The sequence below is a fragment of the Myotis nattereri genome (genome assembly GCF_964212035.1).
Source record: "Myotis nattereri genome assembly, chromosome: 19".
NCBI classification, from domain to species: Eukaryota; Metazoa; Chordata; class Mammalia; order Chiroptera; family Vespertilionidae; genus Myotis; species Myotis nattereri.
The window spans coordinates 2,102,076-2,246,254 of NC_138095.1; the positions used below are offsets into that span (position 1 = coordinate 2,102,076).

Genomic DNA, 144,179 nt, shown 5'->3' on the forward strand with positions numbered 1-144,179 from the left:
AAAAAAAGATCAGCTGAGGAGGGGGTTTGGAGACTTGCCAGAGCCAAATGAGACATCACCATGAGGGGCAGTCCAGAGGAATTTCCTGACTTAGGAGGAAAGTCTTATTTACAGAGATGAGTTATTAAATGGGCCTTGGTCAGCAGTCTTTGAAGAGGGACCAATGGAAACAGATTCTTGGAAGAGAGGGTACAGGGTACTCAAATAGAACTGCGGTCTCAAAGAAAATACCTAATTCCCAGAGCAAGGGTGCGATGGTAATAGGAGGTGCCCCGGCTGAAGAAGTATGGCCCGGGCTTAAGTCCCAACCCGCCTGTGTGCACATCCCAGGATCCTGTGGGAAGTCTCTGAGCCAGCTTCCTCTCCGATTCACAGGGAGCCTGCCTGCTGTCGTACAGGACTGTTAGAAAGCCACCAGCAGCAACACAGAAACATCTTCTGCGCTGATACATTTATGAGCGTAACTGTAGACCAGATAAGTCAGCTCTAACACTGACCAGGGCAAATTGTATTTGTTTCCCATATGCTTGCCTCATCACTTGTGAGGCTAACAGCATGCTTTACTTTATTTTTGTTACTTATATGCAAAGATTTTATTTCCCCCTTTAATTTGCCCACATTACAGATATACAGCATTTTTGATGAGTAGTTGGGCTGTTAGGATATTGTATTTACAGGGAAGTTCCTATTGATATTTTCCATTGATTTCTTTTCCCGCATCCATCACTTTTGCTTTAAAGTACCTACAAATTGACCAAAATCCCTGCTCGACAGTTCTCCTTACCCATAATTCATTTCTTTCAGTATCTTGAAACAATCAACGAGGGATTATCTGTATGTCTACATCTCTTGTGTGATCACATATATGCACACAGCGCTTGTCTCCATGGAATACCAAACCTTTGGGGAAAATATTGCACAATTAATACTCTTGGCTTCACTTCAAACAAGAAATAGATGGTTCTCCCATTTTATGGATGAAAAACAAAGGTCCAGTCACTCATGGTGTAAATATTATAACTGACTAGAGCCTACTTCTCTGGAAAACCCAGCCCCTTGTAGCTTATACTACCGTCTTTCCCAGCCACCCCAATGGGAAGAAATTAACCATGGCTCCTCTTCATCTTTAGTTAACTCTCCATGGAAAGCTGCAGTCTCTGTCGGGGCTAAAGGATGGGCCAGGGGGATGAAAGGACAAGAGTAGGGCCTAAGACCGCTACAAGTCTACCCAGAATGCGTCTGCTAATACTTTCCCAGTTGGCCCCTGTGACTGGTCAGGTCTCCAGTCCTCAACTTGAGCTGCATTAACTGTGACTTCACCCATTAGTGTAGAAGGCAGTGAGTACCTGGCTCTTCCATCATATGCCTTTAAGGCACAGCATACCAACTTTAAGATTCTAGGCCAGAAGATTAGATTTCCAGAGCTCAAGGGAAGAGAAGCACGCCTGCAGCCTCTTTTCAGACCAAGAGTTCGAGGTGGGTGAATGGATGCCTTTCTAAGAGAATTCCTAAGCCTGGAGACATAATTAACAGAACTGTGGCCGCCTGCTGTCAGGGGCTAACATCGGGGGTAATCAGTACACTGGGTACCTGAGGATCACAAGGTCTAATAGGAAAAGAAACAGAAAAAGTATATTTAAAGAAACTGAATGAAACCCCAGAAATGACCTTGCGAAGTCAGGGTAGCAGCCTAAAAAAATCAATGGGCTCCTTTATGAGCAGCTGAGGTAACAACAACTCTGATCTGGCACAGTATCACTGGGCTGCTGTGCCAGGGTCAGATGCTAACCAGCCACCTCCAAAGCCAGCACCAGTGCGCTGCAGGGCTCACCCTTAGCATCCCACAACAAGAAAGGAAAGGGTAGCGATCTATCTGGGGCATGACGAAAGCCCAGGAGAACGCAGAGAAGTTGGCAGGTCACCATGGTGAGAGGTGAGAGAAACAAAAAGGCCCCTAGATATTAGCCTCGGGTTTCCCGAGTTGCACAAAGGATGCGGGTTTCAATGCACATGGCTCAGCTCTGTGCCAGGCACGAAAGGGAACAAGGTGGTCAGTGTTAAAGGAAAGAGCAAGAAGTGGCCGGAGACAGCCTTGGAGCTAAATGTTAAAAACTCCAACCTAACGGCCTGTGTATTGAGCAGCTGTGTGGGGTGTTCTCCCAAAGAATGAAGTGATCAGACCTGGTACCGAGGCCCCAGGGAGCACAGCATCACTCGGGTGTGCCGGGAAGCCCCGGAATGCCCACATCCTCCTGCCCCCAACATTTCCCTCATTTGAAGATTAAGCCTGTTAGCTCATTGCTTTGGTTTCCACTAGCATGAAACCCATCCTGTGGAGATATCTCCTTAGTGCGCATTTCAGTGCTTCTTCCAGGAGCTTGTTTGGCAGTGAAGTGACCAGGACAGACTCACATCCCTCTTTCATCTCTAACCTTTTAAAGACACTAGCCTGGACCCTAACATTGCTGACCTGCTCTTCACAATATGCAGTAAGAATGGTGCTCCCTGTAGTTCTGTTCCAAGAGTTCCAAGCTAGTTTCGCCTTGAGATTGGTAAATACCACTGTTTCAAGCATTTTTTGCCATAGTGCTTTGTGTTTGCTGTGCTGGCTACGTGCTTGATTTCTGAATTTCCCAGTCGAGGACCATATACAGATTCTTAGGATCTCTTGTTTCTAAATCCCTAGTTTTCTCTTAATTCTCAGCTTTTAGGATCCCCTGGGTCTTTTCTACCCCACCTTGTCCTTCCTTGGTGTCTCTTGCCTTGTCTTATCTGTTTTTAGGCTCGTCTTGCAGCAGCCTTTTGGGATGATCTATTGCTTATGGTCATGGTGTGAAGCTGAATATACAAGGACGTTGGCCAGGGGCATCAGGAAAGAAGAAAATAAAGAAGGGAGGTGACACACCAAAGCGTGAACTACCCTCAACAGGGTCTTCACCTTTAGGACCATTCTCTTAGTAGTTACCATTAAGATGATTTAATGGGCAATTTTTAAAACATTGCACACCCAGCACCTTGCTTTCTAGAATTCCAAAACCACAGCAACGGCAGCTATTTTGAAGTAGCTCTCCCAAATCAGAAGTAAATGTACCACTCAGCGGAGACTGGGATTCCCATTGATGATCCGAGTATCAGAACTCTTAGTAATTGATACCCTCGATCTTGAGTGCCCCTGGGTCCTAGTCATAGTTCTATTATCAACAAAAGTACAACTACTTATCCAACTCAAATCTGTTTTCTCACACCTACATCAAAGAAAATTGTCTCTGATAATTTATTAGAGATAAACTTTAAAGACATAAATTTATCAGAGGTAAATAGTAAAGTGGTCTGCAGGTACTACTGCTGGTGGTAGTGGGGTCCTGTGGTATCATGAAAAAAAGCATTTTCCGGGGCCCACAAGGGACGATGAGGTCAAGTAGTAAGATTTATTTGCGTGAAAATAGAAGGCGCCTGGGTTTTCAATGCCCCATATGTCTGTCCCATCATGGGAAATCAGGGCCAGAAACAGGGCCAGTGCCCAGCGATTCTGTGCCATAGCAAAGCTGGTCCAGTCCAGCCTTTCCACCATCTGGTAAGCTTAGCTCATGTTCCCGGCTGCAATCCACTCCTGAGCAGTGGTATCCAGGCTGTATTACACAATAACATTATGTATGCAGGAATAGACTATTAATTGAAGGAAGCATGTTGTATATTAAAGATGTATATTGTACAACAAGTTTTTTGTGTTTTTTTTTGTAATCTAGGCACAGTTGACATTTTTGGGGTCAGGGAGTTCTTTGCTGTAAAGAGCTGTGTGTGCATTGCAGAGTGTTTAGCTGGATTCCCACTCACTCTGCCATGAGTCAGCCTCACAATGGTCACCACTAAGAATGTGTTGAGAGGTTGCCAAATGCCTCCTAGAAGGCAAATTTCTCCCCTGGTGAGAACCACTACTCTAAAGCAATCACTATTTTTTAAAGGTATAATAAGCTAACAATGAAGATAAAATGGGATCATAAACTCAATGAATAGAAAAGATAGGAAAGAAGAAAATGGAAGAAAAAACAGTGCAGCACATAGAATGCAGTCAAGGTGTTGGATCTAAATTGAACCATAGCGATGAGTAAACATCGATGCTCTACCCACTGATTCTCTACTCCAGAGGCAGAGAACACACAACTCAACTCTGTCCATTTAAAAGAATCTGTTTTAAATATAAAACACAGGTAAGTGAAAGGTTAAAGGATGGAAAATATATATCATTCAATCATTAATTCAATTTTTAAAGCCAGAGTGACTAGACTAATACAAGACAAGAGAAAAAGCAGACTGCAGACAAGGACTGTTATTAAGAATAACAAAGACATTCTATGATAATGAAGGATCATTTTCAAGAATATAAGAGAACTTCAAAATACAGAAAGCAAAAATTGGTAGTACTAAAATAATAATTATATAAATCCACAGACATTGTTGGGGACATCAATACTCCTCTCTCAGCAAGAATATAGAAGAAAGCCAGTCAGAAAATATAAAATCTAAACAACAATAACAATTACCTTTATGCAAGTAATATTTATAGAATATAATCAAACAGAAGAATACTCATTCCTTTAAACAATACTTCAAAATTTCACCAAATAGATAATTTGTAAGCTAAAAACATATTTCAAAGAATAGAAAAGAATTTAAATCACATAAAGTATGTTTTGTGACCACAGTGGAATCAAACTGGAAATGAATAATAGATAGATGTATTTAGCATCCCCAAATATTTGAAAATTAAATATCATATATCTAAATAAATGAGGCAATGATAAAATCACAATGCCATTTCAATTCTTTGTCTTAAATAAACATAATAATACAATATCAAAGTATGGAACACAGATAAAATAGTGACTAGAGGGAAATTTGTAGCATAAAATGCTTATATTAGAAAAGTCTGAAATCAAAATTCCACTTTAATGAATAAGAAATATGTTAAAATTAAATGCAAAGCCTACATAAGAAAATAATAAATATAAGAGCAAGCATTAATAAAAATTAAAAAATGATAAAAAAATCACTGAAACAAAAAAGAGGCTTCTTAAAAAAAAAATTAGAAGCCTCCATCCATATTTAACAAGAAATAAAAAAGAGAAAACATACAAATTTCCATGATTAGGGGAAAAATAGAGGCCATGACAACAAATCCAATATACCTTCAAAATGTTAAATAAATAGTATGGAGAACTTTATGCCAGTAAATGTTATACTTATAAAAATGGGATAATTTATTGAGAGCCAGGAAGTACCATAATCTGTATATTATACACAATAGCTTTTAAACTTTTTTTTTTTACCTTTTTTTCCAGAAAAGTGAAGTTGTATTATTTACCCTCTGAGCTGGTCCACCAGAGCAAGTTAGTGTGGAGGGGGACCACTGACAGGGACGCCCAGGGCTGCCCCTTGGTCAGTGCTACCTCACAGTGGACACAGGCTCTCCTAGGTTAGAGATGTGAGTTTGGAGAAATTTGTCACTTCATCAGGAACAATCTGTAGGGAAGTCTTGCCACTATGTCTTGGACCAACCCTTGCCTTTCACCTCTAATTCATCGAAGATACTGTGGGTTATCTATATGGGCAGCCCCAATGGTTCTGTGCTGAAAAAAAGTTAGTTTTCCCAGATGTCACCAACAGTGAAAGAGCTAATAGAAAGGTTTGTTGTTTATGAGAGCTAGGCTGGCCCTGCGGAAGGCTGCCAGGTGCCGCCAAGGCCCAGAGGAATGCCTGTGGGGTATCAGATGCCAGAGCCCTCCCCCTGAGCTAAGGGTGCACAGGAACTCAGAGAACTGTGGCTGAGAAATGCTCTGGATACAAAACCTACTCTAGGCCCAGCTTGGAATGAGGCAGTTTGCTAACTAACTTCCAATAGTAAGTTAGTCCTCAGACTTCTCAGCAATCCCAGTTGGAATCACTCTTTTGACTTGAGGAATCAGAATTTCCAAGTGAAGCTATTTCATTCGTCAGGGCCAGCCTGAGATCTTTCCAGTTCCCTTCCAGACTCTGAGGGTGCAGGGAATGGCAGCCTCAGCCCTTTATCAATAGGTCGTGCCCACCCATTTTCATTTTGGTTTTGGCAAAGGCAGGAGTGAAGTTGATCACAGTCTGGTTAAGGTTGGAAAGTTTCAGGCTGGCCCTGGTATCTCTATTCAGTTACAAAAGTGGGACAGCCTCCTGGGAGACCCCACAGTCAGTCTTGTTTTGAAAGACCTGCGAGTGGAGGGCGAGAGGACTATGATTTCTAAGCAGGAGAGCAGTGGGTGCAGGGAGAGCAGTGGGTGCAGGGAGAGCAGTGGGTGCAGGGAGAGCAGTGGGTGCAGGTGGGTCTCCATGCTCCCCGTCCCTGAACAGCTTTCCTCATGGTTTTATATGTGGGATTCACTCAACAGGCCTGACACCCCTGCCTCAGGCATGGATGCCAAGGAGAGAAGCATACCATTTTAGGGAGGACGGAAACTTGGTCCAGACTCAAGGCTCCTTAGTGGCAAAAAGAGAAAAAGACCGTCTTTAGACTCTGGGTTCACAGTGGAAAATCATGAGCAGGTTTGAAAAAAGCTCTTCTCTTCTTCAAACCGAAGTTCAGTAAAAGGACAAGTCTTTTCTTCTCCATGGAGACGGGCCTTTGCCGCTGGCCAGGCTGGCGCTGGCACCTCTCTCTGGCGGAACTGTTCTCCCCGCGCTGAGCCCTGAGCCCTGCAGGCTGAGGGCGACCATGCCAGTGCGGGGAGATTTGCGGCTCCCACCTGGCGGGTTCTGAGGATGGGTGCGCCTCTCTCTCGCTGGAGGAAATGTCGGGGGGACTCCCTTCTCCCGTTAGGCATAGACTCAGGCTCCCAGAGGCCGGGCGGTGGGGAGGAGGAATGCCCAGCTTGCCAGGCTGAACACTGGGACTCGCAGTCAGCCGGCCGCAGTGGGGACTGATCCACAGCCATGGAACGAAGCCCATTCGTGATGCAGTTGGCGGCACCATTTGCAAAAGATACTCTGGTTGTGGCTTTGTCTGCTGAGAAGGGACACGCCGCTGCTCTGGAGGCCTGTCACTCTCATTCCCAGGACACGTCTCCACGCTGGCGCAGGGCTCAGTCCGGGGGGCTCCTGACATTGATCAGCGCTCGGAGAAGCACTCATCCCCCCGCTGCTGCTGTCCCCTGGAAAAGAGGTGAAAAGGACACACCGGGGATTCCACTCCATCTCCACAGGCTTCTGCATCTGGAGGCGCGCACTCTCATTTCTTCCACTGCGACACAGGTGACAGCTTAACTCCAGCCATCAGCTGAGCCAGAGCCAGAGGCAGATGCCCGCGGCGGCCAAGGGTGCGTGTTGATGGCCAGAGCTGCCTGGCCCCTTCAGAGCAGCTCAGCACGTTAAACGTCCATTAAAGAAACTTCCAGGCCAAGATAACTAACTCTACTGGTGAATTTTACATTTAATTCTTCATAAATATTTCCAAAAATAGAAGTATCCTGCTTTCTTTAAACACATTTTTTATTGATTTCAGAGAGGAAGGGAAATGAGGAGAGAGAGAGAAACATCAATGATGAGAGAGAATCATTGATCAGCTGCCTCCTGTACGCACCCTACGGAGGATCGAGCCCACAATCTGGGCATGTGCCCTGGCCTCCTGGTTTATAGGTCAACGCTCAACCACTGAGCCCACTGGGCAGAAGCACCCTTTTTAAATTCATTTTATGAAGTGAGTTTTATCGTGATATGAAATCTAGATAGACATTAAAATATAGGAAAATTACAGAACACAGTCTCTTATCACCATAGATGCAAAAACCTCTGCCAAAATTTGGAAGAAATGTATCAAAACAGTAATACATTATGATCATGTGGAATTGATCCAAGGAATTCATAGTTAGCTGAGTAAATGAAAACCAATAAAAATAAAACAAAACAAACAAGCAAATTGTCAACCATGAATTTTACATTCAGAAAAAAATTTCCACAAAAAAGAATAAGAAATCGAGGTATTCCTAGATAATCAAAAACTTAATTTGTCACTAGGAGATATGCCATATAAGAAACATTGAAGTCTTTTTTAATGAAATGATGGAATACTAGACAGTAACTTCAATCTATTGGAGGAAATAAAGAGCATAAGTAAAAGTAACTACGTAGGTCAACATAAAAGTATAAGTGTAGTGCTGCTTGTAACTCCTTTTTTTCTATCTAATTGAAAGACAAAATAGAGAAATAGTTATAAGTCTGTGTGTTTAGGCATACAATATATAGATGTTTACGTTGTGAAAATTATACAACTAGGAGGAAATGCAGGGTGGTGATTTTTTGCCTAAATACTGTTGTTTATAGATATTTCATGAAACCATGATCATACACTTTGCACTGACAGCTTTCTAACCTCAGACAAAATATACAGAAGATATAAATAGTGTCCTGAGTTAGGCTGTGCAAGCTGAGACTATAAAATCATGAGAAATGCTCAAGTTGGATGTCTTCTGCATGATTACATTCACCTCTATTTCTTTTTTACAACCACATGATTTTGATAAAATTTGTTGTTGCTGTTTCCCTGTTTGTTGTTGGCTTTATTGGTCTTTGGGTAAACATAAATTCTTCAAAGCCATTCAGAGAAGAGAGTGGACCCTCGCGGGCTGGAGACAGCGAGAGTCCTGGGGGACAGCCCTGGACTAGACAGGAGCTGCTGTGTGGAAAGGGGCTCATTCTAAGTGGGTCGATCTGTATTAGTTTCACCACTTGAAACGCTGAAGGCACACTTTTGTGTGGTGGTGTTTGGGGACTTTTGGGACACACTATATTTATATTCTATTAAACTAGGTCAGCTGCTTTGTTGGGACGATCCCAGAGGGAGCTACACATTTCCCCTAAAGAGAGCAAGCAGAGTTCTCGTGTTTGGCTGGTTTTTGTGTCCCAACCCTTTCTGCTGCAGTCTAACCTCCTCATGTCCTGTGTCCCAGTGATTAAACAGCGACTCATTCATTTCAAAATGTGTCTTTAATGTCTATTGTGCTGAACTTCATCGAGCTAGGTGTTATGGGGAATATGAATTCCAGCTGCCAAGGAGACTGCTCTTTACAAGGGTAGTAAGGCACATAGACACATAACTATGAAAAGGGCACAGAGAGGAGTTAGGGGAAGCTGTTAAGTTTGAGGTGCAGGCAAATTACTCAAGAGGAAGTGTCACTAGGTAGCTAGAAACAAAGTCATACTGGATGAAGCTCTAGGAGAGAAAAGAGAGGTCCCGCATACACATCATTTTTTATAATTAAAACAAGTAAACCAACAAGATGTGATTTCTGATATTTTCAACACACTTTAATACAAAACATGATTTTTATAATATTCATGTAAGTAAAAACCTGTGTCAGCCACAGGAACAACATCAAAACGGGAGTGGCCCTGGCTGGTGTGGCTCAGGCCCATGCACCAGAAAGTCACAGGTTCGACTCTGAGTCAGGGCATGTGCCCAGTTGCAGGCTCAATCCCCACTGGGGGACTTGCAGGAGACAGCTGATGGATGTTGCCTTCTCACATTGATGTTTCTCTCTCTCCCATCCCCTCTCCCTTCTTTTCTCTCTAAAATCAGTTAAAAATAGTTTAAAAACCAGCAGTGATTAAGTGAAGCTTGCATGTAGTAGATTGCAGATTTGAGAGTGGCATCTAGTTCCACACATTTAGGAAGTGATATTGAATTCTGGTTTTGTATTTTAATTAGGGCACTAACAGCTTAGTATGCATTAAAAGCACATAAAATGTCTAAAATCAGGTCATGTGAAGAATGCCAATTCAAATGAATTGTTCACCTTTAAAAAGAAAAGGCTTAGAACCAATGATAGCTTTCTTTAAACAATGATGGTAGATCAGTATTATTTATTGTTATTCTAGAGACCAGAAATAAAGTCATAAAGGAAAGTTCTAAGAACGCAATTTTCAGCTTCTGACGGGAACTAACTGGCTAACATTCTCTGCTGGCAACTCAAGTGAAGCATTTGGTTGTTATCTGTGAGTAACCTCAGCAGCAGTGCAATGGCTCCAGGGAGATGCTTCTCACACTTGAAGGTTCATTTGAATCACGTAGAGTCTTGAAAATGCTGTTGGTCGCCAAATACACTTTGGCTTTCACCCTCAAGAGAATCTTAGGGTTCAATACAGTTGCTAGAGTTCCAATGTATGGTCACACTTCAGCCCTGGAAAGGAGGATAAAGAAATTGCTCCTTTTGAAGAAAACAACTCAATAGACTCAGATTACTGCTGCTGACATCTCCTTGGCACGTGACTGAATGTTACTGATAGGGGGAAGGGCATCTAATGAGAATAGAGCCACGGTTGTCTAATAATCATTCATCTCACTAACTGTAGATGAGAAGTTTTCTTACAGACCCTGGGAAACTGGAGGATGAAACAAGGCTGTGAGAAGATAAGATGCTTCGATGGGTCCATGACTCAGAAAAGAAATACATTTGAGAACAGACAAGGACAGGACATGCTTTGATTTTGTTGCTGTGCTGTACCCTGACTCCCTCCGGGAGTTTTTCTCAGGAGCGCTGACCATTCTCCAGTCCCAGGAACAGGCTGAGCTGTTTGTAGCATTATAGAAGATTAGCCACCTTGTTATCGGACTTTGAGCTCCTGAAGGCTGGACTATAGACTCTACCCTTCCCTTTCCATGTTACACTCCCTCATGTATATAATCAGGCAACTGGTAAGGGGGGGTGGGGAGAGGGATAAGAGCAGATGTTTGTGGATGACCTGCTGCTCTCCATACTGCCAGCAGTATTGGAAAAAATGTCCATATATGACTCAATCCTTTTTCTGCTTAATTGGCTCAAGTAGTTACAGGCAGCCTGGATACCTTGGTTGTCTGGTTACATTATTACAAGGGAACCTGAGAAAGGTGGGTTTCTGAGCTAAGCATGTTGTCTAGGGTTTTTTTTTTTTCTCTAAGAAATAATAACTTAATTGGAAGATTATGCATCAATGGACCCTGGGGGTCATCTAGCAGTCTCCACCACCAATGGTGAGTCAATGAAGAGTTTTGAATTGAAAAAGGATACCCCAAAGGACCGTTACTGAAAGATAAATATAAAAGTGGTACCTGGAATGAAATTAAATGTTGGAAGAGCCTGTAATCAAAAGGAATCCTGGCGATGTTGGACTAGACTAGAGTATTCAGGATGCAGTGGAAAAAGAAAGCAGTATAGGATGGGCACGACAAAGATCTGATTGATGCCTTGGTGAAGAGACCCATGAAGTTTAGCTAATAAGTGAGTTGGAGAGATGATGAAATCCACATCAGAGATAGGAATGGTAAGATGTTGAAAAAGAAGATAAGTTTTGTTTTAGATAAATTGGGTTTTCTGTCAGGATGGAACATCAAGGGGAGACAGGAATTGTGAAACCTTTCATGGTTAAGACCAGAGGACTCTAGCTCAGGACACAATCAGTGTTGAAGGGAATGATGGGTTTTAAGGCTTTTCATATGTTCCACTTTTCCATGTGGATGTCTATAATCACCTCACATTTTATTTGTCCAAAGCAGAATTCTCAACCACCTTCACTCATTCTACATGTTAAAAAGCACAGAGAATGCTAGTCTGTTTTTATATTCTTCTCAACAAAAGACCAATGCATAGTGAAATGTGCTAAAAATGGCTATGCTAAAAAAGAGTGAGGGTAAAACTCTGAAACCAAATATAAATCATTTGATATTATCTACTCTTTGAGAATAAATGATAATCCCTCTCTGAATTTTGAATTATTTCCTATAACCCAGCCTTTGGATGCCTTCAGATTTATTGGAGTTATCTACTTAAAAGGAATGATGATCCATGAAAGCAAAGTATACCAATTTAGCCAGCTTATACAGCACTATTCTAGAGAAACTCAATTTTGCAAATTCCAATTCTAGATGCATCTATTAATTGAATTTTAGACAAAGTTTCCCGTCTTTTATCTGGTTAAGAAACTGATTTACCCTTAATAAACTATTCCTATTGCCAGAGGCCAAGTATTCGCTCATTCTGAACTTGCCTTCTAGTGGTTAATAAAAGGACTCTGGTTCACAGCCTTAACTGTAACCTGAGCTGCGTTTTCTTTCTTTGAATTGGATTTTCTCCTTCTTTCTTTTGTTCCTCTAGACCAGTGGTTCTCAAACTTCTGGCCCTTTAAATACAGTTCCTCATGTTGTGGCCCAACCATAAAATTATTTTCGTTGCTATTTCATAACTGTAATGTTGCTACTGTTATGAATCGTAATGTGAATATCTGATATGCAGGATGGTCTTAGGCGACCCCTGTGAAAGGGTCGTTCGACCGTCAAAGGGGTCATGACCCACAGGTTGAGAACCGCTGCTCTAACCAGAGACATAAACCAATTGAGCTTCTGGGATATATTAATTACAACATGTTTAGGCTAACCATGGTTTAGTTTTCTATTATGTTCTTGCTACCTTTTAATCATCTTATACCACAAGATACCACCTGGACTAACGCTCTGTGAGTTTTCTATTTTCATTAACCCTGGAGAGGACAGCCTCCCCATGTGGGTGGGGAAACTCCTATGATGTCATCATGAGGCAGGCTCTTCCCTTTCCACAGTCACACACTGGGTAAATGTGCAGGACATCCTACAGACGACAGGTAAATGATAGACCATTGCTGAGATGAGTCCTGGACTTCTTGGGAGAGATTGAAATTTGTTTCCTGTGGACAAAAAAAAAAAAAAAAAAGCCACAAGCTGACCTGACCAGCTCAGGGAAGGCCTGCATGGCAGTTTTGCAAACTCAAAGACCTAAAGTAACCACAAAAGATGGTCTGAAATGAAAACTTTAACTAAAAGCAGTTATGGAGGGTAGTCAGGTCCTAGGCCAGTATCTTCCCTGACAAAGGTCCCTCTTTACCTTACCTGAGCCTATTGTCTTTTAGCATCTCAGATAACCTCCTTGTGAAATGTCAGGGTAACTTGTAACTTCCCTTTTCAGGACCCCCCAGGGCACAACCAAATGAGCCTGGGTGCCAGGACAGAGACCATAGGTTCCTTCATGGTTATTGGTATCATGTTAATTGTTGACCTAACTATCCTGCACCCAACTAAGTAAAAGAACTGTGTGTCTATCATTTCACTTTTTACCCAATCCCAGAGGTCCCCCCCTCTTTGGTTTCTCCCACCTCTCTAATCTATCACCAATGGATTTCTGCCCTTCCACCTACCTCTCCTCCTTTGATTGTAATGTGTAAAACAAGGTGAGAAACTGCCATTCTCCTGAGCATTATCCCAATCCATTGAGATGCTGCTTCCCAGCATTTGTAGACAGTTTGGCTCAAATAAACTCACAAAAATTCTTCACAGGTTTGAATATTTTTACATTAACACACAAAACAAGAAAGCCGCAAATGTTTTGAAAAATTTGAAAATAGAAAAGAACTGTCTTATTAATAACTAGAGGTCCAGTGATGGGGGTGGGGTCCCCTCAGCCCAGCCTGCACCCTCTCCAATCTGGGACCCCTTGGGGGATATCTGACTGCTGGTTTAGGCCTGATCAGGCCTAAACCAGAAGTCGGACATCACTTGCACAATCCAAAACCGCTGGCTCCTAACTGCTCACCTGCCTGCCTGATTGCCTCTAACTGCCCCCCCCCCCCACTGCCAGCGTGATCACCCCTAACTGCCTCTGCCTGCCAGCCTGATTATCCCTAACTGCCCCCCACCCCCCACCACCCTGGTTGTCCCACACGGCCTGCTGTTCAGTCATCCGTCCGGTTGTTTCGGTCGTGATGGCCCCTGGCTTTTTATATATTAGGATGTCATACTGATACACAGAACTTTGCAGCTAACAGCATGCTCTCACTTTATACTCTGCACCATCTTTTTAGATATGGTGAGTATAATGTGCATTTTATAGATGAGAACAGGATATTGAAAGAGCCTAGAGACTTGCTCAAGGCCACATAGCTGAGAAAAGTCTTACTTCCTTTTCATTGTCTTCTAATTCTGACTAGTAAATCCAGATGGTTCAGTCCAGGCCGTTCTAAGCTGCAGTTATCAAATGCATTGGATCCACTACTTTAAACTGAATGTCTTAACTTACTCTATTTCTTTCTCCAACCTATACAAACAGCACCCTCTCCCTTTCCCCAAAACACCTCTAGTCTATGCTGAGACTTTATCAAACTGCTCTCCATGTTTCAACTAGACCGCTCCTTCTTCCCATCCCTATCTTCTCTGTCTGCTCTGAAGCCCGTTTGCTTCTCTCTCTGTGTTGTAGTTTGTATATAGTTTCTACTCATGTTTTTATATTACAGAGGTAATGACTGTAGCTAGCTAGCACAGTCCAGGACACAGTGTCGTCAATAAAAGCTGTTACATTGATGATGAGGCTGTGAATGTGGATGAGGTTGTTATTTTCATTAGTCTCTTTTCAAACATAAAGAATACCTTTTTTGTATTTAGCATAATAAATGTACTTGGTAAGCATCATTAGCTATTTTAATGTAATGCATAGGTTATCCATGCAGATACTATATAGATAGTAACAAAGGCACCATTGTTCTGGCTTATACTGCTGGCATCAATAACTGTGGCAATACTTTGGAAGTGATGTTGCTGAGTCGCAAGGAGGAGTGGCCTTGGGAGCACCCAGCCCAGTGGCTTCCAAGCTGTGGGCTCTCAACCAGCAGTAGTGCTGGGAACTTGTCCGAAATGCAAATTTGCAGCCCCACTTCCATCTCCTGAGACAGGAATTCTGGGGCTGGGGCCAGGAATGTGTGTTTTTACAAGCCTTTCAGGTGATTCTGATGCCCAATAAAATTTGAGGACAACGGATCTAGCCCAATCATCTGACTTAGCGAAGAGAATAAGGTGCTGAGAGGCGGGTTGCCTAGGCCAAGGTCACAGAGCTACTTAATGGCAACAGAGGCTGAACTTGTGATCTCATGATTACCTGACCTCGATATTTCTCCCTGTTGCATTTTAATCTTTATTTTGATGTTCTTCTTTATTTTTAACAGTAAAGTAATTACATCCAAAGTGCTGCTGTTGGTGGCAGCGCTTGCAGAGTGTCTGAGAGCTGCAGCCGCGGGAGCTGGGGCTGCTCACAGACCTCCTGTGCAGGCAGCACCTGCGGGTCCTGCCCTCCCAGAAAGCTGCTGGAGCAGAGCTGCCGGCCACAGCCATGGATGCAGGGCCTGTGGGTCTCTCCCTCTAAGAGCCAGGAACATGAGCTCCCAGCTGAGGACGAAGCACAGCCTGGGTGCTAGGCCCAGCCGTTTCTCCCCCGAGTGGGCCTCCCTGCTGCCACCTCCCGAGAGCTCTCTGAGGGCGGCGGGACCCAGAGCTACTGGGAGTGGGACTGTGAGGCTGCTCTTTCCTGGCCCACAGGTGTCCACCTCCAAGATGGCCCAGCCACGTGTTGTGCTCACTCCTGCCCCTCTCCCCCCGCCTTTGTTATCATTAATCCTCGCCCGAGGATACGTTCTATTGACTTTTAGAGAGAGTGGGAGAGAGGGAAAGACAGAGAGACATCGATGTGAGAGAGACATGTTGATTGGTTGCCTTTTGCACACGCCTCAACCAGGGCCCGAGCTGGGGAGAAGCCTGCAACCGAGGTGTATGCCCTTGACAGGAATTGAACCCTGGACCTTTCAGTCTGCAGGCCAATGCTTTATCCACTGAGCCAAACCAGCTAGAGCTCCCTCTCCCCTTTATGCTTCACAGGAGTCACCCCAATGCATTTCTTCTACTCCTCACTCTGCTCTGGGTCTGGCCCCCCCAATGACCTGAACTCACATGTTGCTATCCTTAAGCTCAGGTTCCAGAGGAGTAAAATGAGGGCATTAGGACCCACTCCCAATCAGAATTGGGAAATGATGCCTGGATCCTGTATTATTAATAACTAGAGGCCTCGAGCACAAAATTTGTGCATGGGTGGGTGGGGCCCTCAGCCCAGCCTGCACCCTCTCCAATCCGGGACCCCTTGGGGGATGTCTGCCTGCCTACTTAGGCCTTATCCCAGGGATTGAGCCTAAACCAGCAGTCAGACATCCCTCTCACAATCCTGGATTGCTGGCTCCTAATTGCTCACCTGCCTGCCTGCCTGGTTGCCCCTAACTGCCTCTGCATGCTGGCCTGATTGCCCCTAACTGTCCCCCCTGCCGGTCTGGTCTTCCCCAACTGCCCCCTGCCATCCTGGTCATCCACAACTTATCCGCCCACCAGCCTCGTCGCCCCTCACTGTTCCCCTGACAGCCTAATTGCCCCCAACTGCCACTCCTGCTGGCCTGGTCACCCCTAACTGCCCCCCCCACCAGCCTGGTTGCCCCCAACTGCCCCCTCCCCATCGGCCTGGTTGCCCCATGCAGCCTGCTGTTCAGCCATTTGGTCATCCCTCACTAAACCTCCTGCCGGCCTGGTCGTAGGCAGCCATCTTGTGAGGGTGTGAGGGTTAATTTGCATATTACCTCTTTATTATATAGGATGTTAAGACTAGAAGCATCTCAAGGTGATGTGCTTAAGTAAAGACACTGACATAAATGTTTGCGGCAGATACACCTGTTGTTATGGAGCATCCACATCGCTCACATTCCAGCCCCATGAGGACACACGACAGGTCCCAGCCCACGTGCTGTGAGCAGAAGGGCTGTATCTTCAATTTAGGCCAAAACACAAGAATAGATGTCTCCTGAGGCTGGCACAGCTCACCGCAGTGGCCTGTGCTGAGTGATGGAGTTCTCATCAGTTCCTGATCTGTAATTCACTGCAGATACGTCCTGTAACAAAAGATAAATAAAAAAATTAGTGTACTAAGCACTGAGATTTTGGGATTTATTTGTCACTGTAGCGTAAATGATCCCATTCTGACTAAAATAATATGTGTGTGTGTTTTTTTATAATACAGCACATTGAAAGTATCAGCCATTTTCATTTTAACCACTCACTTTCTAGCATTATTCTTCATAGTACTTGGGAGAAAACATGTCATTACAGAGTAAAGATGAAATTGTAATTTAAAGGTCAAAGAAAGATAAAACTTGATTTAGAAATGAAATTATCAAACTGAAGATAGGAGCCCTGGCTGGTGGACGCCTCGGTGGCCCTTGTCCTGTGCACTCAAAGGTGGCTGGTTTGATTTCTGGACAGGGCACAGGCCTGGGTTGTGGGATCGAGCCCCAGTAGGGGGCATGTAGGAGGCACCAATCAATATTTCACTCTCACATTCATGTTTGTCTCTCCCTCTCCCTCCCTTTCTCTCTAAAAATCAATTTGAAACATCAATAAAAAATGTTAAGCTGGGAAAAGTCAGTCATTTGGGGGTGGGGAGAGGATCTTATTTGAAAATTCTTACTTGAAAAAACTCCTAGTGTTTTACGTTTTAAAAATCTAGTAAGCAGCTTTGTAATCTAATTACGTAGCAGGAGGTAGTTTGCCCCAAATTAATTTACAAGGGTAAAATAATCAACATTATTAAAATTCCCTATTTTTTCATCATTTAAAAAATGTCACTGCACCTAGAGCAGGACAGTGCTCCAAGGTGCCAGTTGCTGTAAGTGGACTTGTGTCTGCTGTGGGTGGCTCAGTAGAAGCTACAGAAAAGACACTGGTTTTGGCCTTTTCAACAGTATTTTGTTGATCAGCTGGAGAACCTGCTGTTTTGTCCTTAGAATACAACCACCTTGGGGGGCCCGGCAGTGTTCAATCAGCCCTAACAGGGAGCAATGAAAGGTCAGACAGAAGGGCCATTTTCACGGCCAGGTCACAGTGAGGTTGCCTCTTCATGCCATTGGACGCAGGATGGCAAAGGCGGACTGTCTGCGTGCTGCCTTCCAAGGACAAGATTTCAATCAGAAATACCTTAAAGGAAGCCAACATTTGAGACCGAGAAGTGAATGTTTCTATATTTCCTTGTAAAAATTTGTAAAATGTGCAGTTTCTAAGCGACACAACCCAGAAAAGCAGTTTACATACATCTTACCTTTTAACTACTCTTAGACACTCATAGCAACACCCAAGAAGGTAACACTAGGTTACTCACTTGGCAGTTTGCCATAAACAAAAGGGGAGAAAGAGCTCCTGGCCAGTGTGGCTCAGTGGTTGAGCATTGACCTGTGGACCAGGAGGTCACAGTTTGATATCCGGTCAGGGCACATGCCCGGGTTGTGGACTCAATCCCCAGTGTAGGGTGTGCAGGAGGCGTGCAATGATTCTCTCTCATCATTGATGCTTCTATCTTTCTCTCCCTCTCCATTCCTCTCTGAAATTATTAATAATAATAATAATAATAATAATAAAGTAGAGACAGAGGGAATTGATAGGCTCTGAATGCAGATGGCACTGAACAAATATTCAACTAACCCAGGAGGCAGGAGCAGCTTTTGTACAGTGAACTAGCAGCAGAATGGGTCATTATCAATCTGCTCTTTTTAAGTTTTTATAAATCTGAGTTCAATGTTGTTTCTTTTGAAGGAAGACCATTGAAAATGTGTATCAGTTTATCTGAGCACTGATTCCACATTCATAAGCAGCAGTAAGAACCAGATGGAGAGGAATGTTGTGATAATTCTATGAGGTCGTTTTTGGCACATCGCAGGACTGGGCACTATTCCTATTTGCCAACCTGTCCTGAAAGGTGTCTATACACAGTACATCATATATACCTGTTGCAACAACAGAAACATTGTCACTACGAGCCAAAATCTCCTGTGGTTCCATGGCTGTGCACAAACCAGGGGTTGGTATTCAGGTCTGTCTATACTGCAGTTCTTGCGGGAAGAGTCTCTGCCTCTAATAAGGCTGCAGACAGCATTCTCTTTGCAGAGAACGCGAGCTAGAGGCAACCTGTCATCCTCTCCTCCTGCCCCAAGGCCCCCCACAGGCATGTGCAGGACCTGCCAGCTAAGAGAAAGCTGGATCCGCCCTCATCTGCAGTTTGGCTTCTGGTCCAGATGCTGTACTTTAAGAGCATCACAGGTGTAGTTGCCTGGGACTGACCGGCCTAAAATGATTACTGATATAAGCTGAACAGCTGTATCCAGGAAGACAAAAGTGTTTTGGTATAAGTGTTTCTCTGATGGGAGCACATTTTTTTTTGGACTGGAAATGACCAGTTCTGGACTAAAATGAATGGAATATTCTTTCCTTCTGGAAGCACAATCCAGAGAGAGCTGAGCGACATCTGAGGTAGAGACACAGAGACACTAAAATGTGGAAGTACTCATGGAGAACAAATCGTTGCCAGGATGAAGCGTAATTGGTAGCAGACTGTTCACACGGCATATCAGAAGTATTTCCCTACAGCCACTATCACGTCTTGTTATTCCATGCGAATGTTAACCAGGGGCATCACAGAGACGGAGAGTTTTTGCATATTTTTATGATGATTGACAGAATCACCAAGGGCAAAAACTATAACATATGTGGAATCTGAGGAATGGTGGCTCCAGTGGGTATCTTGGTGGGAGAATGGCTTTTACCTTTCCAGAATCTTCATCACCTTCCAAAATTAACCTAAACAAAAATACTAATTTTTAATATAGACAATGGGTAATTTTCTTAATCTTAGTTGAAGTATAAGTAAAAGACTTTTAAATAACTTTACTACATTAATTGGTTTTTCATATACAATGTAGGCAAAAATACTAGTATTATTTACTATGCAGATAGAGTTTCTTTCAAGACAAATCTTCTATTTCCTCTTTCTAACATGACTCCTCAGGCATGATGTGCACGCACGCACGCACACACATACATGCACATACATACGCACACACACACCCTCTGCTAATGATACTCTGAAACCACTGTGGAATCTGCTAAGTAATTCTTCAAGCCTTCCATCGTATCCCCATGGTTATTGCACCAATATTTAGTGAGATGAAATTTGAAATTTATATAAAAATATCTGTCATTTATTTAACGAATATTTACTGAGTAGTGTCTAGGCGCCAGACTCTGAGCTTGATGCTGTTACTGTTTTATGACATTTAATTTGTTCCTTATCAAATTTATAGAAAGTGGGAGAGGCTTTGTTCTAGTTTATGAATCAGTAAATTCCATTTAACCTCTCTCTCTATTTAGTTGTTTACTTTTCTAAAGCTCCATTTAAAATTTTAAATGCTAACGGCAGTAATAGACTCTTAATCATTCCAGTCCCTAGCCTGATGCCAAAGCGGGGAAACTTCCTAAACAAAAGCACCGAGAGAAGACCCAGTGACAGAGAGAGGACCGTCGCCCCACATGCACGGTGATGGGGAGCTCTGATGTTGTGTGTGAAGCAATGACACCAAGACAGGGACACACAGTGGTCCAAGTAACATGGAACCTGAACACATATTTCCATCATTTTAAGCAAGAACGCCAGGGCATTTGTGTTGAGATACCAACAGAGGCATTGTAGTTGGTAACGTTCTCTTCTAAAATTGGTGACAGTGGTGCAATACAGGCTATACACTGAGGGGGAACAGCCTACAGGATTGCCCATTGGATTATTTTTTTTTTTTTTTGTTAATCCTCACCCAAGTATATTTTCCCATTGATTTTTAGGGCGAGTGGAAGAGAGAGGGGAAGACAAGAGAAGCATCGATGTGAGAGAAACACATCGATTGGTTGCCACCTGCACGAGCCCGGACCTAGGCCCTGTTGGGGAGGAGCCTGCAACTGAGGTACGTGCCCTTGACCTGAATCGAACCCAGGACCCTTTGGTCTGCAGGCCAACACTCAATCCACTGAGACACACCGGCTAGGGCTGGATTGTTTTTTGCTATATTGATTTTCCATTGGGATTTTTCATTAGCTGCCAAATCAATTAGTTTTACTCAATCCTGAGGTCAACATTAAATTTCTCTTATTTTTCAGAGAACAGGGGCGTGAGTATGTCTGGCTTTCCTTCTATTTATTATAACCACTGGGTGTAAACTGATCAGCCAAGTAAGTGGGTAAGCAAACTGTGACTATGCCCACGGTTGGGTGAAGGTGTCCCTCTGTCTCACCTGCACAGTGACGGGGGCTCCTTGCTCCTCAGCCAGAGGTGCAGTGGGAAGCTCTGTGTTCCAGGCGTTACAAACCCTGGGAGGAGCCACAGGTGGCAGGAGGAGAATTTGCTATTGAAGCCTGTTTACGTCTCACTCCCATCCTGTAATAATTCAACTTGTTCTAGTGCTGCCCTTACGGTGGGGCTGATACCAAACCAAGTGCTACACTCCTCACTTGGCAGCTCTTAGTCCATTTGGGTGGATCTGGAGCAGGAAAAATAATCTTGAAAGCTATACCTTTTCTTGCAAGAACTAAGTATTTTAAATAGAAAAATATTATTTGACCTCTGTAAATGTGGAAGAGCTAAGGCAGTTTAACAAGAACAGGTGGGCCCTGTGAGCTGAGAGATGGAAACTGAGAAAGAATCAAAGAGAGAGGCTAGGAATGAATGGGCTCATCAGAATGGCCACAGAATGAAGCAATAAAATTAGGGATAGATCAATACTTCAACTTTCAAAAACTAAAATGCAAAGAGAAAAGGCAATGAAAAGGAAGGAACAGACTATCCAAGAATTGTGAGATGATTACAAAAGGTGTAACATAAGTATAATAAGAATAAGAGAAGAAAAAGATTTAAAAAAGGACCAGAAGAAATAATTTTCCAAAGTGAACAACAAACCTAGGAAGTTCAGAGAATACCAACTATAAAAAAATTCCATATATATATGCATATCATATTCAATTTGCAAAAAAAAAAAAAAAATCAAAGACTCAGAGAAAATCTTGAAAGAAGCCAGAGGGGATGAACCCCACTTCACTTAGAGAGAAATAAAGATATGAATTACATCAAACTATTCTTCACAAACCATGAAGCCAAGAAGAGAGTAGAATGAAATATTTAAAGTGTCAAAAGAAAAAAAAACACACACCAAACTAGAATTCTGTATCCAGTGATTTATTATCCCTAAGTAAAGGAGAAAATACAGACTTTCTCAGACAAACAAAAAATGAGATAATTCGTTGCAAGTAGATCTGCCTTGTAAGATGTTAAAAGAAGTTCTTCAAAGAGAAGGAGAATTATTGAGGTCAGAAAGGTGTACCTGCATAAAGCGGAGAGCACAAGGGAAAGAGTAGTGAAGCTAAAATAAAACATTTTTTTTCTTATTTGTAATTGCACTAATAGACGAAAGTTTGTCCAAAATAAGAATAGTGACAATGTGTTCAGAGATTATAGTTTATGGATAAGTGAAATCAATGACAGCAATGGTATAAGAGACGGGAGGGGAAAATTGGGAATACTCTGTTATAAGGTATTTGTACTACCCATCAGGTAGTATTTGTACTACCTGAATAGTTATAAATGTCTGCTGCAAACATGAGAGCAACCACTAAAAATTAAAGAAACGAAAACCCACAATATATACACATCACATAGGCTAGAGCAGTGGTCCGCAAACTGCGGCTCGAGAGCCACATGCGGCTCTTTGGCCCCTTGAGTGTGGCCATGAAGTTTCAATGACACTGTATGTGTGCGCCCGCACATGGTATTTTGTGGAAGAGCCACACTCAAGGGGCCGCAGTTTGCCGACCACTGGGCTAGAATGTAAGCAAGACTGTGGGCTGACACTAGAGATCATTCCACGAGAACATAGGTCAGTCAAAGAAGGAAGAGGGGATGGGTTAGCTGCGATGCTCTTCAGTCCTCAGAGGTGGGCCACGTCCTGGCTGTGGTTGGAGGTAACGGGAATAATAGAGAAATTCCAGAAACGCTGACAGGATTCGAAAGCAGAGGGGATCCTTTCTAATTTACCCTACGCAATCTGAGAGATGCAAGCCTCACAGAGAAATTCAGGGTCCACTTTGGCAATTGAGTAAAAGAGCAGCAAGTGCCGCGGGGAACTGACAGATAGATTGTAAGGCAGCTGGGTGTTCCGCAGACCATGACAAGCATGAGAGAGGAGGCTGGGCATTGGAGCTTCACAGAGGACATCGTGGTTGTGAGAGGAGGACACAGTGCATGGGATTTTAAAAAACATGTTTTACGGTCTCACTCTACTTCATGATCTGCGTCTCCTCTACAAATTCAGCACTTACTACTGGCAATAGCCTAACCTTCCTCACCATTCCCAAGACTAATTGAGAGTTGAGGGACTCTCATTAGCATAGCCTATTGTGAGTAGGATTTAGAGATTTCACAGGCCACCGTCTACTAGCCCATGGATCGGGCACGCTCAGGTCAGCTGTTTACTCCTGGCCTCACTTGGCAAAGCTGGAGACAGGATCACTTGGCTGAGAACGTGGCTTTCTGGGGATGCTTCTCTGGTGTGTCAGCAAGAGCTGTGAGCAGTGCTCTCCCTGAGAAAGGCTGTGCTCATGCCAGCATAATGGTTGATTCTGACTTGTTTGATGATGATAATGATGATGATGATAGATAGATAGATAGATAGATAGATAGATAGATAGATGAAAATAGATGATGACAGATATCATAGAAAACCTATTCTGTAGTCAATAATCTATGGTAAGAGGAATCCATGAGTATGAAAATAATAATATAGTAAGGGTCAGAAGTTACAGTGGTAGTATTTTTCTTTTATCTTTATTATGTTATTCTTTAGAAAAGTCATGTCAGTATTAACAATAAGAGCTAACATTTTCAAATACCCACTATATATCTGGCATCATGTTAGATACTTTATATACAATGATTAAAATTCCCACAAGCTCTCAGTCCACTCATGAGTAAGTTGAGAGTCTGAGAAGTTTAGTAATTCATACATATAATTTTCTGCTTATAAAAAACAATATTTGCACATTTTTTCCCTGATAAAATACCCTTAGTTGTACTTGGGAACAAAATCATTTGCATAGAGCAAAGATAAAAGCATAATTTAGAGATAAAACACATAAACTAAAATAATAAGAAGAAAAAAAGCTTATCTGAAGTTTATTTTAGATATAGTGCTTTTATGAAAATAATTAAAACTTGATTGGTTTTTGTAAAAATCAGGGAACACTAGGAGGCTTGCACTGAAACCGAAGTCTCTGTGAGGGTGATTCTTGTAATGTTGGTCTCAGAGGAAGGAGTCCATGGGGAAACAGAAAACCTGACTGTTGCTTGGCTTTATAACTTTCCTGCACACGCTTGACTAGGTCCCATGACCGTGGACACCATCACCAAGGGGTCCCCATCAAATGCTTTTATGAGCATGGAATACCAGAGAGAAAGGAACTTGATATGTCCAGTGAGCAAGTATGAGTCCTTTGCCTGAAGTCCAGAAAATAAGCAGAATGCATATCGTGTGCAAAAGTGATAGACAGGCCTAGAGAGGCACCAAGGAACTCACTAATTAGCACAATGAACACGTAAGTGCAATGCATGGCTTGCCTATTGGAGCCTTTGGCAGAACTAGTTCCCTCCTCCCAGCCTGGCCCGTTGGTAAAGTCATAAGATTTACAAATGGGCTTCATCTTGCATGTCCCTGTTGGCAGCCTGGAGCCCTCTGTGGGGAGACTGGTGATGGCAGCAGTTTGTGTAGATGGTTTGTACTTACACAGAACTGGGGTGGAAGCCTGGGATTGCCACTTAATCCTGTGACCTAAGACAGGTTGAGCCTCAACTTCTTTATGGACATAGCAAAGTGTCTGAGACCTACCTCTTGTGCTGAAAGGGAAAATAAGACGTTTTGGGGGCTAGCTACCTGAATCCGTGCCAGTAACCTGCTTTCTGACGCACTCTTGCTAGCTGATAATTAACTCCATTCTTATCTGTGATGCCTGTCCTTTCAGAACCTTTTTTTCTGGAAGATTCCCATTTTCCAGAGGCCATAAACCATGAACCATACATACCCTCCGGAGGGGGTTGGCAGTTCTGGCTCCAGATAGGCCAAGCCTCTGAATGTAATCTCACCTCCCCCATCCCAACTCACTGGGGAGTAGGGGGAGCTGCAAAGCCTGTGAAAAGTCCGGAATCCTGACCCATATTTGGGGGACAAAGAAACTAAGGGTATAAAGGGAAAGCTTCGTCCATATTCATCACTCAGGCTTTGGAAACCGGCTCCCCTGAGTCACTGTACTAGTACATCTGCAAATGAAGGGTTTTTCCTGACTGAGTCTCTGAGTACCGGTTGTGGGTTTTCTGGTCGCCCGGTAAATTCTGCAACATGCTATTATACGCAGGTCACCATATAAAGCACCCAGCACAGCACCTGACAAACAGCAGTTGGTCAATATGTAGTAACTTCCTTGCTTGGCGATGCACGTTCCTCTGTAGATGGCACAGTGGCCTGGAGATCTCAGTAAATGATCATTGTAAATGAGGATCCAGACAGCACGTGTCTGTGAGGCGCTAAGGCACCTGTCATCCTTAAAGACATCTTTCTTTTCTCTCTTTTTTTTTAATGTGAGTTTTGGCACATTGTATACTTCAAGGAATTGGACATTTTATCTAGATTATCAAATTTGTGGGCATCAATTGTTCATAATATTCCTTTACTATCATTTTTTAAAAAATATGTTTTTATTGATTTCAGAGAAGAATGGAGATAGTGAGAGAGATAGAAACATCAGTGATGAGGGAATCATTGATTGTCTGCCTCCTGCACGCCCCCTCCTGGGGATCGAGCCTGCAACCGGGCATGTGCCCTTGACCAGAATTGAATCCAGGACCCTTCAGTCCACAGGCTGACACTCTATCCACTACGTGAAACTGGCTAGGGCAGTGGTTCTCAACCTTCCTAGTGCCGCGACCCTTTAATACAGTTCCTCATGTTGTGGTGACCCCCAATTTCATTGTTACAAATTGAACATAATTAAAGTATAGTGATTAATCACAAAAACAATATGTTATTATATATGTGTTTTCCAATGGTTTTAGGCAACCCCTGTGAAAGGGTCATTTGACCACCAAAGGGGTCGCGACCCCCAGGGTGAGAACCACTGGGCTAGGGCTTAAAGACATCTTTTAATACTAATTTTTTGACATATTTTTATGTGCAACTTCACCCCTTAGATATATGTATTTCTTATTATCTTCCTCTGCTTCTCCTTTGCACAATTTTTCTCCAATTTTTGGACTTGCTATATCAGTGAATGTGACTAACATTTATGTTGGACTCAATACACAAAATCTGAGAATCAAAGAGGCCTCCTGAAGCTGCTATTTTGATGAAAGGAATCTGAGCACTATGGACAAAAAAAGGAGGGGGTGCACATGCTAACTTGACCAGCTCAGGGAAGGCCTGCATGGCCATCTTGCAAACTCAAAGACCTAAAATAACCACAAAGGATGGTCTGAATTAAATATTAACTAAAAGCAGTTTATAGGGGTAGTCGTGTGCTAGGTCAGTATTTTCCCTGACAAAGGTCAATTTAGATCTTTACTGAGCCTATTGTCTTTTTGCATCTAAAATAACATACCTGTGAAATGTCTGGGGAACTTGTAACTTCCCTTTTGCCAGACCCCTCAGGGCACAACAAATGGCACCAGGGCATTCCCTCATCGTTATTGTTATGTTAATCATCCACTGTTAACTACCTTCATCTCTATAAAAGAAGCATATGTCCATCATTTCACTTTTTATCCAATCCCCGCTTTGCTTTCTCCCACCTCCCTAATCTATCACCAATGGATTTCATGTGACCCACTCATGTCTTTTCCTTCTGATGGTCATTTATAAAAACAAGGTGTAAACTCCGCATTCTCAGGAGCATTATCCCAACCCACTGGGATACTGCTTCCCGGCAATCGTTGACAGTTTAGCTCAAATAAACTCACAAAATTCTTTACAGGTTTGAATGTTGCTTTTTACATTAACCGTACAAGTTATGAGTAAGAGTGGGTCACAGGTTGCCTGCCTAGAGACGGCTCTGTTCTCCGAAGAACCTGTGTCCAGTCCCTGCAGCCGAGTCAGCCGCAAGCTTCCCAGCAACCACAGAGGCTGCAGGCAACCACCTGGGGGCCTCACATCCACCTTCTAGCCTAGGCCCCTCGTATAACGGGGCACATGGGAAAGCCAAGTGTGTCTTCCCTCCCCTTCCCTCTATGTCTGCTCCCTTGGCCTCCCACCTTGCGATGCCCTTGACTGCATTACAGACCCTGCCTCCCAGAGCACACCTGCAAGGCCTTTTCCTAGCAGAGGAACCTGAGGTCAGGACAGAGCCACTGCCCCTCCACAGTCACAGTCTGAGGGAGGAGAGCCCTGCGCCTTGCGACTAGGCTCCCACCAACCTCCTCACCAACATTTCAGCTAGACAATAGCCACAAAGGACAGAAGAACAAAGTGATTCCAATCCTCCCTTCCTTCCTTCCTTCCTTCCTTCCTTCCTTCCTTCCTTCCTTCCTTCCTTCCTCCCTCCCTTCCTTTTCCCCCTTCATCTCTCTCTCTCTCTCTCTCTCTCTCTCTCTCTCTCTCTCTCTCTCTCCCCGCCCCCCTCGGTGTGGAATGCTTGTTTCTCTAGTGATGTCAATCTGTCACAGGGAAAGCGTCCCCCTGTCTTGGGTGCAGAGAGCTTCCCTCACAGCAGCTGCACCAGCAGGCTGGAAGCCGGGCGGGTGGGTGCCCGGCCTGTTTTGACTGACGCTGGCAAATCCGTGTGGGCATCCCTTACAGCAAAATGGTGCCTGGGAGCAAAGCCAAGCTGGGGAGAGAAGCACAAAGTCACAACAGATTATTTGTCTGCTGAAACAGAAGGAGGAAGATATCAAAACCTGGATCCATTTGAATCCAGCCTCCTTAACATGTTCTCTATTTGCAACACAGAAAACTTCCTCTAATGTCGGTCAACAGGTGCTATAACTGTAGCTTTCCTAAATATTAGTCATCGCAGCCGTGGCAACAAAAAAGGAGGAAGCAGCAAGGGGTTTCCTGGTTTCTCAGGCTGCTTCTCCTGGTCCTCAGCCCGGGACACACATGGTCGGGCCTGTGACTGGTAAGCATGATGAGGAGATGCTTGGCCCACTGCGCTGTCCAGCACACTGTGCATCCCTGTGTCTCAGGCACGTGGTGCGTTGATAGAAGATTATATTTGCATTTGTGTCTCTTAGACTGCAAGCTCCGTAAGGCAAGTGTATCTTTTACTTAATTATTACTTTCAGAATCAGCACATAGCACATATATATGGGTTGAATGGTTTATTTGTTGAACTAAATTGCATAAATGCATGACATGTTCACATTCCAATTTCATTAAGGAGGTTTGAGTAAGTATGACCATTTCTGGAAATTTAGCAGCACCTTTTACCTTAAAAGATCCATCTGCAATTCCATTTTCAGCCATTTGAGACAAACACCAAAATGACACAAATGTAAATTATTTAATTGGGTCATTAAGGCAATCTGCTTGTGGCTCCGTGCACACAGAGAGCTGAGGAAAAAATAGAATTGAGAACATAATATGACTTCACTTTTTCTTTCAGATTAATCAGAAAATGGCTAACCCTGACCTCCCATTTCAATATTGTCGATCTGACTAGAGAAGGAAAATAAAAAATAAAGCCAAACTTCAAGCCGAATAAAAATGAAATTAAATGACAATCTCAGTAAACGTTGTCTCAACAACTTTGAAGGCATATCTCAAGACCGAGCAGCTTTTAGAGGCTCGTTCTCACATCCATCAGGATGTTCTGGAGAGGCCTGAGTCCTGGGATGGACCCAAAGAGGTCCCCCTCTAGGAAAAGATAAACTAGCAGCCAGCAATGGTCAACTATAGAGGTAGTGATCTGCTGCCTGAATCCCCAAGTCTTAGTTTAAAGTGGTGAGGTGGAGGTAAGGAATGGATCGTCCCTGAAGCCTGGAGTGTCCCCTGTATCTACTGAGACACTGGCTGGAAAACTGAGAGAAAGAATCCTGAGCTGTAAGTCAGCAGTTAGGTCTACATTGTCTGGTTGTGTTCCCAAACCACAGTGCTGGTGGGATCTCCTCTGTTGAGTGACACTTGAGAGGAAAGTTCAGCTTTGTCTTGCCCCCCCGCCCCCACTCCATGCCTCTTCCACACGATTTCAACAGTAAAATAGTCCATTTATTTTGTTTGGCTCACTGTTTTTTACACACAAACTTATCCGATAACATTTGGTTAAAATTATTACTTCTGCAAAATATTGAAATAGGATTGTTTAGCTCTGTGATGGTAGTTTTATCAAAAAGCTTTTGATTTCCTGTTGTTTATTTCTGTTTTGGTTTTTAAAAATAATATTATGGCCTTTAGCTATAAGTGAAAATAGTTAAATATACAGGTAATTTAACTCCATCTTTTCAAATATTAGATTTGGGAATATCAGGATAATAAAATAAAGGTTTGTTATTTCCAGATAGATATTTGGTGTTGTGTAGTTATAACCTACATAAGGTAACATTTTGAAAATTCACATTATTGGAGCATAAATAGAAGAATTATATGATTTTTCAGCATAAATGTGACATGTCAAGTAAGCATGGGATTTAAGTAAACCATTTTAATTTCCAAAAGCCCATTGCACTTAGCAGAAAATTCTGCACCATGCACACCAACCTGTCACATTGCCCCATAAGCCAGCTCTGAATTATTACTGAGGATTTTAATCCAACCCCCCAAATGCATTATGTATGTATCTGTACATATGTGTTAAAAATCTGGAGCCTCCTAGGCAGAAGGTCTTAAACAACATAGCACGTGTCAACTTTGCACCAGGAAATGGTGGGAACCCTAAAGCAGAATATTATACACTTAAGCTATTTGTTTTCCCAGTTAAGTACACTTAAGTGTCAAATGCTTATTCAAAGAGAGACCACACGTGTTTTCTGTGGATGCTGTCCCTATCATGTTCCCCCTTCTTAGTATGAACCAGTATCCCAAAGAATTTCTCTAAGACTGAGGCTCAGCTATCTGTGGCATGGGGACAGGGGTGGGGAGAACTTGACACAGTTCCTCAGGCATTCATGCTTGAAATCCTGGAAGTGTATTCAAAGTGTCTTACAGATGGGTGAGAATTCCTGTCTGACATGTGACATTGTAAACCTGTGACTCTGAAACCACACTCAAGAGTAGTGACACTTGGTGTCTCTTCTTAGTCACCAAGCAAGAACTGCAGGTGAATTTGGTTCTGCAGTGGTCGGCCACTTGGAATAAAGGCCAACGTGTTGGGAAACATGTGTTGGCTTTGCGTGCCATGGTAAGAGCTGAGTCTTGAGAAGTAGGCCCTGCCACACGTGCCACGGTCTTCAGTGGGAAAAGCACTGTGAATGCCAGTGGCTCCTCTCTTGGGGCAGTACCTCCACTGCCCTTGGGGTAGGATCTATGGACATTACCACTGGGCTTTGTTACCAAGAACTTTGGCTGAGACTTGACTCCACTGATACTCTAATATCAAGCATGTGACGTTGAGGCTGGGAACAGCTCTGAGGCTTTCTGTACTGAGGTGGTGATTGTCTATAATTTTTGTCTTTAGACCCTTTTACACTTTTAAAGGTATTGATAGCCTCATTGAAATTTTGTTAATGTGGATTTTATCTGTTGATATTTACCATACTGGAAAATAAAACTAAGAATTAAAAATTATGTAACCATTAAAAAATAATAGCAGTAGGCCTATTATAAGCTAAAAGAAAAATATTAGCTTATAATTTTAGAAGTAATAACTGTATTCTGAAAAGAAAGAGAGAAGAACATTGTTTTCCAATTTTTGCACATTTCTCTATCATTTCCTAGAAGACAGCCAGGAAACTCAGTGCATCTGGATCCAGTCCGTAGCGATGCTACCTTCCTGATGCCTTGGTACCTCCACTGTGCATTCAGGAGAGTGGGAGTGAAGGAGTGTGCGCTGTTACTATTGCCACGAAAATAGTTTGGATCCTGTGGGCTTCCTGGTGTCTAGGTGTCTCCAAACCACACCTTGAGAACTCCTCTCCTTGGAAGTACAATGGAGGGTAACAACAATAATAATTATAGCTAGTATTACCTGGATCTTTAACCTAATTTAAATGTTTTTCATATGTTACCTTATTTAGTCCTTATAGCTACTCCATAAGGTAGGTATTTGGTAGCCCTGTATTTATTTTCCAGGTGAAGAAACAGAGGTACGAAAAAAGTTAAGTGACTTTTCCATGATCACATAGCTCATAAGTGGTGGAGCCAAGATAGGACTCATGCACAGTGCTACTTTGCAATCAACAATAGCAATGGGGGTGCTGGTAGTATTTAGCACATATGTAATTTGTCCACGTATGGTGGAAGTAGTATTTAGCATACATGTAACTTGTCTATGTATGGTGGTAGCAGTATTTAGCATGTATGTAACATTGTTTTTGTAAAATGCTGTGTGTCATAATTAATTAATTAATCCATTTTGCCCTTACATCAGATTAATAATATAATTAGTATTACCATCATCATTATTTAACAGATATGGAGAATGAGTTTTAGGTGAGGTCATATTTAGATTTAGTATGTGGAAAAATTACATGAACTAACAATAAAGTTATGATATTACAGCAGTTAAAGAGGAAATCATGCTAAGAGTAGATGAGGTGGTCTGATGCTTCCTTTAACCAGCATCATGGCAGAATAAGATACAGTTATTTCTGCAGAAATAACTTTTTCCAGAACAGTTCACCTTTACTGCTTTGTGGGCCCAAATGTTTAAAGTATAGCTATACTGATGGAAAGGATCATGATAAATATCAGCTTGGATTACGTGCCTTCCTTTGGTGATGCTATGGAGGCTATTGAAGTGTATAGGCCTCTATTTCTTCATTAAATAATTCAAGGGTTCAGAGGTCCAAGATTGCAGCAGCATAGGAGAAAACTAAACTTAGTCCCTCCAGTGAGCAAACTCAAATATACACATTTATAGATGGAAATTACTCCTATGAGACAACCAAGGACTAAATGAACTGCTCCAAACAACAAACAAGAGGAGGCCAAATAGAGAAGGCCTACAAACTACAGGCCCTCTGGATACTGTAGGAATTCTCCAGGTGGCAGGAGGTAGGGAGCCTCATGGCTTAAGGTTTACATCCCCTCCACTCTCACAGAGTGGGATGGAGTTCTATTTGGGTGCTGTTGCCTCCCTGCAAGATCACCATGACAGGTCCCAGATACACTGCCTGGAGCCTCCTCAACAGAGGGGACAACTGTGAACAACAAGGCATCACCACACTCACCTGGCTTCCCTGTCAGCAGCCTTTTCAGCCCAGCAAGCCAGTGCTCCAGGCATCATAAGCACCTGCCTGGCTCCAACCTGCTTCCCCAAATGTCTCACACAGAAAGCCCACATAGAGGTTGCTTATACACAGGACCACTTTCTCCACTGAAAACAAGACAGAGAATGGATAGAGAAGACTGGGGAGCTGTGGGAGCTCTCCAGGAACTGTGGGAATTCTCTGGGGCCAAAGGGGCCAGTAAGCACCATTGTTTATGCCCACCTTCAGCTCCACAGGGTAGGTGGGGGCTCTCTGCAAGTGCTCTGGCCTACTGGGAGGTCACTACAACATATTCCTGGGCATGTTGCCCGAGCCCTTCAACAAAGAGTTAGAAGGCATAATCAAGAACCAAACAGACCTAAAGAATGCAATAACTAAAATGAAAAATACATGAGAAGCAATCAACAGCAGATTAGCTAACACAGAATTATAGATCAGTGACCCGGAAGGTGGACTAGTGGAAATGAGCCAATCATAACAGCAGAAAGAAAAAGAAATTTTAAAAAATGAGGCTAGTTTAAGGGACCTCTAGGATAGCATAACATGCTGAAAAAAAATCACATTATAGGGATTCCAGAAGGAGAAGAAACAGATAAAGAAACAGAAACTTTATTTAAAGAAATAATAGCAACATTTTTTCCTAACCTGGGAAAGAATACAGACATCTAGGTGCAGGAACCACAGAGAGTTCCAAATAAAATTAAAGATGAAAACAATATTGAAAAAAGTAGGGCAAAAAGTAGAGTTACATACACAGGAAACCCCATATGGCTATCAGCTGATTTCTCTGCACCTACTCTACAAGCCATAAAGGAGAGGCAGAACATTATTGAAATGCTGAAAGAAAGGAATCCACAACCTAGAAGAAGTTATCCAACAAGGTTGTCATTCAAAATTAAAGAAGAGGTAAAGACTTTCCTGGACAAACAAAAACTAAGGGAGTTCACCACCATCTATTGAAATGATAATATGTTTTTTATCCTTTATTTAGTTAATGTTGATTGATTTACAGATGCTGAACCATTCTTATATTCGGGCAACCATTCTTACATTTAATGTTCTGTAAATGTCTCCAAGTGGGATGAATCCACTTGGTCATGGGGTATAATCCTTTTTCATGTATTGTTGAATTCAGTTTGCTAATAAGTTGTTGAGAATTTTTGCATCTATGCTTATTAAGGATGTTGTCCTATAATTTTCTTTTTAGTAATGTCTGTCTGGTTTGGATGTCAGGGAAATGCTGGCTTCACAGAATGAGTTTGGGAGTACTCTTTCCTCTTCAATTTTTTGAAATAGTGTAAGCAGGATAGATGCTACTTCTTACTTAACTCTATGGTAAAATTCACCTATGAAGCATCTGTTCCTGGACTTACTTGTTGAAAGTTTGATGATTACTGTTTTAATTTCATTTCCAGTCATAGGTCTGTTTAGAGCTTGTATTTCTTCCTGATTTAGTCTTACAAGGTTATATACTTCTCAGAATTTATATATTTGTTCTAGATTGTTTAACTTATTTGCATATATTGCTATAATTTGTTCATAGTATTCTTTAATGACTCTTTGTAATTCTGTGATGTCAGTTATAACTTCTCATTATTTGGGCTCTCTCTTTTTTTGATGATTTTACCTAAAGGTTTATCAATTTTATTTATCTTTTCAAAGAACCAACTCTTAGTTTAATTAATCTTTACTATTGTGTTTTAAATTTCTTCTTTCCTCTTTGATGTTAACCATTTTCTTCTGTCTACTTTGGGTTTTCTTTGATTCTCTTTTTCTAGTTCCTTTATGTGTAGAATTAGGTTATTTATTTGGGATTTTTCTAGTTTCTTGGTGTAGGGCTTTAGAACTATAAATTTCCTTCTTAGAAATGCTTTTGATACATCCCATGAATTTTGAAAAGTTGTGTTCTTATTTTCATTTGTTTTAAGATTGTTTTTTATTTCCTGTGTTATTTTCTCTCTGAGTGATTGGCTGTTAGTAGTATGTTGTTTAGTCTCCACATATTTTTGTTGTTGTTAATCCTCACCTGAGAATATTTTTTCCATTGCTTTTCAGAGAGTGGAAGGGAGGTCAGGGGAAAGAGAGGAAGAGAGCAACATCAATGTAAGAGAGACATATCGACTGGTTGCCTCCTGCACATATCCCAACAAAGGGCAGGAGCGAACCTGCAACCCAGATATGTGCCCTGGACCTAGGTCCTGAGTTTGTTCCCTGCCCCAGTCAGAGTTCATGTGTCTCTGACCAATCAATGTGTCTCTCTCACCTCTATCTCTCTCTCTCTCCCCTCACCCTGCCTCCCTTCCACTCTCTCTAAGAAGCAATGGAGAAAATATTCTCAGATAGGGTTAAAAAAGAGAGAGAGAAAAAATATATTGCTATGGGACACATCTGAGATTTCACTGCCTATGTTTTCTTGCAGGAGTTTTATGGTTTTGAGTCAGACATGTAAGTCTTTAAATCTATTTTCAGTTTATTCTTGTGTATGATTTAAGAACGTGGTCTTGTTTCATTTTTTTGCATATACTTGTCCAATTATCCCAACATCATTTATTGAATAGACTATCTTTACCACACTTTATGTTTTTGCCTCCTTTGTCAAATCATAAATTGATTATAAAGGTGTAGATTTATTTCTAGGCTCCCTATTCTGTTCCATTGATCTATATGTTCTTATGGCAGTGCCATGTTGTTCTGATTACTATGGCTTTGTAGTATAGTTTTATATCAGTTAGTGTGATTACTCCAACTTTGTTCTTCTTTCCCAAGATCACTGTTGCTATTCAGAGTCTTTTGAGGTTCCATATAATTTTGGCATAATTGTTCTAGTTCTATGAAACATGCCATTGGTATCTTTTAAAAAAATATATTTTTATTGATTTAAGTGAGAGGAAGAGAGAGGGAGAGAGAGATTAAAACATCAATTATGAGAGATAATCATTGATTGGCTTCCTCCTGCATGCCTCCTACTGGGGATCGAGCCCACAACTCAGGCATGTGCCTTTGACCTGAATCAAACCCGGGACCCTTCAGTTTTCAGGCCATCACTCTATCTATTGAGCCAAACCGGATAGGGTACCTTTGGTATCTTGATAGAAATTGCATTAAATCTATAGATTGTTTGGGGCAGTATAGATATTTTAATGATGTAATTTTTCCTGTCCTTAAACACGATATATGCTTACATTTATTTGTATCTTTTTTAATGTCTTATAATTTCCCACGTACAAGTATTTTACATATTTGGCTAAATTTATTTAAACTAAAAAGTTTTTGCTTAGTAAAGGAAACCATCAACAAAATGAAAAGACCCCACTGCATGAGATAACATATTTGCCGATACATCTAATAGGGTTTAATATTCAAAATTTACATGGAACTTATAAAACTCAACACCAAAAAACAACAACAAACAATCCAATTAAGAAATGGGCCAAAGACTGGAATAAACACTTCTCCAAAGAGGACATATAGATGAACAATAGACATATAAAAAGATGCTCATCACCACAATCATCATGAAAATGCAAATTAAAATCACAATGAGATACCACTTTGCACCTGTCAGAGAGGCTATCATCAATAAATTAACAAACAAGTAATGTTGGAGAGGATGTGGAGAAAAGGGAGCCCTCATGCATTGTTGGCGAGAATAGAGATTGGTACAGCCACTGCAGAAAACAGTATGAAGGATCTTCAAAATATTAAAAATGAAACTGCATTATAACCCACCAATTCCACTTTTGGAAATATATTTAAAGAAACCTAAAAAACTAATTGGAAAGAATATATGCACCCCACTATTCATTGCAGCTTTATTTACAATAGCTGACATTTGGAAGCAGCACAAGTGCCCATCAGTAGATAAGTGGATAAAATATCTATGGTACATTTACACAATAAAATAATACTCTGCCATAAAAACAAAAGGAAATCTTACTGTTTGAAAAAGCCTGGATGAACCTGGAGAGTATTATGCTAAGTTAAATAAGCCAGTCAGAGAAAGTTAAGTAATGTATGATTTCACTTATCTCTCTATATAAAACCCTAATATACAAATAGACCAAATGGTGGAACAACCAAACAACTGAACAACCGAACAGCCAGTCACTATGATGTGCACTGACCACCAGAGGGCACACGCGGAACATGGTGGTTGTTGGCAGCAGGCAGCAGAGCCAGAGCATGGAACATGGTAGGTATTAACTGTGGCAGGATGGTGGAGCAGGTGAGCAGGGGCACCAGACGAAGGTGGGGCGCCGGTCATTGTCATCAGGGCAAACCTCTGGTGGTTACTGAAAATTTGCTCCCATGTGTCTCAGTCCTGCTCAGCACTCACACTCACTGCCAGCACTCAGTGCCGGCCCTGATCACTCGGCACCACCAGTGGGTGTGAGCTGCAGCTTCTAGCCCCGACCACCCCTCAGGGTTTCTCCACCTCCCCCTGCTCCTGAGGGGCCATCAGGACTGGAAGCCATTTCTTGGACCCACCTGCTGCTGGTGCCAGCCCTAATTGGTCCGTGCTATCAGCGGGTGCAAGCAGCGGCAGCAGCAGCGGCGGGGCTGCCAGCAGAGATGCCAGCAGAGAGGGGACTGGGGGCCACAGTAGGAGGAGCCGGGCAGGAGCACAAAGGATGGGCTGAGACCCACCCCTGTGCCCACCACAACCTCGCGGCCCACAGTTCCTTTCAAGGTGCACAAATTTATGCATGGGGCCCCTAGTATGAAATATAATGAACAAAATAAACCAACAAAGTGGAGACAGACTCATGGATACAAAGAACATACTAACAGCTATCAGAGGGGAGGGAACTAGGGGCTGGGTGAGAAGGGTGAAGAGATTAAGGAAAGAAAAAAAAGAAAGGCTCATGGTGATTGCCAAAGGTAACAGGGTTGGGGGGTTGTAGCAGATAAAGGGTGATGGAAGGACACTTGAATTGGTGGTAAACACACAATACAATATAGAGGTGATTTTCTGTAGAATTGTGTACCTAAAATTTGTTAATTTTATTAACCAACTACAGGCCCGGTGCACGAAATCATGCATGAGAGTTGGGGTCCCTCAGTCCAGCCTGCGCCCCTTTCAATCCGGGATCCCTCTTGCAATCCAGACCACTGGCTCCTAACCGCTCCCCTCCTGGCCTGATCCCCCTAACTGCCTATTTGCTCTCCACTGCTGGCCTGATCCCCCTAACTGCCTATCTGCACTCCACTGCTGGCCTGATCCCCCTAACTGCTCTCCCCTCCTGGCCTGATGCCCCTAACTGCCTATCTGCTCTCCACTGCTGGCCTGATCCCCCTAACTGCCTATCTGCTCTCCACTGCTGGCCTGATCCCCCTAACTGCCTATCTGCTCTCCCCTCCGGGCCTGATCCCCCTAACTGCCTATCTGCTCTCCACTGCTGGCCTGATCCCCCTAACTGCCTATCTGCTCTCCACTGCTGGCCTGATCCCCCTAACTGCCTATCTGCTCTCCACTGCTGGCCTGATCCCCCTAACTGCCTATCTGCTCTCCACTGCTGGCCTGATCCCCCTAACTGCCTATCTGCTCTCCACTGCTGGCCTGATCCCCCTAACTGCCTATCTGCTCTCCACTGCTGGCCTGATCCCCCTAACTGCCTATCTGCTCTTGCTTCCTCTCCGTGCCCTTTGGACCCCCTACACAGGTGGGCTGAGAGCTCTCTGCCGTGGCTCCTCCCTGTCCTGATTGGTCATTAAATGATGGCGTCCCGACCAATTTGCATATTCCTCTATTATTAGTCACCCCAACTAATGCAATCAAAATATTAGTGGCTTAAATGCTCTAATCTGAAGACATAGGGTAGATGAATGGACAATAAAACAAGACCCAATGGATGTTGTCTACAAAAGACCCACCTAAGAATTAAAGACACACACAAATTAAAAGTTCAGGGATGGAAAAAAGTATTTCATGCAAATGCAAATGAAAAAAAAGTGGGTAACAATACTTATTTAAGATAAAATTAACTTTAAGACAAAGACTATAAGAAAAGACAGAGGAAAACACTGCATAGTGATAAACATTTATGTGCCCAATATAGGAAGACATAAATATACATGGAGCATATCTTGATAAACATAAAGGGGTAGATCAACAGTAATACAGTTAATGCAGAGGAGTTTAACATTTAATTGACATCAATGGATAGATCTTTCATGCAGAAATTCAACAAGAAAACAGCAGCTTTAAATGACATGGATTTAATTGATATCTTCGGAGCATTGCACCCCAGAGTAGCAGAATATACATTCTTTTCAAGTGCACATGAAACATTTTTTAGGATAAGCCACACATTATAAAAAAGTGTCAATAAATTTAAGAAGGTTGGAATTATATCAGACATTTCCTCTGACCAATGTTATGAAATAAGAAATAAATTACAGGAAAAAAACTGAGAAACAAAGAAACAGATGGAGGCTAAATAACATGTCAGTAAACAATGAATGGGTTAACAATGAAATCAAGGAAGAAATCAATAGAAACTTGAGAGAAATAAAAGTTGGAACACAAAAACCCAAAATATATGGGACACAGCAAAAGCAGCTCTGAGAGGGAAATTCATAGGAATACAGAAAAAAGAAAAAAAAAATACCTCAGATAACCTACCAAATCTTATACCTAATAGTACTAGAAAAAGAACAACAAATGAATGAGATAAAGGAAATAATAAAGATCAAATAAAAAATAAATAAAAGAGATTAAAAAACCCAACATACAAATGATCAATGAAACTAAAAGTTAGTTAGCTATTTGAAAAAAATAAACAAGATTGATAAACCATTAACCAGACTCATCAAGAAAAATAGAGAGTACCCAAACAAATAAAATCAGAAATGTAAGAAAGGCATTAACAACTGACACTACAGAATCACAGAGGATTGTAAGAAAACAATTAAAACAACAGTGTGCAGAAAAATTGGCAATTAGGAAAAAATGGATAAATTCCAAATAGCATACAATCTCTTAAAACTGAGTCAAGAAAAAACAGAATATTTGAATAGACTGATTAAAACTAATGAAATCAAAGAAATAATAAAAAACCTTCCAACAAACAAAAGTCATGGATGGATGGCTTCAAAGGTGAATTTTATCAAATATTCAAAGAACTCACACCATTTCCTCTCAAGCTATTCAAAAAAATTTAAAAGGAGGGAAGAGTCTGAAGCTCATTTTACAAGGCTGGCATATTCCTAATTCTAAAACCAAATAAAGACACTAAAACAAAAGGAAATTAGAAGCCAATCCTATATAATAAAAGGGTAATATTCAAATCAACTGAATGGTGGAACAACTGGTCGCTATGACATGCACTGAGCACCAAGGGGCAGACACACAATGCAGGAGCACTCAGCCGCAAGCCGGGCTCATGGCTGGTGAGCGCAGCGGTGGTGGAGGGAGCCTCTCATGGGGAGTGGGCCTAAGCCATCAGTTGGACATCCCCTGAGGGCTCCTGGACTGTGAGAGAGTGCAAGCCAGGCTGAGGGACCCCTCTTTCCCCGAGTGCACCAATGTCGTGCACTGGACCTCTAGTATTTATGATAAACAGAGATGCAAAAATCCTCAACAAAATATTATCAAACTGAATCCAAAAATACATTGAAAAGATCATAAACCATTGATCAAGTGGAATTTATTCTTGGGATTCAAGGTCAGTACAATACCCACCACTCAACATGATACACTACCCAAACAAAATAAAGACTAAAAATCATATGATTATAACAATACATGGAGCAAAAGCATTCAAAAAAAATTCAGCACCTATTAATGATAGAAGCAATCAGAAAAGTAAAAGTTGAGGGAACATGTCTCATCATAATAAAGGTCATATGTGACCATCACACAGCTAACATAATACTCAATGGGCAAAAACTGAATGATGAGGAACAAGATAGGGATTTTTTTTTATCCTGCACATGAATAAAAAGAATGAACATTGTTAAAATGTCTATATCAAAGCCATCTATAGACTCAATGCCATTTCTATCAAAATACCAATAGCATTTTTAATATAAGTTGAAAAAATAATCCAAATTTTATATGGAACAACATAACAACTTCTAACAGCCACAGCAATATTGAGAAAGAAGAATAAGTTGGAGGAATCACATTACCTTAAATCAAACTATTATACAAGGCCATAAAAATTAGCAATATGTACTGGCATAAACACAGTCATAAGATCAATGGAACAAAATAGAATGCCCAGAAATAAAACCATATCTATATGGTTCAACTGATATATGACAAAGGAGGCAAGAAAATAAAATGAGGTAAAGACAGTGTATTGAATAAATGGTGTTGGCATTGAGCAGATATATTAAAAAAATAAAACTAGATCACCTTATTACACCATATATAAAAATAAACTCAAAATGGATTAAAGATTAAATGTAAGACTCAATATCATAAACATTCTATAAGAAAACATAGGCAATAAAATATCAGACATTTCTTGTAGCTTTATTTTCTTTAATATCTGGCCTTGGAGAAGGGTAAGAAAAAAAAATGAAGGTACATTTTAGAACAGGCAAGAACCCACCTGTTGGAATCCTCTTGCCTGATCATGAGGAGCTTATGACATGCTGAGGACTACAGCCAGAGGCTCATTAAGTGACTGAGACTACAGAGAGCCTGCAGGCAGAGGTGGATGTCTGCAGCATTTGAGTCTTTGCCTGACCTGGACTAGTAAAAGCAGACATTGGGGCACTCCTTGGTCCAGTAGAGGGAGCCACAAGTTGTGCTCCAAATAGGTTGCTCTGGGCCAATTATAGACAGTAGCTGATATTGGCCAGCATGATAGTCCCTCTGAAGAAGCCCAGAAACAACACGCGCAGTGGTCAGCTTTGACAGAGCAGGATCTAATAGGTTTCACAAGCAGCATGTCCACAAGAAGATATTAGAAGGCATCAAACCCTGCTGAGGCAAATTCCACTTTGTGCAATTAGCAACTGCACCGTGGCCTGCATGCTATGTTGGAGGTTGAGCCTCACTGTCACCCATCCTGAGGGTAGAGCCCATACACAGATGGGCCAATACCAATCCAGACTCAATTACAACAGGAGGGCTCACACAACATGAGCAAGGGACATTCTCAGAGCTCCCAGTTCTAGTGATCAGGAAGCTGCACCACTTGGTCCTACAGGTCACCTACAGCATGAGGCAACCCTATCAGTACTGTGAGTCATAGAAGGTTTACCTAATCAATAGAAACATACACAAACAGGCAGCCAAAATGGGGAGACAAGGAAACAAGCCCCAGATGAAAAAATAAGAAAATTATCCAGAAGAGCTTATGAAGTAGAGGTCAGCAATATATCAGATATAGAGTTCAGAGGAATGATTATAAATATGCTCAACAGCAATGTAACAAACATAAAAAAGGACCAATCAGAAATGAAGAATGCCATAACTGAATTAAAGAATACGCTGAAAAGAATAAACAATAGGATCAATGAAGCAATCTAATCAAGAAGAAAAGGTAAAAAACAACAAAAAAATAACAATCATAGCAGCAAAAATAAAAAATATATTTAAAAAGTAGGATAGTTTAAAGATCTTTGGGATAACATGAAGCATAACAATATCCATGTTGTAGGTGTACTAGAAGGAGAAGAGAGAGATCAAGGAATTGAGAGCGTATATCAGTGATGGCGAAACTTTTGAGCTTGGCATGTCAGCATTTTGAAAAACCCTAACTTAACTCTGGTGCTGTGTCACATATAGAAATTTTTTGATATTTGCAACCATAGTAAATCAAAGACTTAGATTTTTGATATTTATTTTATATATTTAAATGCCATTTAACAAAGAAAAATCAACCAAAAAAAGAGTTTGTGTGTCACCTCTGACACACGTGTCATAGGTTCGCCATCACTGGCCTATATGAAGAAACACTATCTGAAAATTTTTCTCATCAGGTGAAGGAAAAGAAAAACAAGTCCAAAAAGCACAGAGAATCCCAAACAAAATGGACCCAATAAGACCTATACCAAGATACATCATAATTTAAATGCCAAAAGTTAAAGACAATCAGAGAATCTTAAAAGCCACAAGAGAAAAGCAGTCAGTTACTTACATGGGAGCTCCCATAAGACTTCCAGCTGATTTCTCAACAGAAACATTTCAGGCCAGAAAGGATTCACATGAAATATTCAAAGTAATGAAAACCAAGGACATACAACCAAGGCAACTTTACCCAACAAGGCTATCATTTATAATTGAAGGAGAAATAAAGAGCTTCCCAGACAAAAAAAGTTAAAGGAATTTGTTACCATGGAACCATTATTACAAGATATGTTAAAAGCTTTGCTTTAAAAAGCAAAAGAAGGAAAAGAAAAAAAACAACAGAGTAACATAGTTAAAAAAATTAAAATTGGTAATAAATATATACCTATCAGTCACTTTAAATGTAAATGGCTTAAATGATGCATTAAAAAGAATGAGTCAGAAAATAAGACACATGTATATGCTGTCTTTAAAGAAACCTCAGAATGAAATATACTCACAGACACAAAGTAAATGTATGGAAAAAAGTATATTATGCAAATGGAAAGAAAAGAAAAGCTGGGGTAGCAATACTAATACTTATATCTAACAAAATAGACTTTAAAACCAAGACTATAGTAAGAGAAAAAGAATGGCACTACATAATGATAAAGGGATCAATCCAAAAAGGGGCATATAACCCTTGTAAACATTTATGCATCCGACATAGGAGTACCTAAATACATAAAGCAAATCTTGAAAAAAATAATGATTGTCAGTAATACCGTTATAGTAGGGAATTTAAACACCACCATTGATATCAATGGATAGATCTTCCAATCAGAAAATCAACAAGGAGTTGGCAGCCTTAAATACACACGAGATCAAATAGATGTAATTCATATTTTCAGAGCATTCCACCTCACCCAACCAACAGAATATATTTTCTTTTCAAGTGCACATGGAATGTTTTCTAGAGTAGAACACATGTTAAGACACAAAACAAGTCTCAATAAATTTAAGAATATTGAAATCATATCAAGCATCTTATCTGACAATAATGCTATGAAACTTGAAATCAATCACAAGAAGAAAACTGATCACACAAAGACATGGACACTAAATAACATGTTACTAAAAATGAGTGGGTTAACAATAGATCAAGTAGTAAATAAAAACAAATACCTTGAAACAAATAAAAATGAACACAGAACAACCCAAATCTATGGGACACAGCATACTAAGAGGGAAATCTATAGCATTGCCGTTCTATCCCAGGAAATAAGTAAAAGCTCAAATAAACAATATAACTATACATTTTAAAGGAACTTACAAAAAGAACAACATACAAAGCCGAGTGAATATAAGGGAGAAAATAATAAAGATCAAAGTATAAAAAAATAGAATCTAAAAATCAATATGAATGATTAGTGAAACCAAGAGCTGGTACTTCTGAAAGATGAACAAGATTGACAAACCTTTAAGCATATTCACCAAGAAAAAAAGAGAGAGGACACAAATAAATAAAATCAGAAATGAAAGAAGAGAAATTACAATTGACACCAGAGAAATACAAAGGATTACAAGAAAATATTAAAAATAACTATATGTCAACAAATTGGACAATCTGGAAGAGATAGATAAATTCCTAGAAACATACAATCCCCCCAAAACTAAATCAGGAATAACCAAAAAATCTGAGTAGAGAGATTACAACTGGTTAAATTTAAGTAATAATTTAAAAAATAAAAATATAAAACATCCCCAATAGACAAACCCATAGACTAGATGGCTTTACTGGTGAACTTTTGAAAAGCTAGCATGTATCTTTCTCAGACTATTTAAAAAAAATTAACGAGAAGGAAAGACAATGAAACTCATTTTATGAGGCCAGTATTACCCTAATTCCGAAACCAGATAAAGATATGACAAAGAAAGAAAAATAGACACAAATATTCCCGATGAACATAGATGTTAAAATCCTCAACAAGATATTAGCAAACTGAATCCAGCAATACATTGAAAAGATCATGCACTATGATCAAGTGGGATTTATTCTGGGGATGCAAGGTTGGTACAATATCTGCAAAACAGTAAACATGATACCACATAAACAAATTGAAGGATAAAAACCACATCATCATATTAATAGAGATAGAAAAAAGCCATTTTATAAAATTCAGTACCCATTTATAATAAACCTCTCAGCAAAGTGGGGATAGATTGAACAAACTTCAACATGATAAGGGCCATACATGACAAACTCACAGCCAACATCATACTCAATGGGCAAACACTACAAGTGTTTCCTCTAAGATTGGGAACAAGACAGGGATGTCCACTTTCACCACTCGTATTCAAAATAGTGTTGAAAGTCCTAGCCACAGCACTCAGAAAAGAAGAAGATATAAAAAGGCATCCAAATTGGAAAGGAAGAACTAAAGCTGTCATTATTTGCAGATGACATATTTGTATATAGCAAACTCTAAAGATTCCACCAAAAACTACTAGAACTAATAAATTAATTCAATAAAATAGGAGGATACAAAATGAATAAACAGAAATCAGTTAAAGTTTTATACAACAATAATGAACTATCAGAAAGGTAAAGTAAAACACACACACACACACACACACACACACACACACACAAACAAAGACCTCTTCATAATTGTTTCAAAAATACTAAAATATCTAGGAATAAATTTAACCAAAGATGTAAAGGTACCATATCAGAAAATTATAAGACACTGAAGAAAGAAATTGAGAAAGATAGAAATAAGTGAAAACATATAACATGTTCATGGATAAGAAGAATTGCTAACATTAAAATGTTCATATTACACAAAGCAACCTACAGGTTCAATGAAATTCCTTTCAAGATACCAATTGTGTATTTCACTGTACTAGAATAAATGTTTTAAAAATTTATATGGAATCAAAAATGGCCCTGAATAGCAACAACAATCTTGAGAAAGAAGAACAAAATTGGAGGAATCACACTATCTGATATCAAACTACAAGACCATAGTAATAAAAAATCATGGTACTGGCATAAAAAGACATGTAGATCAAAGGAACTGAATAGAAAGACAAGAAATAAATCTATGCCTTTATAGTCAATTAATATTTGACAAAGTAGGCTAAACCATATAATGGACTAAAGGTAAATGGTGTTGGGAAAATTGGGCAGATATGTGCAAAAAAAAAAAAATGAAATGACCCACCTTCTTATACTACACACAGGAATTAACTTAAAATAGATTAAAGACTTAAATGTTAGCCTCGAAATAATAAAACTCCTGTAAGGAAACATAGGCAGTAAACTCTTGGACATTTATCATAGCACTATTTTTTTCTGATATGTCTCCTCAGGCCAGGGAAACAAAAGACAAAATAAACAATTTTGACTACATCAAATTAAAGAGTTTTTGCACAACAAAGGAAACTGTCAGCAAAATGTAAAGAATGGGAGAATATATTCACCCATGATACATCTGATAAGGGGTTAATATCCAAAAATTACAAAAAAAAACTCATATAATTCAACACCAAAAATTCCACAAACAATCCAATTAAAAAATGAGCAAACGTCCTGAATAGACACTTCTCCAAATAGAACATACAGATGGCCAATAGACATATGTCACTAATCATGTGAGAAATACAAATTTAAACCACAATGAGATATCACCTCACACATGTCAGAATAGCTATCATCAAAAAATCAACCAACAGCAAGTGTTGCCAAGGATGTGGAGAAAAGGGAACCCTTGTGTACTGCTGTTGGTGCGAATGAGGGTTGGTGCAGTCACTATGGAAAACACCATGGAAGTTCCTCAAAAATTATAACTGAAACTTTCTAATGTCCTGGCATTTCCACTTCTGGGTGTATATTTGAAGAAACCCAAATCACTATTTCAAAATAATATATACAACCTATATTCGTTGCAGCCAAGCTATGAAAGCAACCCAAGTGTCCATTAATAGAAGAGTGGATGAAGAATGCATGGTACATGATGTAATCAAATATTACTTGGCCATAGAAAAGAAGGAAATCTTGCCATTTGTGACAAGCATGGATGGACCTTGAGAGTATTACACTAAGTGAAATAAGCCAGTCAGAGAAAGACTAATACCATATGATTTCACTCATATTTGGAATCCAATGAACAAATTAAACTAACAAGCAGTATAGAAACACACTCACAGCCGTAAATATAGAGAACAGACTGACAGCTGTCAGAGGGAGGGGGCTGGGTGAAAATGGTGAATAGATTAAGAAAACAACAACAATTCGTAGACATGGACAATGTTATGGTGATTAGCATAAAGAAAGGGGGGTCAGGGAGGTAGGAGAGGGGTGAACACAATTCAATATACAGATGATTTATTATAGAAGTATACACTTGAAGCCTATATAATTTTATTAGCCACTGTCTCCTTAATAAATGTAATAATATTTATAGGTATATATATATCATTTAGTCTTAAAAAGGAAGGAAATTCTGATACACACTATAGTTAAGTAAAATAAACCAGATACAAAAGGATAAATATTGTATCATACCATTTGTATAAGATACCAAAAGAAATAAAATTCCTAGAGGTAGAGAAAGGTAGTTGCCAAGCCTTGGGGAGAAATGGGGAGCCATTGTTTAGTGGATCTAGATTGGATTCATGAACATGCTGAAGAACCTGGTAAATATTCTACTTCTGTTTAATGATCCTATATAATAAAGAGGTAATATGCAAATTAACCCTCACTCCCTCACAAGATGGCTGCCTATGACCAGGCCCACAGGGAGATTAGTGAGGGAAGACTAAATGACTGAACAGGAGCCTGCGTGGGGAGACCAGGCTGGTGGGGGGGGGGGGTGGAGGCATGAGGGGCAACCAGGCCGGAGGGGGGGGCATTGGGGGCAATTAGGCTGGCGAGGGGGCAGTAAGGGGTGACCAGGCCAGCGGTGGGGGGGCAGTTAGGAATGACCAGGCAGGCAGGCAGGTGAGTGACTAAGAGCAAGTGGTCCAAGACTGAGAAGGATGTCCGACTGCAGGTCAGACATCCCCTAAGGGGTCCCAGATTGGAGAGGGTGCAGGCTGGGCTGAGGGGTCGACCGGCTCCCCCGTACATGAATTTTGTGCACCGAGCCTCTAGTGTTAAATAAGGCCAACATCAACTTGCCACCCCCAGGATTGAGGTCTAACAGAGCTCAGCACAGAACCCAGGCACACTGGCCCCTGGCCCAGGGCTCAGCCCTCGAGGCTCTTCCCATTTCTCAGTGAAGAACCGGGAGGCACTAGAAAGGGTCTGAGAAGCCTGCTTTGCTGATCACAGGCTGTCCCCAGGGAAGACAACTGTGAGGTGACAGCTGTGGCTTCTCCTCTGCTGACTGCTGAGTGACTGTACTTCCTACTCATTAACAGTTATAATTCTATAGACAGACATTGGATCAATTCATCTGGCTGTAATTCAGGGCTGGGAAGAAACTTCCCCTTCACCCTGCCCAGTAAACCTCCTTCCATCTTCCTTCTCCACCCGCAAAACTCAACAAACAGCTCTGACCCAGATTTCCTTCCTCCACACCACCATTCTCTAATGAAGTGCAGGTGCATGGGCAGCCCATAGAGAACATGGTGGTGGGGGGCCTTTGGAGGGGTGAAGGGCAACAACATTCCTGGGCAATGTAAGCCCTTCTCTTCCATTTGGCAATGAAAGTTTTAGTTAAATCAGGTCAGCACACTTTCCTTGTAACGTGCCAGATAGTACATGTTTTAGACTTTGAAGGCTGGTTGGTCTCTCTCACAATTCTGTCTTGTTCTTGTTGTATAAGTGGCACAATATACAAATGGCGATGTTTGTATTTCAATAAAAGTTTGTGTGAAAATTAAAATTTTATATAATTTTAATATATAAATTTTTCAACTATTAAAACGTAAGAAAACCATTCTTTGCTTGTGGCCATACAAAAACAGACATTGGGCCATGTATGGCCTATGGTATGGTGTTTGCTCATCCCTAGTTTAAATATTTTGAATCTATCTACTTAAAAATTAATATAGCTCACTTGTTCTTGAGAAGAAAGGGGCTAACGTTTAGCGATAATTGGTACTACAAAATTTAGCACAGCATGGTGGCTAAGCGCACAGGCTCTTGGTACAAAATGGCTGAGTTCAAATCTCAGCTTCTGCCACCCTGAAGCTGTGGGAGCTTGAGAAATTTACTTCAACTTTCTGAGCCCATGTCTCCACATCTACCAACTGCAGCTAAAACAGAACATGCTTGACAAGTTGGCTGCATGAATGAAATAAAACAATGTGTACTGAATGCTCACACCAGGACCTGGTTCATTACATAGCGATGCTAGTTGTTATTTGCTGCAGGTCAGGGTGGGCATTAGGTCCCTGTGTTCCATTGTCTCATGTAATCCTACAAAATGGGTATTATGATCATTGGGTACACGCACAGTTAGATAGTTTAGGTTCAAGCAGAAGGATAGTCCAGCTTAGCTCTCTGTTGCAGCCCAGGCTCTTACCTTTCCCATAAGCTGTGCTGCCTCCTTACTCCCTTTAGAGATATTTATGCAGTATTTGATGTTGTTAACCACTATTTACTGACAAATCTACTTTCTTTCTTGGTTCTGTGATTCTTCTGTTAATTCTCTTATTTTATCTGCTGTGTTAAGGGTACCTCTTTCTCTATTTATCTCCAAAATGTTATCTTCCCTATTATTCTGGTCAAGGATCTCCACTTTTTTGTCCTCTACAGAACTTCTCTAGTGTCTCACTCATGGCTGTGCCTTTAATCATGAACGATCACCTTTCGCCAATGCGTCTCACAGCTACTTCCCAGCACTGATTCCACATGTGCTAGACTCTTAGCTGGTTCAGGGAAACATGACCAACGGACCACAACATTAGACCATCTGGCTTCACTTTCCAGGGCTGCCATGAGCTCCCTGTGGGATCTTGGGAGAATTTTACAGTCTCTCTGAACTTGGTTTAGACATCAGTGACACGGAGATAATAATAAGAACCATGAATAGAGTTGTAAAAGTAAAGTGAAATTATCATAATGCAACGAAGAGGCTTATTGTAAGGTGCTGGCTGACCCCAGGCATAGAGAGAGGAGATGTAAGAAGGATTTTGAAGAAGTGTGTGTGTGTGTGTGTGTGTGTGTGCGCGCGCACGCGCGCGTGCACGCATGTGTGTGTGGTGGGGAATTTAAAGATGTTTCCACAATTTAGAGTTTTGGTAACTTGGAGATCACTGATACTTTTTCACAACTTCTGTCGCATTGTTATTGTCTGTGCTGCTCATGAGTGTCTTTTCATCTGCTGTCTGGTGTAGATTATTTCCTTGTCAGGTATTGTTTTCTTTCTCAACTTGCTTATGAGCTTTGTAAAGCATAGTCAGTGTCCCATCATCCTTGATATTTTTATTTTGAAATTTGCTTACACTGAGTCTAGGCAGTGTTAACAAGTGTCACAAAACATTCACTGCTAATTAGTTCATTCCTGTTGCATTTGGATGTTGCGCAGAACTGGAGGGTGGGTACAGCTTTTCTCCCTGGAGAATGATAGTTAGCTGCTAGTTTATTGCTGAACTAAGTCTATCCCATTTTTAAAAAATGTGTATTATTTACAAAAACATGAAGATTATTTACAAAATTTTTCCTTCTGAGTGAAATGTAATTCCCATAAGTGCACTCCAAGACTCTGGGTTATCTACTGGTACAGCACTTCACAGAGCATGAGTATGGTGATATCCAAGAGTCCCCCAGCAAACCCTTGTGATGGAAAAGTCTCTATAAAAATGATTGCTCCTTTTCTGTCTCCCATCCTCATACACATAGTCCATCTGCCTGATGCTTTTTCCTCATAATTAAAAATAAGTAAAAAAAAAAACAACAAAACAAAACAGGAACTACACAGCAAAGAGGTCGGCCACTTACACTGGGGGCAGAGCAGGCTGGGGTGCATAGGAGAGAGCGTGGCTGGGTGTGTAGGAGAGCATGGCTGGGGTGTGTAGGAGAGAATGGCTGGGTGTGAAGGAGAGAATGACTGGGGTGTGAAGGAGAGAGCATGGCTGGGGTGTGAAGGAGAGATAATGGCTGGGGTGTGAAGGAGAGAGAATGGCTGGGGTGTGAAGGAGAGAGAATAGCTGGGGTGTGTAGGAGGGTGCATGGCTGGGTTGCATAAAAGAGTGCATGGCTGCGCCTCTGAGCAGATGGCAAGGCTTCGTGTCTGGGTGCAAACCATTGCAGTCACATCTGAACAACCAACAAGATTCTTTAGAACAGTGAAGTCTAGAGAGTGTTACTGGTTCTGTGGTTAAATCAGAGAAATTGCTTCAGATCCTTCCTTCCAAGTAGGAAAAACACCAGAACAGCCAAGGTCAAGGTCAAGGAGAAGGACCAGGAAGGAGAAGGGAAACTCTAGATTAGGTTAAAGGTACTCAGGTAAACTAGGAATATAGGATCACCTCCAGGCATAATCTAGGCAAAATTATGAGCAGGTAATAGAGTGGTAAGAGAAGTTATTTTAGGCCTGTAGCATCGCTCATGTTATCCTGGTGGGTCACCTACTCCCCAGGCAGAAGAGCCTGATTTTCCAGCGTGGGGTACCAGGAAGGGAGGCAGAGGTCCCCTCCGCAGCCAGGCCCCATTTACCTCGCAGCACACTTCCCCTGCGTGTGGCTTGGAGACCCTCCTCACCTCAGGAAGCCCAGGTTTCCTGGCCTGTACAATGGAGAGAGTCCTGTCTATTTGTAGGCTTACTGTGAAGATTAGATGAGTGATGTATGAAAGACTGAGCTCAGCCCAATCCAGCTTGGCAAACAAAAGACATTCAATAAATCAGTGCTGTTTTTCTCCCTTCTCTTCCCCCATGGAGATGGGGCTAATATACTTCACAAAGAGCAGGATTCTCTCATTGACTGCCTTCTGGCAAGGACAATGCACTGTCCACAACTGCCAAGGGCTGAAGCTTGAGGCTACTGGTCAGCTAACAAGCAGACCTGACAGAATACACGAGTATAGCCCAGGAAGCAACATGAATATCAGCTATTTGCATTGGTTTCCTGGGCTCTAAATCCACAGGGCAATGGGAAGAGAGCCAAGTGATAGCTGTCACATGATGGGGTGCATTCTGGGGGAGGAGCTGTGAGCTTAGAGAATGCACATTTAAAAAAAATACCTGCTCTGTGCTCAGACTATCTCTTTCCTCCAAGGCTATCTGCTATAAAAACAGCCTTGAGAAGATAGTTCAGAACAAAGGCAGCCAGTGCTTTTCTTAGCCAGATGTAAAAATGTGAGGCACAAGGAAAATTGTCTATCAGAAGGCACGAAAGAAACAATCACTTGCTTCCTGTCCTCTTCCCAGCCCAGTTAGCAGTGGCCGGCTTTCTGTACACCGCCCTCGCTCTGTGAACATGGAACATCACATATGTCCTGTATCCCACCCTTTTCTCTTCTCCCAGCATGCCAGAGCTCAGACCCCCATAAGCAATGCTCTGTCCCGATTCTGAGCTGCTTGCAGCAGCATAAGAGCCCACAGTGGTGCTTGTCTAACCAGGTCAGGCTTCACTCTAGAATCTAGCTCAAGCGTTCATAAAAAACGTCAAAGGAGTGGGCATGAGGTGAGGGGAGTAAGTCAAGTGAGAGAATGAAACACCTCTCCCCTTCTCTCCATACTTGGGGGACATTTGATCTCAGCTTCAAGGTGAAAGTTGAGTCAAATTGGAGCCATTGGACGAAGCAGGGAATGTTGAGACTTGGATACCTTTCTTTAGGAACTCGAGTTTTGGGCCAGATGGATGTCTGGGGAGGTCAAGGGGTCACCTACATGGGGTTATTTGAGTGACACCATGAACTTCACCCTTTTCAAAACAACTTCATGCACCTGACATTTCCATTACAGTCCTCTCCAGGAAAGATAAAGTCTGAAAAAGACACCACTCCAGTAGAATAAGTATGCTCACTGAGAGAGGCATTCTCAATAATTTATAAATTATAGAGGTGACACATTCATTCAATATACATATTTGGAGTACCAACTACATGCTAACTGTTGTGTTAGCCATTCTGGCTTCAAGCATGAGGAGAGATAGGCCTTGCTTCCAGGGGCCTCAGGCTAGTGAGAATCAGAAAGGTAAGATACATTTTATTTGTATTTTTTATTGAACTTATTGTGGTGACATTCGTTAATAAAATTATATAGGGTTCAGGTGCACAATTCTATATACATCATCTGTATATTGCGTTGTGTGTTCAACACTGCAAGTCAAGTCTCTTTCCATCACCATTTAGCCCCCATTTACCCTCTCCTACCTAACCCCCAACCCCCTTCCCTTTGGATGCTGTTGTCTGTGTTAATGAGTTCTGTTGTTGTTTTTTATTGTTGACAGCATTACAGATGTACCCCTCCCCCCAGGTCCTGCCCCACCCAGACCTTTCCCTTACTATTGTCTATGTCCATGGGTTAGGCACATATATGAATATACTAGAGGCCTGGTGCACAAAAATTTGTGCACTCGGGGAGGAGGGGGGTCCCTCAGCCCGGCCTGTGCCCTCTTGCAGTCTGGGACCCCTCGGGAGATAACCACCTGCTGGCTTAGGCCTGATCCCGGGTGGCAGAGGGCAGGCCCAATCCCTAGGTGCAGCCCCTGGTCGGGCTCAGAGCAGGGCCAATTGGGGAGTTGGGTTGCTGCCCCCTGTCATGCACAGAGCAGGGCGGATTGGGAGGTTGCGATGCCACCCTCAGTCACGCTCAGGGTAGGGCCAATTGGGGGGTTGGGGAACCGCCCCCTGTCACACTCAAGGCAGGGTGGATGGGGAGGTTGTGGCACCACCCCCTGTCACGCACAGAGCAGGGTCAATCAGGGGGTTGGGGAGCTCCCCCCTGTCACTCACAGAGTAGGGCCAATAGGGGAGTTGGGACACCGGCCCCTGTCACACACAGAGCAGGGTGGATCAGGGCGTTCGGGCACCGCCACTGTCACACTCAGGGCAGGGTGATGGGGAGGTTTTGGCTCTACCCCATCACACACAGAGCAGGGCCCGTGGGGGGGAGTTTTGGGAGCCGTCCTCTATCAACCACAGAGCAGGACTGATCAGGGGTTTGGGGCGACGCCACTCTCACACTCAGGGCAGGGCCGATGGGGAGGTTATGGCTCTACCCCATCACACACAGAGCAAGGTCCATGGGGGCGGGGTGGGGGTTGGGGTGCTGCACCCTGTCACACACAGAGCAGGGCCGATCAGGGGGTTGGGGAGCCGCACACTGTCACACACAGAGCAGGGCCGATCAGGGGGTTGGGAAGCTCCCCCCTATCAGGCACAGAGCAGGGTTGATCAGGGGGTTGGGGTGCCTTCCCCTGTCACGAACAGAGCAGGGTGGATAGGGAGGTTGTGGCCTCGCCCCCTGAAACACACAGAGCCTCAGGGCGAACAGGGGGTTAGGGAGCTCCCCCCTATCAGGCACAGAGCAGGGCTGAGGAGCGGGCTGAGGCGCCGCCCCCTGTCACACACAGAGCAGGACCCGTGGCGGGAGTTGGGGCGCCTCACCCTGTCACACACAGAGCCACCGTGTGATCAGGGGGTTGGGGAGCTCCCCCCTATCAGGCACAGAGCAGGGCTGATCAGGGGTTTGGGGTGCCTTCCCCTGTCAGGAACAGAGCAGGGCAGATAGGGAGGTTGTGGCCCCACCCCCTGTCACACACAGAGCCACAGGGCGATCAGGGGGTTTGGGCGCTGCCCCCTGTCAGGCTGATCCTGGTGCCAGGAGGCCTCTTGGCTCCGCTGATCCGGGTGCTGGGAGGCCTCGCGGCTCTGCTGATCCCAGTGCTGGGAGGCATATTACCCTTTTACTATATAGAGGCCTGGTTCATGGGTTGGGCCAGCACGTTTGCCCTGAAGGGTGTCCTGGATCAGTGTGGGGGTCCCCACTGGGGTCCCTGACCAGACTGGGTGAGGGCCTGATGGCTATTTGCAGCTGGTCACACACACTTCAGGGTGGGGGTCGCCACTGGGTCCCTGGCCAGTCTGGGTGAGGGGCTGAGGGCTGTTTTCAGGCTGGCGGGTGACTGAAGCTCCCAACTGCTCCTTTTTTTCTTTTTTTTTTTTATTCTAGGCCAGCTTTAGCTCTGACTCCAGCTCTGAGGCCTCTGCTGCTGAAAGCAGGTATCTGGTTTGTTTGTGTTCTATAATCGAAACATTGTATCAACTCCAGCTCTGAGATCCCAGCTCGCTGAAAGCAGGTTTCTGGGGTTTTGTTTAGCTTCTATATTTGTAACTATGTTTCAAACTGCAAGCTCAGAGGCCGGCAAGACTGGCGGGGAACGTTGGTTTCCTCCGTCACTGAAGCAAACAAGCCTCATGTTAGCTTCAAGCTGCCTGGCTGCCGGCCGCCATCTTGGCTGGCAGTTAATTTGCATATCTCGCTGATTAGCCAATGGGAAGGGTAGCGGACGTACGTTAATTACCATGCTTCTCTTTTATTAGATAGGATATACTATGCATATGTATTCTTTGGTGAATCTCTTCCCGTACCCTCCCCATCTCCTCCTCTGTGAGATCAGCCATTCTGTTCCATGCATCCATGCCTCTATGCCTCTGGAACTATTTAGTTTATTGGGCTCATTAGATTCCACATGTGAGTGAGATCATGTTATATTTGTCATTCTCTAAATGGATAATTTTGCTCAGCATAATACTCTCCAGGTCCCTTCATGAGCTTCTTTCTTATAGCTGCCTAGTATCTCATGGTGTAAATGTACCACAGTGCTTTCATCCACTCATCTATTTATGGGCACTTGGGCTGTTTCCAGATCTTAGCCATTGTAAATTGCGCTGATATGAACTTAGGGTTGCATATATTCTTTCTGATTGGTGTTTCGGCATTCTTTTTTTTTTTATTTAAATTTTTTTTAATAAATCTTTATTGTTCAGATTATTACATTTGTTCCTCTTTTTTTCCCCCATAGCTCCCCTATTCCCAGTTCCCACCCCACCCTCTGCCATTACCTCCCCCCACTGTCCTCAGCATAGGTGTACGATTTTTGTCCAGTCTCTTCCCACACCCCCCACACCCCCCAAACCCTTTCTCCCCCCCGGCCCCGAGAATTGTCAGTAAACTCCATTTCTATGCCCCTAATTCTATTATATTCACCAGTTTACTCTGGTCATCAAATTTTTTATTCACTTGATTTTTAGATTCACTTGTTGATAGATATGTATTTGTTGTTCATAATTTTTATCTTTACTTTTTTCTTCTTCTTCCTCTTCTTAAAGAATACCTTTCAGTATTTCATATAATACTGGTTTGGTAGTGATGAACTCCTTTAGCTTTTTCTTATCTATGAAGCTCTTTATCTGACCTTCAATTCTGAATGATAGCTTTGCTGGATAAAGTAATCTTGGTTGTAGGTTCTTGCTATTCATCACTTTGAATATATCTTGCCACTCCCTTCTGGCCTGCATAGTTTCTGTTGGGAAATCAGCTGGATATCATATGAGTACACCCTTGTAGGTAACTAACTGTTTTTCTCTTGCTGCTTTTAAGATTCTCTCTTTGTCTTTTGCTCTTGGCATTTTAATTATAATGTGTCTTGGTGTGGTCCTCTTTGGATTTTTTTTGTTTGGGGTTCTCTGCACTTCCTGGACTTGTAAGTCTATTTCTTTCACCAGGTAGGGGAAGTCTTCTGTCATTATTTCTTCAAATAGGTTTTCAATATCTTGCCCTCTCTCTTCTTCTGGCACCCCTATAATTCAGATGTTGGTATGCTTGAAGTTGTCCCAGAGGCTCCTTACACTATCTTGATATTTTTGGATTCTTTTTTCTTTTTGCTTTCCCAGTTGGGTATTTTTTGCTTCTTCGTATTTCAAATCTTTGACTTGATTCTTGCGGTCCTCTTGTCTGCTGTTCGATCTCTGTATATTATTCTTTATTTCAGTCAGTGTATGCTTAATTTATAGTTGGTCCTTTTTCATATCCTCGAGGCTCTCACTAAATTTATCTGCGGTTTCTAGAAAATTCTTGAAAAACCTTATAACTTTGGTTTTGAACTCTATATCCAGTAGTTTGCTTTCCTCCATTTCTGTCATTTGTGATCTGTTTCTTTGTCTCTGCATTTTGGCTGTTTCCCTGTGTTGATAGAGTGGCTTTGTGTGCTAGGTGTCCTATAGGGCCCAGTGGCTCAGCCTCCCCAATTACCTGAGGTGGACACTCTTGGTGCACCCCTTTGTGGGCTGTGTGCACAGTCTTGTTGTAGTTAAGCCTTGATTGTTGTTGGTATCACTGGGAGGAATTGACCTCCAGGCCAATTGTCTGTGAGAATCAGCTGTGTCTACAGTGGGAGAACTTCTGTGCTAAAGACACCCTTCTGGGGCAAGACTTGCTTCAGTGGGGCTTTGGTACTCACTGAGTCTGCCCCCTGAGTGTGTCCCTTATGGATCTGAGGAGTTGTAATCTGGATGGTCCCACTCTGACCACTGGGTACACTGGCTTTTCGATCTCTAAGGAGGTGCTAATTTAGCCTCTGCCTGAGGCTACCCAGCAGGAGCTACTGAGAGATCTGCAGATTCATCTTCCTTGTTTGGGGTTTGTAGGTGCCCAGATGAAGCTCAGCTGTGAAGCAATGCAAGCTGCTGTGGAGCCTTGAGCCTTCTTTTGGATTTTCTGGATCTCTCTGACCCAGCTGCCATGTATTAGGTAATTTTAGATCTCAAAGGACCAGGCCATTCATATGCAAAAGCCTCTGCTCGCAGCTTGGATGGGGTGGGGTCTCAGGGAATCAACAGGGTGGAGCAAACAGCTTTGGCTGCTCCTCAGTCCTACCCTAAGAGGCCCCCAGGTCTCAGTGTCCCTTGGTAATCGCTGCAAGCACCTCTGAGAGAAAGCCGCTCTTGAGTTCCGCCCGATGCCAGACAGTCCAGTTTCTCCCCGTATGAGTCTGAGTCCCCAGAGACTCTCCCAGAACTGGAGCTCAGAGCAGTCATGAGCTTGTGACTCCCTCCTGATTAAAAAAGACACTGGAGTTCTCTGATGCCAGCCCTTTCCACGCACGAGCCTTCGTACCTCTGCACTTTACTTCTGCACCTCCTCTGAGTCTCAGTGTGCTTTTCTCTTTCCTTCTAGTTGTAGAATTTCCACTCAGCCAGCCTTAATGTGGTTCTGGATGATGTCCGTTTTGTCTTTTAGTTTTATTTTTGAAGTAGTTGTGCGAGGCAGCAATTTCTGGTGTATACCTATGCCGCCATCTTGGTTTCTCCCAGTGTTTCGGCATTCTTATGATATATTCCCAGAAGTGGGATTACTGGGTCAAACAACAGCTACATTTTTAATTTTTTGAGGAGACTCCATGTTGTTTTCCAAAGTGGCTGCACCAGTCTGCAATCCCATCGGTTTCCCATCTGCAGTCCCACTAGGGTTCCCTTTTTTTTTTTTTTCACATCCTGCCAACCCTTGCTGTTTGTTGATTTATTGATGTTGTGGCTATTTTGACAGTGTGAGGTGACACCTAATTGTGGTTTTAATTTGTGGTGATTCAGGTTAAAATTTAGGGTGTGACCTAGTCCCCAGAGGAATTCTGTGGGTTGCACAATACACACAGGAAATGAAGCAAAGGGTATTTGCAAAACTACTTCCAAGGAAGCAGGCTCTGTGGGATCTCAGCTTTATGGGGCTCCAGATTTTGGAGCTTCTACCACAGAGTTTAAGTGTCCCACAGCACTTAACTGTCTTCTAGGGATTGCTTAGCCAGCTGTTCCTTTTTCTTCCCCATCACCCCATCACATAGTCCACAGAGAGTCAGTGCCTAGGAATGATTCTCTTTTTATTTGAGATCAAGAAATAAGACAATGTCTGGACTGGGCTAAGAGCCTGACTCAAGGAAGTTTGTTGTACATAATCTACCCAAACTGGATCTCTGACCTTTTTAAAGTTTGCAAGTTTTTCTTTCATTATAGGGCAGGTGACTACAGCAACAACATAGAAGTCACAATAAATATGGGGCAATGAAAATATCATACATTGCCCAGCCAGTGTGCTCAGTGGTTGAGTGTTGACCTATGAACCAGGAGGTCATGGTTCGATTCCTGGTCAGGCCACATACCTGGGTTGTAGGCTCCATCATCAGTAGAGGGCATACAGGAGGCAGGGATCAATGATTACCTCTCATCATTGATGTTTCTATCTCTTTCTCCCTCTCTCTTTAAAATCTATAAAAATATATTTTTAAAAAAGAAATATAATGTCATACATCAAATTCTTTGGGAAACTGATGCTGAAGTGGAGATTTGCATGCAAAGAGTCCCTTAGGAATTCTCTCAGAAATGATACTCTTGAGAGAGTGGGACAGCAGCACTGGGCAAAGGGAGAAGCTGAATGGTGGGGCATTCCCAAGAGAAGGCATCACTGAGTTCTGCAGTTCTGATAGCCCCTCACGGTTGTCTGGAAATATATCAGAGAGTCTGGACAATCCTTAGATATGAGCTACCTCTGGATGTTTCCATTGATAGAAAGCAATTTCCAGGGAAGGCTCCGTGGTGGGAGGTAAGCAGACAGCCCCCCGGGCAGCTGGAGTGTGTGGCTCTGAGAGAGGTGATGAGGCAGAGCACCCATTGCAGGAGGAGGGTAGGACTATGAGTGGAGAACCAGAGTTCCAGGGCCACCTCCACGGGGGTCGTGTCCACAGTGATGTGACATCGTTCAGAGACCAAGGAATGGGGCCCAAGGTCACTTAAGCCCCAGAGACTAAAGAGGCAGAGACCTAGGAGATGGTCATCTGTGAGAGGTAAACCATAGCACGGCTTCGGCATTCTTAGAGAGGGGATAGAACCAGGCTGCACAGAGGAAACCCTGGTGATGACGGGGAGATGGCAAAGGAGGGGTCAAGTCCAGACAAAATGGTTGGCCTCGGAAGAGAATTATGATTTGGCTAAGACAGCTGTGGAAATTTCCAGATCTAATTGGAAATCTATAAGCCTTGAGTTATATTTTGTAAACATTGTGGAGTCCCCACTTTCTGAGGCTAGCATGCTAACATGGAGCCCACAGCCAGCCTGGCTAAGGGAAGGTCACAGGGCCAGGGGTCGGGAGACCTGAGTTTGGGGATTTACTTGGCCAATTGGGTGACCTTGACATAACCAATTTTTTTATCTTCATTTATTGTCCTCATTTCCTCCCAGCACGAACGTCATTGAAAGATGTCTATCTGGCCCTTCACTAGATAACACATGAGCATTCACATTTCTCCATACTAATGTGTTAGGTCAGACTATTATGCTATTTAGACACTTCCTGTTGTTGTCATTATTTTCATTTTTGTTTATATTTCTTCAACTTGAGCAGATTCTTTATCAGATCAACTTATGGTTCTCTGAACAAGTCTGAGGTTTCCTACCCTGTGTGAACCTGCTGAAGCTCCCCCCGTCCCTGCCACCCGGCATCCCGTGCTGTCCATTAAGAAAATGCTCTCTAATCTCTATGGCCCAAATCAGTGGCACTAGGCACTTGGTCCTGTAGTAACATCACACACATTAAATCAGAATTACCAACTACCTTGCATTTATTCACTTACTAAACATCTTTTTAAAATAGTTTTCTGTTTTTCTTTTCCTTTCCACCCCAATTCCAAAGCAGGAGGGCTCTAATGTGGCCTCTCCCAGGTGACCAGCTGTGACCTTAAGATAATCATGAACTGGTCTGAGTCCTACTTTTCTCATCCTTAAGACAAGACTCAGTACAGAGCCTGGCACTTCATAAGCCACATATGTCCCACCATAGACGGTTGTAGGATGAGCTGAAGAATATTAGCAGAGGACAGGCTCCCATGGCCTTTAGCACTACGTTGTGGTGCCAGGGCACTGCAAGCAACACAGGATGCTGAGGTCTTTGTTCTAACTCCCCGTGTAACCTCTGAAGAGGGTAACCTGGTTTTTAAAAAATGTGGGTGGAAAAGTGTCCACACTAATTTACAAGACTGACTTCTATTCACATGGGCATTTTCCACTTCTAGATTATCCTGGAATTTTCCCCTCAGATTTCAGTCTGCCGTCTCCCTGCCACCCAGTATGTGGCTGGGCCACATCCCCCTCAGTTATTTAGTGTGGGCTTAGGGAATGCAAACTCATTTTAACATTTTCCTGAGAAGAACATTGCTGGGAAGGAAAATCTGAATCCCCAAAAGCCATACAAAGCATTCCAAAATAAAATATAAGAAACATTTGGATTGTTCTTCTGTTTTGGATTATTTGTGCCGCCATTCATTTCCTGTTTTGGTGGGTAATCAAGACCTGATTGTAGTGTGGGTGACAGGGCTTTAGAATTGCTGAGAAAACTGCAGGGCGGTGCAATGTTTTAAGGGTAAATTCATAATTCCCAATATTTCCACTTGATAGCACATATGCTTTACACAAGGGGAGTGCAATAAGTAAATAGTTTAGTTTCAACTTAAGATAAATTTTTAAGGGCATTTCAGTCTCAGCTGTTTCAAATCATATCAAACCAGTTCTGATTAAAATCAGATAAGGGCACTGAAACAGAGGGAAAAACAACAAACTCCATCTTGAGCTGCAAAAAAGATTTTTAGGAAAGGAGGAAAAAAGATTATATTTTATCTTTTTAGCCAAGGAATTGCTTCGCAACATTTAGCCCAATGTAATTCCCACACCCTTTAAACATTTTAGGCCCAACCATCCGAATGCCCCACCACGTGCACCGTGCTCCGATGAGCGCACGTTCAGGTGCCTTGTGACCGCTGTCATCAGGGCCCTAATCCAAACATCGTACATGGGTTCCCCTCCAGTCCAGCTTCAGGGCCCCAGCCGCCTCATTAGTGACGGAGCCTCCCTGTGGAGCCCAGGCAGCTGGTGGGGAGCTGGAGCCTGAGCTGGACGCAGGCCCCTGGGACCTCTCCTGGGTTGTGTGCGTCCAACTCAACACCAGCAGCACCTTCATGAGGCTCTTAGGGAGCAGCCTATTGCTCCTCCCTTTGCAAGACTTTGTTCGATTTTAATGTAAGCAATTCCATCTCATTTGTCTAGCTCTCCTCTGTGCTAAGCACAAGGAAGATATGGCATTCAGCCCTAGCTGGTTTTGTTTAGTGGATGGAGTGTCAGCCTGCAGACAAAAGGATCCCAGGTTTGATTCTGGTCAAGGGCATGCACCTTGGTGCAGGCTCCTTCTGGGCGAGGCCCTAGTTGGGACACGTGCAGGAGGCAACCAATGATGTGTGTCTCTCGCACATCGATATTTCTCTCTGTCTCTCCCTCTCTCTTCCACTCTCTCTAAAAATCAATGGAAAAATATCCTTTAGTGAGGATTAAAAGAAAAAAAAAAAGACATGAGTTTCAAAGATGAATACAATGTAATTCCTGCCTTCAGATAGCTTAGGGCAGCGGTTCTCAACCTGTGGGTCGCGACCCCTTTGGGGGTGGAAGGACCATTTCACAGGGATTGCCTAAGACCATTGGAAAACACATATATAATTACATATTGTTTTTGTGATTAATCATGATGCTTTAATTATGTTCAAATTGTAACAATGAAATTGGGGGTCACCACAACATGAGGAACTATATTAAAGGGTCGCAGCATTAGGAAGGTTGAGAACCACTGGATTAGGGTCTAATACAAGAGAAAGTCGCACAGAGAGATTGTCAACCCTTGTCTCAAACACAATCATGCTAGATCAGTTGCTTTAAGAATGCACCGCGAACACAAGCAGGCACCGGAGTAACAGAGGAGGGGAGCCCAGGAGGGTTTTATGAAGGAGCTGCCATTTGAATCAGACCTGGAAGAATGAACAGGTTCCACAGAGACGGGAAGAAGGGCAGGACTTCAAAGCCGAGGCTGATTTTCCTCTGAGGAAGTTCCACCCAGAGAGAACAGGAAGACAAGCTCAATCAAGAGCTGAGAAGAGAGAGGCTCACGAGTGGGAGAAGCAGGCAGTCAACATGTGAGCAGGTTCACAAACACAAGCCTCCACGGGAGTCCACGGGCCTCTCCGCCCGCAGCCAGGCCTTTGCCTCTGCGAAGTCCTCTCCAGGGGAACGGACGCCCTCAGAGGCCCCCACCCCTCCAGCCCAGGACCTTTGCTTCCTTTGGGATTATTATTGTTCTTTTAAACAACAACATGATAAGATTGCAAGTTGTTCTGGGTCCCTAAATCATTGCTTAGCGTTTATTATATGCTAGGCATTTATGCTCAGCCTTTTGCATACGTAATCTTACTGAATCTTCACAACAACTATTATTTCAGTTCTATACTTTTATTAACATGTTGTATTTTACAGATGAGAAAACAAGGACTTGGAAATTTTAGTGTACCCATGGTCACACAGCTAGTAAGACTGAAACTCATGTTTTTCTAATTCCAAAGCCCAAGTTATAACCTCTATATTATTCCATCTCCCCAGGGGTGTCATTCTCCCATACGAAGCATAGTTTTATATAGTGTTTTGCAAATGCATATGGAGTTTATTCATTTTTATTTGGTTGCTTAATTACACAAGCCTTGTGTTGTTATTTTAATGCTTCATTTGTTTTTGTGTTGTCTCCTTGAGAATGGAGATATTCCGTAAACATGAGTTAAAAGACAGAAAGGAGAAAGAAGGGAGGAAGGAAGGAAAGAAGGAAGAAAAGAAGCAAAGAAAGGAAAATGACAATTTTATGATGAAGAACTTGAAGTTTCGAGAGATTAAGCAAGTGGTCTTGAGTTGTAAGAAATCAGTTACAGTACCAGGATCTGAATTCAGCTCATGGATTCTTTCCTATCTTTTCACTTAACTTTGGTAATAAATATCTGTGGCATTTTTTATATAAATATAAGGTGAATAGAGATTTTAAGAGATTTGTTTTTATTTTTGGTTTTCAGAAATTGTGTCATATTGAAATAAAAGAATTAACTCTAGGGCAGTAACTAATTCTTTCCAAGGAAAAAGAAAGGTATCTGACATGACAAATGCAAGTCACATAATGTGGTCGGGGTCTATTGCTTTTCATGGCAACAGTCACATAGCAAGCATTTCATCAATAGACGGAGGGGGTAAGAAATGAGTCTCAATGACAAACGCATGGAAGGAATTCGAGAAGTGCCTGAATAAGGAGCATTAAGTACAGGAAAACCTCAGTATAACGGACTAATTTGGGTGAAGGGTGTCAGTTAAACCCAAAAGTCCTTTATATAATAAAGTAGGTTTTCTGAATGTGTATGTTAAAAAATTGATAAATTAGTTAGTTTACCTGTTTCTACATTTGTATAATTAAAATTAAGTATGTATGAAAAGTTTAATTTCACAGGAAAGTTTTCTATATATATTACTGTAATTTTAAATTTATACTGAATAGGTTGAGTGGATGCTTGCATTCACCAGTCACCACCAGTAAACAAATGCACACGGCTGGGTGTGGCTTAGTGCACGTGGGAACATGGGCCTGCATGGGTTACAACTGCAGAAGGTCACGCCACAAGACAACAGAACCCACTAGTGTGCTGGATGCAGTGTGATTATGTGCTAATCATTCCCAGAGCATTGCTTATGGGCTGTGACTCTTGGATTTAAATATATAGACTATAGTTGTAAATATGTAATATTTATCTATGTTGGCAAAATTACTACAGTGTGTTTTTCCAACATATGACAAATTGCTAGAATTTGTTAAAAATAACAGTGAATAACTAACAAAGGAATAACCCAATAATGTAATTGTAAGTAAATCTTTATAAAAAGCAGTTTTAAATTAACAGGATGTTCATTTTCACATATGACATATGGACTGGAAATTTTGTCCATTCAATCCAAAGCGCATTAAATAGAGGTGCACAAATCAAGGGTTTACTATGTCCAGGAGAACAGCAACAGCAGAGCTACTGTGACCTATGATGGTTCTAACAATGAAGCTGGCCCAGGAGTCTGGGATGACACGCATTGTGCCACGGGGAAGGGAGTTCATGGTTACCAGTATTAGTTGAGGACCTCCTTGAAGAACATTCTTTGTCTTGTCCCAATACTTAACCCCTAGAATTTCTTAACTCTGAGATTCTTTTACAAACAAATTTATAATGATCAAAATGATATGACATAAAATTTAAAGAAAAAATTCACCTACACATGATGGGAAGAAAAAGTAGAAATTATATTAGGAGTAGGTTTGCAAAAAGTAAAAAATGGACAGAAAAAGATACAACTACACTAGAAAAATGAAATAATCATCTTGCAAGTGTGATTGTACCTGGGACACCTACCCTTTTACTTCCCTCACCAAGTCCCAGTCAAACAGCTCTTCTAATCCTTTCTGCCACAGAATTTTCACAGAATAATCATTTTCTTGGACATGAAAATTATTGATAATTTACTGAGCTTTTCACCATGAAAATTCACTTATCTCTATAATAGCTCTAATACTAATAAAGTAAATGCTACTGTTACCGTAGTTTGCTAAATATTAATTAAAAAAAAAAAAAAGAAGCAAAGGAAGTCAGACGTTCTTGAGCCTAATGGGCTGAGGAGCATGAGACAGTTTGCTTGCCCACCAAGGATGAACACCCCTCCTTTCCACTCCAGTACCTGATTATGTGTGTTTGTGTGATGGTGGTGGGGGGGGGGGCGGGGGCGGGGGGCAGGGAGGGGCAGGACAGGAAACACAGGTGCAGTAAAAGTAAAAATGGTGCTTGACCAGAAAGGCCTGTCAGTCTAGTTTTGGAAAAAGATCATTGGCTAGGGGGAGGACCCAAAGCAATCATCAAAAGCTTAAAAAGTTCCTGGTTAAGACCCCAGGGAAAGAAAGTTAATAGTTTCTCTCTCTCTCTCTCACCCACACCTGACCCACACTCACCTGTTACTTTGCATTCTCTCCCACCCCGGAATACTCTGCCATGTGGGTCTAGCAGCCACTGGGACCCACAGACCCTGCAAGCTCCCCAGGACTAAGATGAAGCAGAAGCTCTGGACACTGGCCTTTGGTTGGCCTTGCTGAGGACAAGTTGGACTTGACATGATGGGACAGACGGCGATGGGCCCCTGAAAGCCCGGGGGGGGGGGGACTCCTTTGCTTTTGCACCATGAATGAATCTTGCCATGAGACTCATTCTCCCTTGTGGGTCCCTGAAAATGTGTTTTCTCCTAACACCTCAAGAAACCCACTTCCACTGACAACATTACCAAGGCAAATACTCCCTGGGCTCATTCTATTAGGTCCATTTCATTGCTGTCTGCTTCAGATTATAATACTATTGAGTGGAAAATCTATGTAACATATTCTCTTAGAAAAAAAACCCAGCTAAGAAACATAAGCTTTTAGAGTTCATAATTGTAGGAAGCGGGCTTCTGTGGTCCACCCCAGCATGGCCGCTTTTGATGGGAAAGGTCACTGAGTTTCCCCAGGACACACAGAATGTGGGGAGGAGGGGAGAGGATGTACGAACAAAGAACTGTGCATGTGGGCCAGCATCATGGAGGAAACTCCCGAGGTGTCCACCTCAACTAGACAGGGGGAGGTGGAGGCATCTGGAAAAAGCCTCAGCCCATTCTATTAAATGGCCCAATGGGAGAGAGCAGAGGTAGGCGACCTATGAGGGAACAGGTGACCCAGGTGCTCAGCCAATGAGGAGCCTGAGGAGGGACTCACACCCTCGGTATAAATACCCTGTGATCGCTGTTCCATGTGCTCATCCCGGCACCTGCTCTTGCAAAAACTATTAAAGGTCTCGTTTTCTCCACACGTCTGTCTCCAAATCCATAATTTTAACTCAGACAGGTGAGCATTTCTCAAATAATGAGTCTGAAGAAAAAGACGGCAGTGACAATAGTCCTGAGAGGAGACCAGGCCATGACCTGAGCCCTGGGGAGGCAGCTGGAGTCCAGCTCCCTGTCCAGGAAGGAGACTGGGCTTTGCAGGATGAGGCTGAGATGAACTCTCATCTTCTCCTGGTAGGTCATCCTGTGACCACAGCAGAGGGTTTGTCCCATGGATTTATAATGTTAAGAAATAAAAGACAATAGGCCCCCAAATGGAGTCATTCATGTTAAGTCTCATATCACAAAACCAAGATTTAACACCAAACCTAATGTCAGATTCAGCCTTTCCCAGGAATGTAGTCTTAGCCTTCGATCTGGAACTTCCTGATTGGCCCCTTGAGGTAATCTGCCTCCCAGACACCCTGCTTCTGCCTGAAGTAACGCATTCTTTCATTTCCTCTCCCAGATCCCGTTCTGCTGTTAAAAGCCTTCCCTTTTATACAGCTCCTCAGAGCTCCTTCCCATTTGCTAGATAGGATGCTGCCTGATTCATAAATCATGGAAGAGAGGCAATTAGGTCTTCAAATCTACTTAGTCGAATTTTGATTTTTAACAAGACTAAGATCTACTCCTAGCAGATAGAAATTCTATCCATACCTAAATACATATTTTTAAAATATATTTTTATTGATTTTAGAGAAGAAGGGAGAGGGAGAGAGAGAGGTAGAAACATCAATGATTAGAGAGAATCATTGATCAGCTGCCGCCTGCACGACCCCCACTGGGGATCCAGCCTGAAACCCAGGCATGTGCCCTTGACCGCAACCGAACCCAGGACCCTTCAGTCCTAAGCTCTATGCACTGAGCCAAAGCAGCTGGGCTATATATTTAAACAATGGATGGATTTTTAACCTTTACCTTGGAAGGTCACAGAAGTATTCTCCATTCTGATTACTAAACAAATAAACAAGCAAACAAATTCCCACAAGAACAAAAGGGACATATGTAATACTTTCAACAATAAAGGATTATTAAAATAATGATAATACAATTTTAAAAGGAAACGAACAAAAGAATTAACCTGTAGACAATTCTAGGAGGGAAAATTTCAAAAGAGCATTTTCCTTCTCCCCCACCAGACTGGAGAGGGTGCTGGTGCTGGTGCTGGCTGGGAGGATACGGTTAAGCAAGGCACAAAACACAGGCGTGCGTTGTACATTGTACGTTTTCTTCACAAAAGTATTCAGACCACCTCTTCTGCCTGGCACTGCACATATTTTGAAAATCAATCAAGTCCTCTCATGCAGGGGAAGCCGATCGCATTGTCTGCCCCTCCCGCAGCAGCCGTCTCTGCAGGTAGAAAATGAAGTTTCTTTTGCTCTTCTCTGCACACAAAGCGCCGGCACCCAGAACTGTTGTTCCGTGTGGGAAACTGACTTCCTGTCTCAATAAACAAGCACACACAGGCTTTTCTGCACACATAATGGGCCTTTTTCATTTTATACAAAAATCATTCCACACTTAACACATCAATGCAGCCACTTAAGCTCTACTGCATCTGAATTAGAGAGGAATTGTGTGATCAAAGAGTGTGAAGAGAACCGCACAGGCTGTTCCTCAGATCTTTCACTTTTGTTACGTTTGATACATAGCAAACCCAATAAATATGCTGATCCCAGGAGCTGGTTTCATTATCTCTCACCCTAAAGCTGGTGAAGCCATCCCCTATCGCCCTTCATTCCACAGTGCTCATTTTATACTGGCAATCTTGGTGTAGCAATAAAAGGTACTGGGATGTTTCAAGAAGCTCTGGGAGTAGTTGGGGGATTTTTCTCTTGGGTTCTGGTTTGTTTCCGTTTCACTGAACATAAATGTACATTTATATGTATGTGTATATAAATGTATATGTGTGTATCTCTGTATATTCACTATAAATAAAACAAAACATATACACATATAATGTATATTGCTACCTACATATACACGTGAAATAATAACATGGGAAATTATTTTCTTTCCAAATAACGTAATATAAAGCCCAAAATGATGAAAATTACTTAATGCCCAAAAGTGAAGAGGTGAATAGGGCATTCTGTAATCCTTTTATAGTTTTTCACACTATGAACATAGCTTCTGTGAATGTTACTAGGTATTTAACATTCACTGTGTTTTTTAGTGTTATGCATCCTAGAGAGATTGGAAAATTCCTAAAGATTGTCAAGTCATCTTCATCTATCACAGCTACATACACACTGAAGCGTATTTTGTAAATAATAGTTAAAGTGCTACAAAAATGTGTCTTCCATACTGTTGCATAAAAATATAAAATGCAAATTATTCAGTCAATGAATTAAAGTTTATTGAACACATTATCATTTAAATTTATGTAATCAAATCCATATTGGATTAATATATATTCCTTTAGCTATCATCGATATAGCTGGAGTGAATTATTGAACAAGGACTCAAATTTATTCAGATTAAAAAATCCTCTCATTGAAGGAAAAGAGTTTAAATTGGAAAAAATTCATTCAAGTATCATCTGTGGAGAGCCAGTTATGAGCCCGCCACTCTTCTAGGTACAGAAGAGTGACAGATTAAAAAGACACGTCTCCTCCTGTGCGCACAGTTCGGTCAGAAAGAGAGATGCCCAGGTAAATAATGACAGTGCACAGTGCGAGGGATGCTCTCCTGCGGCCCCATAGAAGCGGAGAGAGAAAAGCAGCAGCAAGCGAGGATGGGAGGGGAGACTGGAATCAAATAGCAGAGTGAGCTGGTGCCTCGGCACATTTGGACTGCGGACTCTCGTAAGCAATGAGAACCAAGGAGAGTCTGGCAGACTAAGGGACCTGAATTAGATTTCTTTGCTGTTCCAGACAGATGTCTATGACCAACCTTTGAAGAAGTCCTCAGATTTAGCCACTTATGTATCACTAAGTACTTCGGTCACTTGCATTTTTCTTCCCTAGCAGTCAGTTGCTTGGCATTGCGCACTGTCAGCCATGTCGATGATGGACTGCAGGGTTTGATTTATATGCAGATGTTTTTAGTGTTTTGTAAACGATCACAAACATTGAAAGGAAATATATTCTGTGAGGGTGAAAGCCCCTTTACCGTGCTTCCCAAATAAATCATTGCTGATGACATCACTAGCAACTGTTCAGTTCTGTTTACACACAGTTATTAGAATCAGATGGCCATTTGCTTTCTGCTACAGCTTATGTTGTGCAAATCTTTCCCATGGAACTTAGGGACTATTCTTTATTGCATAGACAAATAAAGCTCAAAAAATAACCATAAAAATAACAACATATTGATACGATTGTACATTCTTTTCTTGACTAATTCACTATGCATATATATCCAGGTATAGACATACTCTATTTCTACCCAATCTAGATTCTCTGTGGAAAAAATAAACCAATAAGATTGTTTTTTCTTTCATCAACTCTACCCTGAATTGTCTGTCATCTTCCACTTAAACTCATGCTTTTGAATGGTGGATAGAGCCCCTTTTCCATCTAATTTTCATTTGGGGTTTACTTGTCCTTGAATTGTGTGACCTGCAGCTGATGTTAGGATTTCAACGTAGTCTGAGACAATATCTGTCATTCTGTAAATATTTGGCATTAAGGAGAATGGAATGTTTTGTAAACATGCCCCTTAGATGTGATAAGCACAGAAAAATCATAGAAAAATCTGAGCACCTTCCATCTAGAGAAAAGATGAACCAAGGAGATCTCAACAACCAGGTCCTGCAACTCACTGGACTATGTGGGATAGAAGGATGACAGTCATCGTGTTGCCTCAGAGGAACCACCAGTGGAAGGAACACGGGATAAACAGTGACGCAATGTGAGGGGCGTTTCCAGCATTGATAGTCACGTGCACAAGGTGCCAGCTGAAGAGAGGGTGTTGTAAACCCAGAAGTCTCCAAGCACAGGCTGGCACACCAGGAGGCAGGAACTGGATGATTTGAGAATGAGGTGGGGCTTGGATTTCTGACGTTCTACCTACCCTTTAATTCTAATTGCTCCAAGTCTACTGATTTTCCATTGGTTCAACCCAAGATTATGACCTGCAGAGCTTTCTGTCCTCAGCCTGGCTCTGGCCTCTGCTGCTCCTGACTTAGGCCCTGCGTTCTGGACATCATGCTTCTTTGGGGGTATCAGTCTCATCCGAGATTCTGAAAACTATTGGCACATGAGTCTGAGCAGAGGAGCTACAGGTTGACTTGGAAGAATAGAGGGACGGATAATGTGTTTTGCCAAGTTCATTTCTTTGCTTTTATATTTGTCTGACAGCATAGAGAGCAGGATCCCAGGTATAAGGGTTTGGGTCATGATCGCTATGAGGTCTCAGGAAGAGAAACCCTATCCCTTTCCATGGATTTCAACACTTGCTTTGTCAATCCTGTTACTAAACCAAGTATTTCACTCTGGTTAATATATAGCCTCAGCATACCAGCCTGATACCTTTAGATATTAAGATCAAGTACCAGACTCTGCTAGGGCTCAAGGGCGGGTGGGAGAGAGGAGAAGCCAGACCAAAGCATTAGAAGCTCAGCCTTAAAGAGACAGCAGAGGAGCCTGCGTTGCCTCCTTCATGTCATGGACCAGGAGCAGTGCCAGCCCCTCCTGCCCTCTCCTCCCTGAACGCCCTCTCTTCTCACACAGCACTCCACTCCTCCCTGCTCTCCATGCCTCCCCCAAACTAAGACCTCTCTCCTTTATTCTTCAAAAACTGAAGCATAGTTAATATGTAAAATATACGGTGAATGGAAACTTCTATTTTAATTCTTCCACCTACACCAAGGTGAACTGGCCTCAAGTTCTTAAAAACACCTGGTTGACTTTATCGTTATTCATCTTAATATTATAAGAAATGAGTCCATTCCAGTGAAAAGGTACGTTGTTCCCAGGGACGGTCCTTCTAACTAAGCTGAAGCAATTCTCTTTAATGTCCACCTTTTTATTCGCTCACACATCAAGCTTACTATAAAATAATATTATATGAGTATATCATAATAAGAGTTGGGACATAGAGACATGATTCAATAAAACATATATTCTGGTAGATTCAATATGTATGTTTTACTTAGAACTGTGCTTTATGTCTTCTGATTAAGCTTTGGTTTCCTCATCTTTTATAGGAGATGGAATTGAATACCTATCTCAAAGAGTTCTCAGGAGAATTAAATAGAAGAGAAAAAGTTACTTGCTTAGTACCACACCTAACATTTAAATCTTCAATAAGTATTGGTGGCACTTGTATTAGCCATCTTAGTCAGTGTCCCACATTTTTGGTGACTGTCCTGATTGGCCTAAACTGCTCCATATCTCGGTGAGCCCCATGTCTCCGAAACCTCTCAGTCCTGGGCAAAGCAGAAGAGTTGATCACCCTACATTATCCAGGAGAGATCCACTGGTACTGATGACGACTATTACATGTTGTAATATGATTGGAAAGTTCTAAAAATGAAAATTAATGGAAAACTGTTGTTTAACGATTCTCTCTGTATGATACTGGTTACATAAAACAATATAACTATGCATGGACCATGTCCATCACAGTTTGAAGGTTCAAGTGAAAGAACCCTAAAAAGAAAATAAACACTTTGCCTTGTACATAGTTTCCAAGTGAATTGAAGATGCTTAGTGTGTGTGTATATATATATATATAATATATATATATATATATATATATATATATATATATATATATATATATTTTATATATATACTAGAGGCCGGGTGCACAAAAATTTGTGCACTCGGGGGGAAGGGGGGTGCCTCAGCCCGGCCTGTGCCCTCTTGCAGTCTGGGACCCCTTGGGAGATAATGACCTGCTGGCTTAGGCCTGCTCCCGGGTGGCAGAGGGCAGGCCCAATCCTTAGGTGCAGCCCCCTGTCATGCACAGAGCAGGGCAGATTGGGAGGTTGCAATGCCACCCTCAGTCACGCTCAGGGTAGGGCCGATTGGGGGGGTTGGGGCACCTCCCTCTGTTACACTCAAGGCAGGGTGGATGGGGAGGTTGCGGTGACACCCCCTGTCACCACAGAGCAGGGCCAATCAGGGGGTTGGGGCGCCGTCCTCTATCACCCACAGAGCAGGGCCGATCAGGGGGTTGGGGCACTGCCACTGTCACACTCAGGGCAGGGCCGATGGGGAGGTTATGGCTCTACCCCATCACACACAGAGCAGGGCCAATGAGGGGGTTGGGGTGCCACCCTCTATCACCCACAGAGCAGGGCCAATCAGGGGGTTGGGGCACCACCACTCTCACATTCAGGGCAGGGCCGATGGGGAGGTTATGGCTCTACCCCGTCACACACAGAGCAGGGCCCGTGGGGGGTGGGTTGGGGCGCCGCACCCTGTCACACACAGAGCCGCAGGGCGATCAGGTTGTTTGGGCGCTGCCGCCTGTCACACTGATCCCATTGCCGGGAGGCCTCTCAGCTCCGCTGATCCGGGTGCTGGGATGCCTCCCGGCTCTGCTGATCCCAGTGCTGGGAGGCATATTACCCTTTTACTATATAGGATAGAGGCCTGGTGCACGGGTGGGGGCTGGCTGGTTTGTCCTGAAGGGTGTCCTGGATCAGGGTGGGGGTCCCCACTGGGGTGCCTGGTCAGACTGGGTTAGGGGATGATGGCTGTTTGCAGCTGGTCACACACCCTTCAGGTTGGGGTTCCCCACTGGGGTGCCTGGCCAGTCTTGGTGAGGTTCTGAGGGCTGTTTTCAGTCTGGCAGCTGACTGAAGCTCCCAACTGCTCCTTTTTTTCTTTTTTTTTAATTCTGGGCCAGCTTTAGCTCTGACTCCAGCTCTGAGGCCTCTGCTGCTGAAAGCAGGTATCTGGTTTGTTTGGGTTCTATAATCAAAACACTGTATCAACTCCAGCTCTGAGATCCTGGTGGGCTGAAAGCAGGTTTCTGGGGTTTTGTTTAGCTTCTATATTTGTAAGAATGTTTCAAACTGCAAGCTCAGAGGCTGGCAAGGCAGGCGGGAACGTTGGTTTCCCTCGTCACTGAAGCAAGCAAGCCTCATGTTAGCTTCAAGCTGCCTGGCTGCCGGCTGCCATCTTGGCTGGCAGTTAATTTGCATATCGTCCTGATTAGCCAATGGGAAGGGTAGTGGACGTATGCTAATTACCATGTTTCTCTTTTATTAGATAGGATACTTAAAATTTTATTTTATTTTTAAATTATAGTTAATGTAAAATATTAACTATATGTAAATGTAAAATACATGAACTATATTAAAATATATTAACTATATAGTTAATGTAAAATATTAGTTTCAGGTGCACAAATCCATGATTAGACATTTTATAACTTATGAAATGGACACCTTGATGAGTCCATTACCAGCCTGGCACCATATGTGGTTATAATAATATTATTGACTATATATCCCTATGCTTTACATCCCTGTGACAGTTCTGTAACTACCAATTTATACTCTAAATCCCTTCAGCTTTTTCACCCATCCCCCAGTTCCCCTCCCATCTGGCAATCATCAAAATGTTCTCTGTATTTATGACTCTGTTTCTACTCTGCTTATTTGTTTGATTTTGAGATTTCACATTTAGCATTTATCTTTCTCTGTCTGACTTATTTCACTCAGCACAATACCCTATAGGTCAATCCATGTTGCTGCAGATGGTAAAATTGCATTCATTTTTTATGACTGAATCATATACTGTTGTATATATGCACTACTTATTCTTTATCCATTCATCTATTAATGAACACTTAGGTTGCTTCTCTAAGCTATCATAAATAATGCTGAAATAAGCATATGGATGAGTACATTTTTTTCTATTTAGTGTTTTGGGTTTCATTGGATAAATACCCAGAAGTGAAATTGCTGGGTCCTTATTTGTCTTTTGTTATACCCTTTATTTTAAAATCTATTTTGTCTGGTATAACTTCTGCTACCCCAGTTTTTCTGTATATTTCTAATATTTTTTCCACCCCTTTATTTTCAGTCTGTGTGTGTCTTTCGACCTAACGTGCGTATCATATAGGCAGCATACACATGGTCTGGTTTTAGGCCTTGCTCAGGACCACCTAGCATAAGCTACAGAGTGATCTGCACATGGCTGCTACTTGTGCTGGGCTTGCAGGTGTCAGGGAGAGGCCAAGCTGTGAACCAAGGGCGGCTGCCACTCAGGCCAGGCCTGGGGCCACTTAGTGAGAGGAATAGGTATTCAGAGGCCAGAGCCTCCTTGTTTGAAAGATTTTTAGGAAAGTTAGCAGCTTGGGTCATGATAGGTTATTTGTATGGAAAAGCCACTGGAAAGGGTCTGTGTGGGCCTGCAAATTGGATGGGGTCTCAGGGAATCACCAGGGCAAGGGGAACCGTGTTAGCCAAGTTGGTGGAGACTGAAATCTGGTGTCTGCCTGTCAGCTCTGCAGAGAGAGGGCTCAGCAAAGGAACAATGGCCCCTGCAGCTCTCGCTCTGATGCCAAGCAATTCAGCTCCTCCCCCATGTCCTCGGTGCCTTTCAAGCTGCTTCCCCAGCATGGAGCTTCGAGGGAATGAGTCTGTGTAAGCCCATGGCGTCCTTTAAGAGGAACATCTGGGGCTCCAGCAGCCCTTGGTCTCCCTCAGCCTCAGTCCTTGCTGGTGCTTACAGCCAGTGATGGGGCTTCTCTTCCTGGTACTGGAACCAGGAGCTTTGGGCCAGCTGTAATGCTGGGCCCCTTGGCTCATCGGGCGGAACTTCTGAGCCCAGATGGCTCTCCTGATCTTTAACTGCTCACATGGGTGTGGTGCCTGCCCCTGTTCTGAGTCTCTGCTCCTCCTGTTTATCTTCATATGGCTTCTTCTTTGTAGTGACAGTGGTAGGACTTCTGTTCAGCTAGACTTCAGGGGGTTCTGAATGCCGGTTATTCTGAAGTTTGGTTGACATTTTGTTGTGATCGTGTGGCAGATTCTGAGTACAGCATTCACTTATGTTGCCATCTTGACTGGAAGCCCTATCGCACGCATATTTATTTAAAAAATCAAAGAATATAATTAAAACATGTTGAATTTCTAAAGAAAATATAAAAATATAGGACACAGGAAGGAAAATGTGAATTAAGCACATAAAATTTATCTTTCCTTGTGTTTGTAGATAGCTTTATTGCAAACTTCTTATAATGTGTATTTCCAGGTGGTTTTTGAATAACATATGATTGATAATTCCACATTAGTATGCTTTTGGCCTGCTTCTTCCTTTGGTTTTCAAAAAAGCCATATTTATTTTTCTCCATTATTCTAAAGAAAATATCTTCTAGAGAAAAAGAAAATATTCACTCTATTATTATTGCAAATCTTCAGGTAGACGTTACCTACTGACTGTTGCTGAGAAACTCCCTTCCTTACATGGAACTGAGACTCTCGTGCTCTGAGCTGTCCTACAGTCCTGGGGTGTATCACTCTGCCTGAGGGACTGTAAATAATAAAGGACTTCTGTTGGAGCTGGAGGAACAACTGAACAAGTTGTCTTTTAGAGTCCAGGCTTTTAAAAATATATAATTAGCATATATTAGGCACAAAGTTAACCATTTAATAACAAAAAGCAAACATATTTCTTCAAAATGTCTATATGGTATCAAAATAATTTGTCAGTTTCATGAAAAAATCAAATGAAATTGCATAAATAAAACTATTATAAATTTTTACTTTTTGATTAATTGTATTTATTTCATGTTGATATGACATAGCCTGAATATTTGTAGCTGCAAGGGCAAACTAACATACAACAAAATTTTAAAATGCATACATTTTACATTTTTGTGTGTGCACATGTATCCATCATTAATTATATGTACACATCCCCAGGTATCAATGAATCATTCCCAAAGAAAGGATAAAATATGTAATTCATATTACATCTCTAGATGTTATAGTGAATAGAAATATAGTTGTTATACTTAAGGTGTCTAAATGCAATTTCTCGGAATAATGCATCCCATGAAAGTGTCATCCAGGACAGATACCGATACAGAGGCAGCCTAACCAGGTTTGAGTTCTAGCTGAACTCAGATGAAGGAGGACATTTGTAATTGATAAAGCCAGTTAATCTCCAGAGCACAACTTAGCTTTATGTATTTTTAGATGAGAATCACAGACATTGATTGGCATTTGCTTCCCTCTCTCTCTCTCTCTCTCTCTCTCTCTCTCTCTCTCCTCTCTCTCTCTCTCTCTGCATTTGTTTCTAATACAAGCTTCAAGTGTTAGCCTCAAATATAGATCTATGACTATGATTCAATGTATTACATTTCAGTTCCATGAATAAATAAATTTTAAAGCTGATAAAAATAAATTATCTGCTTTATTTAATTTTTAAAAATACTTTACAGACATCAACTGATGAATCTGATGAGGGCTCTACAACACTCTGAAGTTTATCTCCCAAGTGAATCTTCAATTGTATGTGATGTAACGCATTGCAAACTACAACAGAAAATTAACTTAGCTTTAAGCAATAACTCTGGAAGCTATGTGGAAACTGGGGTTGATTCCATGTAGCATTAAGAAAAGAGATTCCTGATGAGCAAACTCCAGCATTGATTATTAGCCCACAAACATTATGGATTCAAAAACCATTTTTTTAAAGAGAAAATAAAAACTCACCCATAGCATTTACTCATAGCTCAGATTGATTTTAAGGCTAGCAGCTATAAAATGCAGTAGTGACTGCTACCAAAGTAACTCCACTTCAGGAAAGAAAACAAAACTCTCATTGGCCAAGGGGTGGTTTTCAATGGGATGAGCAACGACGCTCATGTCCTGAAATGAAAGACTGGGAACTCGGGCTCTCAAATTCTTGGCTTTTCCAGTGTATGTGTAATGAAAACAGTCATTTATATTCACATCTTCATTTTCTCTAAGAGATATTCTATCACGGACCTAGAACCATCACCATCGTTTTTTTCTAGCACCTAAAAACGGTACCTGGTACTCCAAATGTATTTGTTAAATGACCAACTAAATTAATAACACTCAACAATATTTGCATTTCATTATCAAAGAAGTCTATGTGCTTGCAGCCTTGTTTTTGACCATGTTTTCCAGGGTATTAATAGGGACTCAAAATTATTCACACTAGGAGAGCCTTCCAGATAAATTACTAACCATGTCTGTATCACAGAAATCAGTTTCAAAAATGTACCAGATAGTAGATGGTTCAATATAATGGATACATTTTTTTTTGTTCCAGTTGCCTACAAGTTAATACACATGGATTTTTACTCTCTGAACAATAAAATCTATGTGAATTGAATTGCTCCATTGACCTGGACACTCCAACTAGTATCTCACAAATACTGTGAACAATGTTCTCCCAGAACCACACATATGAACACAAAGAATAAATCCACTTTACATTGCAGTTTATGTGAAGTCTCTCAGGCCTATCAGGGCATATGGACCCTAATTAGCTCTCCAACCATAACCCAAAAACTCAGGTTTGGCTTCCTGCCACAGGGGAAGAGGCCGGTGCTGGTGCAAAAGGAAAGAGGTTTTATTCAGGTGCCACACAACCTGGAAGAATGACAGACTCCCCTCCCAAAGACCATGTCTCCTTCCTGTTCAAGCTCACAGATCTTTTAGGGATAGGAGGGGAGAGCTTTTTTCCTATTCAATTTTCTTGCTAGCTTTTGTCCTCTCAGACCTTGCCCATTCATATTTCCAGGTTTTGGCATGCTCAGTGTAGGAGCATTCCTCGGCACCATCTTGGCCAATGGGAAGACATTCCGATGCTCTGACTGTCCTATGGTAACATAATCAAGAGGATTATTCTCTGAAAAGTGAAACAGTTCAACATTAAATAACAGAAAAAAATGCTTTCATTCTGATTCTTACAGCTATAATTCTCACAGGCCGCAGTAAATTCCAAGCTAACCAAAACTGATATGAAAAGAAAATGGATAAGGTGATAGTATGCATAATACTAAATGATTGTTGCCTTGTGATGACTAAAATCCCATTACACACACATTTATATAAACAGCGCATATAACAAATCTATGATAGTATAATTACTTAGGTAGTGTTTCTTGTAATGAAGAACACTTTTGTACCTTTTTGCAAAGAACTTGATAACCAAAATGATTTAGCATTAAAATACCTGCTTGCCAATGATAACTGAGTGACTGGTATAGGACTATCAAACTGGGCAAAATATACCAAGTAACCATTTTCAGTTGTTGAACAACAGGCAAAAAAGAACCATGATCACTGTGGGAAAGAAACTAAATTAGGTGAGCTTCATCATCTCAGTGGTTTTCTACTTGGAGGCCCATTCTGAACTGTCATGCAGGTACAGGAACCTGGAAAAACAATGGTCTTGTTTGGATAAAGAGAAAGAGAACAGATACTAGACAAATGTGTGGGTCAGATACTAGACAAAAGGGAGCTGCGCAGACCAAGAGCTTCAGAAATCTGTATTGGGAGCCCTTGAGTATTTGAGCACAACACTTCCCATATGCAGGGCAAGAGCCAGGAGGTCCTGTGCAGAACAACTCAAGAGAAAAGGCAGCTTTGGGGAAAGAAAAAACTACTGAGAAACTGAGTAAAACAAGTACTAGACTTTCAGAAGGCTGAAGGGCACAAGTTCCAACCAATCATAGTGTAGAGACCTCAGAGCAGCCACAGTACTTGGTAGAGAAACCAGAAAGGTCATGCCTTGGGAGAGTTTATACCTGGAATAAAGTCCACTCTAGACCCTCACAATGTTTAAAAACAATACTAAAGAGAACCAGGCAGTATTGATTTAACTTCCTTCCAGAACAAAACCCTATACTCTATTAAGGAAGACAACAAAAGCCAGACACTCAACAACATGGGATCTATAATGTTCAGCATCAAATCAGAAAGTATTATATATAAAGAAGTCGAAAAATGTGGCACATAACCAGGAGAAAATGCAGTCAATAAAAACAGACTCAGAAATGACAGACATAATGGAATTAACAGACAAGAACTTCAAAACAACTATTATGAACATGTTCAAGGACTTAAAGGGAAATATAAATGAAGTGCAGCAATGAATAAAGTAGAGAAACACAATAGTGAATAGAAATGTCACTAAAAGAACATAAAAGAACAAAGGTAAGTCCTAGATTAAAAAACAAAACAAAAAACACCTGAAGCAAAAAGGTCAGTGGATGAGTGAACAGCAAAGGAAAGATTAGTGAATTTGAATACAGGAAAATAGAAATTATCTAAACTGAAGCACAGACAAAAAATGGCTGAAAAATTCAACAGAGTTTCAGTGTATGACAGCATAAAAAAGTAGTTTATATATATGACAGCATTAGTATATAAAAAAGTGAAAACTTTTAAGTATACATGTTTTATATGTAGTAGGCTGATATTAATTTAAGGCAAATTATGAAATGTTAAGGATTTATACAAATTCTAAAGCAATTTTTTTAAAATGGTGTATAAATAAAAAAACTAACAAAAGATACAAAATGCAATAGTAAATATTACTCATGCAAAAATTAGTCTGGAAAGAGGACATAAGAGAAAAAATACAGATGGGACAAATAGAAAACAAAGAGCAAGATACCAGTTTTATATCCAACTATTTAATTATAAATTAACTAAGTATTTTATTAAAATATGAAATTGGTATACTGTATTAAAAAGCATGCCCCAATGTGTGCTGATTATAACAGACTCACATGTAATGTAATAACACAGATAAAAATAAGATGTGGAAAAAGATTAAAAACATTAATCATAAGAATGATGCAGTGGCTATATTAATATTAGACAAAACTGATTTTAGAAAAATTAGTGTTAGCAGAAAAAATAGAACAATGATAGAAATGTCAAACCATAAAGATACAGTAATTATAAAAGGGTATGTATGTAATAATAGCACGAAATTTATGAAGCAAAAATAGATAGAAAAGGAAGAAGCAGCAGACAAATTTGAAATCATAGTTAAATATTTCAACATTCTGATCTCAATAATTGGTAGAATAACTAAATAGAAAATCAATAAGCATATCTAACATTTGAACCATCCTATCAACCAACACAACCTAACTTCTATGTATAAATCAAAACTCCCAGTAGAATGACTAAAAGACTGGCCACGTCAAATGTTGCTGAGCATGGGGAGCACCTGGAACCTTCAGCATTATTGATGGAAGCATAAAGTGGTGCACTACTTTTGAAATTTGACCATTTTTCACAAAATTAAACATTTACCGTACCCAGCAATTTCACTTCTAAGTATTTAGCCGAGAGAAACTAAAGCATATCTTAAAACACAAACTAATATGTACAAAATGTTCATAGTAGCTTTTTACATGATAATAAAAAAAATGGTACCCTAATGGCCATAATGATCACCACTAGGAAAATGGAAAAACGGATGATTGAATATCCATATAATGGAATACTACTACTCAATCATAAAAGGGATGACCATTCCAGGAAACCAGCAACATGAATGAGCTCGAAGACATTTGAGCCAGGACACAAACTGTACAGAGATTCTATGTTTATGAAGTTCCTGAAGAAGCAAACTGATCTGTGGTGACAGAAATGAGACCAGTGGTCCCCGGCGATGGAGCCTGGGTGGTTGGGTGAACGTCTGAGGGAACTAGCCGGCAACATTCTCCCCAGGCGGTGCTGCTGTAACACACGCTTTAAGCTTGAGAGTTGGTTCCAGTGCGATCAACATCTTAGGAAAGAGTTGAGGGCAATGTGGACTTTTCATTTGCTTATGTGGGTTCTGTCTGCAGGAAACACTGTGAAAGCAGAAAACTGTCCAGCTGAATTGACCTGCATAAGAACGCACAAACCGCATGCACAGGAACACACATGATACAGCTAGTTCTCGTGGATACTGAGCCACAGCCATCAACATTAGCTGTGACATATTTTTGTCTCATTTTAGGTAATCCTCCTTCCTGTATGTCACAATAACTCATAAACTAGAACCCTTCTGATGGCCATGTCTTCAGGTCTTTTTCAAGGTAAAGTACCATATTTATTATAGCACTAGTGGCCCAGTGCACAAAATCTGTGCACAAGGGGGTGGTGGTGTCCCTCAGCCCAGCCCGGCCTGCACCCTCTCCAATCCGGGACCCCTCGGGGGATGTTCAACTGCCAGTTTAGGCCCTGGGATAAATCCAGGACTGCTGGCTCCTAACTGCTCACCTGCCTGCCTGCCTGATTGCCCCTAACCACTCTGCCTGCTGGCCTGCTCACCCCCAACTGGCCCCCCCAGCAGCCTGCTCACCCCTACTGACCCCCACTGACATTCTGCTCACCCCAGCTGGCCCACTCTGCCGGTCTGCTCACCCCCAACTGCCCCACCCACCAGCCTGATCACCCCCAACGACTCCCCCTACATGCCTGATCACCCACAACTGCCATCCCATCCTGGCCTGATCCCCCACAATTGCCCTCCCCTCTTGGCCCCTAACCACCTCTACCTCAGCCCTGCCACCATGGCTTTGTCCAGAAGAACGTTCAGAAGGTCTCCTGAAAGATCTCCCAGTCTAATTAGCATATTACCCTTTTATTAGTATAGAGGCCTGGTGCATGGGTGGGAGCTGGCTGGTTTGCCCTGAAGGGTGTCCCAGATCAGGGTGGGGGTTCCCTTGGGGGAGTGGGGTGGCCTGGGCAAGGGGCCTGTGATGGTTTGCAGGCCGGCCATGCCCCCATTGGGATGGGGGTCATCAATGGGGATGGTGCCAGCCTGGGCGAGGGGCTGGGGCAGTTTTCAGGCTGGCCACACCCCCTTCAGGGTGGGGGTCCCCGCTCAGGTGCCTGGCCAGTCTGGGTGAGGGGCTGAGGGCCGTTTGCAGGCTCCTTCCTTGGCAGCTGGCCTGGGAGACCCAAGCCTCCCACGGCTTCGTGGCACAGACTACTCCTTCTGTGGCCGCCCAGGTGGGGGGTGACCCAAGCCTCCCACCCGCTAAGGCTGGCTCCATGGCCACGCCATCTTTGTACCACTAATTTGCATATTCCCTCCTGATTGGCTGTGGGTGTCATGGAGGTATGGTCCAATTTACATATTTGTCTATTATTAGTGTAGATTTTAAAACTTCCATTCACCTAACATGCAAAACTGTACTACTGTTTTTAATTAAGCTTCTATTCATATTTACATGTCACTGACAATGTCTGAATGTTATGCCCTAGCCTCATGTTTTTGCATAAGACTTGTGATATTTATTGCATGGTTTTGCATGACAAGGCTGATTTTTAGGAATGCATACTTTACATTGCAGCAGAATTGACTGTGTCTTATTGGAGTATGGATTATACGAGAGAATTCAATGGTCAAATCTAATCAAGCTGTATACCTAAAATCTGTTTATTTCCTGATAGGTAAATGATACCTTATTAAAAGAATAATAACGTTAAATTAATAACCCACTGATTTGTTTGAGGTCTGCACCTCAGAGCCCCTGGGTGTGGCATTCTCTTACAGCTTTCTGAACTCTACAGTATATAAACATGCTGCTCTCTTCCCTTTTTGCCAGATTAATTTCTACTAATTTTTAAAATTCTAGTAAAAATATCACTTCCTCTTTATCATTGCTTTGAGATCATAGATTTCAAAGTAAGAGTTGTGTGTTTTATCCCTGAATCTTTATTCCTCACTCAGTGATTGGCATGCATTTTATGCATAAAATAATATTACCTGAAAATTATCTGAATAAATAAATGAATGTACTATTTATTAAACTATTGTATTAGTTTCATATTCCTAATTGTAGGTTACAATTGTCTATGATTTTATAATTTTCCACCTTTAATTAAGCTGACTTGATCCTTTTAATAATATTCATGTCCTTAATCAGGGCTGCATAGACAATCCATAGCTCCAGGTTACACATTTCATAAAGACACATGTGAACACTTACCAGGTTTTGAGCGCCATTTGCAGTTTATAATTTCTAGGGCAATTTTTTTTCTTGGGGATAATCCTGGACCAGTAACAGACAGGTAAAATATTTCCCTGCCTGTGAGTATTTAGGAGTTCCTTTGTGTGCCTAGATCTTTCTTTCTTTTTTTCTTTTTGCCCGTAAAGGGGAAGTGGTGTGCACGGGGGGTGGGCGAGGGGAAAATGACAAGAAGCAAAAGCTTTGCTGCTGTGGGATCAGATTCCAAGCGGCATTCCTTTGTACACTTTCATTTCTGGGAAGGTGCCAGACAGTGTTCGCTTTCACTGTATCTGCTCCCTTAATTGTTTCTGCCTGTTCATTTTCATTCTTTAGTGAAAACATTGGCCTAAGGGACATTTGAAAATCAAAAGGTAAGGCAGGCTTGCAGTTTAACAGGAAATGAACCGTGGTGTTGCTGCAATATTAAAGTAAAAGTTTAGAACCAATAGGAAAAGCCATAATTCTCAAGTCAACATGTCTTTTTGTTGTTTCCTTGCTCTACCCAATGTCAAAATTAAAGAAAAACATTCCATGGTTGCTATGTTTTTACATGCCAGAATATATAAAGGATGCTGGCAAGTATGCATTAGTGGAATTTATCTCAGATGCAATGAAAATTAAGAGATGTTGAGTTATTATGTAGCAATATCTAGAATCCAGATTTCCTGACAGCTGTAATTAATTTTTTTATTATTATCCCTCTCCACCCCCAAACCTCCTCTTTCTAGAATTTTCCAGATATTTAAGGAAGTGGTGGGAAGGTAAGAATCTGAACCATTTCAAAACCAAAACTGACCGGATACTCATCCAACTCTGCTTCACTAAGAATGTGGAAATGGGGCTCCTGAAGTCGCCTCAGACAGAAGAAAACTTGAACTTCAGAAGCTCTTATTGCTCAAACTGGGTGCCCAATTATACTCAAGATGGAATGGCTTAATGGCAACACACCTCAGATTTGCTGAGTGCTGCTCTTTTACCAACTCCATATGAAGTGTCATTATTGTCCAGCTTCTCTCTGATCATTGAGACAAAAGATCAGCCCAATACTCAAAGCCCAGGTTCAGAGAATGCAGTGTATTATACTGCCTCTTTTACAAGCTTTCTCCACCTAAGAAGAAAATCAAAATCAAACAACTCAAAAAGAGCAAAGTAATCAACAGAGCAAAGTTGTTTAAAATGGCCCATGGGATGCGGATATTTAGACTTGGATAATGAGGTGGAAAATATCAGACTTAAAATAAAAAAATAAATAACAGGCCTGGTGTGTAAGCATATACAATTATTAGACCAATCGTTTCAGATACAATTTGAATGAGTTCAAATTGACATGAGGAGGAATAGTCAAAAAACAAGTAATTACTTTTTTCTGACTTTGAATAGCAATGGATTAGGGATGGATCCAAATTTATAAAGAGCAATCATGCTTTTATATTTAATTATCTAATGGAAAGACAGCCATGCTATCTTTTTATGATTTGCTGATGCTGTATTTCATAGTCATTACATACTGGGAGAAGTCATTTAATTAAAAGTTATATTTAATTATTGATTATGTATCACACTAATTAGTTTTAAGAACAGCAGAACAAGCCCTGGCCAGTGTGGCTCAGTAGGTGGGAATGTTGGAATGTCGTCCCAAACACTAGAAGGTGACAGTGTGATTACTGGTTGGATCCCCCATTGGGGGCAGCTGATCAATGTTTCTCACATTTATGTTTCTCTCTCTCTCTTTCTCTCTCTCTAAAATCAATGAAAAAAAATAAATAAACTTGGTAATAAAATATAACTTTAGGAAGAAGCGGTTCTGTTGATTACCTTGACAATGGCATTCACTGTTGGAAATATAATCTTCTGGCTGCTCCTGGCAGGGAGGCAGGGGTGCAGCACGAGATAGAAGTTTGTAAGTTTGTAACTGGAAAGCAAGGTCAATATACAAATTGCCAGTTAAATACTTTGCGGGGAGGGGCTATATTTTTACAGATATCAGTTATTGTCCTTCCAAGCAATAAATAACGCTAAATAAAAGATGTAACTAGACAGGCACTAAAGGCCTTTCACACACACGGAAGAAAAGAAGCCCTTTTCCTTCTGTGCTGCAGACTGCAGGCATTTCCCTCTCCTCTGTCAAGTGCAATTCTTTCTTGATGAATGACAAGGCCGGATAATAGGCTGTGGTCGCCATGGCAACCAGACAGCAGCACTGTGTGCCTAGCATTTTTTCATCTGAAAATGAAACCAGAAGCAAAGAAAAGCTGAAAATGTAACCAATAGATTAACTGATACATAAAAGAGGAAGAAAGAAAAAAAGGAGCAAAAATGCAACTTAGATCACAACTAATTAAAATTACAGTAGCGCCTCTCTCTCTCTCTCTCTCTCTCTCTCTCTCTCTCTCTCTCTCTCTGATACACACACACACACACACACACATTGAGCAGATATTTAAAAATTCCATTTCAACAATCACGTTCCATCTTTATTTTTAAAATGCCTCGTTTGTTTTTGAAACGTAGCAATAACTATGTTTTTAAAAAGAGGCCTTTAATTTTACCAAATGATGCCATTTGTTAAGCTGTATGCACGGGGATTTCTAAATCCCTCTGCTTCCTCGGGCCATCGGGAGGACTGAGGACCAAGGGCCTCCGCACAGGCAGGGCGGGGGCGGGGGCGGGCGGCCTGGCGGAGGGGAGGGGTCCCCAGAGCGAGAGCGGGGTGCGGCCTGCTCCGCCCACTGCGCGCCTCTCCCGGGGCTGGCTCCTCCGCAGGAGGCTCCCGGGCCTGGAAATGCGTCTGTGGTGCTGCAGCTGCCTCTCACTCACTGGCCCGCCATCTCGGGCAGCTTTCCGTCTCCAGGGAGCGCAGACCCGGAGGAGGCAGCCTGGGGGGGGGGGGGTTCCGGGGCGACGGCTCCCTGCGCTGGAGGAGGCCAGGGAGCCCGTGGGGCGCAGGTCCCCTCGGACGCCCCCTCGGCGGCAGGGAGCAGGTACCATTTGTAGCGTCTCCGAGTTTCGGGCTCTTTTATCACTAAAAAGGGGAAATCTTACCCGCTTGACGGCACTGTTGAGGAGACTCCTGATGTCACTGCCGAAAGCATCTGGTGGGTGGCAGGAGCCAGTTAAGGCTCCTTTTCCTGTCATCAGGCCTCGCAGTTATTGCCGGACCGCCGAACCGCGTGCCCAGTGGTTCCGGTTCGAGTCCCGTCAAGGGCACATGCCCGGTTGCGGCTCCATCGAACCCCAGCAGGAGGCGTGCAGGAGGCAGCCAATGGGTGACGATCCTCTCTCATCGATGTTTCTATCACTCTATCCTCTCTCTGCAAATACATAAAAACATATATTTTTTAAAAAAGCAGGAAGGAGAGGTGCCCGACTCTGCCCTGTCCGGAGGCAGAGGCATGGACGGCTAGACAGACCCCAGGCCTCCCGTCCGGGCTCGCCCTGTGAACAGACCGGACGTAGGAGACGCCCCGAGCGAGTCCGCAGGGTTAGCGGCGCCGCGGGTCTGGGAGCTGAGCGCGGGGTGTCCCGGCCCCCCGCCCTCCCGCCCTCCCTCCGGGCGCCCCGCAGCTGCGGCCTCCACCGGGGCCTCCGGAAACCCCCGTGTGTCCCCAGCACCCCCCGGAACCCCCCCCGTCACACACACACACACACACACACACACACATGCACGCACGCACACATGAAAACATGCACACATGCACACATACACACATACACACATACACACACATACACATACACACATACACACACATACACACACACACATACACACACATATACACATACACACACAAACACACATACACACATACACGCACACATACATACACACAAACACACACACATACATACACACAAACACACACATACACACATACACACATACAAACATACACACATACACACAAACACACAAACACACATACACACACGCACACACATACACACACATACACACACATACACATACACACATACACGCACACAAACACATACACACAAACACATACACACACATACACGCACACATACATACACACAAACACATACACACACATACATACATACATACACACATACACACACAAACACATACACACACATACACACACACAAACACACACACATACACACACATACACACAAACACATACACACATACACACAAACACACATACACACATACACACAAACACATACACACATACACACAAACACACATACACACATACACACAAACACATACACATACACACACATACATACATACACACAAACACATACACACACATACACACACATACACACATACACACACATACACACAAACACATACACACACATACACACATACACACACACAAACACACACACAGATACACACACATACACACGCACACACATACACACACATACACATACACACATACACACACACAAACACATACACACACACACAAACACACACATACACACACACATACACACAAACACATACACACACATACACACATACACACATACATACATACACACAAACACACACAAACACATACACACACATACACACACACAAACACACACACATACACACACATACACACAAACACATACACACATACACACATACACACAAACACACATACACACATACACACAAACACACATACACACACATACACACACAAACACACACATACACGCACACATACACACAAACACACACACATACACACACATACACACACATACACACACATACATACATGCACACAAACATACACACACATACACACACATACACACATACACACACATACACACATACACACAAACACACATACACACAAACACATACACACACATACACACACATACACACACACATACACACACACAAACATACACACATACACACACATACACACATACACACACACAAACACACACACAGATACACACATACACAAACAGATACACACACATACACACACATACACACAAACACACACACATACACACATACACACACAGATACACACATACACACAAACACACACACATACACATACACACACATACACACATACACACACAAACACACACATACACACATACACACACAAACACACACATACACACACAGACACAGACACATACACACACATACACACACATACACACACATACACACATACACACAAACACACACGCACATACACACACATACACACATACACACACAGACACACACACACACATACACACACACACAAACGCGAAGCACACAGCTGGGGCCGAGCGTTCAGTGGGCCGTGCGCTGTGTTATCTGAAAGGATCGGGCCCGAGGTCGGAGAGGAAGAGTCCGAAGGGCGGGCCCAGCTCAGGAAGCCTCGACGGCGGTGAACGAGGCCGGGCACGAGCTCGCTCACGCCACAGCCTGGCACTGCCCTCGCCGAAGCGCCGCCGCCAGCCGGCTGCCCGACCGCTGGGCCCCGGGCCTGGGGTACTGAGGCCGGCCCTCTTTATAGCGTCCCTAGAATCCCTTAGCCTCTGCTGGCCCACGGGTTCTGCCAGTTTTGTTTAAGCTCCTCTGTCCTGGGACCAGACTCACCAGACACCCCCGCACAGGCGTCCCCGCGCTCCCCACGCCGGGGCCCTGAGCCGCTCAAGGCCAGCCCCTACACCCTGCAGAGCGAAACCACGAGGAATGGGGACCGAGTGAAGGGAACAATTGTGTGTGTTTAAATGCGAGGCCTGCACTTCTCGCCACGTGCAGACTACATGGAAGGGTCACGTCGGTTGCATTTTCTCCATCACAGCACTCTTCTTGCTTGATGTTGTTACTTACACAGTTATCTGTTCTTCTTGCAGAATTATGAGCTCTTTACAGATAAGGAGCATGCCTGGCTTGCTTAGTTCGCACATCCCTAGGGCCCAGCAGAGCGCTTAGCTCACAGTAGGCACTTAATAAATATTGGCTAATTAAACGGATGAGCTTGAAGTCAGACACCTTTATGTTTATACTGTAATTCTACAGTGTACTAGTTGTAACCATGAGCATCTTTCCTGTTCTGAACCTAATTTCTTATTCATATAATTTTTGTGACGACTAAACAGCACATGTGTGTGAAAATGTAGAGTTCCTGGCATAACATTGCAGAGACGTAACAGCTACTAGTTTTCTCTTTTTAAATTCAATACCTATGGTTGAATTTTTAATTTAATTGCTTGCCATTCCCCAAAGTCTGTCTTGGTCGTCTTTGGAAGCTCATATAATTCAATAGGAGAAGTATGGATTTCTACAAGGTTCATTCCCCAGGATGTGGTGATGTGGATCTATTCCAAAGACTCTATCCGTCTCCTAAAGAAGAGTGAATGCTTCCATGGTCCACTAGACCAGGTAAGGCAGACGTGGACTGGCAAGTCTAGGCTAATAATTTAAAAAGTGGAGATAGACTCAGAATGGTCAACAGGTGAGGGACCAACCCAAATGCCCAGCAGTTGAGCCATTCCTCGCAGGATGACCCCTGGGTTGAGCATCTGGAGGAAAGTCAAACACCACAGGACTGGCCCGAGGCCCAGGCAAGACAGATACAAGCGTTAGCTGAGGTCTCAGAGTAAACCTATCTTCAGGCAACATTCATTGAGCACCTACTATATATGGGACAGTGGACAGGTGTGTTCACGTGTGTCCCTCCCTGAACTTACGGGCGAAAGCGCAGCAGGAAAGAGCAGGCTGTTGCATTCTCTGTCCAGATGCCCCCACCTAATAGCTTCATGCTGAGGCGTAAGTTCTCTCATCACAGCGTCCTCGCCACTTCAGAGAACAGCAGCACCTGCCTCACAAATGTTTGTGTGATTATTAAATGATTAAATGCACATGAAAGCACTTAGAATAGGGCTTGCCTTCGAAATTATACAATAGACTTTAACTGCTGTCGTTTTATTTGTACTCACTCTTTTTATTAAAATTAAAAGAGATTGTAAACAGGACAGAAAAGAGCTCAGAAGACTTGGGTTTGAAAATCAGTTCTATCCCAGCTTCAGTTCCCTCATCTGAAAGCGGAAGTAAGAGGACCTGGTTCAAACTCTGTGTCCATTTCTTAAATAGTCCATTAAAACAGACCAAGACTCAGTGTGTCCTTCGAGCCCACACAGGTGACAAGCGGAATGTGAGCCTGCAGGTAGTCAGTGTGAGGGAAGTGTGGACGCCACCCATGGGGACTAAGACACAGAGACAGGCACAGGCCCCAGGGATGGGAGTTGCCACAATCAACACAAAGCTGACTGAACCCTCGGACACAGTAATGCCAAACTGATCCTTCAAACACTCAATTCCGATTAGGTCATCCTGCTCAGAGGCCTCCCCTCTCTGGCCTAAGAATAGAAATCTCTGCTCCTGTGATGAGCACACGAATTCTTCCCACAACTTTTCTGTCTCCACTGTCAGCTTTGTTTGCTGTCTGAGATCACTAAGATATCGACTGTCTCCTATAGGTGTACATGGCATTCGAGAAATAAAGACACAAACTTTTTAAATTGCATTTATTGGGGTGACACTGGTTCATAAAATTATACAGGTTTCAGGTACACAATTCCGCAAAACATCCTCCCTACACTGTATTATGTGCTCACCTCCCAAGTCAGTCTCTTTCCATCACCATTTAACCCCCATCACCCTCCTTCACCTCCCCCAGCAGTCACCACACTGTGTCTGTGTCCATGAGTTTTTTCTTTTCTACTTTTTTGTTCAATTCCTCCCCCTTCCCCCCACACACTCATCTTCACCTGGAACACTGTTGCTTTTCATCTCTGCCTGTCCAGGTGAGCCATTACCTTAGAGTCTCAGGCAAACGCAATGCCCTGTGAGGCGGTCCCTAGGCCTCTGTGCTGTGGGGACTCTGGGGCACTCTTGGGTGCTTAGCAGGCTCTACTTTGCATTAGAAGCATTTATGTATCTGTCTTTCTCTCCTTAACAATGACAAGTTCCTTCAATGGGCAGGGTGTTTCACTGCTTCAGCCTTGTTTGCTTGAAAAAGGGTCTAAGCAGAATAGTCATACAACATATATTTGTTATTTGTTTGTCAGCTGAATAGACTAAACAAATAAATGAAAGTATGAGTGGAGGAAGAAGCAGGTAAATACACAAATCTTTATCTATAGCCAGTTTGGGTTTCATAATAAAAACAAAGCTGGTCATAGACCTTAGTATTACTACTACTACTACCACGACTACTAATAGCAATAATAACTATAGATGTACATTGACCTATACTGTATGGGCGGTGCTTGGATGAAGAGAGAGGGATGCAGTGGTGAGTGTGCAGCAGTCGCCTCTCCATCCCTGGAGCTCACAGCCCTGTCTAAGGGCATGCATTTATGCATTTATCACGTTATCGCCCAAATACATATTTAAAACATGAGGGGTGTAAGAAAGACATTACAGCCAGATATAAGAGCATAAGCAAAGAGATAGGCTTTAGTTTGGGAGGCGAGGGAGGCTTCCTTGAGGAATCAGTGTTTCTGTCCCATCATGGCTAGTGATTTCACAGTAGAAGACTGGGTAGATGACCATGTGGAGGTATCTCCACCCTAAAACCAGATGTTTCTAGAACTTCGTGAGGATGGAAAGTGGTCCAGCATCAATGCTAATAATTTTGAGTGCATGTATAAAGCAAAGTAGGCAGACAGAACTATGATTCAGAGAATGCAATGACAAAGAAAGAGAGTGGAAAAAAAATAGATCAATTAATAAATAATAAACCTGAATAAGTAGAAAAATAAACACAAAACAACAAGGAGGAAGTTATGAGTATACCATCAATCTCCATCCTGGATGTCTCAAAAAAAAAAAAATCCTATGCATCTTTAAACTGTAAGTAGCTTTTGTTTGCAGTTAAATCTTTGCATTTAGGATTTATGGAAACTGATTAAAGGAAATCCTAACTTGTCTTTTTATGAGAATATGCAGGTCTGTGTCTAGGTCTGGTGCCAATGGAATGTTCTCTCCCTTCTGGATGGATGGAGTGACAGAAGCAAAGATGAATGGGGGTTAAATGGAATTAAATGTGAGGGGTTAATGTCAGCCACTTTAAAAAAATAATTCTTTATTGTTGAAAGTATTACATATGCCTGTTTTTTCTCCCCATTGGCCCTCTCTAGCCCACTTCCACCCCAGGCCCTCATCAGCCCATTGTCTGTGGCCATGGGCCATGCATATATGCACACAAGGTCCTTGGTTGAATACCTCCCACCCACCCACCATCCCCCACCTTCCCGCCAAGATCCCACACTCTGGTCCATGCCTCATGTCTCTGGTTCCACTCTGTTCATCAGTTTATTTTGTTACTTAGATTCCACTATGAGTGGGATCGTGGGATACTTGTCTTTCTCAAGTCAGTCACCTTTTGCTTCTGGTTCTGAGTTGATGTCTATTTATAAACACACCTAGAGGAGAATTTATGAAATGAAGCCTGGAGGCTACACTTGGAAGAGTGGGAGAAGGCAGGTGAATAGCTACCCTGCTTGCCAGTGTTCCCCAGGCAGGAGGTGGGGAGACACGCACAAAAGGGACTCAGCTGGATTCCGCCTTCAAGTGTCAGCCTGTCATGGTCTCAGAAAAACCATTCACGGAAGAAGTCTTCTCTGAGATGTTAAGTCTTTTCAGCCTTCAACGCTCCTTTATTAAAGCATAATACCCTCAGGAGAAACCCACCTTATTCAGTAATAAGTTAAGGAAGCATTAACCTATCAATTATTTTCTAATGGGCACCTAGGGCCGAGCCGGAGGCCTGGCAGGCAGCAGTCATGGTGGAGCTCAGGGTTGGACACAGGCCCTGCTGAGTGAGATGATGCTGGAGAAAATTCTGTGGAGAATCAACCAGGACCTCAAGTGCACAAGAGCCGCTATTGGCTCTTGGTAAACAACTCCTGGTGTCACACATAAAGTCATTACACATGCAAAACATTAGTCACAGAGAAGCCACTCGCATCAGTTACACAATAAAAGCTAAAATATGCCCCTGTTTGGAGCATTTGCTCCTTAGTATTACTGTAATTTCACATGGTTGGATGTTCAACCAGATGCAAGAAAAAGTGATTATAAACTACATACAAAATAAAAAGCATGCAAGGCTGGTGTTGCTCAGTGGATAGAGTGTCAGCCTGCGGACTAAAGGGTCCCGGGTTCAATTCCTGGTCAAGGGCACATGCCGGGGTTGTGGGCTCGATCCCCAGTGTGGGGCATGCAGGAGACACCCAATCAATGATTCTCTCTCATCATTGATGTCTCTCTCTCTCTCTCTCTCTCTCTCTCTCTCTCTCTCTCTCTCTCCCTTCCTCTCTGAAATCAATAAAAATATCTTAAAAAAAAAAGTGTGGGGGGACCCATGTGCACCTTTGATACATGCATCCAGCTGCCTGTGGCCAGCCAGGTCAGACTGATAAATAAAGGAATAACCTAAGTACATCAACTCTTTCCAGGATAGAGACAGAATACAGAGACTGAACATGCTTCCCACTGCTAGCGATTCCCCTGCAGATGTTTTCAATATATTTCACTTAATTATGCGTAAGAACAGAGAGAGTGGAATCACAACCTTCTAGCTCATCTAAAAGCGATGCCTCATTGCCTGGAATACAATGCTTTCTACTCCTTCTTATGTTTTCCTTCACCTAGAACAGCAGTTCCCAACCTGTGGGTCGCGACCCCATCGGAAAACACATATATAATTACATATTGTTTTTGTGATTAATCACTGTGCTTTAATTATGTTCAATTTGTAGCAATGAAAATACATCCTGTATCAGATATTTACATTATGATTCATAACAGTAGCAAAATTACACTTATGAAGTAGCAACGAAAATAATTTTATGGTTGGGGGTCACCACAACATGAGGAACTGTGTTAAAGGTTGGGCATTAGGAAGGTTGAGAACCACTGACCTGAACCTGCCTCTACTAGAAAAGTTTGTTAGAAGGCACTGAACATGAACCTTTATGCAAATGCTCATTTTTTTCTTTCTTCTAGATATTTTCAACAGCCTCTTCATCCTTTTCCCCAGGCGTAAGGTAGGCAGGAGCCCGCACTGCTGACTTCCTGGGACTGACGCAGTTCAGAGCCAGAGAAGGGCAATCATTTCTCTGCATGTCTGCTTCCTCCTCCTGGAGGGCACCCCGAGGACCAGGGGTGTGTGCTGTTCACCATTGTATTCCCAGGATGTAGTAAGTCATCCATGTTTATTGGATAATTAAGTATAAAATATGTACCAGCCCATTCAAATAGTTGCCAGTTTATGCTACAATGTTTTTAAACTGCTGGTTTAGCATAAAGCAAAGCATTGCTCTGGGCAAGCAGGTAAGTGGCCATTTATAGGCAGATTTGTATGTAATTAGACAGAGTGTATTCTAATGATTTGAGTTGGTTCGGTTTGTCTGCTGTGGGTGAGGACACTGGTCCCCTGGTGCTGTTTATTTCCTCGGTGGAAATGAACGCAGTTCCTCCTGCTGACGGTACCGTGTGTCAGTCACAGGTGGAGCCTTTCCCTTTGGCAACAGCAGCTTCGGGGCAAATACTAGATCCTCAAGAGCCCATCAACTCCAGTTTTGTTGTCTTATAAGCTATCAGACTCTTCATTTTCTTTATCCTGGTGGGAAGACAGGACAGGGTTTTAAAAAGCCAGAGAGAGAACCATGGGGCTTAAGGAGCTAAAGGACTTTGAAATAATCCTATGTAATAACAGCCTAATATGCTAAGTGTCAGACCACTTGACTGATCGCTATGATGTGCACTGACCACCAAGGGGCAGATGCTCTGACCAGTAAGTTAGCTTGCTGCTGGGGTCCAGCCAATCAGGACTGGGAGAGATGGGCTGGACATGCCCTGGAGCCCTCCTGCAGTCCCTCCCCAGCCCCGATTGTGCACTGGTGCGAGGGACCCCACCAGTGCATGAATCCGTGCACTGGGCCTCTAGTGTAAATAATAAAGTTGGTATGTTGAGAAACTGCTTACCCTCTAATCTCTCATCTCATTTTTGTTTTTGTAGACATGCAGTACATAAAACCAGCTAAATGAACAACATAGAGGTTCCTAATTTTCTTGTGAGTACTAAGCTTATAAAAATGAAACAATGCTATCATCAGTTTGTAGACCAAAGTAGAAGGCTATTGTACGACAGCAGGGAGGATCTGGGAGACAAACTGCACCAAAATTAATGTTTCATGAACTAAAAGCCAAAGGTGAGATCACAGTTAAAAGGCATTATTTGTGATCAGAATAAAAAATTGCACATAAAAGAGTTTTAAATTTGTATATTATGTAAGTGGACTTCTTTAAATTAGGCTTAGTTTGTTTCTGAACAGTCAATAACAAAATTAAGTAATCAAAATTAAGTAATACTCTAATTTTGGGGGCATTTTATTATAGATCAAAGCAGTTCACCTGATTCAAGGAGCTGAACTAGATTTTGAATTTATAAATTAAAGAAATTCTCCAAGATTTGAAATAAAACTGTAAACCAGGAGACATAAGTGCTGAGTTCACTTCCTGTCCTGCATATCATCCTGGTAATTGTTCAGTGTCTCTTCCTTCAGATGCCTCCTTTACCAAAATTAGATCACTTCACATCAATATTAGCCAGACAAACAAAATAATAAGGAAGTACTGCTCCAAATCTTTGGGAGAAATACATCATAGAAATATAAACGGTTGCTACTTTTATTATGTCATAATTACCCACAGTCTGGTGTCCAGTTCTAGGCACCCAACAAAGAAGGATTTGGAAAGAGTCCAAAGAAGAGCCACCTTGATGATTAAAAGTTGTTGAAATAAATGTTATTAAAGGAGATTAAAGGAACTGATACTATTTGTCTCATTGAGAAAATAGTTGAAGGAAAATGAAATAATTGTTTGGAATTAGAATGTGGCTCTCAAATGTGGCAGCAGAGACACATGGGAACTTGATAGAAATGTACATCCAGGTGTCTGCCCAGATCTGCTGGTGCGGGAATCGGGGGTGGTGACCAGCAACCTGTGGGTGAACAGCTCTCCAAAGTCATCTGGTACACACTCCAATTTAAGAACCACTTACGGAGTGATGGTCACAGGAGAATAATGAGAGTGAGTGGTGTTAACCACTGGGACAAGGAGGAGGGATGAGGAGTTCCTTTATTTTAACAGGTTTATTCAAAGATGAAACCTTGAGAGAATAGCAGTAGCATGAGAAATAAAGTCACAAGTATACACCAAATGTAAGTAGCAATGTCTTTTAAATGTTAATAATCAGTAAAAAGAGCAAGAATTTTCAGAAACTGAGTTAAAAAAGGGGGATGATGCCAACAAAAAAAGGAAGGAAGAAAGAAATCAAAAAAAGAGAAAGAGAAAAGAAGAAAGAAATGGAAAGAGGAAAGAAAGAAAGAGAAGTGGAGAAAAGGAGATAGGAAAGGAAAGAAGATGAAGGGAGGAAAGAAGAAGAAAGAAAGAAAGAAAGAAAGAAAGAAAGAAAGAAAGAAAGAAAGAAAGAAAAGAAAGAAAGGAAGAAGGAAAGAAAGAAAGAAGGAAAGAAAGAAAGGAAGAAAGAAAGAAAGAAAGAAAAAGAATGGAGTACAGAAAAAGAATTCCCAAGTCTCTGCACAGAAAGAGTAAGAAAACAAATGAAAAGCGGGCTTTCAATATCCAGATGACATCACCAAGAGCACAGCACATGGAGCCTCACTGAGAATTCTGTTCTCTGAAGCTAGATTGTGGAACTGCTGTGTCATAAATTTCAATTCATCTGAACTAAGTCAATTAAATTGAAATGCATTATTATGACATTGTTAGGCAGTTTGGTAACTAAACGCCTTGAATAGTTGTCAGACCAAATTCACCTTACATAACTCCCTTTTTCCTACAGAGAATGTTTACCGCAGGGAGAAACCAAGGTGTTTTGGTTTTGTTTGTTTATTTTTACCTTTACTTTTCCTTTATTATGTGTAATAGATAAGAACAAGGATGTAAGATCATATTGATATCCTTACATATTATGGACAAGAGATATCCAACTCCATTTATCATAAATTTTTTCTTTCAAGGAGGATTATTTATCAAACCAAAGAGAACAAGAAAGAGGAAAATTCAGTATTTAAAACATCAACATATGCAATAGTGATCTCAATTCTTCACTTATGAAACCTTGCTTCTTTGATTATCTGAAGCAAAGTATTGATCCCAAACCATCATTACTTTGCCACTCATCATTCATCGAGCTGGCTTTTCCCAGCATCAGCTGTTGTTAAAAAAAAAAAAAAAAAAAAAAAAAAAAAACCTGATGTAAATATGAGACCAAGAACCAAAAACCAAAATGTTCTAGATTAAATTCACCTCTTTCTTTGACAGTTATTAGACTGACAGTTTGGGGAAATGACATTTTGAATCCAAATTTCAACAAGTCACTTGACAAGGCTTTTTGTAATCTTCTTTGGGCAAATTTGATTCAAATAAGTTTATAAAATGATGATAAGAGAAATGTCTAATATATCAGATACCTTTATTAGGATAAAAATATGTTGGGGGACAGAAGAATGAGCTGAATAGGTATATAAGGATATGGGAAATGGTGTTTGAGAGTGGCATGCACAAAATTGACTTGTTTTAGGGGATAGTAGGATGAGATGGGTCAACACTGCTTAAACGGTTGCCAAGATGGTTGATATGAGGTTTAGTACAGAGATTCAGTACTTAGGAAAAAACAATTCAAGTGATTATTACTTTCTACCCTCCATTGGTTAGTCCAGATCTAGAAAGTTTAATTCAATTCTGAGTAACACATTTTAATAGGCAGAGAGACAAACTGGCGTGTGGAGCCTATCAAGAATAATCAGCTGTGTCCTAACCGGTTTGGCTCAGTGCATAGAGCGTCAGCCTGCAGACTGAAAGGTTCCAGGTTTGATTCCGGTCAAGGGCATGTACCTTGGTTGCAGGCACATCCCCAGTAGGAGGTGTGCAAGAGGCAGCTGATCGATATTTCTCTCTCATCGATGTTTCTAACTCTCTATCCCTCTCCCTTCCTCTTTGTAAAAAATCAATAAAAATATATTTAAAAAAATAATCAGCTGCTCTGTATGGTCTATAGGTAAAAGTAGGCATGGCCTACAGGTAAAAGTAGGAACAGCCTATGGGTAAAAGTAGGCACGGCCTATGGATAAAAGTAGGCACAACCTATGGGTAAAAGTAAGCATGACCTATGGGTAAAAGTAGGAATGGCTTATGGGTAAAAGTAGGCATGACCTATGGGTAAAAGTAGGCACAGCCTATGGATAAAAGTAGGCACAGCCTATAAGTAAAAGTAGGCACGACCTATGGGTAAAAGTAGGAATGGCCTATGGGTAAAAGTAGGCATGGCCTATGGGTAAAAGTAGGCACGGCCTACAGGTAAAGGTAGGAACGGCCTATGGATAAAAGTAGGTATGGCCTATGGGTAAAAGGAGGAATGACCTATGGGTAAAAGTAAGCATGACCTACAGGTAAAAGTAGGAATGGCCTATGGGTAAGAGTAGGCATGGCCTATGGGTAAAAGTAGGCACAGCCTGTGGGTAAAAGTAGGCATGGCCTGTGGGTAAAAGTAGGCATGGCCTATGGGTAAGAGTAGGCATGGCCTATGGGTAAGAGTAGGCATGGCCTATGCGTAAAAGTAGGCACAGCCTATGGATAAAAGTAGGAATGGCCTATGGGTAAAAGTAGGATTCACTATAAAGAAAAAGTAAGAAAACTCCCTGTCTACCCCAGGATGTAGTAGCGACCCCTGAGTTGGTGCATTGTAGGCCAGAAGGGGAGAGGGTGGGTGGCTTCTATAGCATCTTCATTATTGAAATTTATGGATCTAGAATCCAGAGGGAAATGTGCCTAAGCATACACCGAAAGTGCACTCTGAAAAATGGTTTTATTTTGTTTATGACATCTGCATCCCTACTCTTCTCTACTCACTTGGGTAATTCAAAACCAATGGGTGTGATTTTGATCACCTGGCTCTGGTGCCCAGGTGTCTTGTCTTCCTGGGTCCCACAAGACTTGGACAACCAGAGAAACAGAGAGGTAGTTCTGGGCAGGCTACCCCAGGCACATGGAGGCATCCCCAGTTTTCCTGTGAAGGAAGTCTGTGTGCTTATCCTGGAGCTTTGGTCTGAGGGGCAGGCTCCAGCTTTGGCCACATATGGTGCCCTGTGTAGCTGTCCAAAGAGAACCAGTTGTGAAGCCTGAGGCACTCATCCCTGCCTTGCTGAATCTCATTAGCATCTCCCAGAAAAATAGATTACACAGGGATGAGCAAAGGTAGGCTTACCCTGGTGAGTATGCCAAACACAGTTTATCTTTGTTTCATTTTTTTTATTAATTATTGCATTATTTGTTTGTATTGTTTGTATAACTGTAAACCTACTTTTGCTCCACTTTTTGCAACTGTCACCCTGGGGATCTTGCCCATCACCTGACCATCAGGGTTAGCACTTGTGGCTCCACAGGACTGTATATATTTAGACGGCTTAAAAGCTGCTGCCTGGAGATCTGGCTTCCAAAAAGCCTAGCTCTAGGTGCTGGCATTCTCCCCTTAGGGATCACATTCTAAGCTCCCAGGAGCCATGAACATCATGTGTGGCCGCTCGGACAGCATGTGCTTGAGAGACCATGAAGGGCTGGGCAGGGCTGGAGGCCAGGCTTCTCCAGCTCCCGCGGGAGGTGCACCTGCGAGGTGAAGGAGAGGGCTGTCTTATCTGCTGCACAGAAACCATTACAATGAGTCAAACAAAATGAAGAAACAAAGGAATATGTTCCACTGAAAGAATGAGGTAAAAACCTCAGGAAGGAAATTAATGAAACAGAAGTAAGTAATTTATCTGATAAAGAGTTCAAAGTAGCGGTCATCAAGATGGCCACCAAACTGGGGAGGGGAGTGGACATGCACAGTAAGAACTTCAACAAAATGTGGAAAATATAAGAAAGTGACTAATGGAATCACAGAGCCCAATAAATAAACAAACAAACTTAAAAAAAAAACACTAGAGGGGCTCAATAACAGAGTAGACAAAGAAGAAAAAGATCAATCAACTCAAAGACAGGACAGTGAAATCAAAGTAACAAAAAGAGAAAAAGCATTTTTAAGTGAAGATAGCATAAGGTGCTTATGGGACAACATTAAATGGACTAACATTTGCATGGGGGGGGGGGAGAGAGAGAGAGAGAGAGAGAGAGAGAGAGAGAGAGAGAGAGAGAGAGATCTTTGGATTTGTAGAAATAATGACTACAAACTTCCCTAACCTGGGGAGTAAAACATTCAGACCCAGGAATCCCAGGAAGTTCCAAATGAGATGAACCCAAATAAACCCACAACAAGGCACATTATAATTAAAATGCCAAAAATTAAAGATAAGGAGAAAATATTGAAGGCAGTAAAAGAATTTTAGAAACATTTTATCATATTTACTTTTAATAAATCAACTACAATGTTTCTCATTCTAAGAAGACCTAACTGAACTCCAGGAAATAATTATTGATAAAGTTAGATCTAGAACATGGGAACTTTGATTGATAACACTAAAACTTTTAACTAGGCCTTTTGACATTCACTGTCTGACATATTTTCTAAAATTCTTCCTAATGTTAATTGAAATCCTTATTTGAGTAATTCCAGTTCATGGAGTACCATTCAAAGTCATTACCATGATTCTAGAGGCCTGGTGCATGAATTCATGCATGGGTGGGGTCCAGCTGGCCTGCCCAGATCAGGGTCCATGGGGCTGGACCAGCCAGGGGGAGGGGTCGCAGACGGTTGGCCAGCCAGCCCTGCCCTCTGGTCAAACTCCTGGTCGAGGAGATAATCTGCATATTAGCCTTTTATTATATATGATGATGGTAGCACTCTAGGAGAACAAGTGTTTAATCAGTAAGTGGGGATGTTTTGAAGGTCTCTTCTCTAGAGGTCTTCAGAATACCATGGTCATTCTACTGTTGGCTAGGCCATATTTTCCCACTAAATCTACCACTATCAGACTATGGCAGAGCAAGAGAAAACTGGAAAGAAGCAATGCTGAGGACCTCACATGCGCATTACAGTTTCACTGCCTTTTGGTTTCCTCATCCCACCACTCTAGGCTATGCTCTCACTCTCTCCCACGAAATGCTTGACCCCAGGCAGTGATGCAGTGTGGCAAGCTATGCTCTCACTCTCTTCCACGCAATGCTTGACCCCAGGTAGTGATGCGGTGTGGCAAGCATTTAAGAGGCTGTAAGCATAAGCAAAACACAAATGGTTCTTTTCAGTCCTTGAGTTTATTACACATTTTACACTGAACAGACTTACCTGGTGTCAGGAAATAACCCTGTTTTTGGCAGTTAATAACCCAAGGGGCAATAAGAGGAGAAGCCTAAATGAGAGTTTTCTGATAGGCTAACTTAAGTGACTTAGTACAAAAGATATAATCAGAGCAAAGTTTAAGCCTCAGGTCCCAGCTGATTGTTCACTAGTAGATAAACCTGAACAGTTTCATCCTTGAGGAACTCTCCGCTCTAGGCACATCCCTTCACACAGGGATGGCCACCATGTGAGTGAGGCTCACACCACCCTCACTGCAACTCTGGAACATTGTGAAAATTCAGTGGGCTCCACCAAACCAGGGTAATAGGTTTCTCAAAGTGCTGAAACAGTTGGTGGCCAACTTATGTGCGGGGTGAGTATGCATGTGGCTTAATAACAATAATCACACACCAGCATATACACATATACCATCTTTTTCAAGACTAGTTTGTCTGAAATCTTGGCATCATTAAATGTCAAATGAGTTTAACATGTGATTATCTGAGCCTCCTGAATGGAGAGAAGGTAAACTGGCAGAGAAACAGAAATCATATGATAATTTAACGTTCCATGCTTTGCTAACTGTGCAGCGTCATCCTTGGGTTAACAGATGCCAGCTTTCCTGGATTGGATAAGTAGACCCCCGCCTCACCAGCGCTTCCTTTATGAAAACTGAATATCCTACAGAAGGTTGATCAGAGCAAGATTCTGCTAAATATTCATGTTTTAATTTCAAGTACCACTTAAAATGTAAGGGTTTGAAAACACACAAAAACCAAATGTTGATGCATTACAGGACTGGCATGCTATGATTTCTTTATTGCAGCTGGTCACTTCATGTTATTAGCTACACTTGGCACAACTTGGAACAGCTTGACGGTATTTGGTATTTATTAAAATGTGAATGACAAAGCGGATAAGAATGCTCAGACAGTTGGATTCCTCCATTGACTGGATGCTCCAATACAGTATCTGTTTTTGTGAAGCGATGGGGCTCCTGCTGGGGAATGCTGAGGGGGGCATTCCAGGCAGGTTTGGGGAACACTTGCATAAAGAAAATTAAAACCTAATCACTGAAGTTTTAATTCATTTCTCCAAAAGCAGCAGATGGCCAATATTTTCTGAACAAAATTATAATTTTGGCACATAATTATTGGGAGATTAGCATTCACAACTATGTATTCAGGATCTATTATTGGATCTATAACTTCATTTATGAAAACAAGGACACATTTGTTTGGCTTGCTGCTGGCCTGGGCTTGCTTTGCTTATCAGCAAGGTGTGATGAGCATGAGCACATGTGACATGGCAGTGAGGATGCACAATGCAGGAGAGACACTATCCGAGGGGAACTGTTATACTTATCCCGGGAAGAGGCATTGGAAGGTAGCTGGGTGTCTTTAAGGAGCTGAAGGGATTGAGTTCAGAAAGAATGGAGACCAGCTGTTCTTTCTCTCCGCAGGGAACAAAAGAAAATGGGATTATATGACAGCACGAGGATTTGGAATAGATATAAAACAGAATTTCCCAACTGCGTAGGCTCTCACACACTGAAATGCATTTTGAAAGGAGTGTGTGCACATTAGTTTTATTTTGATGCCTTAAGAATGGAAAGACACACATTCACTATGTGGTCTTCTGTGAGTGGAGCGTGAGTGCAGGGATTTATGGTTCCTGGGTTTCCTTGATCTCTGAGTGGAATCTAAAAATGTGTATGGAGGTCACTAAGAGAGCTAACTTTTTAATGGTAGCTAACTTTTTTTAACGGTAGCTATTTTCCTGGGGACAGACTGGCAATTTTTACCTGTACTATGAAGTTTTACACAGAATAGAATGTTATGTAATAGGTGGGTGAGAACAGAAAATGTGGGAGCACAATGCACTCATTGTTCCTCCCACTACTATTTTTCTATTGAGTAGTTCAAGTTTAAAGGCAAAATGTTCTTCCTAGTTATGTGTGGAATTCAACACATGTATATTGATTTTAGAATTCATAAGAATGTGGTTAGCGTTCCCGAGGAACTGAACTCTCTCTTTACACACACACACACACACACACACACACACACTCACACATGTGCACACACACGTTCATGTGCACATGCACACGTGTGCACATGCATGCACACACAAACACATGCACAACGATGGTGATTGTCTCTTGTTGTGAATATAGTTCTATTTCCCATTTTCCTGAGCTGCTTGGGGTAGTAAACAAAGCACTGTGCTGGCGGCAGACACCTGCTGTCAGGTCTCACCTCTGTCATGAACTGGCTATTGGCCCGGACTCTTAGTATAATCTTATGAGAAATAAACAGTAAAATGAGGATATGCTCAACAGGCCATTTTAAAGTTCCTCCTTTTGGTTCCAATATGCTATCGATTATTAATACCAAAGACTCTTGATCTCCGAGTTCACTCCAAGATCATGTCTCAGCTTTGGCTGCACATTGTAATCTCCTGGAGCTTTAAAAAATCAGAATTCCCAGGCCATGCTAATTATGTCAGAGTGTCTGAGGAAGGGCAGAGGTATCAGTATTTGTTAAATTCCCCAAGTGGTTACATCAGCCAAGGTTGAGAACTCCTGCTTTGGGTACAATGCAGGAGAGGAACTGAAATAATAATGTTACTTCACTCTGAGCACAGGAATTGTGTCCATATTCTTCCTTTCTGCATCCTCAGTACCTAACAAAGTGTCTGGTGCATGGTAGGTGCTCAGGAAATAATTAACAGCATAAGTGAACTTTGGCAATTCCCTAAAAAGACATAGTCTTTTCAAATCGGATAACTACTTTGATCATTTTCACTTTGATCTTACTCACTGAATAACAGCTCAATTCTCTATTTTTGTTTCCCAGCATAAACAAAGTCAAGTGAAATAATGGGCAATCCTATTGCAGTGACACAATTCAACTATTCTTGGGATGAAAGAGAGGAAATCATCTCTCCTCATATCCCCTAGAGAGGAGGCCCTTGGGAATCTAGACATGCCCCCTACATGACTCCACACAAAACACACAAAACAAAATCTCTGTGTTAAGTTGTGTCATATCCTTACTCAGCCAACACTTATAAGGCACTGACATTTGTGATAGTCTAAAGGAGACTTTCTCAGTGAGGGCTTCGTGCTAAAATTAAACCTTAATACCCTGGGCATCTTTACATGGAATACATTAATTTACTTCCCATGCATATAGTATAGTTTTAGTGCTATATCATTCCTGAAAGAATTGAGAAGAGTCACTCACCTGGTTGTTTTGCTCTGGGGTTCAGAGAGCAAGCTCCCTCTAGGAAGGGCTGGCAGTGCCAAGGGGTACAGTGACAAAGGAGACGCAGTACCTGTCTCTCAGAACAGCCTGGTCCTGGACAGCTTTCCTGGAGATGGGATTGCTCTTTACCTATGCTGATCAAGACGGGGCACCTAGTCACGTGGCCTTTGCGCCTTTACAATGTGGCCAGTGCACCTGAGAAATTAAATTTTTTTACTTTACTTAAGATTAATTTAAATTGAAGTAGCCACATATGGCAAGTGGTGACCCTATTGAGCAAGGCAACTCTAGAATCACATATTCAAATGGGGAAGACTGGCTCATACATTATCATCATCTGGGTGATCAGTGCTAATAGGAGGGATGCACAGAAGGCTATGGAAGCACCGACGAAAGAAGCGAATCTGAGGGGTGATGGCAGGGTGGTTGAGGCAAAGACTCCTGAGAGGAAACGGCTTCCAGGATGAGACCCGAGGGGCGAGGTGCAGAGTCGGGAAGGGGGAGTGGAGCTAGAGCCACCCAGAGGCTCGGATGTGTGAGAAAGCACAGGACATAAAAGGGCACTAAGAAATGGCAAGTGTGTGTGTGGCAGCAACACTGAGAAGAATGTTGGAAAGGAGAGGAATGTTGGGCCAGGATCCAGGACAGGAAGGGTTTTGTGTGTCATGCTATTTCAAGGGCAATAGGGATCCAATAAAAATGTTGGACACTGTGAGTGAAATGATGGTATTTGTGCCTTAGGGAGATTTTCCTGGTTACCACTTGGCAGCGTAGGAGGAAAGACTGGAGGTCGGATGCCCTGATCTGGATCAGAAGTGAGGGTTGTCTTAACTAAAGCCACGTGGAAGGTGGAGAGACACAGACATATTTGAAAACAGGAAGAAGAAAAATAAAAGGATTTACCTGATGAACTGGCCGTGACAGGTGCAAAGAGAAAGACGAGGATCACTCCTTCGTGTCTGACTTGGGTAGATGACAGTGACAGTCATGGAAAGGCAACATGGGGTCATTTAGGAATTGTCTTTGAATTGAAAATTTCCTATCATATTAGGTTACTTGCTCCCTCTGGACCCTGAAGCTAGCTCTGTGTGCACCTCATCATGAGAGCATGCTCTTCCAGGAAACAAACACAAGTTCACAGTGAATGCAAGATTCTTTTTATTGGGGGTTCCAGGGACATATAACAAAGCCTCAAAAAATGCCAACAAAATCATATTCTGTGCTTGGCTACTTTGAAAAATCCTGTTTATTTATGAACTCATTGAACAAGCACTGGGTGAAATAAGGCCAATAGCCATTTGGAAAATAGGCCGAGCTCAGCCATGAGGAGCTCTAAGTCTGACAATGACAGGTGTTTAGAGCAGATGTGCAGCATCTCTTATTGGGTGTCCCAAGCGAGATGCTGGTCCTGAAGTGGACCCCACTTCACGGGTTCCTTCAAGACACAACTGTGTTTTGAATCTCTGTGTCATCCAGCTGACCATTTTATTTATTTATTTATTTATTTATTTATTTATTTATTTATTTATTAAATGTATTTTTATTGATTAATGAGAGGAAGGGAGAAGGAGAGAGATAGAAACATCAATGATGAGAGAGAATCATGGATCAGCTGCCTTCTGCATGACCCACACTGGTGATTGAACCCACAACACGGGCATGTGCCCTAACTGGGAATTGAACCATGACCTCCTGGTTTGTTGGTCGATGCTCAACCACTGAGCCACACCGGCTGGGCCAGCTGACCATTTTATTAATCATTACTAAATGCCAACTAAATGCAAAGGGACTGGTAAAGAAGAGTGAAATTTCCTTAATTCTAGGTTTTTTATGGCTGAAGTATTCTTGAGTTGATACATGGATAAGTGAGGATTAAAATAGCAAATAACCATTGACATTTTTAAAAATTGAAGGACTATTGAAAGTCATATGTAAATATTCATGCAGAAGCACTTATTAATACATACTGTGCACGAAACTGTTTAAGAAAATACTTAGAAGATCAGATTTGTTTAGGTGAACTACGATTTCAAGTACTTTAAGAATATCATTGAATATATTGCACATAATAACTTGGGCCATTATATGATTGGTTTTTAATCTTCACCCAAGGATATTTTTTCCATTGATTTCTAGAGAGATTGGAAGTGTAAGAGGAGGGGGAGAGAGAAACATCAATGTGAGAGAGATACCTTGATTGGTTGCCTCCCGCTTCCACCCCTACTGGGACTGGGGAACCTGCTACCAAGGTGCCCTTGACCAGGAATCGAAAGTGTGACCCTTTGGTCCATGGGCTGATGCTCTAACCATTGAGAAAACTGGCCAGCGACCATTGGCAGCTTCTGGATCTAAAAACGATAGTTAGTTCACAGCTAGCTATTTTTCACATTAACCTGGGAAGCCAAAGAGGTGGTGCAAAAATTGGAACAATCTACTAGGTACAAGGCTCCCAGATCTCTGAGATAAACTGTTTCCACTAGTCACATTCAAGTCCATGACTGGTTTCGGCAGGGCGGGTGGCTCAGCCTGTGATTAGCCTGGGGGAACTGAACGTACGGTCTCCAGGGGCCCCTCTATCTCACCTGTGGAAAAGGACGTAGCATCAGCTGACCTTTAGTCATTACTAACCCATTTTTTTCATTTCAAGAATTTGAGACTCTATGCAGACAAAATTGAAGGATCTCATCAAAGTCTGGCAAAAGAAGAAAAAAAGCCTAAAATATTGATACGCTCTCTTCCCCAATTATTTCAATTTTCTATTAGGAAAATACATTCTGCCACTCTAGTGTAACTTAACCAGAAATCTGAAAAATTTAAAGGGATAATCAAATGAAATAGCTCTTTGTTTACCACAAAAAATATCAAGTAGTAATGTAATGACTGCAATATTGCAACTTCAGGCCTTAGATCAGGGATTTCAACCTGTTTCATCTCATGGCACACATAAACTAATTACTAAAATTCTGCAACACACCAAAAATAGATCACATTTTTTGCCAATCTGACAAAAATATAGGTATAATTTCGATTCATTCACGCTGGACGGCTACTATTGTTTTGGCTGTCATTTTTTAACTTGACAATCTAAGGGGAAGGAGGGCAGTGCCCTACCTGGCTAGTCAGGTGTTGCATGGTTTACACATCCTGGCAGTGCGACGGCTGGAAGTCGCGGCCTTCGGCTATGAGTTTTGCAATTGCAATTCTGGATGTGAACTGTGTATTGGCTATTTAGCAAGTTACTTAACCTCATTAAACCTCAGTTTTCTTAACCTATAAAATGGGAATAATACCTCTTTTGCTGAATTGCTGTGAGGCTTAAGTGAGCTAACATAAATGCTTAACATATAGTGAGAATTCAGTAAATACCTATTATGATTAGGTTAACAGAATAATCACAGGCTCTCATACTATTACCAGTCACTCTATTGCTTTAATGGCGAAGAAATACAATTGTAATTCTAGGCAACACCTGGGATGAGACAGCTGCGTGTGCGTGTGCGTGTGCGTTTGCTCTCACAGTAATGCATCTAAAAGACACTCTTTCTCCTTTCTTTCCATTTATCTAATTCTCTAACATCCTTTAAGACTCACTTCATAATTTTCTCTTTAGGGGGCTTTCTTCCCTGAACAGACTAGTTTTATCCTGCTTCTGCTGACCTCCTCGGAGTTCTTTGTTTAAATCATTTGTTTTGGGTTGGGTTTGGGTCTTGCCATCTATTGACCTGAGTTGTTATTTGTCTTTTCAAAAGCTTACATCCTTCTGTCTGACTGAATTTACTGGTTCGAAGCAGCAGCTGTATCTCACAGGTCCTAGATTGCTGAATAAAAAGAATGGTTGCTTGGTTGGTGTCAGGCAGGATAACGTGGTATTTCTATGTTGCTTTAGGACTTCCCCCCATTATTTTACCTTTTGGATTGCCTCTCACTGCTGTTATTTCAAGAGTACTTTATATTTTTTAGGTCACTCTTAAGGTCACACTTTGTGTGTGGCTAAAAATCAATCTACTTAGAGCATTAATGTTCCTTAAAATATTAACACATTTGTGCAATTTCTATTTTAAAAATTGGTGCATTCATAAGCAAATTTATACTAGGAAGACTTAAAAAAATAAATGTCACATTAAATTTAAATTCAAGCAGAGGAATACAAACGAGGAAGAAAATGTTTTTGGCTCATGAAAAATCTAGATGGCATGAGCTCTGGCCGGGTAGCTCAGTTTGTTAGAGTGTGGTCCTGATATGCCAAGGTTGTGGGTTCGATCCCAGCCAGGGTAAATACAAGAATCAACCAATGAATGCATCCATAAGTGGGACACCAAGTCTCTCTCTGTGTGTCTGCCCATCTGTTTCTCTCCCTCAACCCCGTCTCTCTCTCTCTCTCTCTCTCTCTCTCTCTCTCTCTCTCTCTCAAAAACAATTTTAAAAAATCTAGATGCCATTCTTAAGACGCTCTGTTTCTTGAAGGGGTTGCCACGTGTTATAAGAGTGTGTTGCTGAGCAGGAGAGGTGTCCTCAGGTGATGACTTTGTTTCAACTTCTGAGTGGCCTGGGCATCCATGGGCGGCTCTCTCTGTGGTCCTTGAACCTTCCTGAGGGCCATAGGACCAGCTGAAAGGAACATCAACACAACTAAAAACACAACAGAACATGTCACAGAAAGTCATCACATTGAATGTTCAGTAAACATAAATACATGCAATAATACTTTAGCTCCCTGCAATTCCTATCTATGTGAAGACTCCATCACCAGGAAAACGCAGCCCTTTCTTATTGTCCCCCTGGCTCAAGACCAGCCACAGCTCTGCGGGCCATGCTAATCCCCCCAGAGAAAATGCTCTAGAAGAAAAGTTTCAGGTGAATCCCACAGGCAACTTACTGAAATAGGGCACATACAGAACCAACAGCAGGACACAGGACATTAGGGACACGTTCAAATAGCTAAAGAGTAAATGCAAAATAAAATAACTGTGGGTACATAAGTCCTCAGTGATGCAGGAATGATTGAAGCCACCAGAGTTGCTAGGAGTTAATGTCAATTCCTGTATTTAAATTTATAGTGCCTGGCTCATGCCCAATAGAGGAACAAAAGGAAGAAAGGAAGTGGGGATGGAGGGAGAGAAGAAAAAGAGAGAGAAAGAATGAGGGAGGAGGGCAGGAAAGAAAGCAAGAAATAAAAGAAAGGTTTCTGAGGTGTGGAAGAAGCATGGAGGCAGAAGCATAGAGGCAGAAGCATAGAGTGTACCGAGAGGAAAAACAGCATGCAAGCAAGTTCAAAGACTTGGAAGCCAGGGAAATAGGCTTGGTTAATTAAAAAAAATAATAAAATAAAATAAAGATGATATGTTTGAGTGGTTTTAGAAAATGGGACAAAGCAAATTTCAGGAGTTTTGAACATATTAAGATTTAATTTTAGAAGTGTGGTGTGTTAATATAACTATTGTAGACTTTTGAAGGGAATATTAACATGATTCGAATAAATCAAGTGGAAAGGGAAAGGTGAAATTCAAAGACGTCAGCTCAATGAGAAAGGCAAACCATATAGCAAGAAATTAAATGAAGGCACAGGGATTAAAGAATATGCTCTTAAAATAGAGAGACTGTGGGATCTCAGAGGGACGGTGGGCGTGGGTAGGTGGGCGGGAAGAGATCAACCAAAGACCTTGTATGCATATATGCGTAACCCATGGACACAGATAATAGGGTGATGAAGGCCAATGGTAGGGGTTGGGGGCAGGCTAGAAGAGGTCAATGGGGGGGAAAATGGGGACGTATGTACTACTTTCAACAATAAAGATTTTTAATAAATAAAATAGGGAGGCAGGTGCTTGTCTGGGTTTCTTCTATGCTTATGTTGCAGGAAGTGGGCTTAGAACTGAGAGCATTTTTCATTCTCCAGCTGTTCCTCTCTCTGCCACTGCCTTTCCTAAAAATGAACTTTACTGTTTTAGCATCAAAACAACTACATGTTAGTAAACATAGTACCTGGAGGCGGAATTGAATATAACTTCAAAGGACAAACAAGTCTTAATACAATACCTCCGGAGTCAGGGGCCCAGAGTGTTCTGTGCCTCTACTTTAGAGCAGCTTCACAAGTTCTTGGAGCTAAAAGAGTTAGAGACCAACGAACCCATCCCACGCATTTTACAGATAAGAATGTTTGGGAAGAGCTGTATTAATATTTCTTTTATTACACAATAGATGTTATGAATGAAATATACTTTGCAGGTGGATTTTAATTTAACTGAACCCTTTATTGTCAGCCTCTTCATTAAGCTCACACACTGAGGATGCATAATGACTTAAGTATGTACACCAAGAAATATTCCACCTCCTGTCACTGCTTTCTGCCCTAGACACTTGGGATACATTAAAGACCTTGGCTCTCTAGATGGCAAGTATAACATACATTTGCTCCGGAACCTGTAAAATAAACTGCTGCTGTTAATAGGTATTTTTCTGTTCTGACCAAGCATGTAAGAATGGATCCTAGATGAGTAGTTAAGCAAAATATACATCTTACATATTTTAGAATTCATTATGTTGTGAACACAGAGTGGAGGGTGGGGTGCTAAGCTTTTGCTACATGTATGGCAGACTTACTTGTGAATAAATTAAAATGCGATTGTGTTAAGGAAAGATGTTTCGCACTATTTTTTACTCCTTTGGGTAACTTAATAGAAAGCCCAGATGAAAAGTAAACCAATGTATTGCTTTGGTGCATCATAGACATAGCCCACAGAAATGTGTCTCTTTTAGAATATGGACCCGTCTTTTAAAATAAATTTGAAGAATTATAAATAAGTAAACCACCATATTCTAGGTGTGTATTATGAGTCAAATGCTTAATAAATCAGCTTTCCTTGGTGTCCATGCCTACTTAATTGGGATGAAGTAAGACCCTGTGTCATCTCAGCATGAGCACCCTTTGGAGTCTGGTCTCCTGAACATATAAACATATAAACATAAACTGGGGCCCTGTCACTGGTCGCTTAGGTGCTTCTGTGACCTGACTGTGATGAGTCTTCTGATTTTCATCAAGAGCATCATCACCTATGCACATAGCAGGTGGCAGTGGCAGGCAGACCAGTCGCTGCTGCTGGTTGGCCTAGGATCCTCCCTAATAGCAGATCTTTAGGGCTCAGCTCTATGGAGAGGGAGTTGTAGCCCAAGAACCCACTGCACTGAGACACCCAAAGGGAAGCCGATGCTGGAGCTTCTGCAATCCGAGGCAGAGACTCAGTTCTTAATCACGTGCCATGCAAAATGGAGGAAAATTATTATTATGAGTTTGATCAGGTTAAAATTATTATCTCTGCCTAAGACCATTTCCCTGACATGTTATCTCATCATTTAAATAAAGGAAATGAATTTCTTATGACTAATATTTATTATTCTAGTGTTCTTCCTTACTGCAAATTATCCAAAGTTAGGATGAAGATTAAAACAGTAAATATTTTACCAATAATGCAACAGTCTCTGCAATGACGACTCTTTCAGACACGATTAATTGCCAACATTGAGGTTACACACATGCATCCTTGCATGAGAACAGAGATCATAGAGTCCTTTTATTCTTATGTTAATTAACAAGAAAAAATTTTAAGTTGACTTGAAAAACATTCTACTCAGGATCCATGTCAAATGATGAGAATTGCCAAAGGGAAAAAAATCTCAAGTAGGCAACATGTAAAGCAACACACAACTATATGCACTTTAGTATAATTACACGTTGCAAATTATATTGGATGTATCTAATATCTAATTTTTTGAAAGCTGATTCCACTTGAGATTTCAATAAGAGCATCAACATTTTGCAGGTGGCTCCTTCTGTATAGTATTCAAAGGGAATTATCCCTCTTATATGCTTACAGCCCTCAAGTAAAAGCGGAAGTTCTCCATAAAGGCCAATGAACAACAGACCCTGGGAATATAACCTTGATAGATAAAGCTCCACCAAATAGAATATTCAACATGGTTATTTATTCTGTTCCTTCTGTGCATAGTATCCTTATTTGCTTCAAGCAATAAGAAAATAATCTGAACTACAGGCCTCATTATAGAATGTGGAGAAGGCTTCACGTATATTCTGCAGCAATTATATGAAAATCTAAGGGGTTCACAATTTTTCAGATGATATTTTAGATCAACTGATAAAAGAAATGTGCAAGTGAATGGCAGATTATATCTTTGAAAAGAGAGAGCCCTGCATTAAATTCTGTTCTTATAAAATGTCTGATCAATTTGCCCTAAAGAGGATGCCAGAGCAAAGCTCCATTTTGAGAACCAGGCTTTGTCCTCTTTCTGTGTGACTCAACCAATCAGATAACCAAGTACATTTGTGATCTTGGGAAACAGGGCATATTATTCAAGTTGGCTGGATCCATTTTCTTGATTCCTCCTGAAAGATCTGTCTGCTAATTAGGGTTACTATTTAAATGATTTGATTCACTGCACTTTCGTGAAATGCAATGTGTTGTCATATCACAGACTTTATCATGCTGCTGCTGTTCACCGAGATGCCTCCGTAGTTAGCAGTTTCCTTTGTTCTGCTCAGTAAGTGATTTTAGGAAGGGGATGGGCCCGGAAGGAGGAGCCTTGGGGTTTGTAAAATAAAATCATACATCCCTGGTGTACATGCAAAACTTTGTGTATTTCCATGAATTCCTTTTTAGAAAATAAATTACAATTCCATCTGGAATAAGCTAAGAGGCACATGCCGGTGACTTTGAATGAAACCCAAATGATCCGACCCCACCTCACACACCTCTCTGGTGTGCTTCCCACTGCAGTGCAATGATAGAACAACAATTTAATTTTTTTTAATCAGCAAGGAATGTCTTTAGCAAGGAAGAAGTAAATTATGATAATTACTCTGAATAGTCAGATCCTTGAGCATTGCTAATTAGCATTTATTGCCTGGATTATGGAACAATACACGAGAAACTGAACTGCAACTGCTCTTTTGCCGTGAGGAGCTGGGAAAGGCAGCAGGGCAGAAAGGCAGCAGCATCAGCAGGTGAGTCAGAAGTTCACATCCTGGATCGTGTGCAGAATCCCTCACCTTCAAATACACATACATGGCCCTCAATATAGTTAGCTTATTTATTTCTGGTGTTAGCCGAATATTTACATATGATATCATAGTCATGGGGGACTAAGGGGTGGAGAAATATTTTTGCTATGATGTCACTTGGGGGCAATTTTATCCATTGTGAGAGTTCAACACTAAAGAGAATAAAACTCACCTTTTAATAAAAGTGTGAATTTCCCTGCAGAAATTTTAACTTAAAAAGGAAACAAAGAATTCAGTTCTTGGTGGATAAAATTTTACATTCACCTCCCCATTTCATTTAGTTAAAAATAACTGAGAAAGGGTCATTCGTTTCTGACTTGAGAGCCTTTTTTCATTAGTAATTTGTAATAAAGTAGATTCTGAAATTAGAAATAAATTAGATATTAATTAGCAGACCAACACCAGCCATGTACACTCTTATAATGACACTCTTATAATTTGGCAACTGCAATTCCTAAATACCCTGGAAGGCAGAAGAAAAAAAGAGGAAAAATGAGCTATTCATCATTCTCACTGCAGTCTCACCATTTCCCCACCTCATTGCAGTCATTGAGGAGAAAGAAACATAGTAAAATACGAAACCAGTGACAACGACAGCCACAAGTCTTCCCAATACCTGCATGGATTCCCTTCCTGGATCCTTTTAGTTTGAAAGAATAAGTTTGACTAAATGTGTGAGGAGATTAAACAGACTGGTGGTAAACATTAATTCTGCTGGATGAGCAATGCTTTGGGATTGCAGATAATACTTTTCTTTTCCTTTGACATACCAAGGAGATTAGTTTAGAACGTCAAATTTGATTTTGTTAGAATATATTAGCAGTGTTTTAATTAATACCAATTAAACCCTTTCTTTCCCTGAGGCTTGATATATTCCTAATGCTTTCTAAATCCTCTGTCTTTTATCCATCCACCTCCCTCCACCCCTCCAAATCACCAAGCCTTTGTTACAGTCTTCATACTTTTACTGTATTCAACAGAAAACTACGAGCTGCTTGCCTAGAGGTGTCTTGCCCATAAAATTACTTCCCAGTTGCTGGATTTAAAATGAGTCCTGTTCATTAGTACAATTGATTTTTTTAAAAAAAGGTGTGATTAGAGACTCAAACATAAACATTTTCTGTGTTTTTCTTTTGGGGAAAAATGTTGCAAAAGGAGTTTTGGCTGGTTGGCACCACTTGGCTTCAATCTCGCTAGAAGCTTCCTATATTTTCAATGGCATTGGTTTTGAGCTGGAACTTCTTAGGAAACATGCAAAAAAGGAAAAAATGGTGGTGGGGGCGCGCTAGTTAAATATGGTGAACCATGTGCTCTGGACTGAACTGTAACTGTGTCCACGGAGGTGCTGCATGGCATTTCACTCACTATTCCTCCTTCTCTCACTTCCTGTCTTTCTTGTCCCAAAGCTCCAGTTCACTTCTTTCTCTTTTCTTCCTGCAATGCACCCCACCCCCCGCAATTCCCCGCCTTATTATTTTTTTTTTATTTGCAAAGCTGGATTTGCACTTTTAAAGATCAGTATCCATAATGCCCTGCTTGTTTCGGTTGCACTCTCTCTTTAAAAGACAGCCCCTCTAATTGATGCGTCTGGGCTAGTCTAGACTGGTAGTGATTGAACCACCACCAATTATGTTATTCATTTCACTGAACTTCACTGATGGGCTCAGTGAGGAAGAAGGGGTGTTGAGAAACCTATCCTTACACTGAAGCAGTTCCCTGCTGAAATATAAAATCTTGTGTGTTCTTATGCACTCCTAAATGCCTTGTGACCAGTTGTATAATAGCAGCCTCAGAACATGAGCAATCCACTCGAAAACATGCAAAACACCAAGAGAGTTCCTCAGAATACAAGCTGTATCACTGGGATTAAATTACTATCCGGTTATAATTTAAAATCACAGAAGACTGATATCTAGCAGGTTTTTGTTGACCCATGCATACGTTTTCATAAAATTAACTGCAGATATATTTTGACTTTGAAAGGCATCACATGTTTTAAACATTTGACATGAATCATGGGGTAATATAGATGCATAAATTAAAGAGATGCCTTTCCATAATTTCCAAATACCTATGCATACACATTAGCTACGATGGGGGAAATCATCAATCCCATCTATACAAACCAAAAAATGACCTGAAAAATCAAATAACTTTTCTTTGAATCACATTCAGACTATCAAAGGCTGTAGAGTAATATTGAAATATTATAAGTACACAAGAGGTTTCAACAAAAGACATGGCACAATTGTTCCACAGTTCATACTCTCAATTCAGGTTGCTGATACAAAATGGTTCCTTGACTATGATTTAGAGTCAGTGACTAAAATTGCAATGAATATTTAAAAACAAAACAAAACAAAAGACAGGGGAAGAAGAGTTTCCTTAACCTTTAACATGCAGAAACAAGTTACAACCAATATAAAGTCTTTAAATGAAGAATGCATTTGAATTTGGGGTTGATTTAGGTATTTTCAAAAAATAGAAGACAAATATTGGCCCAAGAATGCTAAAATTGTTTAAATAAAATTATATATTGGAATTTTTCACAACAAAGAAAGATAAGTCACTGTTTCTCTTTTCTAACTATGATATATATCTAAATCATTGAAATTATTCTGTTACAAAATGTCACATTTTCAGAAAACTGCAAACTAGGTAATGCTAACAATTACCTCAAAAGATAATTTTAAATGTATGGTTTTGTGTTATAAGTAACTACATTGGATTGAATTAAATTCCTGATAATTTCCCCCAGTTTTTACACAAAGAATAATATGCATAGTTAATCCTAAAGGATACGCTATTTTTTGTGTGTGCATCCTGTTATTTTTTTCAGTATATATCATACATTTCCAATCCCTATTACTTTTAAAATCATCATATTAAAATAGTAGCCAAGCAAGGAGGCTATATATCGCCTTTTATTTTATGTAAGATCTTGTAAAGAAGTATGAATTTAGTCTTTTTAACACCAAAACGCTACCCTTCATCTAGAATAAAGAGAGTAAAAATTTTAGCCTTTGGCTATATTGGCCCAGATTATTGGTTCACCACTACCTATGTCTGTGCTCACTATCCAGCCATGGACGGTACACATGTGTGGGACTTGAATATCTCATACGTGCACATGCCCATGTTTATTGGGCATAATTTTAAGACGAACTGTTGAGTTTAAAAGTTGGGAGCCTGGGGCATGCCGGGACTTCAGCTGGTGTGCTCTGAGGCCAAGCCCAGGTACCGAGCTGTTCCTGTCACCCTGGAAGGCACTGCGCCTTGCCCTCAGGGAACAGACCGGCGCCCACAGCCTCGCCAGGCCGCTTGGCCAGCAGATACCTGCTCGCACGCCCAGGCGCCCGTCACCTGATCCCACCGACAATGGAAACCTCAGCGGTGCCCTGGGTCACTTCAGACAAACTTTCTTTTCTTTCGTTTTTGCCTTAAAGGAAAAAGTTCCACCGAATCTCCGGGATGCCGAGGCGCGGCTCACAGCTCCCAAGAGCCTAACCCGTGGATTTCAACGGTACACATCACAAGTTAGGGTCTCAGGGACTGAGAGGGGCGCAGTAGGCTCTTCCTCCAGACAAAGCAGAGCCGCAGAAGGTGACAGGCGTCTGCTTCAGCTTCAGGGTGAAAAGGCAGCGAACAGGTGGCGTGCCCCTCTCACTGCCCAGCGTCCTGTCCACAGGTCTGGGCGCCACGCGGTGCAGGACGCGATGCCCGCGCGCACGCCCTGGGCACACACGCACGTGCCTGGACACTCGGGCGCGGGTGGCCTTGACAATGGCAGGTAACGCGAATAGACCCGGCCATGCCCACGTGCTGGACACCACGGGCTGTGATCAGGGCCGAGTGTTCAAAGCTTTAATTCGCAACCAGCGCAAACAACTAAAGAAAATGAGGAGGCCCTTCCCCCGGCGCCCGCGCGCAGCACTGCGGAGTCAGATGGTTAGGAGGAGACGGGGTGCGGGCGGGCGCGAGCGTGCGGGATGGGGGCGCTCGGACTCACCGGCTGGAAGCGGAGCGGCCGCAGCCTCACGGCTCCACCGGAGCGGACGGCGCCCCGCGCGCTCGGGCCGGGGCTGCCCTGGAGGCCGCGCTGGCGGGAGGGCGGGGCCGGCCCAGCCCCGAGCCCAGGCTGCCGCGCCGGGTCGCGCTTGGGCCGGAGAGAGAGAAGGGAGGCGATTTTGGTGGGAGTGGAGGAAGGCGGAGGCTGATGGCTTTGAAATCGTTCCGTTAATTCTTTTTTTAAATTAAGGGCTGGGAACCGCCCGAGGCTGCTGCAATCGTCCCCGGTCCTTCGCGTGCGCGCCGGCCTCCGGCGCCCGCTCCGGCCGCAGCCCCGGCCCAGGGCGGCCAGCGCCGCGCTGTCAGGCGGGCGGGGAGGTGCGGCTGCCAGCGGGCCCCGCCCGGTCCTGGGCGCTTTCGGCCAACAGTCCAGGAATCAGAAACGCGTTCCCTCCATCTTCTCAGGCGGCTCCTGGCGCTGGGCTGGCCGCGTCCCCATCGGCCTGGAAGCTGAGCAAGAGGCTCCTGCGACGCCTCCCAGATGGAAGGGAAAGGAGGGGAGGTGGGTGGGAAGATAGCTCTCAAAACTGTCCCCTCTCCTTCCTCCCTTCCTTCTTCCTTCCTTCCTTCCTTCCTTCCTCCCCCTCCCGCCCTCCCTCCCTCCGTCCGTCTTCAGTCTGAGAAGGTAGATGCTGTCTAGTCCAGAGAGTGACAAAGCAGCCCCTCGAGGAAGACACTGGAGGGGCCTCAAGCGCTTGGCAAAAACGCTAAACATTTGGTTTGTTTCCATGTGCAACTCGACCTGCTAGGGCTCCGCTCCCCTCCGAACTGGTCGCCGCCAGGAGCTGGATGGCGCCTGCCCGCGTCCGGGTCTGCGCAGCGCCCACCCCCGTGTCCAGGAGCTCACCTCCGAGGGCTCTTCGGGGCAGGCCTCCTGCGGACGGTCCGTCTGTCCGTCTGCTCCCTCTCCTGTCGCTCAGAGCAGCTAGTCCGGCACCGTCCTACCAGCCCTCGCTCCTCGCTCCTCTCTCCCTCCTCGCTCCCTCTCTATCTACCTCTTCTCCTTTTCCCTTCACTATCAAAAATAAAAATAATAATGGCCCGTTCGACATGGCAGCGTGAAGTGGCTGCCTTTGAGAAGGCACATTTAATCTTTGCTGGCTCCCCTAGGCTCAGTGAAGACGGAGAAGGAAAAAAAGGGGGGGGGGGGGAGAGTGTAAGGGAGGCTGCTGACGGACAGCGAGCATCAGGCACAAATCAGCGACAAGCTGCATTTTCCGAGCCCACACTGCCCCCTTTCTTCTCCTCTCCCTTCCCGGGAAGCCTGCTGTCTGGTTCCAGGAGCAGCGGGGCTCCGGCCCACAGCGCGCCGGCTCCTCGCCGCCTGCTCCGACCTGCGCTCTGCGCGGAAGGAATCCTGCCCCTCACTCGCCTGCAGCTTCCCGGGGCCTCCTCCTGTGCGGGAACCCACTTGCTGCCCCGCTGCTCCGCCCGGCGGGGTCCCGCATACCAAGCTTGCGGTCCTCCCCCCGCTGCTCACTTCCTTCCAGATCGTCCAGGCCAGCCTCCTCTCGAACACCTCCCAGCCTCTCCCTCGGCCGCCTCGCCCGTCTCCCCTCGCCGGGTGCGCCCAGGCACCCCCTGACTGCTAATGAGACCCAACGCAGGCCGGTCAGGGGCGAGGCAGACGCGGTTTATACCAACACAGACCCCGCAGCCTGCAGAGGGTCCTAGCACGTTCTCCGGGCGGATGTGGAGGGGGAGGTGGGGAGAGGGCCACCATGAGCCCTCTAGGTGTGCCCAGCCCCCATGAACTTGAAAACACACATGCAGGGGGTACATGTGATGAATCTTGGCGGGTTTCTCCATGGACAGAAAGTCAAGGATTCCCAGGTCCTTCATTGAAAGAGGGCTGTAGAGGGATAGAGAGCGGCGGTTTAATCTAGATTTTAAATCTGCAGGCACCGCAGGCTTGTGATGACTCCGGTGCTGAAATTCTTTTCTTTGAGTTGCTGGCTTCGCTCTTCGACTATATTCGCTCTATGTCCTCATTCACCACTCGGGTGGGTCCCCTTGGATTTTGAAATGAACGCACCAGTCACTGTAGTCCATCCTAACCCTTTGCTTCTACTGCAGACATTTTCTTATTCCTGAAGCATTCAATTCAAATGTTCCTCAGATACACACACCTCTCCCTGGTCAGGCTGGAGTCCCTGCATAATGATTAGCAATAATTCAGATGACCACAAGTGGCACAAGAAAGAAATGAAAGGCATACTGAGCTGGAAAGCATTTCCCACTATTTCTATTAGCGCATTTTTAGAGCTCAGCTACACAATGATCCTGTCAAACAGGCATCACCCCAAAACTAGGGTCTCTACCTGGCTCCACACGCAGTGGGCAGGCTGCGTTGGAACCCCGTTTTCCTGGCTCCAGTCATGCGGACAACAGGCCGCCATGCTGTGAAGGGTAATGCTGGGCTCTGTGCGCAGCAAGGGGAGGAGGGAGCTATCTGAGAATGCAGGCTTCCTCCAAGTCAATATTTTTAAAAGATAGCTTCTTTGTGCTCAACTCAGAGATTATGCTTTGTCTCTGACTGTGAAACCTACACTAGCAGGGCTGTATGCCAAGGAAAAGGAGAAGAAAGAGCACATGCAAATGGGAGCCTCAGAGAGAGGAGAGAGGAGGAAGGGAGAAGGAGGAAGGAGGGCAGGAAGGGAGGGGAAGAGGGAATCAGAACAAATAGAGGCAAAAAAAGAGAAAGACCTGCCATCATAGTGTTTGTTTCATTCAATGCTCCCCCCCGCCCCTTTTCGAGGAAGATGGTGGCAGGGGTTGGTGACTAGGTTAGCATTTTTTCTGATTTGTCTAATAGTGTGTTTGGAGTAGACTCTAGAGGAAAAGACGCAGGCTGGAATGATCATAAAGGGTGGAGCTGTTGAACAGTATCTTTGACTCACTGGGTGCCTCCCTGCAATGCCAAGATGAATCATTTCTAAGCAGAGTAGGTTGTCTCAGTGTGCTTGTACATGGAGGCCGAATTGTGGGCATCACATTATTGCACTCATCTCTAAAAGAAAAGGTAAATAGGGAATGGAATGGACTGAGACTCTTCTAAACCTCTATGCATTTGCAATAATAATTCAGCATGATTTTTACACAGTAAACTAATTTGCCTCATCTATATTCACTCTACTTACAAAGATAGACAAATATATGCGTTATGAGTTATGAAAGTTTTGCTATGAACACATCATTTTCTCTATACAACTGAGGGATGTCTTTGGAGGATACTTATTTCAAGCAGTTAACACCTGACCCCAATTTCTGTGGGTAATTAGTGAGCTAGATAACCACACAAAGTGGGTAATTATTTAGTACCCGAGGGGACTCTAGAAGTGGGTAGTGGTTTTGTTAGCAAAAGCACATCTCTAATTATTGCACCTATGATGGGTGTTTTAAAATACCAGTTATACTATATGAAGTGAACCGTGATAAATAAGTGAACTATTTTGCTGTCCTTAGTATATTTAATTATAGTTCATAATATTTACCTCTTTTGTATGGAGTGTTGTGAAGATTAATTAGTTAACATCTTTAAGACTCTGGGAGATAAAATGTGGTAAAGAGCTTCTAAATATAGTATTATTACTATTGTTATTAATATCTTTGCTAATAATCCCAGGATGGGAGAAGTTTAAGGAGTAGATGCAATTGTCTTGTCTACATGTTGATCAGAAGAGAATGTTGGAAGTTAATTCGTTGACAGTGGCTTAAGGCAGATTCCAGGAGCCAGGAGAGGAGATGGAGAAAGCGAGAAGCAGAAGCTGGAGCCAGGGGTGAGCAGGAAGCCGCTGAATCAGCCCACCACGCCCTCCTTCTCAAGTCTTCCGTCCTTCCCTCTGATGAGTAACAAATAGGCACAGAAATCCCCAAAGAAGACATTCCTGCAGGCAGAGGGACCAGCTGATCCTAACCAACCCAAGCAGCCCATTGTGCAGCATTTATTCTGGAGAAGAACGATCAGTACCAATGATTTTAGCGAATGCAGGTACAGCTTTAAGTAGAGTGGGGCCTTGACTTACGAGTTCAAATGGATCGGAGACTGAGCTCGTTAAGGAGCTCCTTAAAGAGCTCATTAACTCAAATTACTCTGTCAACTCAACGCAAAAAATCGGCCGAGAGACAGCTGGTATCTCAAAAAACTCGTTAGTCGGGACACTCGTAAGTCAAGGCCCCACTGTATTATGATGTGGAAACAGGCACACCCAGGTCACGTCAGGGATGCCACCTGAGCAGCAAGGAAGAACACTTGCCAATCACTTGCCTTTATAAATCCCATCCAGGACAGGAAGGGGATATCAGTGTGTTTTTCTGAGAAAGAGAGGGAAAAAAAAGAAAAGGCAACCTTATGATTCAGGGACGTGATTCTGCAGAGCAACCAGGCCTAGGAAACAAAAAAAACCAGCAGAAGCTCACTCTCCTTCCTCTGTCCTCGCCCGGCTCCTGGGCCAGCTGCCTGGGTTTGGCTGGGGCAGGGCAGAGAGCGGCCTTTGGGATCCACATCTTGACCATTTTTTTCTTTCAAAGCAAGGCTGTCCTGGGGATGAACCCTAGGAGTCTGGGAGATGAGAAGCACGCGGGGAGGGTGAAGAGCAATCACAAAGACACTGTATTCAGCCAAATTCACAGTACCTATGACCCAGGAAAGGGGAAGAGCCCCTGTGAGACCCGCTGCAGGGAGTGTGCAGGACTCGTGTTTGCGCCATGATTGGAAGCCATGGTGCGATGATACGTTTTAAGAGTTTGGGAGCAAAGAGAACATTTTTCCAAAATCCACCTTAACCCAGGCTTCTGAGCCAAAGCCCAGTGTTTGTCACCCCCTCTCGGAACCACAAAGGTCACATCACTCTCCAACCCCGGGTCCCCATGAGCTCAGACTGTGTGGACTCACCCCCCTGCATCCTGCTCCACACACTGCTCCGAGCCAGCTTTCACCCTGAACTTCCTCCCTGGGCCTCCCGCTGCCCCTGCCTGGGCCTGGCTCCTGGTCTGGTTTCAAAGGCCCGAGGCAACTACTTCTTCTCTCCCCTCATCATTGTAAACACATGCTCTCCTTTCTCCAAATTTTTATGTCTAAAAAGTTTTCAGGTTTGACCATTTCTTTCATCTGTGGCCACCAACATCTCCTCTCACACTTAGTTGACTTTTGTGCCATATCAAAATATCTAGTTCTATCTCATGGTATGGACTGCCAACCCCAAAGTCTGCTGCCAGCATATCCCCATGCCCAGCCCTCCTCTGCCCACGTTAACATATCTGATAATTCATCTCAGGGCATTTCCCAAAAGCTCACCTGATAAGAGCTGAATCCAGTGGAGAACAGCGGTGTGTGGGTGTACTGACCTAATTATATGAATGCAGCACAAAAGGGCCTGATGTCCAGGAGCAGAAGGAAGAACAGGAGAAAGGAATCTGCTGTAGTTGTAGATATTTAGGATATAAGCAACAGAAGCTGATTATTGCAAGAACTTGCAGAGAAAAATTTATATTTTTATGTATATACCAGAGGCCCAGTACACAAAATTCATGCACTTGGAGGGGAGGAGGGGTCCCTCAGCCCAACCTGCACCCTCTCGCAATCCAGGAGCCCTTGGGGGATGTCTGAGTGATGGCTTAAACTAGTGGACCTAAGCCATCAGTCATCAGTCGGACATCCTTAGTGCTGCCACGGAGGCAGGAGAGGCTCCAGCTGTGAGCCCAGGTTCTGGGAGTGCACTGTGTTGAGTGTCTGCCCCCTGGTGTTCAGTGTGCATCATAGTGACCAGTTGTTCCACCACTTGGCCGACTTGCATGTTAACCTTTTATTATGTAAGGACTAGTGACCCGGTGCACAAAATTAGTGTACATTAAAAGGAAATTAATTAGAAAAAATATTTTAATATTGCTATTTGCCCTGTCTCTATAATAGAAGTGTCAGAGATGAAAGAAAATTAGTAAAATGTATATGAAAATTTTCCTCCTGTCAGAGTCTGGGGTGCGCCACAGGAACCAGTCAAGTCCCTGCCCACCCACGTGCACCTCAAAATCACGCGAGACCCAGACCTGGCCTGCCCCACCCCCGTTGGGCTAGATCCAGACCTGGCCAGCCCCACCCCTGTCAAGCCCCACTGGGTGGGGGTTGCAGCCTCAGGTCACCTGGCCTGGCGTCGGGGTGGGGGGCTTGGCCTGAGGTCCCCTGCCTCGGCCCAGCACCACACAGCCTCAGGTCCCTGCTGATTGCTCATTAAGGCTCATTAGGGGAACTCGGCCTCCACTGTGGGCGCAACCATCTTGTGTTATGGAACCCCTGCCTCCGCTGTGGGTGCAGCCATCTTGACCTTTACAGTGTGATGGTCAATTTGCATATTCCCTCTTTATTAGATAAGATATGTGTACATACACACACATACACGCATCACCCATTTAGTCCATATCAAACCTTTAGCACACAATACACTAAGTTTACCTGATACCCGAAAAGCTGTTTCCCATGCTGTGAGCAGTGGCAGGGCCACATGGATCTGCAGTTCAAAGTGCATATGAAGACTTTCAGGATGGGCTGGAAGAGGAAGACAAATGCTCACCAATCACCTGCCTCCCTTCACCCTTTGCCCACCTCCCCCTTCCCTGGCCCCTCCCTGGCTTTCGCACACTGCTGTCTGTGTCATGGTTATGCATACATGTCCTTTGACCAATCCCTTCCCCTTCTTTCATGCAGTCCCCTCTCCCCTCTGAGACCCATCATTCTGTTCCATGCTTCCATGCCTTTGTTTCCATTTTGTTCAGCACTTTATTGTGTTCATTAGATTTCACATATAAGGGAGACCATTTGGTATTTGTCTTTCTCTGATGGGCTTATTTCTCTTAGCATAGGAATCTCCAGGTCCATCCATGCTATCACAGAGGATAAGATTTCCTTCTTTTTTATGACCATGTAGTATTTCATTGCAGGCTTATAGGCTAAGAGCTGCCATTGCACCTATCCTGTATTTCCACAAGGACTTGCAGCTTCGTATCAGTATCCAGCCCCCAGCATACTTGTGCTCTTAATCTTACTACTTAGTATTTATTGCTTCATGTGCAATGCTGTTTTCTGCAACTCCTCTGACAGCTTTCATTGAGGTTCTTCTTGGTGACAGACACTTCACCATAACGAACAGTCCAGTTAAAGCCACTGTCCGTGTTTTGCAAATGCAGAGCATAAGGGTCAGCACCGTGAGAGCCGCCGCTCAGGAGGGCCTGCTGGAACTTGAACCCGAACTTGCATCCGTCAGCTTGGCCTTTTCTCTGCATCCTGAGGCTTCTTGACACCATCTCAGTGTAACTGACACTTTCTGCAGTTACTTCCTCCAACTGGTCTAGTTTCTTCTTCTATATTTTTTCCAGAGGGCCCTATACTTATTCTATCTTAACATTTATTCATTTAGTTCATTTCATCCAGTAAATAGGGATTGAGTGCTTGACTGTATGCCAGGCACTGTGCTAGGCAGGCAATCTCTTTAGCCAGAGGACAGAAGGCAATGCTGCAGTATGGCACTGTCTACATCCATGCTGTCTCCACTGCCGGACTCCAAGGTGAATGAAGAAAGGGCATGGCATGGTCCCTTTTGCATTCTGAGTATATAGGTCAACCTGGCACAGAGCAGAAGTTTTAAATACATATTTATGCTAATGTGGTTTTGATTGTAATTTTTAGGGAGATCTGAGGGGGGTGGAAGTGGGTAAAGGGGGGAATGGACATTTGTAATAGTGTAAACAATAAAAATAAAGTAAAAATAACCCTTAGAATAATGCTTAATAACATACCCATAAAAGTAGAATTTAATAAATGGTAAATTACAGCCTTACTTTATTTCCTAAGCTGTACTCTGGCTGAGGCCTACTTAGAGCTATGTTTATTTGTGCTTCTGAAATATAGCAAATTGCTATGTTTAACTCATGTTCCGTGTCCTGTGTGGAGCTGGCACACGCTGTCTGAAATATCACTGCTCTGTGGATGAGGAGGTGCTGTCAGTGAAGGAGTGTCAGGGTGACAGGGCTGTGAAGGGCTGTCTGGGCCACGAGCAGGGGTGGAGATCTCTGAGAGCATGTGGGTGAGTCCAGAGCGGATATAAGCAACCTTGCTCAGATGACCTCACTTCAGAGGAAGAGGCTGGGAAGCTAGAAATGGTTCATGACTATATGACTTAAAGACTTCAGGGTTTTATAATATGTAATCTGGAAAAATATTAGACCATTTCTTATCTTGCCTAAAGAAAGACTATTTAAATATGTGTATGTAGCATTGTTGGCAAGCTAGCTTTTACCATAGTCTTCATGTGAACAATTCCTGTCTCTGAATAGGGAAGGGGAAGGGGAACATGACGGTGTTCACTCTATCCTCAGACAAGTGTTTTTGCAAATTTGGAGTTTCAATACCACTGGGTTTGAAGACAAATCTGTGACTATCTTCATTAGGCTCAGATAATGTTCATCATATCCATCCAGAACAGTTTCTATATATGCATCTTTGGGGCTGGCAGCATCTCTCTAGGGAGGGCTGGATGGGTACCCATAGCCCACCTCCTCCAGTCCCTGAACTTCAAACATCCCTGAGATGTGAACAATCTAAATTCCCTCAGCAAGAGTCCCTCATTGATTGACAGAACTATTCCTTACTGCTCTTCACAGGAAGAGGAGAATGGGGAGCTTACTTATGAGCTGTTTGCTTAGCAAAAACTCTTTTCCTAAATGGAGGAGTCTTGGAACCAGGGAACAGTGTTTCGGACAGGCAATCAGTAGCTCAAGGGCTCCCAAAAGGAGTCATGCCCTATAGTTTAAACCCCAAGTCACACTAGCTCCAGTGTCAGGCTAAATACTTGGATTTTGGCCCAATAGCTGGGAAAAAGGGTTTTTTTTTGGTATTTGTTTGTTTGTTTGTTTTTTGCTCTCTTTAGTCTTTTAAGATACTAGGGGAAATCATGGGAGATAACTCTTCAGCATGTGTATATATATGCACATTAGGCTTTTATATATAGATGCTTGTGTATGTGTATATGTGTGTATGTGTGTGTATGTAACATTTTTCTATGAACCTATAAAATAAATATATTACCTCTTTATCCCTCATTGGGTGAGTTTCAGGGAATTTGGCTTCTAGCTTTAACTTATCTGATGGGCTCACATGGTCTGTAAAGCTCTCTGGAAGTTAATCTATAGTCCATTGCTTTGGGCCTGACTTTACCAATTTGTAGAAAGTAGATTTCAATAGCCTTGGAGTCTTGGAAAATAAAGGAGAAAAGCTTTCACTGCTGTATAGTAAGGGGAAAAGCGCGCGCGCGAGAGAGAGAGAGAGAGAGAGAGAGAGAGAGAGAGAGAATCAAGGCCCTTCTGAAATGTGAGATCCCTATTACTTGGGCACTAAGAGAACTGGGCCTGGCATTATGAACATCATGCTTCTTCTCTGAAGTGTGTCAGCTAAATGCTGATTCCTATTTCAGTCCGGGTTCCCTGACATTGAGTTATTAGTGTTAGGCTGACAAGCAAAGAGGCATGTTTCTACTGCTGGGACTTCTGAAGATCGAGATAGTTAAGCCAAGAGTGTAGAGATGATATGAAACCAAGGACACAGTTCAAGAACTTGATCTGGAGACATTTGTATGTTTTTTGAAACTGCTATGAAGCCTGCATGTTGTGAGGGAAAGAGAGAGGTGAGGGAAGACGTGGGCTTTGGAAGATAGGAGTGCTCTGGTCTCAGATCCAGTCTTATTGATGCCATGGTTCCTAGAGACATCTTTGCTGACAAAATTAGTGCTTTCGAGGAGATCAAGGCTGTCTACAGTACTCACCATCCATCCACATCAAGGGCTCATCATAACAAGTGATTGGATTACAATTCAGATTTCACTGTTTCCAGTCAAATTCCTAATACCTTTCACTAATGGTCATAAAATCACTTTCAGACTTTTCAGATTTTTCAGTCTTTCTGCTTTCTTAACGCTATTTCAGTTATAATGATTTAGGAAAAGGAGAAGGGAAAGTAAATATTCTCATATCATTTCATCATTCCCATTTCATATTTGGAAACTGAGGTAATTGGTGCTTAAGTACTTTCACACTAAAAAGGTTGTTATAGCACCAGGAATAGAATCTAGGTCCCTCTAACCAGCTGTTGTGAAAAAAATGAGTGAATATGTGTGAACTGTCTTGTGTTCATTCAGAGTGAGTTTGTGTAAAGCCAAGGACTTGTTAATAATACCTTGTGCATCTTGATTTCCTTCAAATAAGGCAGAACTTCAAAACCGCGTGGTTAAATTTACATTAGCGTTTGTGAAATACACGCGTTTCAAAAGCACGAGCATGCAGAATTAATGTAGTTAAAGGAACAGAGGCACATATGTTTGAGACCCACATTTGGAACAGAGGTGCAGTGGCCGTGTCAGAGTTGCTGCTGCTGATAAAACGGAGAACAACGAACAGGCAGCACTCGGACAGGAGCCGGGCATTTTAAGGATGGAAACTGCTACTTCAGAGCTTTAAAATTTGTCACACTTGACACTTCTCAAGGAGTCTCTCCATGACACAAATCACAATGACATGAGAGCCCAGAGAACTGTCAGAAGGAGGCGGTGTATCCTTCAGGCTCTGACGCTTGCCTGTTAGGGATGTAGGACTGGAAGCTCCAACCAGGTCAGCACCGGGAAAACCAATGATCATTTGTGACCAACCTATACTCCCAAATTAGGAGAAGTAATTTTTTGCATTTTTAAGTCTTTAAATATTCATTAGGATATTTTGACTACCTACCCCCAATGGGGACTGCTTGGTGTATGGGCCCCTGTGTCTAAACACTTAGCTCTGCATGATATTTCCATGCACTGAATGAAGAAGAGCTGAGCTGATGCTACTATGCTTCACATTGTGCCAGCCACATAAGTGCTTTACAAAGTACTGTTCCTCTGTGCTCTTCCGGGAATTTAATGTAACCTAGGGTCATACTGTTATGACTAAAAACCCACATTTTTAAATTTATGAGAAAGTGAGAAAATTTCTAAAGTATGAAAGGAGAAAAATAACTTTGAAAATAAAACAATAGAAAACATAAGACTAGTTTAAAATGTTAACAGTGCTTTGAGTGTTTCTACTAAACATCTAGGTGTCTGCATGCCAATGTCTTGTTAAAAAACAGAGAAAACGGATTCAAAAACCAAAGTGCGGGAGGAAATGATGGGTGAATAATATCTTTGGCCCAACTAATCTACATCTGTATATATTTCTGGGCCCTAATGACTTGCTTTCCACAGTACAGTAGGAATAGTTTGAAGTATCAGGAAGCTGGCTTTGTTCAGGGCACTCATGGAGAACTGGTGAGTATCTAGGTCAAGGAGATAGGGAAGACTCTTGTACAGCAGGTTCTCAACGTCTTCTTCAAGGCCATTTTGTTTTAATGTTGATGAGATGCTGACACTGGGATTCAATCTGGTGGCCTCCTGGTTCATGGGTCAATGCTCAACCACTGAGCCACACCAGCCTGGCCATTATATACCATTTTGTTTAAATTGCCGAACCGATCAAAGGCATTAAGTGAGGATTTACTGTATAACTACTTCTCTTCTGTTTAAAACAAGGGAGAGGTTACTCTTTAAATACCATTGTATAAAATTAATTTTTCTGCCCTTATAAGGAAGGAGAGTAAAGGCAAGAGAGAAAAGGCAAAGGAATTCTCAGTTGATCTGCCTTCTTCCCATGACTCAGTCTCCCTTTCCTCAAGGCCCCCAGTTTGTAAACAGATCTTAGACGGGATGCGGCACACTGAAGAAACCGAGATACAGCTCTTTATCTCCAGGCCACTGAACAATGACTGGAACACAGAAAACGCTCAGTACATGTTAATCTAAACAAGTAAGTCAAGTTGAAGATAAAATTTAAGAGTGATAAGATAAAATATGTGTCGACCACATCCAAAATAAATATGAAAAGATAGAAGTTCAATTAGATCCAGATTCTGGGCTGGGTCTTGTGGGACAGGAAGGAGCAAAGAAGATTCACAGCCATGACTCCTTCATCCTCCATGACAATGCTGACCACCTTCTGGCCAAGTTATGGACAGAGTTGGACTCTGACCCTGGGGAAACATAAGCTTATATATGCTTATCTTGTCTGCTTACTTGATCTTCAAGTTCCGTTTCTGGTTTTAGTGATCCCAAGACATGTGAACCAATGTAAAAAATATAGAAGTGAAAGTTAAGCATGGATTCCCTGCTTAGTTCTGTCTTGGATGAAACTTTTTGCCTCTCAAATCATTAGCTCCTTCTTCAACTATAAAATAAGAGTATTAGAGTGGATGAACTCTTAAGTTCCCTTAGGGAAATTCTAGAATTGCAGAATCCCTCTGTCTAGGAAATATTCTTATAAGGATATTTTCTTAACAGTTATGATATAGATGGAATTTGAATTTAGAAAATAAATACTAGTAGAATATATTAAGTGATGCTAAAAACTAGAGTCTAAATATACAAAACAAGAGAAGGAAAATATTATGTGTCTAAGAATGGTGGACCTAATTTAATCATAGAAATTAGGTCATGAAAGGGTATCCCCATTCATCTGTCTTCAAAATTGCCTGACTGACCCTTGAACGGAACAAAGAAAGTCTGACAAGATTCCTGGAAAAAAGAAAGCATGTTGTTGGAAGGGGCAAGAATTATTCATCTCACTCAAGACAACAGGGAATGAAAGGGAGGATATACAACTCAGGCCAGACCCCAGGGATCCTGCCTCTCATTCAATTATGTCGTCTGATAAAGAAACCACCGTTCCTAATGACCACGAGAATATGGTACCATAACCCAGTGGAATTGGGCAGTCCCCTGGTTAACTTGACTTTCATAAGCTCTGCTGAAATCATATTGCTGAAAACTTCTGTATTGTTGATGGTGAGAGAAAGCACACACAAATGACTCACAGTGATAGCATTGTAATTAGCTGGTTATTAATAATAGGAAAGGGGCAGAGGCCAGACCTTATAGGCATGGCCATTTGGGCAGCTTCACCAGGAAGCCACCATTCCACACTTCTCAGGGAACCACCAGCCTATTCCCTGCAGAATCACTTGGAGGAAGGTGACCGACAAAGGGGAGATGGACACATGCCTGGTGAAGTTGGGGTGATGGAGGGAAGGTCCTTGCCTGTCAGTCAAGTCTGAGGAAACATGAATTGGCCAGAATGGGTGGAGCCAATGCAAACCCGTGAAAATTTGGTGATACATAATTCCCTAAACAAAGGAGTTCGCTCTCTTGTGACTCTTGGCTTGTGGCTTGCTCTTGTCTTCCTTGTATTTGTCTGTATTTCCTCCATAGCCACGTAGTCCTGTGGACCCCACATGCAATGGACTGATGGACAGAAGTGGGGGGACACAAAATAAGCAAAGTCCAGCCTGGTGCTGGGTTGGACTTTGCTCCAACATGGAATGCAAACTCTGGACGCTGACTCTGATTCTAGCTCTGCTGAAGCCCAGCTACACTTCTTCCTTGGAGGAACAAAGGGAAATGGGAACTCAAGGTTGGATTCCACAGGAATAAAGCTTTCTACAACATCTCTTCCTCCTGTGTGAGTCTTAGAAAACCCTTTTGCCTCCTGCATGCCCCCTGTCTGAAGGTGGGAAGTGAACCCACAACCCAGGTCAGTGCCCTTGACCAGGAATCGAACTTGAAATCCTTCAGTGTGAAAGCTGACATGCTAACTACTGAGCACCACTGGGCAGGGCTGATTTATTTCATTTTTTTTTAGAGAGAGACAAAGGGAGAGGGAGAGAGAAAGAGAAACATTGATATGAGAGGAGAACATCAAGTGGCTGCCTCCTGCATGCCCCCTTCTGGGGATTGAAACTTCAACCCAGGCATGTGCCCTAACCAGGAATTGAACTAACGACTTTTTTGGTGCACAGCATGATGCTCAACTATCTAAGCCACACCAGTAGGGGCAAAAAATAAAAATAAATTAAGAGATTTGCTTTTTTAGGACCATGTTGATTTTCTTATTTTCCAAAATAATTTTTTGGAAGAATAAGGTACTTGTGTTGGGGTATCTATGTAGTTAAGGAAAGAGAGATGATATGTTTCCAAAGGTTTTTATGCAACAGATTTCTTTATTAGTATATTAAAATCTGAGATTTACATAAAATGCTGGACACAGCACTATGTAAACCTGTCCTCCTCATCCTCCATGACTTGGCCAGTCCTCTTTGAAAACTGCCAAGACTTTTGGCTAACAGCTGCTCTAATATTTCCAAGAGAGTCCATACTCAATACATAGACATATAGGAAATGTTTATTTGTTCACTGTATTTTCCTGCCTTAAAAGGCAAAGTTAAGTTCTTTAAATGCAGAAAAGTCTTTTTACAAAGATATCGGTATCTTTAGAAATTTATATATATTATATATTTTTTATTTATTTCAAAGAGGAGAGGAGAGGGAGAGAGAGATAGAAACATCAATGATGAGAGAGAACCATTGATTGGCTGCTTCCTGCATGCCCCCTACTGGGGATCAAGTCTGCAACCTGGCATGTGCCTTGACCGGAATTGAACCTGGGAACGTTGAGTCTGCAGGCCAATGCTCTATCCACTGAGCCAAACCGGCCAGGGCCAAAAAGGAGATTCTCCAGGCAGTCTTGCTGCCTCAGCCTGCTAAGGTTACTGTGAAGCATCACCTAAGCCTCCTCTCTGCTTCCCAGCTGCCCTTGACTTTGACTTTGGGAGGTCAGAGGTGAGATTAACGTAGAGAAAAGAAGCAGAGAAGATGGATACTGGGGTGGCTTAATGTTAAAAACTCAAAATATACTTTTTCCATTTTCTTTTCTCCCCCTCTCCCCTGCCCATACATACAGCCCTATTTATTCTAATAACTGAGTATTAGAATTTCTATTTCTTTCTGTTCTCTTTATTAGAATCCACAGCTTTTCCTATAAAGGAAAAGAAAAGATTGGCTTACAACACAACCACAATCTGGTTCTTCACTTTAAGCAAATAGGGATGCCTAGTAAATGGATGTGTTACTTAAAATTGAAAGCTTGTGTGAACAAACCACCACTCAGAAACAAGCTTAACAAAAGTACAGAAAGAAAATGAAACCCATGACTAAACAAGACTAACAGGATGCACAATGCTGAGCGTATAATTTAGTAGAGCAATTGTTAACGACATGACAAATATCTATTGCCAATGTACAAATTAAAGACACTCAAACCCGCAAAAGGACAGTGATGCTGCCCGGAAGTTTAATCACAGGGTTTTTGTTTGTTTGTTTCTAGAAAAATATATTTTCCCCCATGAATTTGCAAACTTAGTTTTAATTAAATGTCATTTTACTTTTTACCAACCAGCTTCGCTTTTTTCGTTTCCTTATTTCTCTGCACAATTTGAATCAAAGACAGTGATTTGGAGGCATTATGGGTAAAAGTGGTTAGAAAAGCATCCTAAGAATGGAGTCATCTTGTTGAAATTAAGTTTACTTCTGTGTTGTATAGCAGGAAGAATAGGGAAAATTTGTCCTAGCGTCATGCTGTATCTATCCTAACTCTTTCCTTGATAGGCCCTCAGTATAGCAGTGGATTGGGTATTTTGGTTAAATACGAAAGTCTCTGGAGTACATTTCCAAGAGTAGCCCCCTCGTGTCAGAGAAGCCAAGATTGCACCTCGTAAGAGGAAATATGGTTTCCTGAGACAACAGAGTTCCTTTGTTGAAACTGGCAACGGTGGTCCAGTTGCAGGTGAGAGGGACCGCCCAGTCTCTGGATAAGCAGAGCTGGTCCCATCCAGGCAGTTTGGAGCTCACTCTCAGCTGTAGGATCCCCTAGGAAGGCCCTCTTGGCCTCTGGCATCACCCCGATGCAGCAGCACAAATCCACCACAGTTGGAAACTACCATGTAAGAAAGGTCAGAGTCTAGCATCACTCATTCATTCATTCAACAAGTGTTTATAAGGCAGCTCTTATAGGAACTGTGCATTGCCTAATCACAGTGTTAAGTAAAAGATAAGCATATTTATACCCTGCTCCAATGCCTATTATTTCCAACTTTTACTATTCCTTCATTTTCCTTGATTTTAAGGGGTTACTAAAATATTCTCAACCAAGCCCCTAGCCCATTTGGCTCAGTGAACAGAGCATCGGCCTGTGGACTGAAGGGCTCAGGTTTGATTCCCACTGAGGGCTTGATTCCCGGCCAGGGCACATGCTTGGATTGTGGGCTTGATCCCAAGTGGGGACGTGCGGGAGGCAGCCAATAATGATTCTCGCTCATCATTGATGTTTCTATCTCTCTCTCCCTCTCTGAAGTTAATAAAAATATATTTTAAAAAGTTCTCAGCCAAAAAACAGCTTTGGAGGGGGCATGTATTTATTCAATCTTCTTCACTCTTCCCTTGATGTAAAATACCATCCTATCCAGGTTTGCATGATAAACATTATTCATTAATGCGAAGACTCAACCAAGTTCCTTCTTTCCAAAGTTTACTTTGATACTCAGACCACAAAGAAGCTATATCTACTGCCAAAAGTGAGAAGATATCCATATTTATCTCTGACATTTGTAGGGAAGCAAGTCTGTGTATGTGCTAGCACCGGGTATTTACTTGAATCTTTATGCTTAGTCTTCAGACTTCCTTGCTTAAAGGACAATGCAGATGCATGTGTCTTCTCAAGGATGCTTACCCTGCTGATAGCATCTAACAGTTAATTTTAGTTCAAGCTGTTATTACAAGAAAAGCCTAAGGAGGCAGGTGAATGGGGCTGTTTGGTTTCTCTAGCCAAGCAGTCCCTTAGCCCTCTCTTTCACAGAACCATGTGTCAAAGTAATCATTCATCCATCACTCAGGGTCTGCTGGTCAGCCCTGGCAGACATTTAAAAGGCAGAAATGCTCTTTTGATTTTTTTCTCTAATGTGACCAGCCTAAGAGTACTTGCTTTATTTTTTAGACAGAAAGAACCCAGAGCTATGAATTCCTAAGGGAGCTATTCCAACAGACACTAATATTTCAAGAAAGGCTTGATCCAGATTCTTTGTCTGGTTCTTATGATACATAAAAGTATCACCCTAGTCATGGCAGACCATGGAATGATCAGTGTGAATTGTCTGACACCTCCTTAATGATGTGTTGCAAACAATTTTCCTGTAGAAGTAGCAAGTTCACAAATAAATAAACAAATACTATATATATATATTTTTTTACATTGGGAAGACCTCAGAAGCATCTTGCTTCAATTGATAAGCTGGAAACACAGAAAAATGTATCTTCCCTTCCAGTTTCTTAGCTAAAATGAATTAGTAAAATGGTACATTATTCACATTTATAATTGAGAAAAGTCTGGTTATTATATGCAACCCAGATTTAGATGACTTGCAGAGTAATGCAGTGTTGAGAGAGGAAAGGAGAAAAGAGACTGAAGGTAGAAACTTCTTAGCTACTAGAAGCGGAGAGGCAATGTGATTGAACCTGGTGTTTCATGTATCTTGTGTCAAGGCATGAGATGGACTGTGCCTTGCACAAATTAGCCTACAGAATTTTCTAAACTGAACCAATGTGGACCATATGTAAAGATAATAAAAGGGTAATATACAAATCGACCAAATGGCCGAACGACCAGTTGCTATGATGCACACTGACCACTAGGGGGAGCAGACCCTCAACGCAGGAGCTGCCCTGAGCTTGCAGGCCCTGATCGCCCGATGGGGAATGGGGAACCAGGGGGATGGTGGATGTGGGCGGCACCAGGCCAAGGTCCCTGCCCCACCAATCACCCCACACACAGAGGTCAACCAGTGGTGGGTTGGGGCCAGTGAGCAGGTGGAAACAGCCAACCTCTTGGCCCCTCCCCCTTGGCCAGCAAGCTCTGATCACTTGATGGCAAACGGAGAACCAGGGATAGGTGGCAGCAGGGGCTGGGGCCAGCTGCCAGCAGCTGGGGAAGATGGCCCTAATCTCAGAACATGCCTAGGGACTGTAGCAGTGCACGAATTTTGTGCACTGGGCCTCTAGTGTAAAGATAACATCACTGAGAGATCCTCTCCTTTCACACAAAGCCATGGAGATTGCTTGAGTTATCATGGTTTTGAACTCTTAATTTCCTTTATGCTATTTAGGTATGAATTCAGGAGCCAATGATGTGCCCAATTAGCCACATCAAGAATGCTGGCATCTGCTATCAAATAAATACCATGGAGTTGTGCAGCATATTTTGAGATAAGTCTTCTTTGGAATTTTTATGCTACTTCTGTAAATTTATGCTGTAGGAAGAACAAATATCCAGGGAATACTTTGGAGTTTTTTCAAAGCTTACAATGATTCCAAATCTCAATTAGGGGAACCACAGAATAATTTATTCTGTCAAAGTTGAAAGGTAATGGGGAAATCCATCAAGCATCTTATAGAAAAACAAATGGGCAAAAGTACAATTGAAACCAAGAACATGAATAATGAGATCATTCAGACTTGGATGTGAAACCTAGATCTGCCAGTTAATAAATTTGTGGACTTAGGCAAAGGGCTTAACTTTTCTGAACCTCAGTTTCTTGACCTTCAAAATGGGGATAATATCCTCTGTGTGTAATTCTTTTAAGGTGAAAAATATAAACTGTTTATCACAGCGTGTGACATACAGTAAGCACTCAATAAAGTTAGTTCCCTTACTCTCTTCCTTTGGTGATGCATGCTTTCTCAATATCAATCAACTGTTCTTCTCTTAGTTCATAGAATACTGATTTTTTTGTACAGTTCAGCAAGCCAGTATATTCAATTTAACAGTTCTAAAAATTATTCTAAATATATGATATAGAAGGCATATGAGCATTGTTGCCATTTTTTGCAAAAGGTGCTCATAATCTACTGAGGAAGTTAGAAACATGTCTGTATGTGTATAAATTAGACAACAATAAATGGAATAAAGTGATAATTTAAGGCTGGGGGGTATCTATTATATGACAAGCACCATACAAAGAGGCAAATACTCAAAGATATATAGGATGTAATCCTTGAATGTAATCATTGAACTCGACAGCCCTTTAGTTAGTATAGGGAAAGACATGGGGACAGATAACCTAGAAGGAAGGTGGAAAGTACAAATTTTACAGATAAAGTATGGCACAATTCCCTCCCATTGGAGGCATCAGGTAAGGCTTCACAGAAAAGAAGATATTTAGGCTAGACCTATAAAATAAGGTAGTCAGATTTTAAATAAAACTAAAAATAACTATTGAAAAATAAAACTGACACAGAGTAAACAGAAAATCTACATAGCCTTTTATCAGAGCAATTAAATTCATTATCTAACCTTCCCACAGAGAAAGTTCCATATCCAAATGGCATCATTGCTGATTCCTATCAAACATTGAAGTAAGAAATAGCACTAATCTTACTTAATTCTTCCAGAAAATAAAGGAAGAGAGAATACTTCCAAATTTATTTTTAACCAAAATTGGACAATTAAATACAGACCAATGTGATAACATTGGCAATTACAGACGAATATTCTTCATAAAGATAAATGCAAAAATATTTCAAAAAATTAATAAATCACATTATACAATAGATAAAACATATATCACTACCAATTAGGATTTATTCTAGGAAACTCAGCTTGATTTTATATTTAAAAATCAATGTAACAGGGAGGGGAAAATGGCTGAATAGGCAGATGTGTCCTGTGCCTTATCCTGGAGCAGATAGAGGAGCAACTAAATCAAATAACATCCACCCAGAACTGGCAAGTTAGACACAGCTGGTAAGACAATTTATAGCTGGAAAGGGCAGAGGACACCTGGAGAATGGTAAGATCGGGAATCTGGGCTGGAGAGAGACGTGTGATCACTGGGCAGAGAGGGTCAGAAGGAAGCTGTACTGCATCAAGTCCAAGTCCCTTGAGGACAGCGTAACATTCGACTGTAGAAAGGAAGCCCACAGAGCTGCTGGTGGCTGGGGAATCTAGATCTAAGTTCACAGGCATGAGAAGCTGAGCCCAGAGGGGCAGCCTGAGCCATGTGGTGCCAGGGGGAGAGAAACTTGCAGTCACAAGTTTTTCTCTGTTTTATTTGCTAAACTCAGTTTATAGAACATTTCAATTACAAACACTCCCTGAGGCTGTGGAGCAGGTGGAGGTGCAGTTTTGTGGAGGCTGAGGAGAGGCTGTGGAGGGGAGCAGGACAAGGAGAGTTGACCAGGAATCTGGCACTGGGACATACCAGACCCTCCAACCCTAAGCAGCCATTTTTCTCCTGAAGAGCCAGCCTCTCCCAGCAGCACCCGCAGGGCAACTACTGCAGCCTCACCCAGCCTTTCCTCTTTGCAGAGGAAACGAAGAATCTGAATAGCCTCAGGGGTCCCTGGAGGACTGGGTTGAGGGGCCGTTTGGTCCTGTAAACCAATAAAGCAACACCCCCACCTAAAGCCCATGTCAGAAACAGTCACTTGAATGATTAAGACGAGGGCAGGAAGACAAGCAAAGCGGGCAGATTGACCCCACCATCTTGCAGCCAAGGCTGTGGAAAGGCGGTGGAGACAGACACAGAGGAACGGTGAATTGCTTTGAACTTCAACATGGTGCTGACTACCAAATAGGAAACTGAGAAGTGGAAGACAGAAGAGTGGGGTCTTAAACCCGCCCCCATGGGGAAGTAAAACTCAGCTGAAGTGAACGACACTTCACTTTTTTAAAAATCTTTTAAGAAAAATTTTTTCTTCTCTTTTTTTATCTTTTTTTTTGTATTATTTTTTCTTTATTCTACTTTTTAAATTATTTTATCTTATTTTTTATTGTTTCCACCCTTTTCTTCCTCACTTTTCCCTTTTTCATTCTGTGTTCTCTTCTCCTGTTCCTGCTTTAGTTTTTCTCTTTCCTTTCTTTTGGCCCCTTTTTAAAAATTGATCTTCTTTATCTGCTTTATTTACCTGTTACTATTATTGCAGTCTCTGTTGGCTTACTCATATATCTAATTTCCTCTCCCCTGCTCCAAGTCCACACACCCTTCTCTTTTCTCTTTCTTTGCTAGTCAATTTTTTATGCTTTTATTTTTCCTCTCTTCTCTTGCTCTCTTCTTTTCCTAATTGTTTAGATAGTGTCACTCACTAAACTCAAGCCTATCTGCTCTGTCCTCTAGTCTCCTTTTCCAAAAATAAATGAATAAATAGATTGATAAATGTTTTTAAACTTAATTATTTATTTATTCATTCTCTTTTCTTCTTATTCACTCATTGTATTTCTACCTCCTCTTACTGAACCATGGTTTTTCCCCTATTCATTCAATTCCTTAACCTTCATTTCTGTATATAAGCTCTGGTTCTACAGATTATGTCCTCCACTTTTTTCTGGGTGTTTGCATTTTTTTGTTTATTTTTGTTTGTTTGTTTTGTGGTGTTTTCTCCCCATATATATTTATTATTCTTATTCTCTTTCTTCTTTTTCTTTTTATTCTTATCTTTTTTCCCCTTTTATTGATACCATTTTTGCTCTCTTTTCTCTCTCCTAATTCTCTTTTCTCTGGTGGTCATTTTTATTGGGGTTATTGGTGTCACAAGTACATGTGTTTTGTTCCCTTTGTGATGTGTCTTGTCAAGTTGTATTTTGTGCTGTTCAGTCAACATGGTAGGGAGAGAGCCACATAACCAGACACCCTGAGAGGAGACTCCATACACAAATGGGACAATAACACTCAAGACCCAACTACACCAAGAGAACCCAAATATCCCAAGTAGGGGGCATCCCTAGAATACCCAGCCCAAAAAACCTGAGAGATTGAACCACTGGGTCCCTTACTATATAAGATGAACTAAAAAAAAAATCTGGGTGACATAGAAGTTTGATCTAATACATAGAAAAAATCACAAGGAACAGAAAAAAATGGGAGGCAAAGGAACAACCTCCATATGAAAGAAGAGGAGGAAACACCAGAAAAGGAAATAAATGAAATGGAGTCAAACAATTTTTCACAGAAAGAAATCAGAGCAATGGTTGTAAGGATGCTGAAAAGAATGGAAGACAAATTCAACAACATGTGTAAAAATAAGAGGAAATGAAGAAGAATCAAGAGGAAATATAGAATGACATAGCTGCAATAAAGAACAGAATGGAAAGTTACAACAGTAGACTAGAAAAATATGCGGACCGCATCAGCTACTTAGAAGACAAGGTAGAAAAAACACCCAAGCAGGGCAGCTATGGGTAAAAAAACAACTTAAAAAGCAGGATTAGGGTCTAAGGGAGCTTTGGGACAACACAAAATGAAACAACATCTGCATAACAGGGGTGCCAGAAGGAGAGGAAGCAGAGCAAGGAATAGAAAACCTATTTGAGGAAATAATGACAGAAAACTTCCCTGATTTGGGGAAGAAAAAAGTCACACAAGTCCAAGAAGCACACAGAGTCCCAAACTAAATGAACCCAAAAAGAATGACACCAAGACATATCATAATTAAACTGGAAAACAGCAACTACAAAGTAAGAATCTTAAAAGCTGACACTGAGAGACAGAAAGTTACCTATAAGAGTTCTCCCATTAGACTATCAACGTAATGCAAAGCAAAGGACTGAATCCAAGAATACTATATCCAGCAAGGCTATCATTCAAAATTGAAGGTGAAATCAGGGGCCTCACATATAAAAATGGGCTAAGAGAGTTTATTACCACCAAGCCAGCACTGCATGAAATGCTAAAGGGACTGTTGTAAAAAGAAGTAGTAGAAATGGAAGAAGGAACACAGGCATAAAGAATAAACATGGCAACAAACAAGTGCCTATCAACTATAGCCTTAAATATAAATGGATTAAATGCTCTATTTAGAAGACATAGGGTAGGTGAATGGATAAGAAAACATGACACATCACTGAATAAATCCTCTAAACAACAAAAAAAAAAATTCAGCAAAGAAACAGCAATGCCAAAGATGGAATTAATTGACATCTTCAGAACATGTTACCCCAAAGCTACAGTATAGACATTCCTCTCAAGTGCACATGGGACATTTTCTAAGGTAGAGGACATATTTGGACACAAGCAAAGAAGATATAAATCATATCAAGTATCTTCTCAGATCACAAGGGCATAAAATTAGAAATAAACTACAGTAAAAACAATGAAAAAAAAAAAAAAGCAAGCACTTGGAGGCTAAATTGCATGCTATTAAGCAATGATTGGGTTACCAAAGAGATTAAAGAGGAAATAAAAAGCATCCTGGAAACCAATGACAATGAAAACACAAAAATCCAAAATCTATGGGACACAGTGAAAGCAATCCTGCGAGGGAAGTTTATAGCTTACAGGCTTACCTCAAAAACAAACAAACAAACAAACAAACAAACAGCAAACAAGCAAACAAACAAACAAAAAAAATGAACAAACAAAACAAAAACAAAACAAAACCAAGAAAAAATAGTAATAAATTATCTAACCCTACAACTTAAAGAATTAGAAAGGGAGCAACAATAGAAGCCCAGAGTAAGTAGAAGGAAGGAAATAATAAAGATCAGAGTGGAAATAAATGACGTAGAGACAAAAAAAACCCCAAAAAACAAAAAAACAACAATACAAAAGATTAATAAAACCAAGATCTGGTTCTTTGAAAGGATAAACAAGATTGATGAACCTCTCACCAGGCTCACTAAGAAACAAAGAGAGAGGAGCCAAATTAAAAAAAAATAGAACTGAAAGAAATGAAGTAACAACCAACTCCACAGACATGCAAAGAGTTGTAAAAAAAAATACTAAGAACAACTCCACTCCAACAAATTGGACAACCTAGACGAAATAGACATATTCCCAGAAAAATAAAATCTTCCAAAACTCAATTTGGAAGAATAGAAAAACCTGAATAGGCTGATAACTACCAATGCAAATTGAAGCAACAATCAAAATACTTCCAGCAAACAAGAGCCCTGGTCTGGACAGTTTCACAGGGGAGTTTTACGAAACATTCAAAGAAAAACTAAAACCTATCCTCCTCAGACTATTCCAAAAAATTCAAGAGGAAGTCACACTTCCAAGCTCTTTCTATAATGCCAGGATTACCCTAATCTCAAAACCAGATAAAGACACTACAAAGAGAGAGAATTACAGGCCAATAGCCCTGATGAACATAGATGCTAAAATCCTCAACAAAATTCTAGTAAATCAGATCTAGTACTAGATTAGAAAGATCATACACCATGACCAAGTGGGATTTATTCCGGAGATGCAAGGATGGTACAATATCCACAAATCAATAAGCGTGATACATCACATAAACAAATAGAGAGACAAAAAATCACATAATCACATCAATTGGTACAGAAAAAGCATTTGAAAAAATTCAACATCCTTTCTTGATAAAAATTCTCAGCATCATTAAAATGTCTATACTACTCAAAGCAATCCATAGATTCAATGCATTCCCCATTCAAATACCAATGGCATATTTCACAGACCTAGAACAAACCCTCCAAAAATTCATCTGGAATAAAAATAGACCCCAAATAGCTTCAGCAATCCTGAGAAAGAAGACAAAGTTGGAGTGATCACAATACCAGATATCAAGCTATATTACAAAGCCACTGCTCTCAAAACTGTCTGGTACTGGCACCAGAACAGACATATAGACCAATGGAACAGAACAGAGAACCCAGAAATCGACCCAAGCCATTATACTCAATTAATATTTGACAAAAGAGGCAAGAGCATACAATGGAGTCAAGACACTCTCTTTGTAATACATAGGCAGCAAAATAGCAGACATATGTCCTAGCAATAACTTTACCAATACAGCTCCTAGGGCAATGGAAATTAAAGAAAAAATAATCAAATGAGACTACATCAAAATAAAAAATAAAAAAAACTTCTGCACAGCAAAAACAAAAACAAAAAAACAAACTATTAACAAAACAACAAGAGAGCCCACTGCATGGGAGAACATATTTGCCAATGTTATATCTGATAAGGGTTTAATCTCCAACATTTACAAGGAACTCATACAACTTAACCAAAGGAAGGTAAACAATTCAATTAAAAAATGGACAAAGGACCTAAATAGACACTTTTTGAAAGAGGACATACAGAAGGCCAAGAGACATATGAAAACATGCTCAAAGTCACTAATCATCCGAGAGATGCAAATAGAAACAACAATGTTGTACCATCTCACACCTGCCAGGATGGCTATCATCAACAAATCAACAAAAGACAAGTGTTGGTAAGGTGTGGAGAAAAAGGAACCTCCTGCACTGCTGGTGGGAATGCAGACTGGTGCAGCCACTGTAGAAAACAGTATGGAGTATCCTCAAAAAAAAAAAAATTAAAAATGGAATTCCCATTTGTTTCAGTAATCCCACTTCTAGGAATATAACCGAAGAAATCAGAAAATCCAATCAGAAAGGATATATGCATCCCTATGTTCATAGCAGCACAATTTATAATTTCTAAGATTTGAAAACAGCCTACGTGTCCATAAGCAGATGAGTGGATATAAACTGTGGTACATCACTGAATACTACACTGCTGTAAAAAAGTAGGAATTCTTACCATTTGCAACAGCATGGATGGACCAGAGAGCATTATGCTAAGTGAAATAAGCCAGTCAGAGAAAGATAAATATCACATGATCTCACTACTTGTGGACTGTAATGAACAATATAAACTGACGAACAAAAGTAGATCCAGAGACAGAGAAACATCGAAGAGTATAGACCGTCCAACATCAGAGGGAAGGCAGGGAAGGGGAGGGGGTAAGAGATCAATCAAAGGACTTGTATGCATGCATATAAGCATAACCCATGATAACAGGTAGTAAGGGAGTGAGGGAGGAACTGGGGGTGGGAACAGCCAGGGAGAGGTCAATGGTAGAAAAAAGGAGACATATGTAACACTTTAAACAATAAAGAATTTAAATTTTTTAAAAAATCATTGTAATTCAACTGTCTCTAACCACTATTCTGTGCACCTAAAACTAATATTAAAAAATATTGAGTCATAGCCTGTTCAACTCAGTGGATAGAGGGTCTCAGGTTAGATTCTGGTCAAGGGCAGGTACCTCGGTTGCAGGCTCCTCTCTGGCTCGGCCCTGGTCGGGGCTTGTGCAGGAGGCAACCAATTGATGTATTTCTCTCACATCGATATTTCTCTCTTTCCCTCTCTCTTCTACTCTCTCTAAAAATGAATGGAAAAATATCCTCATGTGAGGATTTAAAAAAAATATTGAATGTCAACTGTAATTGAAAACTAAAATTTAAAAAATTGATGTGATTTACCATATTAATACAATAAATGGGGGAAAAGCATCATTATGTCAATAGATGAAGAAAAATAATTTGATAAAATTCAACACCCACTCACAATTTAAAAGAAAAATCTCTCAGCACATTAGGAATAGAAGGAATTATCCTAATATGTTAAAGGACATTCTGTAAAAAAAACGAAAAAAAAATTGTTAACAACATCCTTAATGGTTAACTATAAAATTATTGTCTCCTAAGATGGGGAAGAAGGCAAGGATGCCTGCTCTTATCACTTCTAGTCAATATTTTACTGGACATCTTAGCAAATGTAATAAAGCAGAAAAAAAAGCATAGATAGAAAGAAAAATAAATTGCCTCTATTTGGAAGCAGCATGTTTGTGTATGTAGAAAATCCATATAACAATAATCAGAACTAATAA

At 42.1% G+C, this 144,179-nt stretch overlaps 1 long non-coding RNA gene across 1 annotated transcript; it reads right to left on the bottom strand.

Moving 5' to 3' along the window:
* Positions 1–15,013: 15,013 nt before the first annotated feature.
* Positions 15,014–118,587, bottom strand: LOC308534957. Its single transcript, XR_013997226.1, has 4 exons — positions 118,397–118,587; positions 117,491–118,023; positions 85,853–86,121; positions 15,014–16,776 (listed from the first exon to the last, which is right to left on the bottom strand). It is a non-coding gene; the product is annotated as an uncharacterized lncRNA (long non-coding RNA).
* Positions 118,588–144,179: the final 25,592 nt, after the last annotated feature.